We start from the raw sequence: 139,399 nt of genomic DNA, 5'->3' as shown, positions 1-139,399 counted from the left end.
TCCATCCCAACGAAATTTCCATTTCAAAAGAGGAAGATGCCTCGTGAGCTTGGACCACAGAATACGTAGAGTTTTTGTCTATATTAACCAAATGTGATTTATTTGAATCTTTTACAGTTGTAATTTTTGAGTCACAAGTCTTTTACAGTTTTAGTGATTCCCTTTCTTTTCCCACTGAGCTCTACTTAGTCAATCTTAGGTTAATTTTTTTCTGTCTAATTCATTTGAGGATTCAGCATACCCTTTTTGGTTGAATTCAGGCATGCCTAAAGTATAAAAGTCTACCAAATGAAAAACTAGTTAGTATATATGGTAATAATCTCAACGTTTCCGATGAGCTAATATCGCCTAGTTCATGTCCTACATCATCCTACTCCGATGAGTTAATATCGCCTAATTCTTATTAATTTAGTATATCCTACATGGAATATGCATGCAATGTGCTGATGGCCTTAATCACTCAAGTAAGATTTGGGTGGTGCAAATATCTGACTCAGTGTCGTTGAAAGAAAGGGAAGTAATAGCTGGAATATATCGAATAGCAAGAACACGAATCTTTAATTATCTAAGGACCAGTACCTAATCTTTCATCTATATATATTTGGTCAGAAAAATTTATAATTAGGAATAGAACTTAGGGGCATGTCAAAATAGAAAATGTGGCCACTGAAACGACAATGAATTATAGATCCTATAACTTTCTTGTCAATTGTCATGATGGAAAATGATATTAAGTGGGAATCATTAAGTTGATGTGAAAATTTTTCTGCTTTTTTTGTTCATATATGAAAGAGAAAAATCGGGCTTATATATAATATTATGTACCCAAAAACAATCTCAATTCTAAATAAACCAATGTAGTCATTTCCCCCCAATTCTTGTTGTTTGCAATTGTCAAAAATCCATGGACAAATGCTATAGGAAATTGTTATTAATCCATGTACATATATTATTTCTTTATTCTTCCCTAGTAAATTTTCATGTATTTTAGGAAGTTTTAACGAAAAGTCCACGGTACTGTTCACTTTAACGAAAAACCACATTTTTACACTAAAAAGTCAAACCTGGTACTATTCATTTTACCCTTTATTTTGTCCTTATCATTAAAACTCAAAGTTTTCAAACCATTTTCATTAGTTTTCTTTTTATTTTATCGTTCCTGATTTGAAATTTGGACACTTAATTGTTGATGAACGCTCGAATAAAACACTTAGTATGTAGAAGAAAGTTGCAGGGAGTAACTTTTATAACTGGGCAGACCGTAAAATTTGGGAAGAAAAGCTGGAAAACTAGCAGCTATTGAGGACTTTAGGTTAAATAGAATAGAAAGTATGATTATGGGTAAACTATTAGAAAAAATAGAAGCTTCTTAGTAGGGAGTGGAGAGGAAAGACCTATTTTCTAGGGTAAACTGAGTACCCCATATTTTGCCTTTTAATGTGCTACAGACATTCGTTAAAAAAAAAATTAAAAAAAAAGTGCTATAGACATTCTGTTTCATTTTTTGCAACACTTCTCAAATTAGAGACCCTTGAGCTTGCAATCGATCACCCCCGCGTTTGGCCGGTGGTTTATCTTAAGTAGATGCATGTGAGTCTCATACTGAACATGAATTTATTTTTACAGATAAACATTTAGGTTTTACCTATTACTTTGTATCAATTCATTTGATACAGAATTAGTTGGTGCAGCCATTAGGTGTTTGATTAAGTTTCTGTTGTGCATATTGATCAGGGTTTTGATCATACTTTTTGTTAGTTTGTTTGGTTGTTACAAAATAACATAGGCCAATTTAGGGTACCCATTTCTCACACAATCTATGTTTAATAAGCAAACCTAAATCCAAAAGAACAAGCAAATTTAGAACTTATTACCTCTAAAGGCAATTTACAAAACCCAAAAAAAATCTCCTAATTTAATTAATTTTCAACATCACCTACGCGCTTGGGTAGTATTGGATAGGCTCACAAAAATCTACGGTCACAAACAAACAATTACGTTTCATCTATTACTTTGCAACAACTGACAAATTATATTGCTTCACAAAAATTATATAGCCATCAATCATGTCTTAGTGAAAACGATATGTCCTTAAGAGCCTTCGATTTCCCTTCCTTCGAGCCAGCATTTTCTAAGTACATAAACATAAAAAAACTACAAGTGCAATGTATTCTTGAGCATGCATGTGAAATTGTGGATGTCTCGTTTGAGTATCAAAACCCTACGACACTCTCATGTGGTAGCATTAAAGAGACAACAAAAATAGCTTCCTGCGATCTGACTCTTGATAGCGCCTCGTGGCTGTGACTGTTTGCAACTTCTTAATTCGTCAATAATCTCTGAAATTTATTTCTTTATATTTCTTTTTTTTTTCCAGATTTTAATCACCCTTCTAGAAAACTCAGCGGCATATATTGGTTCCGTTTTTTCTTGGTGATTGACCAAAATTATCAATGAAGATTGTGGGACACAAACTCCATACATAAGTACTACTGATTTGCTGTATATATTCAATTTTCATGGCAGATAGCGACCAAGTCAATAGAACCTTAATAGGAAGTCACCTCATTAGCCGGTGATCATTTTCCATATACAACAGTACTTCACGGCACATAATAAGGAACTGCATGCATGCGTTTAGACGACTTTTCATAGAAACCATTAAATTGCTGAGATTTTTGGTCGCAAACATAATTTTTAGGGATTTCGCTAGAATCAATCACACACATAGATGTATCTTGTTGTTGATCTTTTGTGTGCCTGTTAGGATCTGGCGCATGAGTAACTAACCTTAACACCGTCCTAAACCTAGCACAATCTAATGTATATATACATATGCAGACATATACTCAGAACACATACACAAACACATGCAACAGTAAGTCATGTCTGAGAGGAGCACATGTTTCTGTGATGGAGCAGGTTAATTTTTCAAAGTGGGAAAGACTTGCAAAAAGCCAACCAATTAGGAATGGAGGGTCCAATATGTTTTATATGTATACAGAAAGAAATAGTATTATGATCAAATTAAAACTGCTTTAAGCTAGCTATGTGCCAGTTAGCTAGCTATAGCTAGAGACCGTTGCCAGATGGAAAATCCTTACAATAGTAGCCGTGGGGTAACCCTGGGGGCATAATGTCACAATTTAATTGGATGTGATGACATCAAATTAAAAATTGGGATCATATACTTGCTAGCTTAACTAGTACATGTTGCCTCTCATGATAGTGTCTTGAAAAATTTGGTCTTCCTTTCCCTATATTTTTGAGTTTGGGTGGACCATCTCACCGTCCGGCCACACTCACAAAAAATCATAACATCTTACATGTACTTATATATGTTGATTTCTTTCAAATATATGAGAGTCCCTACTTTATGAGTTTGGCCGGACGGATAAACATCTCCAGACTCGAGCATTTATCCACCTAAGCCCTACAAATCCATCACTTCATCACACCATGCTATTGCACGAAATTAAAGACGTCTAAGGGGGGCGTTATCAACTTTGGCTTTCATGTATTTGGTAGGCTAATAGTGTTACTTAAATCAGCTGTCCACTAGCATATCTGATAAATCAAATTAAGAAGCTAGAGAGGGCACGTATTTAGTAACTTCACTATCCAACTTGGACAGCTTGGTACGTTTTGTGTACGTATTTTGAATAGTGTTCATTAGGGACCAATTACCTGTGATTCTTACCCCAATCATCCCATAATTCCCATTTTACATGCATGCCTTTTTATTATGGGGTTGTTTTGCCTTTACAGTCTGGATTACTTACTTGGCCAGGGTTCAAAAAGTCTGGATATTCGCTTGCTTGGCCAGGGTTCAAAAACAACATGTAAAGACACGTAGTAGTGATGAACAACTAAGCTTCACATGTTTTATATAGTTTTCTTGGCCGGCCATCAAACGCTTCACATGTTCGTTTTAAGGCCAATTTGCCCACTTCCAATGCAAGTTCGTCTACCTATTTGGTTGACAAAGTTTTCTGTATGATCGGTCACACAGTCGCAAATGATAATAGTTCACCTATTATAATAAGAATGGATGATGTGATTGATATTTATTTTTTGTTTAAATTTTACCCAATTAGTTTGTTATAATTGGTACAAAATATTGAATTAGCTTTAGCTTAAAACGCATGATTAAAGTTTCTTCCTAATGGTTGTTTTTGGACTGCAATGTTTAAGTAGACTAGTAATGCTAGGAGAAATTTTATGTAAAGCATTCAAATTTCCACAGGATGTAGCTAGACATAAAAACCCTCACTGATGATTCCACCTACTTCAATTATATTTTTTAATTAAGCAAGCTGCAAGATTGTTGACTTTACTTCGGTGTTTTAACATTCAATTTTGCTATCTGCATGGTTGACTTGGTTTCCATTGGCATACATAAATCTGTCATATCGTTTGTGGAGCCAAAAATATTCACAAGGCGACACGTGGATTTTGGGAATAAGAAGACAAAAATACCCTTGAGGTATAACGAGGATCCTACATGCGAGTAGCAAGCAATCATCCTCAACCAAGTCAAAAATGCTCCAGAAAAGGTAACCAATTCCAAATTATCTCATCCATCCACATTTTAGGTAGTTATTTCATAACCTACCAATTATCCTACATAAATTGAGATAATTGACAAATTAATGGGATTATTACTCATTAATTTGTCAATTAAATTAGCCATGACACCAAAAAAACACCGTAAAGGCCGGTTATCTCTCTCCCAAAAGAGGGGCCGGCCATCTCCTTTATTTTCCCACTTTGACTTACCTTTTTCACATCTGATTAGCTAATCTTTTTTATTGATTAGTTGATCATGCCATAAAAATCATATATTCATTCCTTTTTGTAATGTTAATTAACCAATTAATATATTTACCTAAATAATATATTAATTGTTAATTGAAAGTCATCCATTTAACCCCAAAACTCCCAAATGGCCGGCCATCCTACATATTTGCCCATTTCATCCCTCTAATTAGATAATTAATTTGGCAATAATTCTATTTAGCCAAATTAATTAGTCAATTAACTACATAACTCCTAAAATTACAATCAATCGTGAACAAAACCCAAAAAACCCTAGCCACCTCCTATCCCTATAAATATACTCTCATTCTCACCAAAAAAGCCAATTCCAACACTTTGGCAAAAATCCCAAAATTCTCTAAACACTCTTTCTCTCTAAATTTTAACTTTGGCATCGGAGGTTCTTCGGCCAAAGCCCCCCCCCCCATTCATCGTGGGCGCATGAGGCTCTTGGCCTTAACCTAAGGTGTTAATTGTTTTGTAGGTGCAAAATTGTCCAAGATCAAGGAGGAAGAAATTTGCATCCACAAATTGGTGCTTTCATTGAGAGTTGAAATTCATACTCGTAGAAGACTCTCGCACAAAAAGGTTTTTTTTCTTTATTTTCTAGTCCATTTGAATATTTTTCATACGTTCTTATTATTAGAATTTTTTACTTGCAAAGGTTCTTTGATAAAACGTATAAGCAAAATATAATGGCTAGAAATTTAGAAAATTCCACAAGTGAAAATTCTAATGTTCAAGAAATGGGATTGTGGAGATCCGTGAGGCTAAATGCGACAATAAGTGGAGCAGCACCACCACCATGAGTTTCCACCATGGGAACCACCACAGTGGCTACCTCGGTAGCCACCCGTGGCGAGGTCCTGGTGCCTTCACCACGGCTCGAGTCGTGTCATCCAAGGTTCATGGCACCAAGGCCACGGCCCAAGTCGTGTCCTCCAAGTTTGCACGGGCCCGGGCCCAAGCCTCGCATTCGCATGCATCACATACTAAGTAGCCTGCTCCCGCCAAGCAGCCCACTCCCGTGGCCCAGCATGCTCCTGCCAAGCAGCCTGCTCTCGTGACCCAGCCTGCTCCCGACGAGCAGCCCACTCTTGTCACCCAGCCTGCTCCCGACGAATAGCCCACTCCCGTGGCCCAGCCTGCTCCCGACGAGCAGCCCACTCCCGTGGTCCAGCCTGCTTCCGTCGAGCAGCCCACTCTCGTGGCCTAGCATGCTCCTGCCAAGCAGCCTGCTCTCGTGACCCAGCCTGCTCCCGACAAGCAGCCCACTCCCGTGGCCCAGCCTACTTCCGTTGAGCAGTCCACTCCCGTGGCCCAACCTGCTCCTGCCGAGCAGCCTGCTTTCGTGACCCAGCCTGCTCCCGACGAGCAGTCCACTCCCATGGCCTAGCCAGCTCCAGTCGAGCATCCCACTCTCACGGCCCATCCTGCTCTAGTGGCTTTCCAAGCAGCCCAAGTCGGCCCAAGACTATCTCAACCAATCGGACCTACCATCGAGCCGGGGGCATTCTCACCATATTTTTTCACGGATTTGACATTTCCCAACTCAAATCTCGCGCCCGGAGTTTACCACCATTTCACTGCCCAAGGAGGCGCATTCCTTCTAAGCTCTTCCAATCCAAATGGTGAACAACACTTGTCTCGACAAGTCATAGAGTTGACGAGCGCCCTTACACAACAGACAACCTTGGTGAATCAACTTTTGCAACGCATCGGGATCCAACGTGCCCCGGACGAGGTATCCCGAAGTATGACAAGGGCAGACGGACCTTTCCAGCAGCGTCCCGGCAAGCAGCCACTCGACCAGCCACGAGCCGAACGTTTGGGCAGTGTACATTCCCGTCTTAGCGCGCGGAGGAGCATGCACTCTCGACTAGGCCCACGGATGAACATACATTCATGGATGGGGTCATACTTCGATAGTCAACATGAGCAACCTTCCGGACAAATTGTCTATTCGCGACTAAGCCCACATGAGCATCATCCACCTCACATCAGAGTAGGCAACACGACGGACGGAGAGAAGCAGTCACTCAATCCAGCTCAAGTTCAACCAGCAGCCTGCGAAGAACTCGTTCGCCTGCTAGGAACGCACCACATGCACTGCATCCGCGGCATAGACGAGCCAAACACATGGAAGAGCAGCCTAGACCAGCAAGTTATGGCTAGGGGCAACCGAGAGCTCCGCTACCCCAACAAAGGCAAATTCAGGAAGAAGTAGATAGACTATTGACCAAGCGATTGCATGATTTCCAACGCAACGAGGTCACCGACGAGGCACTATGACGGAACATGACCAGCATAAGCAGATCACCCTTCACGGATGAGATCAGCATGTCATATTTCACATCTTTCAAAGGGGATGAAGACCTGGAGAGACACTTAAAGCGATACCAAAACGCAATGATCCTTTATCGAAACAACGATGATCTCATGTGCAAGATATTCGCCACCACTCTACAAGGCGAGGCGCAAGATTGGTTCTACACCCTGCCGCCATAATCCATCCGGAATTTCTACGAACTTTCTTTGGTTTTCACCAAAGAATATTCATCCTATCGCTCGATTAAAAAGAAGTCTGACCATTTGTTCGACGTCAAGAAGAACCCAAATGAGTCACTTCGTGACTATGTGAAGAGGTTCAAAGTAGAGAAGGCAAAAATAGTCGGATGCAACGACTCGATAGCTAGAGCAGCCTTCCAAAAAGGACTTCCAGCAGACCACCCGCTATTCGGAAAATTGATCATGAAAGAAGATCCAACTCTGGCAGACTCTTTTGCTTTGGCAAAGAAGCATGCACTTTGGGATGAGGCTCGCCAATGCACATTCAAGGACTTGAAAAAGTACCCGACATCACCTCCCTAGAAGCAGCGGAAGACTTATTCGCATGTTTGACGGTATCTAAAGTAACAATAAACTCTACCATCATGTGAGAAGAGCTAGGGGCCCGACTACCTGTATTCTACAGTTCAAAAACTCTCCTCAATGCTATTAAAAATTCAAAAGCTAACTTTGGCGATAATTGTTGTAACCTAAAAGCTTAAGTTTTACCTTCAAGCGCACGCAGTCATCATCATGACGCACTATTCCGCTGAATCCAAACCGGCGACAATAAAGGCATAGACCCTGGCAGATGCAAAGTTTTCTGACGAACGCAACAACTCGGCCCAACGACGCCCCGAAGGCAACTGAACACACTTTAGCCACACCTGCTCCTTCAATGGAGATTTCTGGCGTTTGCATGTCGACGACGCATCCAACTACGAAGGCTCGTGAGCGTTGTGGTTCTTGCCACCCCAGACGTTTCAATGCTCAAGCAGGCGACCACTCTAAGCTTCAAAGCATCTAACAATGAAGCAAAGTACAAAACCCCAATAGCAGGCCTTCAAATGACAAAAGACTTGGTGGTAAAAAAGCTTTCAATTCATTCCGAAGTCCTAGCTAATCACCAGCCAGGCTACTAGGGGCAAAGGCATGATAATCGTAGCAACCGACTACTTCACCAATAAGAAAAGAAAATGGCCAGACGAACTCCAAGGATGTCTATGGGCATATCGCACAACCAAAAGACGAGCAACCGAAAGGAGATGGCCACAAGCTTAGATCTGGCAGAAGAGAGGCGCAAACAAACTATCACTCACATCGCAGCCTACCAGCATCAGCTCTTCTCCAGCTACAATAAAAGGGCCAAGAGCCGGCAGTTCCAGCCTGGAGAACTGGTCATAAGAAAAACCTTCATCACTGCCAGTAGAAAAGGCTTCAAAAATATGGATCCCATCTGGGAAAGTCCATACAAGATCAGCAGAGTATGTAGCAAGAACAATTACACCCTCGCCACCATAAAACGACAAAAAGATCGAAAAATAGTGGAACGCCTACAATCTGAAGAAGTACCATGTGTGACCTCTCGCTACATCAAAGTCCGAAGACTCAAGCAGCTCGACGGGCACTACCTCACCAGCCGAGGATTATCCAGTTGTTATGCAGTTCTTACCTTACATCTAAGTTCTCGTTTGTTTAACTCGTTTTTCAATGAGAAATTCAGAAGTAATCACGACTTGGCTTGGCTGTATGCTTACAACAACTGATCACTCCTGCACTTCAAAAGAAGACCGCGCCCTTCTTAGGGACTTACCGCAGGAATTGCGCCCCACGAGAGACCAACCATGCTCTCCAGTGCGAGAGGGTAAACTAATTGCTCTCCAATGCGAGAGGGTAAACCAATTCCCCGACACCCACATGGGTCAGCTCTCCAAGAACGAGAGGATAAACTTTACACTCCGAATATCCAGACGTGGATGAGCCGGGCTGCCCTAGTATAACTAGATGCATGATGGCTTGTGCCGAGATTCCTAGAAGTAGTCGCAATGGTCTTTTTCAAGGCTTAGCTAACTGAAGGATTTTGGGTCTCTTGGCCTAATCCGTGGGGAACTGGGTCCTAGAGATGGAGAGGGCACATTACGCAGTACATCCGATGGACGGCTGCCCTGGAATCCTAAAGCTGCTACCGAGTGCACTAAGGTAGCCTACGGATTCCGGAAGACTGCCTACGGCTTGCCCTTCGAGCAGTAAAGCCGCACTAGACTTTTACAACCACACATTCTTGTGAAAGGTTAAACAAGCTAGCACGCATATACGAAGTTTTATCCACTGCCGACATGCTACATAGTCGATAAGCTTCACATCTGCCAAGCGCGGAACAACCTACACCAAGTCCTAAAGAGTTGGAGAAACTCAAGGTTAACAGCCTAGTGGTTACGCGGACTTGTCTGCTTCTAAAAGTAAGGCATCCGGCTGCCAACCCAATGACTAACAACTTTGCAAAAGTTCTATACCAACACCTACGGCTGCATAGGCTATGCGAGCTTGTCTGCTTATAAAAAAGTAGCATGCTTACCACTGGTCTATCAAGTCTAAAGGTTAGGGCATGAACAAAAGAAGCAAAAATGAAGAAAAGCTAAGGAAAACATGTTTATAAACAACTAGCAAAGGCCGAAGGAGTTCAAGCAAAACAAGAGCTACAAGGAAAAAACAAAGAAAATCTTAAAGGCTACCTAGATGACTACACTTTAGCAGCCTGGACATCCCACAACTATTCAGTCGCCACACCTTCAGCAGCCGCGAAGCTCTTAGCAGCGGCATCATCCCCGACTGCTCCAGCCTGGGCACCAACTTCTCCAACTACTTCACCAATACCAACATGGACGCACTGCAGCTTATCCACTTCTTTCTTCAAACTTTCGTTGATCTTCAGTACACCTTGAAGTTCCAACACTTGGGGCACAAGCTTATCGACGATTCTCTTGAAGTGGATCACTTGATTATAAACAGCAATCAACTTTTCATCCTTTGCATAAGCAGCGAAAGAAGTCTTTGGTTTTTTTCTCAGCCAGCATCTCTTGAGCAGACAGGGAAGATCCCTTTTTCCACCTTCACTTGCAGCAGGATCCACAACGGTGATTGGACGAGCCAATGCATCCGCCTTGATCCTATTCACCTCTTATTTTGTGAGCAGCCCACGTTTCTCCTGACGAAGAGAGTTAAAGTAGCCAACGTCATTCGTGGTACCCAGCAGGGGAGTTCAACCCAACATTCCAGCAGCTCATGAGGCCCGCAACCTCTTCATTTCTCTCAATCACCTACCTAGCTCGCGCCATGTCCAAAAGCTCAAAAAGATATGAGCCATGTGACTCGCCTAGCACTGCGCCACAGTGCCCGTGGCCTCAGCCATACAAGCTGCCCTTGGTTCTAGCCAAGTCGAGCAGCTTAAAGCAGTGGTCCCTGCCACAATACATCATCAGCCCATGCCGAGCCGACTCCTGGCCCATGCCAGCCAACGTGCCGCACCACCCCGACGGCTGCCCCGAGGTAGCACCATCCAAGAAGAAGACAAGGAAAATTAATTTTTTCTTACCTCAGTGCGGCACGGAGAAGAAGAAGAAATCAACGAAAGACGGTCCTTTGCACGGGCAAGATGTAGAAGATTGCTATAGGAGGGGGAACAAATATCCTCTAACTTTCTCTCTCTTGTTGGGTAGAATAAATCGCTCTCCCAAGTTGATTTAATAACCCACTTAAGGTGGACTTAAATAGGCTTTGAGAGAAATTTATTTCCCTTTCTTAGAAGGATCTAATTTCCATTTAAAGAGAGAATTAACATCAAAATAGGAAGCAGTCTTAAGTTTCCTAAAGCAAGAAGATCTCTACACCTGCTGCCCTTTTCTGCGAACAGCCCAATAGGTGTGGGGGCATTTGTGGAGCCAAAAATATTCACAAGGCGACATGTGGATTTTGGGAAAAAGAAGACAAAAATACCCTTGAGGTATAACGAGGATCCTACATGCGAGTAGCAAGCAATCATCCTCAACCAAGTCAAAAATGCTCCAGAAAAGGTAACCAATTCCAAATTATCTCATCCATCCACATTTTAGGTAGTTATTTCATAACCTACCAATTATCCTACATAAATTGAGATAATTGACAAATTAATGGGATTATTACTCATTAATTTGTCAATTAAATTAGCCATAACACCAAAAAAACACCCTAAAGGCCGGTTATCTCTCTCCCAAAAGAGGGGCCGGCCATCTCCTTTATTTTCCCACTTTGACTTACCTTTTTCACATCTGATTAGCTAATCTTTTTTATTGATTAGTTGATCATGCCATAAAAATCATATATTCATTCCTTTTTGTAATGTTAATTAGCCAATTAATATATTTACCTAAATAATATATTAATTGTTAATTGAAAGTCATCCATTTAACCCCAAAACTCCCAAATGGCCGGCCATCCTAGTGGATCTCCCCATATTTGCCCATTTCATCCCACTAATTAGCTAATTAATTTGGCAATAATTCTATTTAGCCAAATTAATTAGTCAATTAACTACATAACTCCTAAAATTACCATCAATCATGAACAAAACCCAAAAAACCCTAGCCACCTCCTATCCCTATAAATATACTCTCATTCTCACAAAAAAAGCCAATTCCAACACTTTGGCAAAAATCCCAAAATTCTCTAAACACTCTTTCTCTCTAAATTCTAACTTTGGCATCGGAGGTTCTTCGGCCAAAGCCCCCCCCCCATTCATCGTGGGCACATGAGGCTCTTGGCCTTAACCTAAGGTGTTAATTATTTTGTAGGTGCAAAATTGTCCAAGATCAAGGAGGATGAAATTTGCATCCACATCGTTTACATTGCCACGAATAAGTGAAAGCCATCTGTGCACAATGAGTACCATTAATTGATGCTAATCTATTGAATGAAATGATGGTTACAAAGCACGAACGATCAGAATCAGCTTAAGCGCAAAGTGATTTTAGCACTCATCATTTATTGAAATGTTGATTCGGTCATATTTTAGGTGAAGCGAATGCAAATGTCCAAGAAACATTGAATCTGTATTTTGATTCAATTTATACAAGTATTTTAAAGTTTGAAGAAACAAGAACAAGAGCTAGCATGAAAGAACTCTTTATAATTACACAAGATAACAAGAATATAATATACATGTAGTGATCATGAAAAGAAACTAGGCAACAAAATGGTGTATGATAGTTCAATTCAGAACAACATTCCAAGATCTTATAGAACAAAATCTTAAGCATGAAATGGGAAATATAATTATTATCTTCTGAGACATTTGACATAATAATAATATAAAATTTTTACACTTCCTTTTCTAGCAGTGAGGGGTTCTAACAATTTCCCCTTGCTAATCAAGGCACCGTGAAATTAATCAGTCCCAATAATACCTAGAACCAAATTAGAGTAAGCAAAAGACTAACAATTAATTAAGATATTACAATCTTTCCGGAAAAAACAAGCAAACTCCTCAGAAAAAGTTAGCATTTCCATGATCTGGTAGCATATCACTAAAGAAGTGGTCCTTCCCTAGAGCAGCAGGAGAAGCACTTTCATCAAACAGCCACTTCTCAAGAAAAGACAGCGGCAACTTATCGCTGATAAGATCCGGCTTGCTTTCGCCTTGGAATAAGCTGGCCTCCGGTGACATAGACGGAGACAAATAGGAATTTGAGGACTCAAAACCGAACAGAGACTCAAATGTATCAGATAGTTCAACATTGCCACTATTGGCAGTATTTGCCACAGATGTGGTTCCCTCACTAGATGAGTAATGCTGATAATCTGTTTTATTATTAGCCAAGTTGGTGAAGCTAGCTGATTTCTTTGGTGGGTTTTTCATCCAACCCTTCAACAATCTTGAAATGTTCTCAGTGCTTGAAGCATAAGTGGAACTGCTTGATTGATCTAGGGATGGTTTCTTCGGGCTCGAAATCGAAAACCCATCTGTGGGATTCAAATCTGAACTCAAAGTCAGTGGCTTTTCTGGGGAAAGGGCATCTCTGAGAGCTTGCCTGGCCATGTGGATGTCTGTTTGAAGCCTCCTCTCCCATTGTCCTCTGGATATTGGCTGTGAGGAAGAATTGCTGTTTAGTCCTTGATCTTTTGAGTGAAGGCCTTCAGTGCCTCCTCCTGCAGCTTGGAGCTTGCTCAGCTTCTTCCTCAAGTGTGTGTTCCAATAGTTTTTAATGTCATTGTCAGTTCTCTGTGGGAGGTATGAAGCTATTGCAGCCCATCTGTAATCACACATTCAATGGTGCCATTGATTAGATTTGCAGAAACCAAACCTACCCAAATTTATTAAAGACTGAATTCTTTTTCAGATTGAAAAAAAAAAAAAAAAAGGTTCTTTTACGATTTAGATGTAATGTAACACACATAGAAAATCTACAAATTTATATGGTGGATTTTATATTTAATATAATTACCTATTGCCCAATAGAGCTTGAAGGTGGATGATCATCTTCTCCTCTTGGTCAGTAAAGTTACCGCGTTTGATCCCTGGCCTGAGGTAATTAGTCCATCTAAGCCTGCAACTTTTACTGCATCTATGCAGCCCTGGATTTACCACAATAGAACAAAATACATATTAGTTGGATTCCCAAAGAAAAAAAATGTAACAAATTAAAGGTAAAATATCACAAATTAACATCCACTCTAATTAATCTCAAAATTAAACAAAACCCATGTTGCCATTCCAAGCAAAATCCAATATTTCACTCCAAAAACTGAAGAAAAAACAGAAGATAGAAAAGAAAGAAATTTTACCAGTATTGGTAGGAACGGCTCTCCAATTTCCAGGTCCACGTTCTTGAATGTAAGAGACTAAAATGATGTCTTCTTCAGGAGTCCAAGGTCCTTTCTTGACCCCTTCTTTGTCACAGCAAGGAGGCCTCCCCATAATATTTCACCTTCCTTTTCTCTGTTCTTTAATCAAATCACCACCACAGAATGTCTCCCAAGTTTCTTGCTATCCTCTCACTCACTTGAAACTATATGTTACCTTATTTCTTTCTTTCTTTCTTTCTTTCTTCGATACTAAAAAATGGAGGGTTTGGTCTCCATAAATAGACAAATGAAGCCTAGAGAGAGAGAGAGAGAGAGAGAGAGAGAGAGAGAGAGAGGTGGGAGGGTCTTAAGAGATAGGGGAAGACGCTGACCTAAAAGATATCAACAACAGAGCGGCAAGGGTAGCAAAAGAGTCAAATGGTGACAGCAAGAGCATTTACTCCAATGGCAGCAAGGCATTGCCAAAGTCAGCTATAGTGGCATCTCTCTCTCTCTCTCTCTCTCTCTCTCTCTCTCTCTCTCCCCTCGTCCTCCTCCTCTTCTTCTTCTTCTTTTTCTCCTGCCTCGCAAAACCGCGTGGCATTCAATGTGGCTCAACTGGGGAAAACCCCGCCTTTTAATGTGGTCTTAAACCCACCAGTTCATCTCTCATGAATTATGTGTTTCGCTTTCAGCAGACTCGGCACTAGTCCTAGTGAAAAGTAAAAAGTCAAAAACCCTACAAGCCCCCTTAGTAATTACTTGGAACCAAAGTCTTTAATGCTAGCTCTCTTATAAAAAATTTGTCTCCATACTCTCCTTTGGATTGGAAGTGCTTCACGAGGAAAGCACTAAATGTTTGTTCTATAATTCTGAAGTAATTTTAACTTTTGTTATCATGAAGTGCTTTTAGGTCTTCTTGTAGTTCCAAACATGTCCTTAAGTATACCATCCTCTTTCTTGTGCCATACATGTTTACGTTACCTTACTAATATGATAAAGATGTGACCATAACATGAATGATTTGGTAATATAACATATTATAATACGAATAGTTTAGTAACATTATGTGGCATACTACAATTATATATACTAAAACAACTCTCAAGGTGAAAGACGTTGGACTTATCTTGAATCATAACTAGTGTTTGTATATCGGGGTGTTGGATTTGTCTCATGTATAGACTTCGATTTTACTTGACATCATACTGAATTAAGAAAAATAAAATATGACCAATTTGATCACTGTTGAGTAGTCAAAATCCAAGAGGGTGACACATGGTGATTGATGAGTTTTGTTTTGTCGTGCATCATGCATGTCGGCTAATCGGTCTGGATAGCGAGATAGTGATCAAAGTCAATCATGTTAGCTACTCATGGAAATCACTTGTTATATGTATATTACAGGCTCGGTTAAAGGTGATTTTAAAATAATTGAAAGTGGTTTTGATGAAAATGTTTTTGAAATCATCAATAAAAATTAAAGTGGATCCTGAAAAAATATTTTAAACGCTTCGTGCAATCATCAAATATGATAATCACATTTATGTGACTAAATTATACCATGTTTGAAATGTATGTTTTCGTTTCATATATATAGTCCATCATTTATGTCACATCACAGATCGGCTCCGCCGTAACACAATATTGTCTGCTTTGGGCTCCGACTACGCCCTCACGGTTTTGTTTCTGGTAACTCACACGAGAACTTCCCAATGGATCACTTATCCTGGGAATGCTCTCGCCCGAACTCGCTTAACTTCGGAGTTCCGATAGAATCCGAAGCCAGTGAGCTTCCAAAATTTGCACGAAGCGTTTAAAATGTTTTTTCAAGATCCACTATTGCTTGCATATTTTAAACATTTTAAGGCTGTATATTTGATTTTTCTTCTCCAAAATTGCTTGTATCAAAGAAAAAATAAAATCAGTTCTCTTTCACCTTTTGGGTTCCGTATATATTTTCTAGACATTACATTAAATAATTCTTTAAAGAATTAACAGACACAATTAAACAGCAGAGTGTAAAAATCATTTTCCAAGCAAAAACCCTACAAATTTAATAATATAAATGAATTAGATGATTCTTACCTCATTTAGTAATTACCATTGCTATCTTGTGTAATTTCGATTCATGTGTTATTCTTACCCTTCGAAAGTGAATTGATTTAAGAGATGGTGGGAGTCTGGGACCTTGGGAGAGGCAGCCGCTTGTGGTGGGCTCTTTAATTAGGCCTAATTATAATTATCTAAGCTTGGACCCATCATTTACATATCATCCTAAATTTACATATTCAAAAAATAAATGAGATCCTAAATTTACATCTTTCTTATTAGTGGAAACTTAAAAAGCCTGGCTTTGCACTAATTCAACCAGAAAATTAGTGGTCCTGCTGGTCCCTATTATCTTTAATTTAATACTAATTTTGAAAGAACGAAGGTATAATTAAGCTTGGTCGGGAGTCAAATTATCTCCATTAATATGAATAGATTTGAACATAATAATAGACTTTTATCTAATACAAGGGCTGATTTGGACCCCAAAAGCCGAAACCCTAGCTGTCTAGCATATGAAGAAGGCATGCGTATGTTTAATTGTTCGTGTAAAAACATATAATATAAGATTTGGCACTTTTTCCCTAACAGAGTGACTACAATGGGTTTAAGCCGTACATCTTGCGGTGATGTCTTCACCAATTCAGCCGCGTACTCGGCTGGCGGCGATCTGTTTAGGATTTTTAGGTTTTTTTGTGTGATCAATTTTGGGCCTCTACAATTGGGCCTTAGTTTTTAGGCTCTTATGTAATTTTTTGCTTTAGCTATAGATAGGAACCTTTACTCATGCATTATGTTCATATATGGCGTCTTGCCTGTACCGATCCTTTTTTTTTTTAGTTGTTTTATTTCTCACTTTTAGCTGCGAAATCTTTGTAATTTGGCTTCTTGGACTTTGTTATAAAAATTCCCTTTGACCAAAATTTTTTTTTAAATGTCAATTTTAAATTGTGTCACCGATTCTGTCACACTGCAACTTCCATGTGGCCTTTAATATATGCAGAAGCAAAATTCCTTCTTTCTCCTCCTGATTTGGCTCTATGCTAGCTATTTCTGATAATATATATATATTCGGGTGATGAAATTGGAGAGCATGAATGTTTGTAATTTGTTTATGATACAATCAGTCAGGATCTTGAAGATCATTGTAGTTAAGAATTTATGTCCAATTTTTAATGGTTAGGTTACTTGCAATTTGAATTTACGTTTAAAAAATGTACATATGAAGTTTAAAGTGAACCAACCGAATGGTAGTTTTCCTTGGAACCAAAGGTCTGTTGAGATTTGCTATAGATCGAAGAACTGGGTTTACTTTTTTGTTCTTTAGTTTAGATTGATTATCCTCAATTTGTCTTTATTTTAAAGACGAAAATAATCTTATTTAGTTTTTGATAAAATACAAGCGTGATAGCCTCCCACTAGACACTAAGTTCCAATCATCAAATATGATAATCACATTTATGTGACTAAATTATACCATGTTTGAAATGTATGTTTTCGTTTCATATATATAGTCCATCATTTATGTCACATCCCAGATCGGCTCCGCCGTAGCACAATATTGTCTGCTTTGGGCCCCGACCATGCCCTCACGGTTTTGTTTCTGGGAACTCACACAAAAACTTCCCAGTGGGTCATCTATCCTGAGAATGCACTCGCCCGAACTCGCTTAACTTTAGAGTTCCAATAGAACCCGAAGCTAGTGAGCTCCCAAAAGGCCTCTTGTTATATGGAGGTGGGCATTTACATATAAGGCACATCACCCCTCTCCGTTGGTCGATGTGTGATGTTACAATCCACCTTCCTTAGGGGCCCGACGTCCTCATCAGCACACTCGCACCACACGACAGAGTGGCTCTGATACCATTCTGTCACATCCCAGACCGTCTCTGCCGTAGCACAATATTGTTCGTTTTGGGACCCGACCATGTCCTCACGGTTTTGTTTTTGGGAACTCACAAGAGAATTTCCCAGTGGGTTACCCATCCTGAGAATGCTCTCGCCCGAACTCGCTTAACTTCGGAGTTCCAATGGTATCCGAAGTCAGTGAGCTCCCAAAAAGCCTCGTGCTATATGGAGGTGGGCATGTACATATAAGGCATATCACCCCCTCTCTGTTGATCGATGTAGGATGTTACAATTTAAAAACTGGAGCTCCTATAAATAAAAAATAATATAAACCTAGGTCAAGCACGAAGAAAATTATACAAGCCAAACTTAAAGAGAGTAATATTTGATTTGACGTACCTCGTTTACTACACTATCTAGTGTGTTTCCCTTCTTCATTTGAATTTCATTTTCTCGTAATTTAGATCAAATATATTAGAGTATCGCTGGAATAAAACAAGAACAAATTGATTTTTTAGGCCCATATATATATATATATATAGTGCATGCCCATCTCCCTTATTTTCGCTTGTTTTTTACCTGTATATTTATCTTTCTTCCGGCGGGCTACATATCCATACCAAAACAAATACATGGCCCTTATATGAAGGTGGTTTCTAGTAGTATACGTTGACTGAAACAAATACATGTCCATACTTTCTACTTTCTTTGATATAATGCCCATACTCTCCATGCTGATTCAAGTGTCCAAGTAGTGAGTACTGAGAAAAACCATGTGCATTATAGTTCCCCACAATTTACAAGCCACTTTAGTGGTGTATAACAAATGCAAAATTAATACATGTGAATTATTCTCACACGTACGCTGGTATTTAAAGATAAAGATAAGTATATATGATCTTTATATATATATGTGTATGTGTGTGTGTGTGTGTGTGTGTGGATATATGTGAGAACTAACTCCAACCTTCAAGATGTGCATTGAACTTGTTATATTGTGGCCTCATCAACGTATTTCGTCGGTTTCATTGGACATGCATATTCATATGATCAGATCGAGTAGATAATTCCGTCGACTGAACGCTTTCCAATTCCAAAATATGGGAGTACTCCTGGTGGAGTAGTAATTTGCAAATTGATTAAAGTTTATGTACATGATCAACAATATTAATCGGAAAAGAGAACACGGTATCACCATTCAGAAGAGTAGCAATTCTCGAAGATGAAAACCTACCACATGCATAAGCATGGAAAAAAAAGAACATTATGATCACCTTCAGTAAGCCATTTGACTCAAACTCGGTCTTGCCAAAAAGCTTATTGCATACGTAGAGCATTAAGAACAGTCGTGTTAGCTACCAAAAATGTGAGAATTCCAATTTCAAAGACAACGCTTAAGCACCTTAAACTTGTGCAACATAACAAACGTGCCCTTAGTTAGCAAAGGAATGAACCAAGAAGAAGAAAAAAAACATCCATCATCGTGATCCCAATTGTAGAGTAGTGTTTCCTTAGGCCAAGAAATTAGTTTCAGTTACAATAACAAATAAATAAATAAATAAATCCCAATTGGATCCATCATCGTGATCCCAATCTAAACTGAGGTGAAATGAAAAAGATTGGGCCTTAATGTTATTCTTAAAAATTTGTTGATTTTGGGCTGATAAAACCCAAGTCAGTAGGCTTCAAATATAACGAAGAAGAGATGTACCAAGAAATATAACAAAGACTGTGCGGTTGGGTGATTTAGGGTTTAAGGTTTGTTTCTCATCTCTTCTTTTCTTCACGATGCAAAGATTGTAAAAGTTCTCCCTCACACACGATTTTTCACGAGTGAACTACTAGAATTTAATTAAATCGCATTTGCGTCCTTTGATGCGCGGGAGAACAAAACTTGCAACGGTTGATTCATACGGAATATCAAATGAGCATAGTCATCATGGGAAATGATTTCTGCAGATTCTTTTTTTTCACGTGTATTTCTCTCTTCATTTTAGACGTTGAATTGAACAAAAGAGAGTCTGTGAACGAAAGAAAAAAGAGACTGTAGAAGGAAAAAAAGTAAGTGTTTGAAAAATTATTTTTCATATGCATGTATAGTGATGCCATATTTGGTAACAATTACACCGTGTTAAATTTTGTATTTGGTTAGTTTCTAGTAGATTTTTCAAACGAATATTAAACTCTTACCCTCTTGTTAAGTTCAAACTTCTTAATTTGGGATTGGAAAAATGATTCTTTTCCATATATAGTTTGATCACAGATATGACAATCTTTTAATGGCATTCACTCATATTTGCCCATAAGGCTGGTAGAGCCACCTTGCGTAGCCACTGTTCTTCCAGTATTTGAGTTTTTCTTGAAACACTAAGGCAATGTGTTTGATGAAATATGTCAGTAGAATTTTTCTTCTTGGAAACTTGCCTCTTTACGTGCCCCTTGGTACAACACATTTCTATCTCCGCCACTGTATATCCACGAATACGCATACGACACTAGATCTAGCGGTGTTGTGCCGTATATATTGTTCTGTGAGAAATCGATCTAGAAGAAGGATTATTTTGACTAAGGGGTGGCTTAATTGTTTTTTCTCACCGAGCGTGGTTCGGGTCGTTGTCCTCTTCTCTTCTAGAAAACGTCCCTCAACATCTTCTTATGCGTCTCCATCATCTCATGCTGCTGATGACTGACGAAGATGAGAAATTAAAAAGAATTTTCTGCAATCGGCAGGTAAGAAAATATGACCCTTAGGAAAACTATAATATTGGGTATATATATCGAAGTGGATCCGTGATACCATTTTTTAACACATGTTTTTGTGGAGCATACTCCGTAATGTATTTTAATGATCCAATTCCAAACCGTCTATCTTTTAGAACATCATTCATAGATCATCATTGTAAAAAATTAAACAAATCCAAAACCATTAAGTTGTATTGGAGAATATGAACATATATGATTCTACAAAGAAACTTTTAATCCTTAATCCAATGGTCATATGGTTGTAAAAATAAGTGATTTTTGGCCGGCATGATCTTCCAGAAAAGATCTAAAAGATACATAATTCTAATTGTTAAAATACATTACAAAATAAGTTTCATAAAATCGTGTCAAGCAAAATATATAAACAAATGCTGCCACGGATCCGTCTCATACTTGTATAAGTTAAATTCGTTATTTGACTTGTGTATGCATGTCCCTATATAATAACATTCATACTATGTGAAGACTCAATATTGTAGTGCGTGTGACACGAATTCCACTAGGCATGCATAGGTTATGCATATATAGCCCCACACGTTATTAGGCAAATATTGTCTTCATTTGTACCTATCGAGGTCGGCATAAAAAGATAAGCAAACATTCTAATTTCAACTTCGACCACCAGTGGAAGCATATCTGAATTTGTCTCTTACTTGATTTACACATATTATATTTATAAAATAAAGATAATCGGTTCTCCGTACACATAATGATGGAAAATAGAGAAATTAATCACACGATTTCGAATGTAGCAATGTACATTTATAAGCTGTGGCTTGCTGACACGAAGTTAGAGATAATCAAGGGCATAATTATCGAAGGTAAGTTATTTTTCAAGATAAATATGAAGCATTGATATTGTAATAATAAAATTTTGTAAAGTACTATAGATTTTGAAATGATTAAATTGATATCCATATAATCGCAAGAATTATGTGAAGAATACTCTGTTATCGATTTTTGAGTAATTATAATTTATTAAGAATTTTATTTACTCTTATTTGAATTTGTTTAAGTTTCATAATTTATGGAATATTGAATTCATAAATGCAAGAGTTACAATGATGCTAAGAACTTTGATTAAAATATTTAAACAAACACGATTTTAGCCTAACAATATGAGCTGACCAGGAATCGAAACCAAAATGATTCTTAATTCACCTTTACAATTAAGAACAAAAGAGAAAATGCACAGAAATAAAACGGGGTTTGAAAAGACCAAAATGCCCTTTAATTCATTTGAGATTAAGGATAAGAAAAAAAAAATCCATAAGAAGTTAAAAACTTAAGCTTTCAATCTCAAGCAGTTCCTCCTCTTTTTTCTGATTTCTCTCTCCCAAAGTTCTTAGCAAAAAAACAGAGACCCCTCAACCGATCGATGTTATGTATAAATCTTCTTGCAAAAAAAAACAGTCCATCAGTAAACCAATAACATAACGGTCACCTCAGAACTCCGAGGCTCTCTCTAAGCAACCCCCCATAAGATTAGTTCAACTTCAACCCCAAGTCGCTGACATGTTCTTTTCTCACCTCCCCTAAACTTTTGCTTCCAAATCCCCCTTAAATCTCAGCAGTTAGGTCAGATTTCCACCTTCGGGAATCCCGTTTCATTAAACCCCTTCGAGCACTTGCATGAATCTTCCTGCTCTCTTCAGGTGGGAAGTCCATTCCTCCCTGAAAAATTCAACGTGGTAATCAGAGCCTGCGTGAAACTCCTCTGTATTTTTGCTTCAAACTGAGATAAAGCGATTGATTTATGGGTTTCTTCACTGATGGGTGCCTTAATCATTTCTTTGCTAAATACCCACTTTGATTGGGAGAATATGGGTGCTTCTGGTGGGGAGTTTTACTCAAAGATGGCTCTTTTTCCTAGACTTTTCACCCTCTCCGTCTCTTCCCTTTTGCTTGCTTTGTTAAGATTTTTCAGCAAGTTCTTCCTCAGAGTCAGGTATTCAAATTCCCACTTGGGTTTTGTAATTCTGATGTTTTAAGATGAATTCTCAGCTGGGTTTTGTAATTCAGATACTTTTTTTATTGATTCAGTAACTTATTTTTGTGTTTCTTTTTGTTGCAGTTTTGGTAATGGCGAGCGTTCTGGGATGAACAATTCTTGTCGTTCTCCTAACCCTCTTTCTGAAGAAACCAACCAAATGGTATTGAATAATAATCTTGTTGAGACAGAAGCTCTACCCGGAAAAGTGGATTGTTGTTCTGCTAGCCTTGTTTCTGAAGAAACCAATCAAATGGTATCGAATAATCCGGTTGAGCCAGAAGCTCTGCCGGAGAGAGCTGATTCCGAGATTTCGAAGAGCGACGGAGATTCGGAGCTGGGTGATGCTGATGGTGCGGAGGCCTCGAAGCCAAGTTTCGTGTTTAAATTCGAGTACCAGACTAGAGAAATATTAAGCAGAAGCAATAAAGAGTATGAGTTTCTGGCTGACAAGTTGAACCTATTCAAAGAAGAAGGACCAGAATTCACAAGCAGCAGCAGCAGCAGAAAATACGAATTCAAAGCCGAAGAGAATGTTAGTTGCTTCGTGGAAGAAGCTAAAGTTGCAACCTTTACTGTCGAAGAAGGAGGTGATCATGAAGAAATTGCTCATGAATTTTCAGGCGGGGAATGCGAGGAAGATGAAGAGTCTGATAAGAAATCGGCGATGGAAGATGCTCGTTCGGACGAAGAGCTAATGGGGAGCCTCGAAAGCGATTCTGATTGTGAGGAAGTTGATTCTCATGAAGTTAATTTCTTGTCAGAGAAGGACTTTGGCTCCCCAAGTTTGGGGTTTTTGTCAGCAGAAGATTTTGGGGAAAGGGATGAACTTCCAAATTTCGATATGGGGTACGAGTCTGATTGTTTCGAGGAAGAAGATGACGATATAAACGAACAAATTCGAGAACTCCAAGAGTTGCCCAGCAGCTCGAATCCGGTAGGGTTGAGTAGAAAGGACGAAAAGCCAATTGAGGGTTCCGAAAATGCTGAAAAACCCGATGTTCGTAATTCGGTAACCAATGATTCTGAGGATTCAAACACATTGGAAACATTGTGGGAACACCAGGAATTGATGGAACAGTTGAAAATGGAGCTCAAGAAAGTCAGAGCTACCGGTTTGCCTACCATTCTCGAAGAATCCGAGTCTCCGAATATGGATGATTTGAAACCATGGAAGATTGATGAAAAAGCCCATCAAGGTGATAGAATGGGAGAGCTTCAGACGTTCCACAGAATTTACAGAGAGCGTATGCGAAAATTCGACATTTTAAATTACCAGAAGTTATATGCAATAGGTCAGTTTTTTCATCAAGTTCGATTAATTTCTTCTCAGTTTCAAATCATTTTGTTCGTTTTTTCTTCCCAAATTCTTTTCTTCTTAATCTCTATCTGTTCTAATCCATTCGATTCATCGGTATGATTAATTTAACCTAATTAGGACCCACTTACATCCCAACCATCAAGAGTGATTATTACATGACCTAATTAAATTAGAACACACACCTTTCCTGGTTCTCCACTGTGTAAGCACTTTTCAAAAAAAGCACTTTTGCATATGTAGGTATTTAAATATTGTCCAAAAGCTCATTACATACTCAGTGGCTGTGCAGATAGTACCTAGAGCCATCCCATTACCCTTAGTTTATGTTTATTAGCACCTTCTGAGCATGCTGATCTTTAAGCTCCACCAGTCTAATTATGGAAGTGCTTTTGTGCTCCACCATTTTGTTTGTTGGTTTCTCCTTTGCAGACAAGCTGCAGAAATTCATGTATATGAAAAGTTAATCTGTAATATTAAATTAAATTGACTTTAATTCACATGATCTCGTTTTCTTATGTGTTTTATGAAAATCCAAATGTGTAGGTTTCTTGCAGTCCAAGGATCCACTTCAGTCGTTTCCGAGCTCCTCCAAATCCTCAGCTCCGGCAATCCCATCCTTTCTCTCACAGAACTTTTGGAGATGCAAACCGAAAAACGATTCAGATTCCGACCCAATGGTGAAGTTTATTAGAGAATTGCATAGTGATTTAGAAGTGGTTTATGTGGGGCAGCTGTGCCTTTCTTGGGAGATCCTTCAATGGCAGTATGAGAAGGCCCTCAACCTATGGGATTCCGCTCCGTATGGAATGGGTTCGTACAATGTGGTTGCCGGCGAGTTCCAACAGTTTCAAGTTCACTTGGTTAGATTTGTAGAGAACGAATGTTTTCAAGGGCCTAGGGTTGAAAATTACGTCAAGAATCGATGCGTCATGCGCCATCTTCTTCAAGTTCCGGCGATTAGAGGTGAGAGAGAGTTTTAGGTTAAATGTTGTGGTTGCTTAGGGATGTTGAAGGTTTGATTTATAGAGACTAATACAAATGTATGGCATTGCAGGGGACAATTTAAAGGAGAGGAAGAAAGCAAGAAGAAAGGGCAAAGACGGTGGTGCAATTACAAGTGACATTCTAGTAGAGATACTCGAAGAATCAATACGGACAATTTGGCGATTCATTCGAGCTGATAAATATGCTAATTGTACGCTTGCACATCGAAGGAGAAGACAAGAAGAAGAGCTTGAAGAATCGGATCTAAAGCTTTTCACGGAGATCCAAACAGATCTTCACAAGGTAGGTTTCTTATCAGATAGTCTAACATACGAGTTTTCATGTTTCGGTTTGACCTAACGATCGAATTAACTTTTTTTTTCTTCCATGGAATGCAGAAAAACATGAAGCTAAAAGAGAGACTGAGGAGTGGGAACTGCATCCTAAAGAGATTCAAAAAGCATGAGGATGAAGGCACAGATCACCTCTACTTCTTCTCCCAAGTTGACATGAAATTGGTAGCTAGGGTTTTGAACATGTCGAATATAACAACAGAGCAACTAGTGTGGTGTCACAGCAAGTTGAGCAAGATAAATTTTGTGAACCGAAAGCTTCGTGTAGATCCTTCCATCTTGCTATTTCCATGCTAGCAACAGTAGCAGTCACATTTTTGTCTAACCAAAGTAAATATTAGGCTTCAAACTGCACATTATTGTTCATATTTTCTTGGCCAAGCGATATTCTAATTCACATTAATTTATGAGAAAAAGATGATGAACTTAATAACAAAGGTGGGAACAAATTGACCTGACTAACTGATTCATCTCATATCTTATTATTGTTCATATTTGATTGTTTGAAAAATATATGCCTAATTAGATTATTAGTCCTCGTGGTAATATGAAAGCTGGCCCTTGTGGTAAAGTCCTTTAGGATTTAGGTCCAAAACTAAAAATTTCATCAACTTTTGACCAAAAAAAAAAAAATTCATTCAACTCTTTGTTAATTGTTATCACGTGAACCATACATGCGATGCTAACTTTTATTTTTAATCTCACATGCTAACAATTAATTGAGAGTTCAAGTTTATTTCAAATACCCAAATTGACGGAACTTTCAAATTTGGATATAATTTCTAACAGACTTCATCACAACAATCCTTTTTTTTTTTTTTTTTTTTTTTTTGTAAGCTAGTTTTTTTTTTTTTTGTAAGCTAGATGCTATTTTCTGATTACGACGGTGGTAGTGTGAAGTCTGTGGGCAGCAGACTAAACATATATCTTGAGGCAAAAGATGAGGTCCCCACGCGTTTGCGTTCTTAAGGTGCAAGAATTATCATCTACTGGGTCAAATTTTCAATTTTCAACGATGCTATAATTAACTTAACCTATAAACTTTTATGGGGAAATTTGTAATGGTGGTTGTAAGGTGGATAGGTAGTTGAAATTTTGGTGAGTAATTAAGCAAGGTTTTAAGAATTTTAGATGGCGTTTTACTGCATTGATAGAAAGTAATAATGTTTGTGCACTCTAGTGCTGGTTCGATTCTTATTGATTTCTTTTTTTTAATATTTAACAATTTAACCCGTTAACACTATTGTTTAGGTAGCAGGAACTTTGTTTTATTTATTTTTATCATAGTGAGATTTTTTTTTTTCAACTATACAAGGAGAAAATTTTTGATGTGCCGTAACACGGATCAGTACACCAAGTGTAATAATATAATTAGTTATTTTTTTTTTTAAATCTTCAACAAATTGTGTTATTACACTTCATATTGAATCGTGTTTTCAACACAATGAAATTAAAGCATAGAGGGGGAGTTAAACTTGGTCTCTCTTCCAACATTATGGATAACAAATTCTACTAGACCGATACATAATTGATCAGCCACACAGAAACTCGAATTTAAGTCCAAAACTTATAATCGTACCTTTAAATGAGAGAGAAGGTAGATAAGGTAAAGAGATGAAGCACCCAATGGTGAGAGAAATTTTCAGTTGTAATGGGAATATGAATGGTAGATCACGTGTTTTTATGCAAATGGTGAAAAATTTTAATTTTTAAATTATTAAATTTTTAACACACATAACCCACAATTTATATAAAAACATATAATGTATTACCTCGTATAACGATCACACTGAAAAATCTTTCCAACGTGGAACCAAATTTTGAAAAGCATGATCGGTTTGGTTTGGTCCAAACTAAACAGACTCACTTGGTTTCGTATTCTACCGAAATTATAAATTAGTAATAAAACCGGACCGAGCGACAGAGGCCGGTCCAGTCCAGCCGGTTTGTTGAAATTTTTGTTGATTTTGCTAATTGCTAGGTTGAGGCCCGTCCCTTCCTAATTTGGACCCGGCCCATATTTAACTTAATCCTCACCGTCGAATACTAATAATCTCGCCTCAGCCGTTAGATCTAGGGTTTCTCACCCTTCGAAAACCATATTTAAAAACTCTCTCATCTTCAAAGTGCGGCCCTCTTGTTGCACTCCATCGCAGTTACAGAGAGAGAGGGGCAGCCGAGCTAAACCAGCACTCCAAAAATGGTGCAGCGGCTCACGTACCGGAAGCGACACAGCTACGCCACCAAGTCCAACCAGCACCGCATCGTCAAAACCCCCGGTAAGATATTTTTTTACCGATTGCATTCCCAATTCGCTTCTGAAACATGATCGAGTTTTCAATTAGGGTTTTGCTGGTTTTGTTTATGATGTCGTTTGATTGCTTTTGGCTGAGTTGATTTTGTGCGTTTTGAATGCTAGGTGGGAAATTGATCTATCAGACCACCAAGAAGAGAGCCAGCGGCCCCAAATGCCCTGTTACTGGCAAGAGAATCCAAGGGGTATGCATATTCTTTCTTTTGATTGTTTATTATCTGTATATGCGATTGTATATGTGTGTGTGTGTGTGTATTTGTTTGACTGAGCAATTAGGTTAGTATTATGATGTGAATGCAAGAATGTGTGTGATTGTAATTGGTTGATGAATGATTGGTTGGGGTTTATGAATTTGCGGCAGACTAGGCAGTAGTTTCCGAAATTCGAATATGAACTCTAAGGTCTAAATGCACGGTTTCATAGTAGGACTTATACCGGGTTCATAAACAAAACTTCACATCTTTTGAATCCAAGCATACTATTAGATTTGTGACGGGGGATTTGATCAGTCCCCAACTTGGAGCAGGTAACCGATGCTTGTATATTCCAAGTGTTATAACGTCGCATATAGACTTGTCAATGTTGATGGTCCTCCCAGCTCTTGTTGGGAGCTCCTCCGTTGACGGTGGTGTCATATCCTATCTTCCCGTGGAGCAGTGTCACTGCCATTACCACTTCGGAAGATAGCCATGCACTGACATTTTCAATTTCCAATATTTTGATTTTTGCTTTCTTTAAAGTTCCAACGCGTAATGAGAATCATTGGAGTTTTGACAAATTGATTGTATATTTGTTTGTTTGTTAGTTTGTATCAACCTACTTTATATGATATTTGGGAATTCTTATGTGCGTCCATGTGCAATCGAATTCCTTTATATTTGTCATTGTAATTATCTCTGATAATAATTTTGGTTTCCTTGCAGATTCCTCACTTGAGACCGGCTGAGTACAAGAGGTCTAGACTATCTAGGAACCGCAGGACTGTGAACCGTGCCTATGGTGGTGTATTGTCTGGAGGTGCTGTTAGGGAGAGGTAATTTAGTGCCAAACATTCTGATTTCAGAATGCGCTGGTTTTGTAGTATTTCTTTGGTAGTAGATTAGTAATTAAGGCATTGCGTTGAGTTTTTGTTGTTTGATATTATGCAGGATCATTCGAGCTTTCTTGGTGGAAGAGCAGAAAATTGTGAAGAAGGTTTTGAAGATCCAAAAGGCCAAGGAAAGGCAGGCGGAGAAAGGAGCTAGGAGCTAAACGAGGCGAGAATCGATAGTCTTTTGATCGAAGTACAAGAAATGGTTGAGCGAGATTTTGTCGTTAGGTTTTGTTGATTGATGAATTTGGATCGTAGATTGGAATGCTTTTATTGTTATGTGCTACTCGGTTACTCGGTTAATTTCGTTTCAATGACAAACCAGTTGCCTGTTTCGTATGTGATAATCTTGTTCGCTGATCGTCATCGTCTCTTGAAAGCTCCAGCTTTTCGATTTTGTTGTTTATTTTGCGCATGATAATTTTGTAAGTGTAATTAAAAGGATGGAAGCAATCACATGGAAAGATTCATAGAACCGAAGGGAAGGAAATGAGTGGCAAACAAGCAACTCTTCCCAATGTACAAATTGTGGTTCTTCGGTTGAAGTTTTAAAAGAAAAATGGTTTTGTAGAGATTGAATGGTGGCTAACTGATATAACTCACATATTTAACGGCTAATAGCTCATTCACGCTCATCTTCTTTCTACCAAGTTCAAATTTTAAACTCTTTATTTGTAAAAAGCTATTCATATTTTAATGAAGTCAATATATCATTTCACCGCGCAAAAAGTTATCCAAAATCGTTCATTTTATTTACATTTACATATTATTTCTAGAAAAATTTATCTAATTAAGAAATTATTCAACTATCTATACATGCCGAGTTAATTAGCGATTATGATAAATAAAATAAACAGTTTCAAATATGAATCAATTCATTTGATCCGACAGCAAAAAATTAAGAGGAATGTGCGAGAAGTTAAAATGGGTGTGTAAATAGCGGTGTCCTATATTTGGTAGTCTCTCCTTGGCCCTTACTGACTAGGATTCTCTCATCTCCTCATTTCATCCCTTTCATCCCCTCCTCTCACATTCTCTATTTTGTCTTTCTCAATCTATAAAAAATTAATATAAGATGTTGACGTGGATTAACCAACCGTTCAAATAGGAGGAGAAGAAAGGGGAGGGAAAAAAAAAAAAAAAAAAAAAAAAAAAAAAAAAAAAAAAAGGGGGAGAGAATGCTACTCACCTTTGGGATCGGAGGGTAGAATGGTAATCGTACCATGCAGTGGTGAACAGTGAGAAGAACTGAGAAGTGAGAAGAGAGGCCACAACCCAACCAACTCTACTCACCTTTGGAATAGGAGGAAAAAAAAAAAAAAAAAAAAAAAAACAAAAAAAAAAGGGAGAGAATGCTACTCACCTTTGGGATTGGAGGGTAGAATGGTAATCGTACCATGCAGTGGTGAACAGTGAGAAGAACTGAGAAGTGAGAAGAGAGGCCACAACCCAACCAACTCTTATCTCCCTCAGCCTCTCTCAAAACTACCATTTTTCAGAGACACGCAGAAAGCTTTCGTCTTTGTCATCTCTTTCCCCATTCATAAATCTATCTGCAGAATCCAAGTCATAACATTATCAACCAGTAAACCAATAAAATGCAAGCGTTAGCATGCAGTTCTTCTCCTCTGCAGTCCTACTCGTTGGGCTTGCGCACCTCCAAGAACCGCCTAATCAGCCGCCGGCAGCTCTGCTGCGACGGCATTTCCTCTGCCTGTTCTCACACTCAACCCAACCGCACTCACTCCCCGGACGACGCCGTTTCTCCCTTGTCCATTTCCACCCAAAGGTCCCCTTTCTTTCTGAGTAGCATTTTACTGACCTGAGCTTTTCTGTTCACTGCATTGTGGTAATTCTTGTGATTTGTGTTGATGGGTGTTCATAGAATTGAAAAAGTTTCGATTTTTACTCTGTATCATGTAATTTCAATTTCTGGGTTTTTGCTATTTGGGTGGAATTCTGATTTTTTTTGTTTGTTTGTTCTTTTGACCATTTAGGAGTGTTCAAAAACTGAGCAAGGATTTTGATCCGTTGGTAGACGAGGGTACGAATTTCACAACGAGGCGGGCGTTGTTTGCGAGTATTTTCATGTATTCGCTTTGTGATCCTTCAAGGTACTTGTCAGGTTCGCAAGTTTTCAGCTTTAGCCTTCGTTTTTTAATTTGGATGATATTGTTATGCCTGTCAAAAGTGCCCCGTGAGGTGTTTATTTTGCAATGGCATATGATCTCTTCTTAGCCAACACCTTCTTTAAGAAGAGAGAAGAACATGTGATCACCTACAAGAGTGGGTCGTCAAAAACACAAATAGATTTTCTTCTAATGAGGAAAGGGGATCGTATAACTTGTAAGGATTGCAAAGTTATACCAGGAGAGAGCGTGGCTAATCAACATCGCTTGTTGGTGATGGATGTACATATCAAAAGAGTAAGACAAAAGAACAAGACTTGGAAGTGCCCAAGGACTAGATGGTGGAATCTAAAAGAAGAAAAACAAGCAATTTTCAAAGAGAAGGTAATCACCCAATGTGTGTGGGATAGAGAGGGGGAAGCTAGCCAAATGTGGGATTCCATGGCTAGTTGTATCCGAAAAGTAGCAAAAGAGGTATTAGGAGAGTCCAAGGGCTTTGCCCCACACCAAAAGGAATCTTGGTGGTGGAATGAGGAGGTACAAACAAAGGTGAAGGCTAAGAAGGATTGTTGTAAAGCCTTATACAAGGAGAGGACCGATGAAAATGGTGAAAGGTATAGAAAAGCGAAGCAAGAGGCGAAGAAAGCTGTCAGAGAAGCTAAGTTAGCGGCTTACGACGATATGTATAAACGACTAGATACCAAAGAAGGAGAGTTGGATATCTATAAACTATCTAGAGCAAGGGAAAAGAAGACAAGGGACCTAAACCAAGTGAGGTGCATCAAGGATGAGGATGGAAAGGTTCTTGCTACAGAGAACGCGGTTAAAGACAGATGGAGAGGTTATTTTCATAATCTCTTCAATGAAGGACATGAAATGAGTGCTTCTTTAGGGGAGTTGAGTAACTCAGAAGAGTGTAGAAACTACTCTTTTTATCGTCGAATCCGGAAGAAAGAAGTGGTTGTAGCTTTGAAGAAGATGAAGCATAAAAAAGCAATAGGCCCAGACGATATACCAATCGAAGTGTGGAAACTTTTGGGAGAGACAGGTATAACATGGCTCACTGACCTTTTCAATAGGATTTTGAAAACGAAGAAGATGCCAAATGAGTGGCGAACGAGCACTTTGGTGCCTATCTACAAGAATAAGGGCGACGTACAAAATTGCATGAACTATAGGGGTATTAAGCTAATGAGTCATACAATGAAGCTCTGGGAGAGAGTCATTGAGCATAGATTGAGGCAAGAGACACGGGTTTCGGACAACCAATTCGGGTTCATGCCAGGGCGCTCAACCATGGAGGCAATCTATCTCTTACGAAGATTGATGGAAAGATATAGAGATGGGAAAAAGGATTTACACATGGTCTTTATAGATTTGGAAAAAGCGTATGATAGGGTCCCAAGAGACATTCTTTGGAGGATTTTAGAGAAGAAAGGAGTACGAGTAGCATATATCCAAGCTATAACGGATATGTATGAAGGAGCAAAGACTGCCGTAAGAACTCATGAAGGACAAACCGAAAGCTTTCCCATAACTGTAGGATTACATCAAGGCTCATCCTTAAGTCCTTACCTTTTTGCGTTGGTAATGGATGAGTTAACAGGACATATTCAAGATGATATTCCTTGGTGTATGCTGTTCGCAGACGATATAGTGTTGATAGATGAAACTCAGGAAGGGGTAAATGCAAAGCTTAACCTTTGGAGAGAAGTGTTGGAATCTAAAGGTCTTCGCCTAAGCCGATCAAAGACAGAATATATGGAGTGCAAGTTCAGTGCAAATGGAGGCCAAAACGAGTTAGGGGTGAGGATCGGAGATCAAGAAATACCAAAGAGCGACCGTTTTCGTTACCTAGGATCTATCTTGCAAAAGAACGGAGAATTAGATGGAGATCTCAACCATAGAATACAAGCTGGATGGATGAAGTGGAAGAGTGCATCCGGCGTGTTATGTGACCGCCGTATGCCACTGAAGCTCAAGGGAAAATTTTATAGGACGGCAATAAGGCCGGCGATGCTGTATGGCAACGAATGTTGGGCGGTGAAACATCAACACGTACACAAAATGGGTGTAGCGGAGATGAGGATGCTTCGTTGGATGTGTGGGCACACGAGAAAGGATAAGATTAGGAATGAGGATATCCGGGGTAAAGTAGGAGTAGCCGAAATTGAAGGAAAGATGAGAGAAAATCGGTTACGGTGGTTTGGACATGTGCAAAGAAGGCCTACTGACGCTCCGATTAGAAGATGCGACTATGGGACAGAGGTTCAGGGCCGAAGGGGTAGAGGAAGACCTAGGAAAACTTTGGAAGAGACTCTAAGAAAAGACTTAGAGTACTTGGATCTAACGAAGGACATGACACAGGATCGAGCACAATGGCGTTCTAAGATTCATATAGCCGATCCCACTCAGTGACTTGGATTTTCCAAGTCTCCAACCGAGAAGTTTTCCTCACTCGGAAAATTAAGGGAACACTACCCCAACCTACATGCTCCACTCAGAAAGCTTCAACATACAAGCTTCAACAAAAGAAAATTCAAAGAACTTAGCGAAGAAGGCTTTGGTGTATTTAACACAATACGTTGAAATGAAGGAAAGCTTATTTATTGATATCCCCGATAAGCTACAAATATGTACATATACATGAGTCAAAATAAACACACAAGAGGGAGCCTTCACAAAGGTTGCTTAGGAGAAGTCTCAGCAGTCGGTAGAGCCCCAGAAAGAGAAGGCACCGGAGGGGGATCATTTGGAGCCTCAGTACTGGACAGAACCCTAGAAGGAGGAGGCATCAGAGGTTGATCATTTGGAGCTTCATTACGCGGTACAGCCCCAGAAGACGAAGGCAATAAATGCCTTTGGAACAAACCCACAAATCTCTGATGATCAAGTAAAACCTGACCATCAGTTTCCTTCATCTGGTCAAGCTTCCTCTTCATGTTTGTAGCATAGTCATGTGCGAGCCGGTGCAACTGTTTATTCTCATGCTTGAGCCCTCTAATCTCCTGTTTGAGACTCATCACTTCAGCCGCCAATGATTCAACTTGGCGGGTTCGAGCAAATAGGCGTTGGGCCATATTAGACACAGAACCTGCACACTGAACACTGAGAGCCAGCGAATCCTTAACAGCTAACTCATCAGACCGTTTGGAAAGTAGTCTGTTATCTTTGGGAGTGAGAAGGTTCCTGGCCACCACCGCAGCGGTCATATCATTCTTCATCACGGAATCCCCAACGGTAAGAGGACCAGTAGGGGAGACGAAGGATGGGCGCCATATGTTGTCTGGAGAAGGCGGGGCTGCCTCTTCAACAAGGTTCAAGTCAAAACGACGGTCGGAGGGGCCAGACATTTTCAAAGGTGTTGAAGAGAGAAGAGGTCGGACAAATCAAGATCTTAGAAGTGCAAGAATGAAGCTTCTACTGGTGGAGATTCAAGTGTGCTTTGGAACTTAATGCCAGCCCCTATAAAAATCTGCACTCGACGGAGCTTCAGAAATCGAAGAGGCGCCTGCTCAGAAATCGAAGAGGCGTTTGCTTTCTCAAAAGCTGGGCTGCTTAGAGATCACGAGGGTTGATCTCAGAAATCGAAGAGGCGTTTGCTTTCTCAAAAGTTGGGCTGCTCAAAGACCTCGAAGGCTGATCTCAGAAATCGAAGAGGCGCTTGCTTTCTCAAAAGCTGGGCTCCCCAGAGACCACGAGGGCCGATCTCAGAAATCAAAGAGGCACCTACTTTTCCAGCCTTGTCAGCACCTGTCACACGCACACTCAGCTTTGCGGAAATTATGGGCATTATGTCGAAGACTTCTGGGGAAGTAGAAAACACATGAATCTTACTGTTCAATCACCCACTTCCCACACGCAACAATAGCTCATGGGTACCACAGATAACTTTGCCAAAGTTCTCTGCCAAAGTTGAGCACGTGAAGCTTGCAACTCCCACTACATCGCTCTGACCAAGAAGGGTAAAAGAATAGCAAAGAAACAGCACTAACAAAGTTTAGACCCATAAATTTTGAAGGTCTAGCTACCATATTATTACCCACAAGGGTAAAGGAATAGTACCACTGCTGGATAATTGGAAAGTCCCTGTGTGTCAACCTCTGTGCTTCGTGGCAAGGTAGACTAGCAAACATGCCTAACCTTTACTCACATTCGAGAAAACACTCCCAATAAGATTGCTTGCTCCAAAATCGAAGAGGCACCGTCCTCCGAATCTCGAGAGCCAGACTCCCAACATGACTAAAAGGTCGTACCCAGTGCACAAGACTCCCAACATGACTACTTTCTTAAAAATCGAAGAGAGGGTAAAGGAACAGTACCATTGCTGGATAATTGGAAAGTCCCTGTGTGTCAACCTCTGTGCTTCGTGGCAAGGTAGACTAGCAAACATGCCCAACCTTTACTCACATTCGAGAAAATACTCCCAACAAGATTGCTTGCTCCAAAATCGAAGAGGCACCGCCCTCCGAATCTCGAGAGCCAGACTCCCAACATGATTACTTTCTCACAAATCGAAGAGACACTGCTCCCCGAATCTTCGAGAGCCAGACCCCCAGCATGATTGCTTTCTCAAAAATCGATGAGGCATCGTTCTCCGAATCAATCGAAGAGGCGCTCGCTTTCTCAAAAGCTGGGCTGCTTAGAGACCACGAGGGCCGATCTCAGAAATCGAAGAGGCACCTACTTTTCTAGCCTTGTCAGCACCTGTCACACGCACACTCAGCTTTGCAGAAATTATGGGCATTCTGTCGAAGACTTCTGGTGAAGTAGAAAGCACATGAATCTTACTGTTCAATCACCCACTTCCCACACGCAACAATAGCTCATGGGTACCACAGATAACTTTGCCAAAGTTCTCTGCCAAAGTTGAGCACGTGAAGCTTGCAACTCCCACTACATCGCTCTGACCAAGAAAGGTAAAAGAATAGCAAAGAAACAGCACTAACAAAGTTTAGACACATAAATTTTGAAGGTCTAGCTACCATATTATTACCCACAAGGGTAAAGGAACAGTACCACTGCTGGATAATTGGCAAGTCCCTGTTTGTCAACCTATGTGCTTCGTGGCAAGGTAGACTAGCAAACATGCCCAACCTTTACTCACATTCGAGAAAACACTCCCAACAAGATTGCTTGCTCCAAAATCGAAGAGACACCGTCCTCCGAATCTCGAGAGCCAGACTCCCAACATGACTACTTTCTCAAAATCGAAGAGAGGGTAAAGGAACAGTACCATTGCTGGATAATTGGAAAGTCCCTGTGTGTCAACCTTTGTGCTTCGTGGCAAGGTAGACTAGCAAACATGCCCAACCTTTACTCACATTCGAGACAACACTCCCAACAGATTGCTTGCTCCAAAATCGAAGAGGCACCGCCCTCCGAATCTCGAGAGCCAAACTCCCAACATGATTACTTTCTCAAAAATCGAAGAGACACTGCTATCCGAATCTCGAGAGCCAGACCCCCAGCATGATTGCTTTCTCAAAAATCGAAGAGGCATCGTTCTCCGAATCTCGAGAGCCAGATACCACAGACCACTTTTTCAAAGTGCTCTGACAGAGTTAAAACATGTGAAACTGGCAGCTCCCACTACCGTGCTATGACCAAGCAGGGTAAAGGAATAGCATTACTACTTCTTAGGGAGACTCCTATATATGTCGACCTCCATCCCCAACAGACAAGCAGACCTGCAAAAATGCTCAACCCTTCATCATATCTGAGAGGGCACTCCCAACGAAGCCGTTCGAAATATTCAGCTTTCCTTCCCCCCGATAATACCTCTGCAAACAAGCTATACTAGAGCAAGAATATCTCATATCATCAGGGTTAAAAGCAAGAGTATCCCATATCATGCTTTTTCCCTGTCTTTTCCTTTGGCCTTGTTTTTACCTGCAAGACAAGGAGAAAGAGAGCAATCAGTCAGCACTTGGAATCAAGCTTCCAGCCAGGAACTGACTGCCTGGAACCCCTTACCTGATTACTTACCTGGCATTGCTCTCGAGTACTCATCTTCAACATCTTATATTTCCAGGGAAGATTCCGCATCTGCTTGAGGAACAGATAGGGCAAGTGCGAAGGATACAAGGAAGCATGTGGAGACAAGCGTAACAGCACATGTGCCGATACATCCATTACTCTGTCAAAAGCAAAAGTATCCCATATCAGCAGGGTGGAACGTACTCTAGATTTGATGGACTTGTTTTGACCCTCAAATTCTTCAGTCGGCCTTATACTCTGGAGGAAACCAGAAAACCCTCCAGCTCAGTTCAAGAATAAGCCTGTGGAAAGTTACTTCTTCAAAAGCAAAAGTATCTCATATCATCTCTTCTCATTTTTCTTCTCTTTATCCTTCATGCTGCTGCAAGATGGGGAGAAGGTGAACAATCAGTCGGAGCTCTGATTGCTTACCTTGTCTGTCACCTCTTTCAGCAGACCCCCTAGCTCGGCGACTTGGGGGACTCCTACTACATGGTTTGTATCGCGCTTGACCAAGCCTGAAACTACAAGTAAGCTTCAAGTGAAATTGATACATTACCTTGTGCATCTCCACCAGTTAAAGATACCACCCCTGGATGGAGGAATAGTACTTCCAGAGAAGATGCCACATCTACCTATGAGACAGATAAGGCAAGTCAAGACGACACCACACTCCGATACTTAGAAGTTTCGTGATTACGAGATCATTCTCCCACAATATTTCCTAATGTCATTTGTACTAAATCTTTCACTTGTACTCACTAAAGGAGAGCTTGAACCTATGTACTTGTGTAAACCCTTCACAATTAATGAGAACTCTTCTATTCCGTGGACGTAGCCAATCTGGGTGAACCACGTACATCTTGTGTTTGCTTTCCTATCTCTATCCATTTATATACTTATCCACGCTAATGACCGGAGCAATCTAGCGAAGATCACAAAAAGCGACCGTTTTCGCTACCTAGGATCTATCTTGCAAGAGAACGGAGAATTAGATGGAGATCTCAACCATAGAATACGAGCTGGATGGATGAAGTGTAAGAATGCATCCGGCGTGTTGTGTGACCGTCGTAGGCCACTGAAGCTCAAGGGAAAATTTTATAGGACGGCAATAAGGCCAGCGATGTTGTATGGCACAGAATGTTGGGCGGTGAAGCATCAACACGTACACAAAATGGGTGTAGCGGAGATGAGGATGCTTCGTGGGATGTGTGGGCACACGAGAAAGGATAAGATTGGGAATGAGGATATCCGAGGTAAAGTAGGAGTAGCCGAAATTGTAGGAAAGATGAGAGAAAATCGGCTCCGGTGATTTGGACATGTGCAAAGAAGGCCGAATGACGCTCCGGTTCGAAGATGTGACTACGGGACAGAGGTTCAGGGCCGAAGGGGTAGAGGAAGACCTAGGAAAACTTTGGAAGAGACTCTAAGAAAAGACTTAGAGTACTTGGATCTAACGGAGGACATGACACAAAACCGAGCGCAATGGCGTTCTAGGATTCATATAGCCGACCCCACTTAGTGGGAAAAGGCTTTGTTGTTGTTGTTGTTGTTGTTGTTGTGGACTACGTATTATGCTTGTCAAGTTTCGCATTGGCAATGTAGGCGAAAGCTGTGTCCCGGAGGACTGTTATGAAACTCTGTCTAGTCCATAGATATGAGTAGTTCAAAAATAAATGTTAAACAACGTGGTACTCCTTTTGTTTCGTCTATAATGGCTCTATTTGATAGCTTATTTCAAAGAATTTGGTATGGTATTTTTTACAGCTTGTGTATTTGTTTCATGCCAACTACTCCATTCTGATGATGCAATTTACTTTGGATTTACAGCTCTAGCTTTAGGGGATTCCTCAGTAACAATTGAAGAAGTAACTCCTCCGGTTTTCACTTCCGGGCCTCTCTTCCCCACTGAGGTCCATATTTTTCTTTATTTTGTATACCTTTATAAGAGGAATCATTCTTTTATAAGTTTCATGCTCCATTCTTCTGAATTCTGATATTTTTGGCTGAATTGTTGATGTGTCTGATTGACAGGAAAGAATTGTCGAACTCTTTGAGAAGAACACATACTGTGTTGTTAACATTTTTGATGTGACATTGCGTCCTCAACTTAATATAACTGGTGTGGTTGAGGTGCGTGGCTATTATGCTTCATCTTTGATAACTCTTTAGCTTCTAAAAGTAGAATTTCCACTATGTTCACTTTTCCTTTGAATTTTTTTTGGCTAATCGCATGTGGCATGCTCCTGAATATTCAGCAGGTTCCAGAAGGAAATGGTTCAGGAGTAGTTTGGGATGGGCAAGGTCACATTGTAACAAACTATCATGGTAGGATCTTGAAGAATTACCTGATAATAATCATAATATAAAAGAATATTGTTGTAGGTCTCAAAACGGTAAATGAATGCATCATCCATGATTTTGCTTCTTACTGATGTTATTTATGGTGTTAACCAGAAGATATTGCTTATTACAATGAAGCCAAAATTTTCATTTTGAAAAATACTTCCAATTCATGGGCTTGAAATAACAAAAATGTCAAAAAGATGGAATGGATTGCTAGTAAAGTATACAAATGGAGGGACTTAAATTAAATTTAACAATTGTTTCTTTTATTTACAGTAATTGGTAATGCCCTCTCTAGAAATCCAGGTCTTGGGGAGGTTGTTGCACGAGTTAACATTCTAGAATTGGAAGGGTGAGATTTCAGTGCATTCCTAGATGGACTTTTAAATGGTGGCCTTAATGCAGAAATTCATATTTCTCATTTGGTTGAATTTTTTGTAAAAGGTTACAAAAGAATTTTGAGGGTAAGCTAATTGGTGCTGACCGTGCAAAAGATCTTGCTGTCTTGAAGGTATTTTCTGTTTTTGCAAAGGATCATTTCGTGGTCACTTTCAAATTGCAATGTCTTAGCACAAGTAGCTAGGTACTGATTTATCTAAATTTTAGGTAGAAGCATCCGAAGATCTGTTGAAGCCAATCTCTGTTGGGCAATCATCTTCTCTAAGAGTTGGGCAGCAGTGTTTAGCAATTGGAAATCCATTTGGTTTTGATCACACCCTCACTGTTGGAGTAATTAGCGGACTGAATCGAGACATTTTCAGTCAAGCTGGAGTCACAATTAGTGGCGGGATCCAAACAGATGCAGCAATCAATCCTGGGAACAGGTTGGTGATTTCATTTTAACATAAAAATCGTAGTTAAGAAGCTCTCAGTTTCCCAAAGTGTTACTGTGAAAATCGATCTTTTAATCAGTTAGAAATAATTTTATCTTTTGAACTTGTTCTGACCTGCTCCTTGTTCTTACTATGGCAGTGGAGGTCCCCTGTTAGATTCCAAAGGAAATTTAATTGGGATCAATACCGCAATATTTACTCAGACAGGTTAGTAATATCATTGTAAAGTCCACCACAGAACTCTAATATATATTCAAAGTTGAAATTTGAGAAAATAAATACGGAAGTTGCATACTTATTGCCTCAAAATTTAAATGGTTTGGCAGGGACATCAGCCGGTGTTGGGTTTGCCATCCCATCTTCAACTGTACTCAAAATCGTGCCTCAGTTGATTCAATATGGAAAGGTAAGTATAGTCGCCAAGTATTTTTAAAGTTTGAACTGACTGGCACCAACCCCTCGGTTTTATTATATAATGTTCTTGGTGGTTCTTCACTGGTTCATCCATTGTAGGTTGTTCGAGCTGGTTTGAACGTCGAGATTGCTCCAGAGCTAGTTGCAAATCAACTCAATGTTCGATATGGAGCTCTCGTTCTACAGGTATACCTGTAGATTTTAGGTTGCATTGCATATCAGTTAATATCTCTGTCCGTCGTATTCACATCCATCCATGGACAGTTCATTTCCTGATTGTTCGATTCACCTTATAATGCTGCAGGTCCCTAAAAATAGTGTTGCAGCAAAGGCTGGCCTGCTTCCCACCACAAGGGGGTTTGCAGGGAATATAGTACTTGGGGATATCATCGTTGCAGTTGACGACAAACCCGTGAGCTGTCCCTTACTCAAATCTTACCATCTTTCCTCTCCATGCATTATAACATGCTTCTGTTCAATTTACAAAATCAGTAAACTGTATCCAATGATTCCTCCTTGGACGTAATGCAAGAGCTTGTATCGACACTGTTTGCTCTTGTTTTCCATTTCGTAAAGATTGAAAATTAAAAATAGACAACCATAGCTCGACAATCTAAGCCTTTATACTCGCGAGATCTACCGAAACTAATTTATTTATTGATGTTATGTTATGTTATGTTATAACAGGTTAAAAGCAAAGCAGAGTTCAACAGAGTATTTGATGAATATAATGTTGGGGATCAAGTAATTTTAAAGATCCAGAGGAGCAGTGAAAATTTGGAGATTCCTATAACATTAGAGGAAAAGAGTTCATGACTTGGTGTGCTGACAATTTTTACTTGCTAGTTAGCCAAGCATTTTCTTCAGTTGTAAAACGAAAGGAGACCCCAAGCCAACAAGGCTCCCTGCTGGGAACGTCTGTCGTAAGTATTTTCTTCAGCTGTATCTTAGTAATATTAATTTTGCTCCATTATTTGATGTAAAATGAAGAATTACTGTATATAATTAATGTAACCACAGTAATTAGTAAGCTACTTATACCAGGGAAAATGGCTATGGCCCAAATATGCTGTTTTGTGTTGATCCAAGAAACCCACGAACCCTTTTTCGGTCAAGACCAGTAGTCCATTTGTGTGAATAGATGTGAAAACACAATTTTCGTTAATCCGACAAAATATAATTTAAATTAGTAACAATAATTTATTTTTTGGCTTAATATAATGCTAATAACTTGATATAATGTGTCCCCAAAACCCATCAATATGAGAAGGACTTGCATAGTAGGAGTACATCGTTATTATGGTGTCTCGTGATAATAATACAATGACATGTGTAAGTTTCTTGTTGTTTGGTATTATATCATTGACGTTATACATTAAATTTGCAGTGTACTTGTATCAGGAAAATTGTTCTTCGTCAATATTACTTTTTTTTTATTAGTTCTACACGTCACCATACTAGGTTGTGATCTATCAACTTATTCCTGCACGCAATTTTAATTTAATTGATCTGAGACAAAATTAGTTAATTTAGTTGATGTTAAGATAAATCCCAAACATTATTTTTATCCCATGTATCAAATTTAGTATTAAGACTAGGTTTGTCATTGTGTTGTGTTTTTCCATTTTGCTTCCAATATTCTAACACCATGTCAGACTCTTACATATCCCAATCAAATTGACATCATCATTTTCCAATAATAAGTTCAAGTTTGTGTTTCTTTTATAGGATAAGTTATAACAAGTAAAATTATGCCGATTTTCTCACATCTTTATTGTGTATGACGTCTTTTCTTTAAAAATAAGACATTTTGAAAAAATTTACTTTTACTTAATCTTCTTCCACTTCAGCTTCAGATATTGACATGATTGATAAGGTTAACGTATAAACCATCAGTTAGAGCTTAGACTCTAGGTTATAGCCTCAATTTTTTTTTTAATACATCAATATTTTTACACTAAGGGAAGGGGGGTTCGGTTAAGCCACACAATGGACAACCTAATTTGATATCGAATTCGCCATCTACGAGATTCAAACCTAAGACATTTCACTTCCAAGTAAAAAGAAATACCACCAGACCGTAGTACTGAATCACAGGTTATAGCCTCGAATTGGTTAATCGGCTTTAATCTCATCAAATTTTGGACTCTAGAGGGCTTGTTAAATCTTAAATAATCAATGAGATCAAGTTGAAGAAAATTAAGTAAAAACGAAATTTCTGTAATCATTATTTTAAAAAAGAGAAAGACGTCATGCAAATACAACTTCAATCTAAAATCCTCGATCCAAGGAATGACTTTAAGAATTTGATAGAGTAATAATTTGATGGTGACTACTGCATGTAAGGAGCCCTTTTACAAGTCTCTCAAATTAATGATAAGGTCTGTACAGGAACTTAGCAACAAAACTGTATTCTTAGGTTATTTTATGTCATAAATATTGAAGGAATGATGCTTTCAAAGAGGTTTATCTTAATTAGGAGTTATTCTAAAACATATTAATTATAATGATTAAACTTATATGTGATTGAGAACGTTGATAATGACGGGATAAATCTTTAAGTTGCTGTTCTCATTTGTTCGTGTACAGTTGATATTATTGACTCCTATCCTAGAAAACCAATTGAAAAGTTAACCCTAGTTTTTATTGGGTAAGGATAGGAACAAGTTGAAAAGTAAGTAGTAGGAGTAAAATGCCGATCAAGCTCAAATATTTAGGAGTCATCAATTTTTTCAGCCCTTAAAAAACACAAAGATTTTCTTGTATTCAAGAAAATTGCTAGACTTGAGCTTTAGTGGTGGAGTCAGGATTTTAGTCTAGAGGGTGCCCAAAAGTCTCAATCCAAAACGTTGTCCTGATCTTACAAAAATTACTCTGTCATGTGTCGAGCAATCGACCACCGTCATTTGGGTCTGCTATCGTGTCATCATCATCGTCCAATGACCCTCAAGCCTCTCGGACTTTCTTCCTTTCTCTTCAAAGATGACAAGCAACATATTGTTTGGACTCCATAGGAGTCGCCAAACTTAAATCAAACCCGATGAACGAAATTAAAGTAAAAATGTCAGATTAAGAAACTGAACCTTGAAAATCAATAACATAACAATAAACTTTTATGCGTGAAAAAAAATGTCAGGATGGGTCTAGGACCATATATCCTAGTTCCTTTATGACCCCGCCTGTGCTTGAGCTACTCAATCCCATAAGTCAATAAGATATCTATGCTCATTAGTGGGTTCAGTTGTTAAATATTAGGAGTGAAGGGATCAGTGGAGATAGAATGCGCACTAGGATGCATAATCATTATTACTTTCAGCCACTGCGGTAAAGCACCATCTACATCTATGCTCCTTTTTATTGATGAGTAATTTGTACAAGCACGCATGGCTAAAATTTACATTACAACTTAACTTCTTTGTTCACAATGAGCTGTCGAATCATCTATTATTTTCTGTCTCAACCTTTCTTTTCTTAGACGCAGGATATTAATTATCACGGATATTTTTACAGCAGGGTCATTCACCTGTGAGCTATGCACTGTAATGAGTAAGTTATAAGTATCAAACTTATAAATACGCATTGTTAACCTTGCATTTATATCAGTCCAACCTGAGATGTCCTCAAATTAAGTGGAAATAACTACATGTGAACCAAACAAGGGTTTATATTTGGTGCCCTTGGTCAATATAGGTTTGCTTGAAAATTGAAAATGGTGTATGGGTTGAAGTGTTGCTTAAAAATTTTAGTATTTTACACAGAATGTAAAGCATTTTCCTAACATATAATATATATATATATATATATATATATATATATATATATATATATATAATGGACCATGGAATTTGAAGTGGTAAAGGAAAACTGTATTATAATTAGCTACAAAAACCATGCATTATAGTCAATAACATTGATCTAAGTTTTGTCTGATAGGGAACATAGTTGCATTAATTAGAGAGTTGATGTTTGCAAAGAAAGAGGTTAGTAAACTTGGATTGGAAGAGTTTGATCCAAATTTCAACTTAGGTTGCACGCATGGGTTCCAAATCCAAGGTCAAGCAACAGACAACAAGGGTTGCAAACGAGGATCTATATCTGGGGAATTTCACTATATTTGAGTCTCCAATTGCCACATATATACATAATTGACCTAAAAGGATCTTCACCAATTAATTAATTCATTAATGCTTCATGGCTTGCTATTTATGTAGCAGACATGGTTAGCAAACTTCAGCAACCGACAATTAGTTTAAATTTAACTCTGGTGATCTTAGCATCTCAATTTTAGCTTGATTACTTGTCCAGAGACAAGATTAATGCCAGTAGCTCTTGTTGAAAATATAGTGGTTGACATGTGAAGTTCACACCGTCATGCGTTGGTACTAATTGATGTTTTATGGTTCATCACCGATTTTGACTATAATTGGTGAATGACATGTACGTACGTGGATTGATAATACAACGTAGAATAGAAAGATCAAAACAAAGCCAAGCGATCTCAATTCTTTGGAAGAAATGCAGCTTCTCAAAACGAGTGTCTGGGAAGTACCAAAAGGATTTTTCTTTTTGGCCAGTGAGGTTACCAAAAAATTTGGAAATTAGGAAGTTTGGATTCCCATGTTCGTGAAATCAAGGGGATTGACCTATGCCTTCTCATTTCTTAATTAAGTAATGCATTGAGAAAACTCAGGCGGATTCATTGTTTCATAGTGTATGGATTTCAAACCAAACAGAAAAGTTCTCAATATTATGCTGTACATATATCCTTTTTATTTTTTAAAATTCAACAGTCAAAACATAATAAAGGAATTAAATAAAATTTACAGGCAGTTATACGTTTGGATGACATGTTAATATATTTTTATATTGACATGTTATCTACTATTAATGTTGATCCGACATTATATTGACAATCTGTTGTGTCCAAAAGAAGAATTGTTAATTTTGGATAACACGCTAGTACGTTTTCATATTGACATGTTATCTACTATTACCGTTGATACAACATTATATTGACAATCTGTTGTGCCCCTAGAAGCTGTAATTTAGCAACAAAGTAGTTTGATTCAAGAATCCACTTGATATTATTCAGGATCTTCTCATTCAAGATTTTATGCAACTTTCATTTGATGTCACTAATATATCACCTTTTTTTTTAAATAAAATAAAAGTATTATATTACTATACTTCATTAATTTTGGAAGACGAAAAATATCTGTGAATAGTTATTTATTTATGTAGAATCAATAGAAGAGCAGATAAACTCTCCGAATATGATTCCAATATTGAGCAGTACCTACCAGACATGATTTTTTCACCCGTTTGCTTTTTGTTTTGATTGTATTGTGTTTGCATCTTGCATGCATGTAACTTAAAAGGTCAGATGACATCACTGGTCAAACCCTAACCCTAGTAGTTGAACTGCCCTTTGTGGAACAGTTTGGTGAACAGTCTGAATTTACCCTAAATGGAGAACTGCCCCTTGCCTAATAACCTTGTCATCACCGCAGCACATCAGCTACAGTATTCTTGTAATTTCTGGATTTCCTGGTATTCCAGTAGAAGTATATCGTTTTACCAATTTACCATGCATCGTCTCAGTGTGTAATTAAAGATTAGTTCCGGTGTTTTATTTTGCATGGTGGCTTTTTCTTGAGCTAATCCATATTATTATACCTTAATCACTGGTTTTGGATATATCTTAAGACTAAATCATCAGATGACATGTCACGTTTTCATATTTGGTAGATGAGGGAATTGAAGAGATGACATTTTTGGATCTTGGGATGACAGGAAAAGAAATTTCTATATAATTGCATAGATCTGTCTTGGATTGACTATAATTTTGAGCTTTCTGGTATGGGAAGTTGGTCCATAATTTACATGCAACAACCAAGCTTTATCCCACTAAGTGAGGTCGGTTGTATGAATCCTAGAAAGCCACTGCATTCGATTTTGCACCAAATCTTCCGTTAGCTCCAAATACTCCTTATCTCAGTTTTGGTCCATAATTTACATGCTTAGCAAAAAAAAAAACAATTTCAGCAAAGATTATTTAAAAGGAGGTAGTAAGCCAAAAATAAAGATTATATTATTCAAATAAATTATAATATTATGACAAGGAACGTCTGTTTGTCATTTTGCCTATGGTGGTTTGAAGATAAAAAGGGTTGGTTTCTATAAACTGAGCCACGAGGATACGTGAAAGCAACTTGGAATTTAAAATTCCAAGAATTGGTTGAAAGTTGCAGACTCTTTGAGATCCTTAGTTTGGATTTAAATAACCCCTGTCCTCCTTATGCAGTTCAAGAAGCACACACCAACTTAAATAAAAAGCACTTATAATTCAATAATAATCTCATTCACTTGACTACTACTCAAGTTTTTCTTGGTAGCTGTTCTTATAAGAGTTGAAACCCTCAGCTTCAGCTATACCAAAATAGTGATTTTCGTGCAGACCTACTTCTCTCCATTTTAGTCACCCTGAAGGGGCGGCCGAAGCTCCGGATTCAGATTCCTCCTCTGGTAGCACATAATATATAGCTTTGGATGAAGTAAGTAGTGAGTTTTAAATCTCAAGTGCTTTCAAGAACTAGCTAGAAGTGCTTATCCAAAAAGTTTAAGCTGTTCCACTATTTTATAGAGATAATATTTCTTAAGACTTTGAGAAGGAGAAGTATGGAGGAGAAGAACGAGATGGAAAGGGTTGATGATGTGATATTACCTGGTTTTCGGTTTCATCCGACAGATGAGGAGCTTGTAGGGTTTTACCTTAAGAGAAAAATCCAACAGAGGCTTCTTCCTATTGAGCTGATTAAGCAAGTTGACATTTATAAATATGATCCGTGGGATCTTCCGAGTAAGTTAACTTGTCTCTAATTCATTCTTACAAAGTGCTTTTTTAGTTTGGATTTTTAAACCATTTGCCCTTTTCATGTACTGGATCTCTCATGTTTATGGCCAATTTAGAAAGGCTAAGTGTTCAACAAAAAAATGCTTCTATGTTTAACAGAAAAACTCAAAATTTTATGACAGCGTTCTTTGTCAACCTAGCAGGTGTTTCATGAGGAAGCACTTAACTTTTCAAAATAAATTTCAACATATTTCTTAAATTCTTCTTGCTTTTTGCTTAACTTTTCAAGTGAGCTTATAGCAACTGTTTTAGTTCTTATGACTGAACTTATAAGTTGTATTTCATCTGTGTAAGCAGAGCTGGCAAGTACCGGGGAGAAAGAGTGGTACTTCTACTGCCCGAGGGACCGAAAATACCGGAACAGCGCTAGACCTAATCGAGTCACAGGAGCCGGGTTTTGGAAGGCTACCGGAACAGACCGGCCTATCTATTCTTCCGAAGGCACCAAGTGCATAGGGTTAAAGAAGTCCCTTGTGTTCTACAGAGGCAGAGCTGCTAAAGGGATCAAAACTGACTGGATGATGCACGAATTTCGGTTACCTTCTCTCTCAGATTCAGCTCCACCAAAAAAGCTCTTAGATAAAAGCCTCCCTCCAAATGTAAGTACTAGTTAAAATTTTGGACACCAAAATAAAATAATCCGACTATGAAACTATCGTCTATTTTTTATTAAAGAACTGACTGTCGATATGTCATAATTAATGGTTATATCTTTCTAGTCAATATAACGTGCCTAACATGTTATCGCTCAGCTGATTAAAATACTTCATGGTGTGCAGGATTCATGGGCAATTTGCAGGATTTTCAAGAAAACAAACTCCATGGCACAGAGAGCACTTTCTCACTCTTGGGCCTCTCAGTTTCCAGAGCCTACAGCGTCTAATTTATTCACTCAGCAGTTCAGCTCGGAGAACATGTCCTGCACAACTGACATGGGATCAACCATGCAGTTTTGGAACAACAATGACTTGCAACAACCATCTAACACAAGCTTCTCTGCCTTTGATACTCTTCCTTACAAACCAATCAACCCTACCGAGTCGAAACCCTCCATGTTTGATGGAGAGTTTCCCAATGGCTTCATGTTCTCACCGGTCGAAATGTCAGGACCTATGAATCCTGCATTAATCGGCGATTTGAGCAACCCCGCTGGGAGCATAGACTTTGATGGTTCACAGCAGCAGTTCACCGGCTTTTCGATCGGTTTGCAGCAGCAGGATCAGTTGCAAGGAAACATAGGGACATCAGAAAATGAAGGGGGGTTCAGGAAGAACGTGAGTAGTAGCAGTACAAGCCATTGGGGAACCAGCAGCATCAGATCAATTGGATTTCCATTCAGTTTGGCTTCAGATGATGAGGCTTGGAAGCCAACTCTGCCTTCTGATTCACCACCCTGTCCTAGTAGCTATTCTACAAACAAGTGCTACACTTGATTCGATTCATTTGCAGACGAGAAAATATTTGGTAGGGCTGCCTAATTAGGGCAACTTTCTAAGATAGAGAAATCTTATACTTTTATAAAAGGTGTTTGCACATGTCGTGAGCTGGGCACCCCTACCCAAGTTTTTCTCCTCTCGTGGTTTACCCGTTGTAATGATGCAGCTAGTATCAAAATCACACACCTAGTGTGTCATTGTACAGTTTCCTACATTCCAATCAGACAAGTTTAAGGCAAAATATGTGGAAATTCTTTCATGCTACTTATCATTAAACTCTACGACCATTGGATGACCTAGATTGATTTGGATTATTACTTTTATTATGGTTCTGTGAATCTACACCATCTAATACTCGTAGCATTTAATGATACGTAACGTGGAAGTGGAACCCAAAGTATATTGTAATACACTTTTTGAGTATTTGAATGTCTAATTAATTAAATTGATGAGTTTTTTAGTCAATGTAGTGCAAATGCGGCTTACGTATCAGCCAAGTTACGAGTTTCATGCTTCACAATGTCATCAATTTAACGAAAATTGAAATAATTCATAAGACAAAAAATTAATTGGTACAATTTTAAATGTGAAAAAATTAAAACTTCACGATGGATTTTGAAAATCACTTCAAAAATGAAAGGTGTAAAACGTAGTCAGCCCAATCTCATATATAAAAATTGATATGGACTATGGACCCTATATAGGGCGTATACCTATTATTAGGCCCAAATGAAACTCAAGCCCGTAACCTTAAAACGACCTAAAGTAAGAAAAGAAAGATTGAAAAATCAGCCTCACAAAGTCAAAACCCAAAGGCAGCTTCTGAGGATTTAGCTGGGGAAAGGAAAAGGATCCTCGCCGGGTCCTTTCCTGGAGATCCTAGAGATTCCGTGATCATGATCGTTCAGGTAAAAAATTATTTCAAAATTAAAAATTTAAAGTTAAATATAAATAGTAGCTAATGAAAACTAACCATGGAATCCCTAGGATCCCAAAAGAAAGATCTAGCGAAACCATCACCAGCAAAAAATAAGCTGATGTGGCAATAATCAAAGTAAAATTAAATATACTTAATACTTGCTCATAAAATTAGACTTATATCACGATAATTTGAATTTACCGCAATTGGCACATCCGAAAAGTAATATCGGGTGAAACTGAATCATAAACCAGATAAGCTCAGGGTAATTACGGTTGTATATGTCACACTTCGTAGAAGTAGCTACATTGCAAGACAAAATAAGGATTGTGAGGACTTTGATAGTTCCCTTCTGTATTCAGATTCTATCCTCCAAAATATCAACAAAACGAGTTATATATATATATCAGTAGAATGCTTCTGCTATCATTTTCTTTCCTTCTTCTAAGTGATATATGGCTACTGCTCTACGGCAAACTCTACGGTTTTGACCTGAGTCCAAAAGTATTTTCTAGTGTGGCGGGAAGGAGACGCTATGCCCAACCCGCCTTTAACCTCTTTACCTTTTCCAGGTGCATATTTACAGTTTACCTGCACCCTCATACTATGCGTCTTCAGCTGTCATCTGCCTTCCACTTGCAGCATTTCTCCCCTCTATGCACGGGGACCTCGAGTGCAAATGATTTCATCTGTTACCGGTCATCAGTGGAGATGTCTTCTGCACGAATGGACTACAAAGCGGGAGAAAGACAAAACACTATTAGGAAAACAAGATAAAAAACAATCAAAGTGTTAGGCAAGTGGAATCATCTGTGATCTTACGTTCGGAAAAGACCAGGTGGCATAGGCAAGAACTCATCATTCCGCGGAAGTGAAATGAGTTTGTGTACTTGCGCATCACAAACCACGCATTTATGCACAGAATCACTAGCAGCCAGTATGGCCTGCACTTTGCAGTCGCCGCACCACAGCAAGTGTTGGCAGGGGAAGTTGGCCCATGACATCTGGTTCTGGTTGCAGGCAAAACACTTTCCCTCCAAGATGCTTTCCTTGTAGTTCTGCGTCCATATGAACACTATATATGAACTCTTTAACAATGTATATAAAATCGTAACGTTTAGTTCACTGGCTACTGCTCTCACCTTGTAGAAATCAAATTCACGAAGGAAGAACCCCGAGGATTTGTTCCTATTTCTGGTAAGTGCCTCCAAAACCAAATGCCGCTGTGGATCGCTAGGCTTAGTGCTTCCTGTATTCTCTACAAGCTGTCCTCTTACTTCTTGCACATCATAATCTTTTCGACCATGGAATACAGGATCTGGCTTCAAGAATTGCAGGACCCTTGAATGCTCCCAATGGGATGTTGTATCCTTTCCTGAGGTTACTTCAGGGTTCCCAGAGGAGGGTCTCTCTTTAGGGTACCCAGAGTTTCCGGCACGATCATCAACCGAAAGCTCCAGAAGATGCTTTGAATCACCGCCATCATTAGTTGGAATGTCCCGAACACACTTTGGATCACCAACATCATCGGTTGGAATATCCTGAAGGCACTTTGAATCTCCAACATCATCCGTTGGGAGGTCTTGAAGACACTTTGAATCACCAACATCATCCATTGGGAGGTCTTGAAGACACTTTGAATCACCGCCAGCCTCAACTGAAATGTCATGAAGACATTTTGAATCCCCACCATCATCAGTTGGTGTAGAAAAAGGGGAACTGCAAGGCATTTTGAATGCATGACAAAGGTTGTGGTGACGCCTGGGATTTGGTAGGAGGACCATGTGACTGAGAGATCCGAGTTTTCCAATAGGGACATGCTTAATGGTACATAAGTTGGAGAAAGATTTGATGAAGTCACTGAGCTTAGAGAAGCCAATGTGCGAATGATCCAGTTCTAAGCCAACAGAAGCCCTGAAATCACTTTTCAGAGAGGAGAGAGCATATTCTCCAACCGTGGGCTTTGGCAGACGTTGTAAGAAGCGAGGAAACCACTTCTTGAAAGCCTTTAGCCATACAGGCACGCTTTTATCCTTGGGGCTGCTGGTATTATGTGCTTGAGGGGATGTGTTTGGTTGGCCGTAGACTACCTTATCAAGCCAAGAACCTTGTTTGGGTTTATTTGCTTCCATAATCATCTCGTTGGACAACACCTTTGCTGGAAGTGGAGATTGGCAATTGCAATTCTTTTGTTCTTGATGTCGAAGTGCCATTTTCACCGACTCAGCTGCCAATTTTGGTATTAGGCTTTTTATTTCAACCGGCTTGCCTGCCATGGTGATATAGTGTGCATGAACAGCTGCAGAAACAGATTTCTCCTCTTTAAATGTGACAAATCCAAAGCCTCGAGAGTGTGTCTTGTTTTCCATTTGAGCTAAAATGACTATGGCATCTTCCACCGGCCCAAATTCTTTTTCAAAAAACTTACCCAACGAATCTGATTCGCAAAGTAACATATGAAAATTATGTCATCCAGAGAAATAGAGTTGATTATATATATGTTAAACAAATCATTGATAAATGCTTGAGAGTACTCATAATTCATATGACTTAAAGCTTTTTGTATGAAAGTTTCTTAGAGTGGTGAGATTAACCAGAGTCCACTGAAGGAGGAAGTCCTCCTACGAAGATGCGCTTGAGGGCTAATGCTTTATCAACAGGAGAATGATTATGGGCTGCTTCATGCTTCACTTTCCGATGCTCCTCCACATCATGTGAAAAAAAGCACTTAGATCCTCTGACACATCCGCGAGAGGAGTCAAAGTATTTGCAAATCTCGGCTTTACTGCTGGAGTGAATAATTGTAGCATGCACAAACAAGTATGGAAACTTGAGAACAAGCTAACAGATTTAAGGACATACACATGCACAACCACTTACATGCTCACACACTCACACACAAGCACATAACTTGAATGTACCTTTCAGTGGCGGTGTCTTCATATTGCATGGTTAGAAGTGCTTCGCAGGTGCTTGAGAAAGCCTCATTGACTCGTGAACAAGCATGGCATTTATGTTGATTGGTGTCTGCAAAATTGAAAATCGATAGTAAGAAATGTGAAACAAATGTACAATTGATAGAGTTGCTTCATAATTTCCTCACATACACATTTTGAAAATCAACTTACTGAGGCTAACACTGGTCGGGTTCAGCAACATGAAACGCATATCTTGCGAGTTTGTCAGGTCAATAGGTCTTTGTCTACTGGTTATGTTAACAGTTTGCAGACATGGAGATAAATGTTAGTGTTTGAAGTTTGAATTCTGAGAGCCAGCTTCAAATTGGCAAATACAGAATAAACACTAACAACATTGAACTGGATGAGTTGGTTCAATTGTTTCTTACCGCAGATTGAGAATTTCACTATTTGCTCCCCAGCTCAAAAGAAGTTCAGCGCACTCCATGTTGTCATTTCTCACAGCAAAGAACAGTGGGGTTTCTTTAATTTCTGTCTTATACTGGACACCTTCTGGGTCTTCCAACAGAAGGACCTGCCAATTGGCTCAAAGACCATATAAGTGACTTCCACGAAAACTTAAAGTTGCCAACTAGTTTTGGCTGCCAAAAAGTTGATGCTTTAAGAAAATTGAAAACTATGCAGAAAAGAACATATGCAATACCTGAAGTGCCTCTGTGTTACCACTACCAGCAGCAATATGAAAGGAAGTTAATCCTAATTTGTTCCTCTGGCTCACTCGTGCCCCATGCTTAATGAGAAGCCATAAAATTCTGAAACAAGAAATCCATCAAAATTTATAAAGGCAATTAACTCTATGCATCTGTGTGTGTGTGTGTGAGAGAGAGAGAGAGAGAGAGAGAGAGAGAGAGAGAGACTTGATCTGCTGTGGATGCAACAATCTCGACAGTTTGAGGGTCCAATGAAGAGCAGAATTTCCTTCTGCATCATCAGCATCATTTACATCTATATTTGTCTTCAGAAGCAGACGAATGACTGCTTCATCTCCTACCTATCCAAATTCCAACAAGTTTCAAATCACATATCACAGTAAAACCCCAACAGCACACAGTGACACGTATATGAAGCATATCACAAATAAAGTGATGCCCTTCATTTAGCAACTTTTTTCCTTTTCATGCAAGATTGAGTAGCGATGCATTTCCTTCTGCATTGTATTTTAAGTTACCGTGCATGCAGAAAAACTAACTAGTTGGAAGATGATACCCTTCTCATGCAATGAACAGGAATGAATATTACCAACAAATACCCTAAACCCTAAATTCAAAAGCGGGATTGTCCCTGATATAGACATATACACACACACACATATACATACCTAATGCATTCTTACCTTACTTCTCTTTAGTGTAATAATATAGTCCTAACTAGTTCTATTGGGAAGCAAATTACTTCCCTTCAAAATATTTAGAGACAATTTGACTTCATTGAACGAGGCACGTGCTTCACAGGTTTTTCTGAAAGACAAACAATATTTAAACAAAAACAAAAGAAACAGAGAAAAGAAAAAGACTCCAAGGCCCACAACACAAGACCAAGCCATAAAAAGAAGCCTGAGGCAGGCAGACCCAAATGTAGGCACAAAAGGGACCATACACAGAGGCTAAAGGCCCAGACCCCAACCACTTATAACTACCACACCACATCAGCACCTGGAAGAGAAGAAAACAAGGATTGTTGTTTAGTGGGGTCGTCAATTCCAGCGTAATCCATTACAAATCCCAAAACGAATGTGTTCTTCGCATAGTCTCCATCAAGCATATCACCACAATCGAGGTTCGACTTTCCCTTTTTCACAAACAAAACTTCAAACTGGCCTCCGGATCACGTGTTCCGTCGCATAGTAAAGTTTTACACATCATAGTTCTCCAAATAAAATAAAAAAAAGTTTTACACATCATATGGTACCCTTGTAGCACAAAAGTAGAGAACATTTCGCTCACTACTTTTTAAGTTTTAAGTTGAGGCGAGTATATTTAAAGTCTCACTCATATTAGCTACTATTATTATAATTTAGGGATATTATTTCCTTATAAATATGAGAATTTAAGTTAAAAACGTTACAAAGAGTTTCATATTAATTTATTCGTAACATATTATGCAGTCCAAAGACTAAATCTTCTAAATTCAAAATTAGTATGGCATCTTTATGACCTTATTAAATAATTGACACGTATTTATTATCTTAACTTATCTTAATTTTGTTATTATAAATTTAATATATGTAAAACATGTATTGAGACCACATAAAAACGACATCTATTTTGAGTACAGAATATTTAATCTCTGCTGTCCATCTGCAATCATTCCTCAAGGAAAATCACACTCATCATTACGAGGCTACCACTTAACAATAAAAATGCACTAACAAAAATATGGTATTTTTCCTTTCACTGTTTGATGGTTTGAGAACGTTTCTTTTGTATAATGAATCAACAAAAAGAACAAATTGGAGAACTGTTGGGCTTACCTGGGCTGCTCGGATGAGTGGTGACATCACCTTCTTATCCGTACCACTGCTGAGAGCAACAGCTCCGAAGAGCTGAAGCAGCTCTATCTCGTGAAGCAGAATCCTCCTTTTCTCGGCATCGTCGCTCTCCGTGGCGCTCGAGGTGCGTTTGGCCGCCCTCAACGGCGTATTTGAAGGGGCCAGGGACAGAGCTTCCCGTATAACGCACTCGTATATTGTCACCTTCTCTTTGGAACCCGAATCGGCATCGCGCAACTCCAACACCGCTTCGTTCACCTTCTCCGCAGCTACTGTAAGCAGAGCCGCTAAAGCAACTATACGGCCTTCAACGGCGTTTGCATATGCCACGTCACCTAGTTCCTTCGTCTTCTCACTGAGAAGTCTCACAGTCGTCAAATCCTGAGACGGAAAAAATAAATTAAATTCACCAAATTGAAGTGAGGTTTTTTTTGTTAATATTTAAATTGCCAGCTTTTTCATTTTCTAGGAAGCCAAACAGGCCAAGAAAAATAAAAATAATCACCAAATTTTTTTAAAAAAAAATAAAAACCTTTTCACCAAGAACAACAACCAAGTCCTCAATGGTGTAATCATCCGGAGTCCAAATCACATCGATCCTGAAAATCAAAATGCGAATTAGGGTTTATCATAATTCGGAAATTAATTATAAATTACTTTTAAGGACAAAGGGACAAGAAAGAAAAAGAACAAAAAATTAGAAAGAGGAACAGTTAATTAATAAAAATGTTGAAATAGGTCAAAAGAGGACTGAAAAGGAAAAAGCAGAATTTCCATAAGAAGCAACATGTGCAGTGGGGTTTATGGGGAAGGGATCACCTTTTACCTTTGAAGGCAATCAAATTCTAAAAACGACTGTGTTTTGGGACGTTGTAATTGGTTGTTACCTGCTGTTAGAGAGAGACAGGTCCAGAGCAAGCTGTGCGCGTCCGTCTCGTGTCCTCAGGCCCGTACGAGCGTGTTTCTTTAGCAAAACCTCCACGCACCTCGCCGCGTGAGCCAGAGCCGCCGTGTGCAGCGCCGATTTCCCGGAATCATCGAGCTCGTTTATCAGCGGTGTCTCTCCGACCTCTCCGGCTAGCAATGCCGACGCGCACTCTGGTGAGTCGAAGTTGCAGCAGAGGTGGAGGAGCTTCGACACCGTGCTCCTGTCAATCGCCTCCCCGGACGCCTCCGCGAACCGCTTCGCGTGAGTCACGAGTTGTGCCTTGTTGTCTCGGAAAACCGAGTTGATCAGGAGCGATTCGGCTTCCACGAAGTCGAACCGTTCGCTCTTTGCACTCCGGAGATCGTCGCCGGCCTTGGACGCGACGTTTTCGTTGTGATTGTAAGAGAAATAGGTGCATTTTGGAAGCGAGTTGGTCAGGAGCTCCGTCGCTCCAAAATTTTGTATTTCCTGCGATTAAGTAGGACTTTCAGTACATTTTCTCAAGAAAATCAAGATTAAATCGAAGATAATCAGGATTAATCAAGATTAAGAGTTCGTGGCGCACCAGATCCATCAGAAAACCCTAATTTTTGAGCGCGGATCATAAACCTCTGGACCGCCGGAGCAATGCAGCAGACATTTATCGGAGTAACTACACGGCGGTTCGTATGCAAGCTTTGAGGTGGTAGCGATGGCGAAACCCTAGATTTAGGTTTACAGTGAGAGGCGTTTGGACGCCGTGGAAATGTTTCAGTGTCTGGTCAGTCTGGTCTTTTCACTCTTGAGTCTGAGGAAGCAGCGGAGAAACGAAATGGGAGGGAAACGGAGGGCCAGTCTGTTCCTTATAGTGGCGGACTTCAGACGGTTAATTAAACTCGGTTTATGATCCAACGGAAATTAATAATTTATTTATTGTTCCATTTACTTATTTTTTTTATTTTTGTAATACAAACAATAATAGGTAGAAATTTAAACTGAACCACGTATTAATTTTTGTAATACAAACAATAATAGGTGGAGATTTAGACTGGACCACACTATAATTTGATATTAAATTCGTCATCCGTTAGAATTGCTCGCCACTCTCCAAGGTCAAGGATGGAATCGAACCGTCGTTCTAGGGGTTGCACTCCGATACATTTCTACTATTTTACCTAGCCAAACCGCCACCTCATGTGCTAAAGACTTGAAATCTTTAATTATAAGCAGAAAGGAATAATAGTAGATTATAATACTAAGTGACCATTTATCTTTTGTGTTTAGATCTACTGTAAGATAGATTTCTTAATTTAACACATGTTATGCGATATGATCAACCCACTTGTGCTATGACACATTGATTTATCACTAATGTATATTATAAGTCAATAATATTTTAACTTTATTGTTTGTTTATTGTACAACACGTAACAGTGTGAACAGATATCACATTGTAAACTTTTCCAAAATAGCACCTCAAACAAAAATGGATAAATACCTAGAAGTTGCCCAAAACTCAGCAAAGTTTTGTTTCACAGTATGCCAAATTTAAATTTAGTATGGATACTATAGTCTATAGTTTTTCAAACGCCATATTTGTCTCAGTTATTTATTTGGGCAGTTTTGAAATAACGCGTGATGTGCATTAAAAGAAATAAAAATTTAAAAAAAAAACACAAGTTATTTGAAAAACGATAAAATAATTTATATTGGATTTTCTAAATTACGAGAAGAATTTGGAATGAAAGGGTTCGCTTTGACCGTTAATAGTAGATAATTGAAGAAAGTTTGAACTAGTGATACATCGTGTTGAAAAAAATGCAATACCTCACCTTTGGTTTAGTTCTTTAAATCAGTCAACGAAAGCGTCATAGCTCATTGATCTGGCTCCATGGCACAGAAAATGTTTCATGGCTCGAGCGATTCACGGAATCGAAGTCCAATCTTACGAAATTGGGTGATTTTTGCACACAAAAATTTCAATCTGAATCAATGGAGTCTAATTTGAAACTAGCTTGCCCGTTAATTGTCACTCCTTTTTGTTGGTAATATTTGTAAACGCATGGCCCCATTGATTTTCAAAAGAAGCAAGTTTTTGTTCTTCCTAAACAAGTTAGGGCAAACGAAAGGGGGAAAGTAGTACAAAAACCGCACTCCCGCTAGGAAAACTCTCCAAACTATAAAAACTTAGGGCATAGAACCCAACCAAATGTTGCAAACCACACTACAATTCTTTGCGAATCTGAATCTGTTCCAGCTGAAGCTGCTCGTTCATATCTTCGTGCGAATTCCAGATTGATACCATGGCGTTGCAAACAAGGAACACATTGCTTCGAGTTGTTGATCATATGACATTTGATCCGAGCAAGCGTAACCACCATGCTTCTCAACTTCTGCAGCATATGCTCCAATCTCAACGCCTCGCCTCCCTCAAACAACGTCGCAATTTAAGTCCAAGTGACCGGAACCTTTTCAATTCGAACTTTCCCACTTATTACAAACTAAATAGGCTTGATTGTGTTGGATCGATTCAAGGTTGGTTGATCATGGTCGATGTTGAATGTTGGAACGTAGGGAGTTTCGGTGCTTTCGCAAATCCTTGGTCGTTCCACTTGCTACCCGGTCAGCGTAATGGTACTCGTTTTTCTACTGTCAACTTCTTCTTCGATCCGATATCAGGAGATGGAGTTATGCTTCCTTCTCAATCCACGGTTCCATGTGAGGGCAGCGACGGGCCTTCCTTCTTCAAAAAAGTAGTAGCCTCTTCAGCGCCAACAAGCCCGCATTGTCTCGTGGCAGCCCTGTGTTGGCATGGCCGGCTAGCGTTCTGCAGACCGACCGATCAATCATGGACTTTCGTTGATCAAGGCAAGGCCAGAGGGGTCGAGTTTTGCGACATAGAAATAATTAACGGGAAACTACACGCTGCATTAAGGAATGCGCCCGAGTTTTTAGTAGAGTTCAACATTGAACTAGACGCCGCCCGCCCTCCTGCCTATTTCGCCGAAAGTTTGCATATGCTTGAACCTGTGCAAATTCCTTGCCATATTACTACAAGCGATCAAGGGCTGAAAGATTTGACGTCAAAGGAACTGTGTATGAAGAATGTTCTTCATCGGAGTTATAGCTTTGATCTCGAGGAGGATGAGGTAGTTCCCTGGACCGAGATCAGATTTGATGATGATTCCACTACTGCTCCACCTAAGAAGGTTGGATTTAGAGTAAGTCGGGGACCGGAAAACATCAGGAGAGTCTTCAGACAAAACTGGAAAACCACCAAGCGGATGCATCAAACGCAGTGTGGCCGAGATCAAGCTCCTGGCCTCCTTTGCTTAGTTAGATAGTCTCTGCACTCGGCTGCAGAATTTTTTTGTTCACATTAACAACAACAGATCCTTATCCCACTCGGTTGCATGAATCATAAAACATCATTGCGCTTAACATGTTAATTTTTTAAGTTTAGTACAAATTCATGAGCTTAATTATGTGGTGTCACCTTTAAAGTTTTGAACATCTAGGTATTAACAAATCTAGTAATTTATTAATTCCAATTGTTCAGTTGAATAATTTTTTTGTTATTGGTGAATTACAAATCGACATGCACGTTCCCGGTTTAAGCCCCTTTTTTCACGTACACTTTGTTTCGGGTTTAAAAAATGAGTAATACTAGGTAGACCAAATTTTTTAAACCAAATTTGCAAACTAAATGATGTGGTTGTAGATGATTAGATTATTAATTAAGTGTCGATTAACATGTTTGTTTCTTATTGATGACACGTCATTTGATTTGCAATTTGGATTGAAAAATTTGGTCTTCCTAACATTACTCTTAAAAAAATAGTATGCTAGCAACATTTTCTTTCCGAAAACATACAAAAGGAAGCAGAAAACGGGCTTAACCAGAGGACATGTTGATTTGAAATCAAGCAATTTGATTCATTTATTACACTTTATTGGCCGAAAATTTTGAATTGAAACAGGTAGTATTTGCATGGATTGATTTGGATAAACATATGTCACAATCCATATTTTTAATGTTTCTTAATAAAAAAAACTTATAACAAAAACGTTTACGACTTTTCCAAAAGTTATATTGCGGGAAAGATGAGAAAGGCTAAGTACTTGTGTACTAAAAGAACCGCAAGGGAAAGTTTACAGGGCTTGCAAATCTTGACAAGATTCCCATATTCCCACCAAATCCTATATCAACTAAGGACATGCAGGAGTTGGACAAACCCAATGCATGCAAGCCTGAAGCCACGCACACAGAAATTGCTCTTTCAATCTCTTAGAACCTTGCATGCTCATCGTATAATATCTTTACTGAATTCCATATACAAACTGCATCATGGTTCTGGGAATAGATTCATTAATCCGGATTGGGAGGAGGATCTATAACTATAAGCATACAATTGGTAATCGGTCGTCGGCTCGAGTTTCCGACGATGATCGGAGCAAGCGTTGCCATTCTCCTGCTCGTCAACTTCCCCGGCTTATGCTCCGCTCCACTAGTCGAAAACTCAACAATACACATCGTAAAGATCATTGTTTTCTCAGTCTAAGCGACGAAAAGATTTACAAACTATCGAGTCCCTCTTGTAATAACGACTTTGTTGGGTCGATCGAGGGTTGGTTAATCGTGGTTGATCATGAATTCGTCCAGCCGGCCGAGGGTTTCAGATCGTTCCAGTCATTGAATAACGAGAGCCGTAGTTCTTTTGGTGCTATCTACTTCTTGAATCCGACATCACGCGAACGAGTTAGAGTTATGCTTCCATCGCAATTCAATTTTCCTTGCGGCAAGGGCAACCAACAGTCCTTCAAGTTCAAGAAAATAGTAGCCTCTTCAGCACCAACGAGCCCGCATTGTGTTGTGGCAGGACTTTGTTCGCAAGACTTTGACGACCAAAAAAAGGAAAAAAGACTTTGTTCACAAGGCCGTTTGGCAATTTGTAGGCCTACTGATATGTCATGGACTCTAATTGAAGGTTGGGATGTCCGAGGGCTCGACTTTTGCGACATAGAAATAATTGACGGGAAATTATACGCGGCAACAAGAGAGGCATCGGAGTTTATCATGGCGTTTGACATCGAAGATGCCATGAAAAACGTTGGTCATCCTAACTATGGTGTTGAAAATTTGGTTATGCGTAAGCCCGGGCCAATTCCTTTACAAATTACCACAAGGGACGATGGAGAAATCAGAGACGACGTTTACCTAGCAAAAGATGCTGCATCGAAGGAGCTGTTCATGATTTTCCGCGGTAATAGCTTTGTTCGTGAGAAGGATTCGATAATCTGTTGGTCGGACATCAAGGGTTGTGACAATTTCGTTATTCCGCCGGAGACTTTTGGATTTCAAGTGTTCAGGTTGGAGTGTGCTGGTAATGGTCATGAATGGGTGATAGTTTCGGACCTTGGCGATCGAATATTGTTTCTGAGCAAGGCTAGCAACATGTTCCTCTCTGCAACCGATACTGTTTGCGAGAAGACACTTGAGAGAAACTGCATTTGTTTTGCGTTCGATAATTTCTGCTCGAGTTCACCGTCGAGGGGGCGCGATATTGGGGTGTTTTCGTTGACAAACAAGAGCATCATGAACTTCAACTGCCTCAAGGATTTACGTGGAGAATTAGACGCTCCACCTATATGGTTCACATCAAATAATTGATGACTTAGTTAAATTGCTTTTAGTTAAATTTTCAACATACCCAGCTAGGTTAATTTGTCATCCATTTTAAATTTTAAGTGGTGTTCAAGACGAATGGATACTTTGAGTCTCTAAATAGAGAGACTCAAGGAGGATAGAGACCCCATTGGTGATGCCATAGTATGTATGAACAACCTCTTATTCAAAAACCGAGATTAAATTATTATGTTCAAGCGTCATTTCTGAGCTGTTAGGGTTTTTGGTAATTTTATTTTTAGTTTGTTCAGTGTTTTTGTTTATTTTTTAAGATCAGAATTCATATGAAAGATTGTTATCAGTGAGCACAGTACAAATGAGTAAGATTCTCTATTTCCCAAATCTACTCCTCTCCCTCCCTTCCTCTTTCACGAACTAGGATTCTCTGCCCTCAAAATCTCCTACCCTTTTCTCTCCCCCTTCCACATCTTCTTCTTTGTTTTTCTCTCTCTCTAAAAATTTCAACACACGATGTTGTTGTGGCTTAATCATGACCGTTCAAGTAGGAGGGAGAGAGAAATTTAAAGGGAATAGAATTATACTCCCTCTCTCACTTTCCTCTTTACCATTTTCTCTCAATAAAAATGTCAAATACGAAATGTTGACGTGACTTAATCATGACCGTTCAACTAAAAAAGACTGAATTTTCTAGTAAACAGTCATCTGCCTTGGCTCTCTCTTCCACCAACTCTCCTCTCACTAAAATTCTCAACTCTCAAAACTTGGGCATTACCCTTTTGTTGTTTCATGCATATCATATGAATCCCACGAGTGTCACCATAAACTTACCCAAACCAAAACTAATGGGCTTTTTAAGGCCCATTATTCAATTTCTTACGATGATCCATTATCTCCTCTGTCTAAAGCCCAAAAGGGGTTTGCTTCTTATGTGTTTTGCGTTTTGTGTCTTAGAACTGTTTATATTGAAGAAATTTCATTTCGTATTACATGAGGAGAAAGATGAAGTAAATTGTTCAGCCCCCTCAAATAATTGGAATTTTATGTCCGTTTTGCTTTTCTAATATTGTGGATGTGTTCATGATAAGTGCGAGTAAACATTTGAAAATTTAATTTCTAACATAATTCTGTACATATTGACTATAAATCTACACAAATTATGATATGTCTATCTAAATTTGTTCTCGGCACTTAATGTCAGAATATTAATATTAATATTAATAAGAGAATTATTATTAGCATTTTAAAATAATTATTTTGCATTCATCTCTACCAAAAAAAGGGAAAGCAAAATTTCTGCGAGAGAATGCCAACAATTACTTTGATGCCTAAAATTGCTTAAGAAAACAAGTGACACGGAACTACAGTGAGGATGTGAAAAGACTGTAAAGCCCTCACACACAGACGGTAATGACTAAAGAATCATTACAAAACCCTGGCGCTGGTTTTCCCTCGCTTTCCCGACATAAAATCAGGGTTTTGCTTTGCCTCCAGAGCTAGGGTTTTGCTTTCTCACGATGGTGGCGGACGCGGAGAAGAAGGCCAAGCTCACTGAGCGAGCTCCGGAGGACGACGCCTATCATTTGGACAGGGAGTTCGTGCTTTCCGTTGAGAAGTTGCAGGAGGTTCAGGACGAACTCGACAAGGTTCTGTAGCCTCTCTGTTCTCTCCCTCTCTTTCTCTTTATGCTGCGTGTGTGTGTGTGTGTGTGTGTGTGTATTGGCAATGTGTATGCATAAAAATCTCTGTATGTCATATAGCTCATAAGCGTAGCTTTTAATTTCAATTTTTTTTGGGGATTTTAATCACCTCGCTGAGCTTTTCATTTTTAGTTTTTATAACATTTTTCCTTTTGTTTTTTGTGGTATGAGTGGTGTTGGTATCTGAATTTGAATTCGTATGTTCTTGGTATTTTAGAGAATGTGACCTGAGGCATCATCTTCTAGTGAAGATTTTGGAATTCGGGTTTTTTCAAGGTTTGGGAATCGAAACAGGAGAAATTTATGTTCGTGTGAGTGTCTGTTTAGGCTATTTTGCGTTACTTGTGAGTCTTGCAAGAACTTTTTCTTTCTGTTCGTCATTATAAAGGGAAAATCGTGCATAAGATTGAGTATTTTGTTTCTTTTTTCGTCAGCTTTGCAAGAATTTGTGGGGAATGTAGTTGGCAACGTTATTAGGTCATATCAAGACAGTGTTAATAAATGAATTTCCTATGAAACCTTCCTTTTGGACTTGTTGATTTGTGATAAGAAGGTTATATTAGAATGGTTTGGTTGGTTCATTGGATACAGCTTAAGATTTCATATTGGTATATAATGCTGATGAAGCTTGAAATTGCATTGGCACCCCACAGGTTGATGACGAAGAGAGTGACAAGATTTTGGAAATTGAGCAAGAGTATAACGAGATACGTAGGCCCGTCTATGTGAAGCGGAATGAGATAATAAAAGCCATTCCTGACTTTTGGCTAACTTCTGTTAGTGATTCAATCTATTTCACTTCATCTTGTCTAGAATGTTTAATGGTTGATACAGAATTTGCGCATGTGTATAACTTGTGCATTATTGCTCCACGCAGCTCATGAGCCATCCTGTGCTTTGTGATATTTTGAGTGAAGAAGACCAGAAGGTCAGACAAATAGTTCGTTACTTTAGCTTAGATTTTCGTTTATCCTCCTATTGTCTTATTTCTTCTTGACACAGATATTCAAGTATTTAAATTCTATTGATGTGGTGGACTTCAAAGATGATAAGATGTTAGGATACTCCGTCACATTCGTAAGCTTCTTGTTTCCTTGTTGAGTTTATCTTGGTCACACACACATTCTATTGTCCGTTCGCTTTTCTTTTTTCTCTTTGGATTTTGCTCCAAATATATAATGCCCATTCTCTCCGATAGTTTTTGAATTAGTCTTTGCTAACGCCTCTTTCTAATTCCTCTATTTCAGAACTTTAATGGCAATCCTTATTTTGAAGATACAAAGCTGACTAAAACTTTTACATTCATTGATGGTGAGACAACAAAAATTATCGGTACTCCCATCAAATGGAAGGAGGGCATGGTATTCACCGCACTTGCCACTTTGGCCCTTGTCGTCTTCTTTTTTCTCCCTTCATAAAATTTACTGGAGTTGTATATTGTGTAGGGTCTTGCAAATGGAGTTACCGACGAGAAAAATGGAAAGAAACGACCACATGTTGATGAGAGGTTATATTCTTTTTATTCTACGTGTTCTTTAATAGCTAATACTGTTTTGTTAGGCTAGGGTTCAAGGGTTTATGAACTATTTGGACCTCTTTTTTGCATGGCATAAAGTGTGAGTCCCCTGTTTTTTTGTACATCTGAACCAGAAAGTAAAACATTTAGTTAGATTCTGTTCAAATTTTTTTCTGCATAAGACTGAAATCCATCTGTTGCTGTAAACTCTTGTCGCTGAGCGATGTAGTTATCTTCTCTTTGATTTAACAGGCGTATCAGAGATTAGTATTTGCTAATCTATTTTAATTATTGCAGCTTCTTCAGTTTGTTTGACTCAGCTATTGAACATGACGAGGTAACGCCTGTTTTTGTTTATCTATATTTGACGGAGTAACGCTTGTATGTATCTGTGCGTGCTAAATTTTCATATGTTAAATGCTTCATTTAAAAGGAAATTCATCTGATGAATATCACTCGGGAACCATCAAAATCGATGGTAGTTGTTTGTCAATGTGTAGTTTTTATAGTTTCATCCTTTTAAGATTTAACTGTAGCCGGTTCCTACGGGGTTTAAATTGAAGTTGAAGAAATCTACTTTTATTTTCCTTTTAATCCTTACTGATCTTTCGTTCACTGTGACATTGCAGATGGTTGAGATAATTAAGAACGATTTATGGCCCAATCCTCTAAAGTATTTTAATAATGTAATATTTTCTTCTCATGACTGTATATTTGTTATGATTTTGAGCTTTGAAGTTTCCCTTTTCAATCTAACCATGGCGGGCAGGGTAACTTTTTGAATTCGTTGTTTCAGGAGGCTGATGAAGAGGAGGTCGATGAAGAGGATTCTGAAGACGATGAAATGGTAACAAGGATGAAATTTCACTAACTATATCTTGCGTGCATCTTTACTCTTCTTTTCTAATGCGTGTTGTGGTTAGACCCGATGTTGTAAGGATTTGCTATGCGCACTTGAATTACATCTTCTGTAGTGTGTATAGGCAAGTCATGCGTGCGGTACATCCATAGTTCAGTTGACATTTTGATAGGTTCTCTTTGTTTCTTTGTTCGGTTCTGCTTTTGAAGTCATGGTTTTCCTTTTCATAGTCATGGGCGGGTTCTGAGAGGCGGTCGATCGCTCACTTGTGTCCCACAAATCGGGATCCCCATCTCCTTGAGAGTCTTGTTGCATATGTATATTCATTCTAGTCAGAGTTCATGACCTTGGATATTATTATTGAATTGAATGATTTTCCTAACTTCTGGATGCACATGTGCAGGAGAATGGTGACGAAGAGGAAGACGATGACGAGGAAGATAGCTAGATTCTTCTGGGGCCGTCTTCATTTTTGTAGCTCCTTCATGAATAGCGGCGATAGAAACATCACCGGTTTTTTGTCTTGGTCAATCAGCGATATGAAGGGTTCTAGTAGGATATACGGGAAAAGAAGAAGCCTTGTTGCATATAAATTAGTCTCGGTTTATCGTTTAGGCCTTTTGGGTTTTTGTTTTTGTGTGGTCTACCGGCTATCAAAACCAAGCACAGTAGCATTTTAGAATTCATACAGGTAACGTCATTTAGTGGGATAAGATTTAATTGTTGTTGTAGTGTACCCGCTATATACAGTTCAATATTATAGCTAATGAATTGTATTCTGGTTTATTTACCTCCAAATATTGCCTGATTTTTTCCTAGAGGTTTAAACTCAAAATATCTTGGTTTTTTTGTCACGTTGGAGAGAATTGTCATGGGGCGGAAAGGGATCCTCTTCGGATTTCTTCCACCAAATCCATCAATCCGGGTCCTTGAAATTTGATCTAACGGCTAAAAACAGGGGCTCTTTTTAAAAGTTATAATAACTTTAACCGTTAAATCAAATTTCAAGAGTCCGGATTGATGGATTTGGTTGAAGGGATCTGGAGAGGATCCCTTTCCGTCATGGGGCTTGTCCTAATTCTGACCCAACAACCCGCCCTCCCTCATCGCATTAGCTAGCCCGAAGGGCTTAAAGCTCTTTGATAATATAAAAAGGTAAGGCTAGTTGTGTGGACCGCCGTCGAGGCCTACGTCCACCGTACACATCACTGAGATTCCTCAAATGTATCCGGCCGATCGGCCAAAAAAACCGGCTTTTTGGAAAGCAGTACAAATCAAGTAGTAAAGATGTAGGAAGGTGTCCAAGAAGAGTGGCCCCAATGCTGAATGGATAGTGTAACTGAATTAAGGAAGTCATTTGGCAAGGGTATAGCTTTGTCGGGTAAGAGGAGCATTCACCCTCTGCACCCGACGTCTTTCGGAGTTTGAATTCTTCTAATATGAGCTATATGAATCCTAGAACGCCAATGAGCCGTCAGAATCTCACGAGGCTCCCCAAAAAAAATGCAACAAAGTTGGAACGCAGAGTAATTGTATTCCCAGCTGAAGTGTATACTAATATGAATCATTCATGGCTATTGTATTGTACAAATCACATCTTTACCTAAGAAGAAAATGGGGATTGAATCCCTCCCATACCGCACCCTCTCCCAATTTCGGAACCAGGTCGTCACCGTTGGAACCAACTGCATCCTCGTGCGATTTAACCACTAACAAATACAGGTTAGAGATCAAAGGGTTCCTAAGAAACGGATCGATAGCTTTACCGAGTTTGGCAACATCAGACTGTAGATGCTTGTTATCGCCAGTTTTCCCGTTGAATATGCAATTCGAGAGGGCGTAGAAGGCGAGCAAATTGGCATACAGGGGCAGAAATGCATCCTTGTGGTTGCCCGCTCCACCAACCCAATCCGCTCCACCTAGTTTCGCAATGCGGTCCTTGGCAAATGAGGTCAACTGGCAGGAAAATCTGAGCCTCCAATCATGTAGATAATCACTAAACTGTTGTTTGTTCCGAAAGTCAGCCGCCCAAGATTTTGAAATTCGAAGCTTGTCCAGTTGAGAACAACACAGTTGACAGATGAACAGCTTTTCCTCGTGATGATTGTCAATTTCCTTATCAAATACCTGTCTCACAAGATCTCCTTTCGGCACCTCACGATTTGAAGCATTCAGCACCCAGCGTAAAAGATAATCGAAATACCCAATCCAGTGGCCAAAGACGGAAGATAGATGCTCAAAACAAGATCCTATCACTTTCTCCACTTGCGTCGGGACTACTCCACCATGAGAGCTACCGGATCTTTTGCTCGTAAAACACCCTTGAATGCCCATGGCAAGCCTTTCTCTAGTCTCATCATCTTCATCCTCCAGCAGCTGGATGCATGTGAACCATATATCTAGTATTTGATGTGCGTAGAAATTCACCGCTTCTTTTGGTTCAAAAGTAGAACATGGATTTTCAGAAGGGATTCGGTTATTGAACACAGTGTAACCGATAAGCTCAGCTTGCCCTAGCAAACCAGATGCTATGATAGACTCTGCTGCTGCCATGCGCATGTTTATTGGCTCAGACGAGGCACTATGTTTCATAATTACGTTGGTGAAAAAGGAAATTATGCCATAAAGTCGGGTCAACTTTTCTAACCGATCAGAGTCACTGTTATCCGAAAGAACAGAAGTTGTTAATAAACCTGCAAACCTCCTTATGCAGATTCCAAAGCAGCAGATGAGTGTTTGTCGAGCTTTTGCATGTCTCGTGAACTTGTACAACGAAATCAACTTATCCCAAAGCAGAAATACAGAATCGCATTCCATACTACCAACGAAAATTGTTTCCGTGCATTTTACATCCCCAAGCTTCTGAAACTGCAGTGTATTCCAAGTGAATAGAATCCTCAGAATGTAATACGAGCATCTGTGGTACTTCTCCATATCCAATAGATTAACCAATGTCGTTTGGAGGTTAGTTCTGACCCAGTGCTGGATAACCCTAATCTCACTGCTGCTATCATGGGACTCATGGCCAGATTCTGTTGATGTTATATATTTTAGCAGCCACTTCAATGTTGCAAGTCGAACTTCATATTCTGAATCCGACAAAGAGCAGACTAGCCTTTCCTGGAGTCCCGCAAAAGAGTTTTCCATTTCAGGTATCTCCATAAATCTTGAATTACTCTGAGAATACCTCTGAGGCGACTGAAAAACCTCTTCAGCCATTTTATCAGATGCTTGAAACACGCAACTGAAATAGGAGACTGCTGCTTGTTGTCGGAGTTCTGCCATTGTTGGATCATAATACAAACGCCCGTTAGAAGCTTTTACATCTAAGCATTCTGTAGATAACTCCAAAAGTAGATTGCGGAGAGCATAAATGTTTTTGCTCGTATGGCACGTCCTTGCAATACTGAGCATGTGATCCAGCAAATTTAGGAAAGAGGCATTGAGGATTGGACAAGGGCACAATCTGGGTTTTCCGATCCATGAATGCACTAAAAGAGCTTGAAACAAATCACCAAGAATCTGATCTTTCTTTGAGGAATCAGCCAGATTTCTACAGTTCGTATCCAAGAGAGAGCTCAACTGCAATAGAATTCCATGAGTCCAATTATAAGAACTCTGTTGTCTTCTTTTGGTTTTATCAAATAATAGGGACAACTCAGGAGTCCATGTAGCTTGGTCATCTCTTCTAGGCAACTCCGATACTATATTGAGGAGAACACTTGGCAACTTCTCGTTAGATACCAGACCCGCTAAAGCTCTAGATGCAAGAACACGGACTCTTAGATTGCTTTGTGTTGAGCACTTTCTAATGAAGGGCATTAACAGAAAAGGATCCACGTCATCTCCAGTCTCGCTTGCGATTGTTGAGGGCTTCAGCCTGGATAACAGAATCAAGACAGGGCACAAGCTTGGGTGCACAGCATTTTCTAGGTTGGATTCAGATTGTCCAGATATCCCGTCCCCAAGCAACACTGTCGCAGCTTTCAGTTCCTTGATTAGAAATGGATGCAATAAGGGATACCTTCAAGGAAAAAGGATATTTTGATTAAAGTTACAGTTTACTCAGGAAACCAAATAAAAAATCAAAGCATTTAGCAAGAACCCATGATAGTACGAAATAACTAGTCAAGGAATCCATACCGATGAAAAAATTCCACCCCAGTTAGCGCACGCCTTGATGACTCTCGTTTTTGGACATTAAGGAATCCAATCATGCGACGTACCAAAGCAGTGTATGCCAGGCAAGCACTATTCCGGATCTCCCAGTGGGGAGAAGAAAAGGAGCGAACTGAAACAATCATAGCCTCAGCAGAAAAACCTGAGGTATCAGCAGCCAGGTTTGTATCATTGAAGGCGGCCCTGAGGACATTGAATGCATGTACAGTAGGAATGACACCCTCATCACGGATCTTTGAAACCTTGTCACTAATATCTATATCTGACGAGACCGCAGACTCAAAAACTTTGTCTGACTTAATTGAGGGCAATTTACCCATGTCGCCATTAGAGTTGTTGGTTTCAACCGGACCCACAAAAGATGCATTAGCAACATCTATGAGCCACCGTAAAGCCTGTGGGAGAAGTTTCTTAGGTGCACCTTCTGGCTCTGAGAGGAACAGTGCTATAAACGCAGCAGGAATACCTGCACTTCTCCTTAACAAGTCATCCACTGTTTGACCCTTGGCCACGGTTCTGTCCATAAGCTGCTCCATCCAGGATTCTGTTAACTTGCAAAGTCTGAATGGTGACGGCATAATCCAACAAATAAAAGTCATGAGAGGCATGAAAACCTTATACTAAAGTTGTTGCCTTGACATAAATAATAACATAGTATATAATATTACAATGTACAAACTTGAAAAATAACTATAAAAAAAAAAAAAAAACCATAAACATACCGAGGATCATTTGAACAAAGTAACCGGTTGCAAAGAGCTGTAAATCCGGCCCTCGTTTTATCAATTGCACCGTTGTGCTTCATCTTCAAAAGGACTTCCAAGAAGTGATTCCCAATTCTTTCAAGTTGTTTCACATCAAGCATTGCATCCGAAGCCATCATAACTGAAGCACAAGAAGAGGTGGTTTCTGAATCTAATGATTCTGAGGAAGGGGTACTTGGTAAAGGAATCTTTCTTGTGATAGTTCCCAAAAGAAGACTCACCTGAAAATTTATGGCAAAATTAACATGGTCCACATTGACGTAAATTTACAAAACCTTGGTCTTGACTGTACATTCTCCGTACTACAATATCATATATCCTCGGCATTTGAGGGTTAAAGTATATAGATTCAACTATAAATCCATGTTCTTAACTTCTTAAAGAAACTATCACATCAATGACATATTAACTGCATTCTAATGCAAAACCATAAGTTAAAGACAATTTGATTACCTCTTTCATCGCAAGCCAACAGCCAACCATTACACTTTGTTCTGATCGCCTGTTATTCTGGACAAATTTGTAATTTTTGTCTTCATCCTCCAACAGAGATGTTTTCACCTCCACCTCATCTGGAACCTCTGATAAGAAAGAATCATCATCATCAACCACTTCATCCATGTCCTCAGGGAGATGCCAAGCATCTGCAGAGACGACCCAAAGTGCCAAAGAAGTTATTCGCATTACAAGCTCCAAGAGCTTCTCTAGTGAATGTCTCATCTCTGAGATACTAGACTGTGCTATGTCAGAGTTGAAGTCCAATTCCTCAAAAGCATATCGTAGAGTGAGTAATACCCCATGAACAAAGCTGTTCTGACATGCTTCAGAAAGATCCTTCTCCCCTTCCTCTATGGAAACATCCAACCATTCAATCAGTGACCTTATATATTCCATCACAGGATATCCAGAATTATAAGTTTGATTATCTCCGCTTTCCAAACCAGAGAGACAAGCTACATTAACTGAAGCTCGGACTGTCCATCCTAGCTGTAAGACATACTTCCTGAAAATCAGCCTTAAAGTCAGAGCTCCAGCATCAGTTTCTCTCACTCGTGGACTGCAAACTAATTTCTTAGCCCATAAAATCACGTTCTGGACCATACCTTGATCTGAAATTCCAGGAAGTGGGGTCGGAAAATGTAACAATATGCGAAAAGAATTCTCTCTCAGCCTGTCCCAACTATCAATTATGGATCCCACTAACAACAAAGTTGAATCAGGTAAGGTCATTCCTCTATTATAAGGATAGAGACGGTCTTCCACACATAAAGAACCATTTTTCTCTTGAGTAGCAGGCACAATAGACCAAACATTGAGCATTATTAGAATGAGCTCCATTGCCATTATTTTTCTCTTATAAGGTGCAGAAGGATAGCAAGAGAAAAATAGAAATGAACTTAACCACCTCATGAAACAAAAAAGATCGCTTGCTCTGTTAGCTTCAGTATGTTCACTTCCAATTGAAAGATGCATTCCATTGCTGTTACTATGTTCCAGGGGTTCCCAGCGTCCCTGCTTAAATTGTCTCTCTAATGCTGTTCGGACCCGAGCAAAAAACTTTCTGAACAAGCTACTCCACTTCATTTGGAAAGCTGTAGAGCAACACCTCATGTTCAATGGCACTGCTTCCTTTAATAACATGAGTTCTAAATGGGAAGGTAAACTAGCTGTCTTGGGATTCAAGAAAAGTGTCTCTGCAGCATCCACGCGTAATGAATCATCAACATGGGTCAATGCCAGCACTAGCCACTCAACACGAACTTCAACCTTTATCCCCTTGATAGAAACAAGAGCATGTCGTTCGGGGAAATTTGTCTCCAGTCCACCAAAATTTTCACGTACTGCGTAATCAATGTCCCCTTCGAGCAATGCAAGTAAACGAGATACCTTCAGCAATGAAACTAAGATGGCCACCTTCTGTTGAACTCTCGGTTCCATGTTTCCACGACAGAGCTCAGGATATGACAGTTGACTTTCACCCTTGCTCGGACCAACTGAAATAAAAGCAAGCATAGCAAATATACTGTCCTCATCCACTTCAAGTAAAATTGGCAGAGCATAAGTGTTCAAATTAGAACGGAGCTTTGAAACCCCAGAAGCAAGTCCAGACAAAATTGGAGGCAGACAATGCCCCCTATAAAGTGCATAACCACCTTCAACACCATCACTGCTCCAACACTCGTTACGCAATTCCTCAAGTAAAATCTTCAAAAATGATGTGAGAGCACAGCACACGTCATCATCAATGTACGCATGTATAGTGTCAAACAGCAAGCCAGGACTCATATCCAACATAGTTTTTGCACCTAATCTCTTGGTCAGTGAACCCAAAGGAACATATCTTCCCTTGCAGCGAGGACCCAGACGAAGAAGATCTGAAGCAATGCTTTGCAAGAATGACCTTATTCTCTCACTACCTTCTGACCAGTGTAGAGTGGATCGAATGTCTAGGAAGAGATCAAAAATGAGATGAACTTGTTTGACTGTTTGACTCAAAGGATCTTCCAAATTATTCCATACGATCCTCAATATCCGGGTACCCATCTCCACCGGAATCGGATCATAATCCTCGGATGTGATGGTAAGATTAGCTAACTTCGAGGTTTTTATTTGTTGCAAACAAATCTGCAACACAGTCAATGCATGAAAGTTAAAATGGCTATCGGTAGGGTTCTCGCAGTAGTTACATAACTCAGGCAAAATTCCATCATACAGTATAGTCTTAACACAGTTGCCACCATTGGTATGACTCTCGTAGCCATTCGAACTACCCTTTGACACATCGAAATGGGTATTAAGCACTGCTCTCAAAACCGCGGTAAGAATCCCCCGTAGCAAGCAAAGTCTACTCAAGTCCGATAAACTATGAATTTCAGTGTACATATCCCCTTTATAAGGAAGTTTGGCAATGGCATTCCTTTTCTCACTATCTGCATTAGCATCTAAACTACTACTACTACAATCAGTTGGGTGAAAAATACCTTCCATTATAAACAAGCCGAGCTCTTCTGGACTGAGACGCACTTGCAGGGCTGCACAAAAGCTCACTCCAGCAGCCACATAGCAGTCCCTCGAAAACGCCACCGATTTCAGAACGCTCAAAATAACAGCCACACTCATCTCCAACACATTCGAACGACCAGCATTATCACAACCACCCCCAGAACCACCATTGAACTCCTCGAATTTCGAAGGGAAGCGCTGAAGCAGATAATACAAACAAGACAGAGCCTCCTGGCATTGCTCCATAACGATCGGAGAAGGCCGAGAGTACGCTTTCGTCTCCGAAATCAGAGCATCCAAGCTCGAAACAGTATCGCAAGCGATCAAAACGGCGCATTCTTCCACAATTTCAACCAAAAACCCCAACTTTGGCATACCCATTACCGATAAGGCCGACCGGGACACGCAGAACCGCTTCCCTCTACCGCCGCCGTAGTCTTCGCAGAGCTTCCGATAGCATCGCCTGATCAGAGCCTGAAAAGTCCGAGCCTTTGCCAAAACAGAGACGAGGGTCTTATGCAGAGGCAGCGAATTTTCCAGAAACAGAAGCTCCAAGTAAAACGGCGCCGCTTCGGAGACCAGAGCTTCGTCCCCACTGGCGAGTACGTCGCCGAAAGCGGCGGCAAGGCCCTTTGTGTGGTTGAGCTGGGCGTATGTGGAGTTCAGAGAGACTAGCTCTTTGAGCAGGGAGAAGAACTTTGAGGTGGCGATTTGCGGCGGGAGGGAGTTCAGAGAATCGGTGTAGGTGGCGGGGATGACGACGGTGTTGTAGGTGTAGCGGTGGCGGTGCTGGATTGCGCGCCATTTGGAGGACATGGTTGGAATTTTCAAGCTCTGCTTGGAGCCGGCAGCGTTGCCGGGGTTGCTGCTTGTTGGTTATTGATTACTGATCAGCCGTTGGAAACTTAGAACCAGCAGTTAGGGCATACGTCATACCGGACAGAACTATTTAGCCCAAATGTTTGGTCCAAGTGGCTCAAGATCTTGCTAAGTATTTGCTAATGAGTACGGTATTTGGTTTTATTGAACTTGTGTACTGCTTTGCGTTTTGTTTAATAAGCACGTGTAGCGTTTAAAATTGACACATAAACATTTAAATTTTTTATCAATTTCTAACGCGACACGTTTTATATCTTCAAATGTGCACACATAAGATTTAATGTGAACATTATTAGTACAGTTAAAAACACGATAACACTCTTTTTGCTTCGCTCTTTTTTTAATAGTGTGAGTTATTATTTTATTGTATTATTACTGTAATAAAATATATGCGTTAAATCGATTTGTAAGTTGGCACAAACACGACTTGTAAATAAATGGGTATACAATAATCACTACCATTGCCACCAATTCATTTGAGAGCGTGGTCCACAATTAGGCAATGAGAAGAAACTCCTTGCAACGAGATACAGATTTGACAGTTTTCCGAGTCAATCACATACTAACCTACATGAAAAAGTTAAATCAAATCATATTGCGTGATTAGCTTAGAATAACGCTACTGTTGCACACACACACACCCCCCCCCCCCAAGGTAAGTACCCTCAACTACATCAATGTCATCATCTTGGGTTTGTTTATGGGCTTCCTTTAGCTTCCTTTGCTGCAGCAAACTGAATGAACTTGAGCCCGTATGTACGCTCCAGCCCAAAACTACTTATAACTTTGTTTATGGGGCCCATAATCCATTTTTGTCAGTATGCCAGACCTTGACTGTCGGTAGTAGCATGAAAATTTTGCTTCCATGAATTACCAAATGCATGAAGGAAAGATAGTCTTCATCTCTCGTTGAGATATGAGGAATGAGAATGCCTATAAATACTTGGTTGCTTGCTCTTCGGCTTCAATTGACATGAAAAGAAAGAGGATGTAGAATATTGTAGATGAGAGTTGAAGGAAACTGAACCTATTTTCGAAAAAACATGGTTCGGTTTCCTCCAACATCTCATCTACCATCATCTCTCAATATCAATTCAACTTCTCATGTTGTTTTAAAAGCTGGATGTGAGAATTGGAGGGGACTAAACAAATTAAAATTGCAATGGAAAATTCCTAATTTGTGTAGTTTTCTCCAATATCTCATCTCCAGCGTCTAAACTGAAAATTGCTCTTAACATCCCAATGTTATTTTAAAAGCCGTATGTGAGAGTTGGAGGGGGCCAAACAAATAGGAATTATTATATTAATGGCCACAGTTTATTTGGTTTCCTCCAACATCTCATCTCCGACTTATAAAGTTCACTCCCAGACACAAAGAAAGCTTTTGATAGTTATGAAGTCTTCAACTTTGTTGTTCATTGGCGTTGCCGTCTACATCTAAGAGTGCGTTTACGTAAGCGTAATGGGAATAAAATAAAACGGAATTAAATTCTGATTACGGATTACTCCGGTGTTTACTAAATATTAGGGAATCAATAGTGTGGTGGGCCCCACCTGAAACAAGGAATTCAATTCCTGAAATTGGAGGAGTAAGATTCTCTGGATATATAAGGTATTTGAATTTCAAGAGGGTGAGGGAATCAGGAATGCATTTTTTCTTCCTATTATGCCCTCATTCACTGACAACTCCATGCTCATTCATATTATGCACAACTCCATGCATATGAAGAGAAGAAACTATAATTTCAGCGAGAAAATTTAAATATTAAAGTAAATATTTAAATTTATAAAAAAAATAAATAAACAAAAGCATTTTAGTGTGTATGAAATTAAAAAAAAACAATTTAATTTTTTCTTACTATTATATATCATATCAAATTTTATTAAAAAAAGTATATAAAATATTTAATTTGGAACAAGGGCATTTTAGTAATCATAATGATTTATATTCCGAGCTAAATTAGTAGACAACTTTATGGAATTAGTGTAATTTCTATTCTGATTCCAGAAGTAAACAACTTCAACAGGAATCCGATCCTGACTTCTCATTCCAACTCCTCAATTCTATTCTCCCTATTTTCATTAGGGTTACGTAAACGCGCCGTGAAACTCTTAACAGATCCTGCTCGGTTGCTCAGATTCGTGCGAAATGGTATTCTCCGTCGAGGCGTCGAGGAGTATATCAATCGTTTCGCAAGCTATTAATGAACATCAGCATGTAATACCAGAAGCAATAGGAGTGATTGCTTCCAACACAGTTCCATCATCCCATTCAGAAAAGTAAAGTTGAATAAACATGAGGAAAGATTAAGCAACAAAGATGCATGAATTTAACTTCATCGGAACCCACCAACAGCCCGTAATGATCCAAGAACAATATTCCGGCTGACCAAACGTAGGATAAATTATACAGGCTTGTGCCGAACGCCACAAATAAATAAGAAAAGAAACCAACCATAGTTTTTCTTTTCAAGCAAGGTACCTGTACAATTTTCGATCCGTTTTATCCCTCTCCAAAAACTCCCGCTCAATGAGGGACTCGATTCGTTTCTTTATTACAACAGGGTTGGGCAAGAATCGCGCCTGCAGCTGTTTCGTCACCTCCGCGACAATGTTATTGTGATCCAGGACCCGCCTTGACTTCATGATCCTCACAATTGCTGCTTCAATCTGGGGCTTCCTGTCCTCCTCTACTCTCTGTCGGGTTTCTTGATTTTCTGGTTCAGACTCCCTTTGTGCAACCACAGTACCTATCTTTACCTTGAAGTACTTGCTTGTGAACTTGTCATTAAAGAAGAAGACATCCTCCTCAACTATGTCCTTGCTCATTGGCTCCTTCCGAAGAACATTCTTCCCCTTGACACAGGCCAGAGATTGCAGGCACCTCTTCAAGTCAACGGCTGGTATCTCTGTAGCCTGCTCAATTTTCTTATACGTCAACCGGTCAGCGTCGTTGAATAGCATCAGTACACACATCTGATATGTGGAAACATTCAGCTCATGCTTCTGGCCCTTTCCAAAGGTTGATTTCAAATCAGCTGTGCCCATATTAGTTTGCCAGGACAATCTCCGACCAGTATGGGTCCCAAGATAGTAACTCTTGAACTTCTCACATACCCACACAATTTCTGCTGGAAGGTTGCAGCTGGCACTTGGTTGAGTAGGCCATGAACCTGTGGTGAGGACCTGGACAGTTAGCGTTGGGCTGTCGCCTAACAGAGCTCCGACAGTTGAGTAGAATCCATGCATTGTATCCTGAGAGGTCTTCATATCAGTGAACATACCCTCCAATTTAGAAGTAAACTGATATCCGCACTCTGTTTTGAGCTTAACAATCAGACTTCTTTCCGCATCATCAGAAACAGTCTTCCCAGAAAGAAGCCTCTTTGCCAAGTGTTGCTTGTAATACTTTTCAAAGACATCTTTCTCATGAAGATAACGGAAAAGCATCATGACCTTGTCCAGTACAACCTCTACATCCTCCTCACTAACCCCTCTTAGTCCTTTCCGAAGCTTGTCATCCACAAACAGAGATATGAACTCTGGGGACCGGGCATTCAAATTAATGAAGTATTCAAAAGAGGAATTTAGAGCATTTTGGAATGTTTTGTCATTGTTAAACGCTGAGCTGATAACTTTGTCATATTTATCCTTCAAATCCAGGAGACGCTGCACAAAATCTACAGGATCCCTTAACCTTTCTGGGTCAGTAACTAGCTGCTTACCAGTATCCCGGATGTAAGCGGTCATGACATCTCGTACTATTACAAGTCCATTCTGAACCCTGCGAAACAAGCTATACATTCTTCCCAAGTCGTCATATTTGTCATCCACAAGCATATTAACTAAACCTGAGCTCTCCATATGAACTAGTCTGTTCATGTGACTTTCAATCATCTCCTTCTCCACCACATTAGTTATCTTAGCTTCACTTCTAGCATCCAAATACTGGGAGACTCTCTCCATTTCTTCCATTAAGCGTCTCTCAGCCTTCTTTAAATAGTTCCCACAATCACATGACTCTATGAACTCCTGAGACTCACAGCGGTAAAAATCAGCTGAAACCTCAAGAAAATGCTTCTCAAAGTCGTCTTGGTAAACAGTAGAACCTAAATCCATTAACATTTTTATAATATTCCTCATCAAGCCTCTGTTAATTACTTCACCACTCCTTTCTCTATGCACAAGCTCAAGAAGTGTATCCAACAGCCTTGACTGGGTTTTGGTAGCGTGGATAACAACATCCCTCCACAGGTTTAACCCAAGCTCATGAACAGGGGTTTTGTGGGTGCTCGGGATGAAAGTCCTGTCCATGTACATCAATATGTCTCGAATCATCTGCAACGCTTTGTTATGCTCTGCCCACTTCCGGTTCAGCTCTTCCAAAAACAACTCACCCTGCGCAGCTTCAATTGACTTAGATATTTCTTTTAGATGATAAGTCATGGTTGTCACCAGACCAGAGTAGAGTTTCTCTCCAAATTTGTGCAGCACCATATTGTAAGCATTCCTGAATTCATGCCATAATCTTAAGCATCAGAAGTATAAAGTTTCACGATGTGAAACAAACAGTAGCTATAACATAAGAATGAAATGCACTTCCAAGTTATATGGCAAAATGAAACATAACAAATTGAAAATGCTAGAGAGAGAGAGAGAGAGAGAGAGCCCTCTGTCTTCCATGAATTACTCTCTTACTCAGCAAAGCTTATTAATATAGCCACATCAAGTCAAGGCACAAAATTATAATCTTAAAAAATGGGGTGGAAAATAAGATTCAAATTTTTCCATAGAGCCAAATCAAGTCAAGGCACAAAACTATATGCTTTAAAAAATGTGGTGGAAAATAAGATTCAATTTTTTCCTAACCGATACACAGTTTAGGATCATTCCAATATTTTGAACTACAAAACCGTTTGAAACAAGGAGAAGAAAAAGGATAAACAGAAATTGATGGGGAATTCACCCAGGTCCCAGGTCAATAACGGAATGAGCATTAAAGTGTTGTGAACATAAAATCTGTGGGAGATCACCATGAAATGCACTGCAAGGGGATGTTCTAACACTCTCTAGCATAAATCAGCACAAATGCTCAATTTTTTCCTAACCGATACACAGTTTAGGATCATTCCAATATTTTGAACTACAAAACCGTTTGAAACAAGGAGAAGAAAAAGGATAAACAGAAATTGATGGGGAATTCACCCAGGTCCCAGGTCAATAACGGAATGAGCATTAAAGTGTTGTGAACATAAAATCTGTGGGAGATCACCATGAAATGCACTGCAAGGGGATGTTCTAACACTCTCTAGCATAAATCAGCACAAATGCTCAAGTAGAACAGATATAAGCAGCATAGATAAGACTTACGAGATTATACAATGATATCGTAGAACCTCATGATCAACTGAAAATATATCCTAGAACCATCGTGACAATTAACTTCGGAACCAAATATGCCTACACTCCCTAAGATATTCCACTTCTTAATATAGCCACTAGCCACATATAAGCAACATAAAAAAGAAATAATACAATGATATCCTATAACCTCATGATGAACTGCTAATACATCCTAGAACCATCGTGACACTTAACTTCAGAACCAAATATGCCTACACCACCTAAGATATTCCAACTCTTTCGATATCTTAGAATCACTCATTTTCCAACCATAACTACCCACGGTAAGCTCTCACCGACCGTAAGGCACTTGCAAACAATTCAAAATAATAATAGGGAAGTATCCGCTTTACTAGGTGGAATGCCCTCCGCTGTGGGTTATCAACCCACTCCTTATACAAGTATTTAGAATTTTAGACCTAAAGGAAAGAAAATAGATCACGAAAAATAACAAAAGGGAAAAAGCAGCCATACACCCGAAAGCAACTAAAGAGTAAGATGATCAAACTGAAAGCTCAATCTCACAAATTAATCAAACCTCAACTAATAGTGTTCAGAAATGAAGTTACCCAACCAAATCCAGCATACCCAAAACAAATTATCACCTCCTAACAAAGCATCAATATTTTCATCACCCAAAAACTAGATCATAATTCAAACATATTTTTGCATATCCACTTGCGTTAATCGTAAAAACAAGTAGCAAACCTGTAGAGCTCCTCGAAGCTAAGCCCGCTAGCGTTGTGATTGTAAATTTCATGAATCGCATGCTCCAGGATCTTCCACGTCTTCTCAGCGTACTTGGGATCAACCACGACCCGATGCTTGAAGGCCTCAATTTGGAAGTTCCTCTTCTTCTGAGCACTCATCTTCTCGAACTCAACTCAGCTTAAAACCCTAAAACCTCCGATTCCGGACCCTAGAAACCCGATTGAGATTAGACGGTTCGGGTACTGCGAGAAAACCCTAGCTGTTGACCCGAATTGGGGAGAAGGGAAAACGAATCAGAGCATGCGATAAATGGATTTTGGAGTCGAAGGGGTTTCGAGATGGTTGAAGAAATTAGGGTTTCGGATTGGAAAAGGGGAGATGAATCAGAGCAAATAACGGGGAAATTTGGGGATAATGGTAACGGAGACGAGGGACAGAGAGATATGCCCACCGCTTTATTTATTTATCTGTTCAAAAAAAAAATTATTTATTTATTTTTAAATAAATGAAACTTTAACTAAAATTTAAAAACTTATGATACTATTTAGTTTAACGAAAAATCATATTTTTACATTAAAAAATCAATCTTGGTACTATTTATTATACCTTTTATTTTATACTTATCATTAAAACTTAAAATTTTCAAATCATTTTCATTAATTTTCGTTTAAATAAATTGGTGCTCTTGAATTTTTTATTGGACAATTCGAGACAATTTATTTAAAAAGACCTTCAACCCCCACCTACCCTTCGGTCTGGTACTGCAAATGGATGAGTAATTTTGAGAATCCAACTTTTGTCAGTTGTAACGTATCTATCTATATATATATATATATATAAAAAGTGAGAACCTCAATTTGGTGAAGTATTTTATACCCCTAAAATGCCCTCATTTCAGAATAAAAAAAGAACCAAAATATCCTAATAGAATACGGTATAATTGTAATATACGCAAATATGATAGGTCTAAATCGTAATACACAGTTTGTAGATATTTGGCTGCGGACAATGTATGTGTGCATGCATATGAAGAATGATAGTTTACAACCATTAGATAAATAGGACCTAGACTTGCTAAACAATTGTGACCCTTCGATTATTTATAATACTATTTACATTCTTTCTTTCCATAAAAAAAAAATAATTGAAATTAAGGAAAACTAATTAAAAGGGTTTGAAAACTTTGAATTTTAATGATAAGGACAAAATAAAGGGTAAAATGAATAGTATTAAGATTGACTTTTTAGTGTAAAAATGTAATTTTTCGTTAAAATAAAAAGTACCAGAAGCTTTTCGTTAAAATTCCATGAAATTATCCTAGATTCGTTCCAGAGTTTGCACAATGGAAACTACCCATCGAACTCTAGCGGTTGCAGAGTTTGCACGATGGAAACTGCAGCCTACCACCACACGTTCAGAGGACTTCAACCGGTTACTCAGTCCCACTGTTGATACAAAAGGGATAAAATCTCAACCGCACAGACCGCTCCCTCAAATCATTGATTTTTTGCCTTCTTCTTCATCCACCTTTCAATTTGGTGCTTCTGGGGAAAACCATGAATTAGGATCAACAAAATACTACAATTTGCAGGTCGGCCACCAAATCCCCCTCTAACATCGTCTTATTTGGTCTCTTGATAAACTCCTATTATTTGGGTTTTACAGTGCAGATCCGCTGGGAAGTGCTTCGATTGACACGATTTGGAGCGAGGAAAATGGAGAAGAGTGTGATTGCATTGGCGTCGTTCGAGCAGGTGGCGGATCATGTGTTCAATGGCTGCGTGAATGGGAGAGTTGATGCGGTTAGAGGAGTGAGTACATAATTATGGGTGCGTGCCATTTCGGGTTGAGATGTTCAACATTAGAGTATGGGCCAGGCTAGATAGTTCCAGTTGCTTGAGTTGAAGAAAGATTGATGAGATTATGATTTTGCAGAGCATCTCATTTCTGTTTTATATATATATAAATATATCAAATCATAATACATTTCACGTTCATGAACAAAGTAAAAATCTGTATGAGAAATAAAACAACTAATACAATACTGCGTGCAGAGATGCTAGTGTATGGGTAAAGTGTACAACTCATCTCAGATTTATTTTTTGAAGAAGCTGTTTTGTAATCGACGTAAAACTCTGTAATTCGGATCTTTTTATTTGCACTGGAATGAATCTATCGAGTATTATTCAAAAAAAAAAAAGAAAAAAAAAATTTGTGTCGACCGTGAGCATGGTTAGGTGCGGACAAAAATTGGGTAGAACCGTCCAAAGTGACCAAACAAAACCAATTCGACCAATTTTGGTTCGTTTTAGGTTGGTATAGTTTGTTAATACAATAAACCCACACATTCAATAGTGACTGGATTGCTAGTTTGTTACTACAATCAAATTTGATTGTTTTGCATTTAACAATTTAGAAAATAGAATTTGGATCCAATGTGCGTTCATATGTTTTTAAATAATTATTAAGAGTGTTAGCTTAGCGATTTTAGTAAGTCGCATGAAGTAATAAATTTTTTGTTTTCACTTATACTTTTTAATATACAATTATTTCCTTTCATTTCATACGACTACAAGATTTTAAAGGTGCGTACACACAAGATATAGAAAATATACACACAAGATACAGAAAATAAAAACTACTGCGTTTGATAACCAATTTGTTTTAAAATTTTAATTAAAACGAAATGATTTTTAGATTTCAGACTGTAACCAACACCCACTAAATCCCTAAGATACCGTTTGGTACATGGGACAGGACAGAACGGAGTGGGACGAGGCGTTCCGTCCCACGTTTGGTGTGCCTAAAACGGGTGGAACACGCTATTCCACGGGACGAATTTTGGACGAATTTTGGATGAATTTTCGTCCCACGCTATTCCCTGGAACGACTCATTTCACATCAGAGGACATCTTTGCTCCCTCTCCATTCCGTCCCGTCCTATCTCATTCTGTTTCGTCTCGTCCCGTCTGCATACCAAACGATACCTAAATAACGAACTTCAGTTGGACCAGTTGGACTGTAGGCAGCCCAAAATTGGCTGCTCATGCCCGAAAAGGGCAAAGTCCAATCCAAAGGTAAAGGGCTTTTTACGCAGAAGCCCATCACCAACACAGTGGCAAACATGTCATTACGCTCGTGCCGTTAGGGTTTAGCCAATTTAGGGTTTGCCTATAAAGCGAAACAACGTGCCATTTGCGTCGTCCTCTTATATCTCAGAACTCGGCCGCGCGAGCCTCCCTCTCTCCCTCTCTCCCTCGCTCTCCTTTCTTGATCTGACCTAGGGCTACCTAGCCATGGTGCACGTCGTCCATTACCGCAACTGTAAGCCTCTCATCTCCCTCTCTATCTTATTTCTATGCAGCTGTTAGGGTTTCGATCGACCCTTTTTATCTGTGTTTGTTAATTTTGATTGCTTTCTGTTCTAATTTTTATAATTGATTAGTTTTTCTGTGTTTATCATGTATTCCCTTAAAGTTTGACCAGTTTTTTGAGTTACCCATTTGTGTTAATCAGCATTTGACTTTGATTTCGTTGATTAGCTACTTTTTACTGAATCGGTTGCACCCAAATGTGTCTTTAATCTGTTTTTATTCAGTTTTATTTTTTTGGCCTTTTGATGTTAGGGGATTCTCATAGGATAATCATGCTGCCTTTGTTTATGCTGGGTGTAGCACAATCTTGTTTTGTTTGAAGAATTTGTATTGAGAAATCTTGTTGTAAACTATTTCTGCTGAAGCCGTTTTTCGATTAGAAAGAAAGAAGCCCCAAAAGAGTTGGAGTTTAGTAAAAATTCGTAGGTGGGTGCTTAAAGATTACGTTTTTATCGTTGTTATTAATCCATGAATTACGAAGCTGTTTACTATTGAGTAATGAAATGCAAGGGGTCGAATTATGATTTTGTTCTTGCCAATTTGATATTGGTGAATGAAAACTTGTATTGAAATGTGTATGCATTTTGATGTGTGATGTCAGATGGGAAGACTTTCAAGAAGCCACGTCGTCCTTATGAGAAAGAACGTTTGGATGCTGAGCTGAAGCTGGTTGGGGAATATGGACTCCGCGCAAAGAGGGAACTGTGGAGGGTTCAGTATTCTCTGAGCCGTATCCGTAATGCTGCCAGGGAACTCCTTACCCTGGATGAGAAAAATCCTCGCCGTATCTTTGAGGGTGAGGCTCTTCTTCGCAGGATGAACAGATATGGGCTTCTGGATGAGAGCCAGAACAAGCTCGATTATGTGTTGGCTCTGACTGTGGAGAACTTTTTGGAGCGTCGTCTTCAAACCCTTGTGTTCAAAAGTGGTATGGCCAAGTCCATCCACCACGCCAGAGTTCTCATCAGGCAAAGGCACATCAGGTATAAACATTGTTGCTCAAAACATGTTGTTTGTGTTATCTGTTTGTTACATATCTATACTTGGCAGGTGAATTTAATAAGGTAACAATTTCTGTACTGTCATGGTTGATCTTCTTGTTTCTTAATTTAGTTTCAAGTTGTTTTGATTTGCTAAGGATTGTCCCGTCTTTTGTTAATTAACCTTCACATATCCTAACCACTCTCTTGGTTATTCCTTCTTGTCTGGTCATTTGTGCGGGTTTATGAGGTTAATTTTCGTGAATAAGTGGGTTAACTGCTTGTGTCTACTGTTTTTCTGATGTTATTGTGAACGCACATCATTCATACCACGCTTTTGTTATTGGTATGGTTGGTATCTTCGGATTAAGCATAGTGAAACGAACATTCTTTATCTATCTACTTTTTGGGATGCAGAGTTGGAGGGTGGGACTTGTGGGATTTTTTTATTTTATCTGCTTTAACCATCTTGGTTTTACAGTGCTATGTTATCATGGAACCTGCTTAAGAAATGCCTTGTATGTGGTGTTATAAGTTTGATGTCAAAGCTTGTAGTGTTTAATGTACAATATCCTTGTTTCATTGTCAGGGTGGGAAGGCAGTTGGTCAACATCCCATCTTTCATGGTGAGGGTCGACTCCCAGAAGCACATTGACTTCTCTCTCACCAGTCCCCTCGGAGGTGGGCGCCCTGGAAGAGTGAAGAGAAGGAACCAGAAGGCCGCTGCCAAGAAGGCTGCTGGTGGTGATGGCGACGAAGAGGAAGAAGAATGAAGTGGAGGCCTCTCAATTTAGAACCGTTTTGATATCATGAGCCGTAATTTTATCGTTAGTTTCTTTTGCCGACTTTACAGTCCGTATTGTAGTGGATGTTACTAAGCGTTTCTTGCTTTGTTGCGACTAGAACTCAAATTTTTTGCTTTAAATACTCTTTTAAGTAATGAATTTTGCGTTACCTTGCGGAAGCTTTGGGCACTTTCTTTTGAGTCTTTTTACGTTTTATTTTTGTCTCTTGATTCTTTTTAGTTTCGTTCTATTCAAGGGTCATAAATTTACTTGGATAACCGGGTGTGTAAACGGGTCTCGATCCCTCTTAGTAGGAAAAGGTTTTGTTGTGTTGTGTTGTTGTAGAAAAGGATAAACGGATGTGTAAATTATTTCCCTCGTTCGAATTCTTGAGTTTCAGTCGTTTACTATATCATCGGGGATCCGATCAATTAGAACCAGTAATACGTTTACTAACACATGAAATCAAAATATACAATCTAAATCTAACCACGTTATTGATGTCGATCAATATGGTGAGAGATGGCGTTTGTAGGTATGGAGTCGGGTTTCCATCTCTCTCGTGCATGTATTCAGAATCCAAAGGTATCACGGTTTGCATTTGAGATGTAACACCCCACCCCCATTTTATTTAAAAATGGTTTTTAATTCTTAATTGGTGTGCCCAAGGGGCCCACCTTCTGTTTTTGTGTCCCCTATTCCCGTCACTCTTCCATCTCTCTCAGCCCTCTTCTTTCATTCTCCTTCTCGGCTCTCTCTCTCATATCTCCCTCATCTCTCTTCTCTGCACCGCAGCACAGCAGCACGCACGCACCCATCTCCCTGCGTGAGGAACATCATCATCACCATCTCGTTATTCTCTCTCCCTCTGTCCCATTCTGCAACCCCAGGAAAACCGAAAAAAGGAACTCCGGTGAACTTTTATATTTTTTTCCGGTGAGGTAAGCTCCAAACCTTCCCTTTTTCGCCCTATAATCTACTGGAATGGGTTTTAACTGAGTTTTATTCGTGATTTTTGGAGGTTTTAGGACGAAAACGAACTCGGGTGTAGGCACACCCATCTCCGGCGACTTTCGAAAGAATTTCCGACCAAACCACGGCGAGTTGGTCGGCATGCAAGGTATCAATCTCTTCGTCTCGCTGAGAACTACAACTTTCCTTTTTATTTCACCCAATTTCGTTGAGTATTGAAGAAGTTATACTCATTTGAATCTTACCCAGTTTCCGGCGAGTCCGACGGCTTTCGAGGAGTTTTCCGGTCAAACCACGGCGAGTTAGACGTCGTGTGAGGTACCATTCTCTTCGTCTCTTCAAGGGCTACAACTTTCGTTTTTGTCTCGCTTGATTTCGTTGAGTTTTGACAAAGTTATGGTCGTTTAAAGATTGTGCATTTTCCGGCCGAATTCCGGCTTTCTCTCCCATTGGGTCCGGCGACCCACCAAAACCAAGCCCTTTGGGCCTTCCCTGCTGAGCCCAACCCTTTTGGTTGTGAGGCCTTTGGGCCATGTGTGTGTGTGTTTTAGATTGTGTGGGTGTGTGAGTGTGTACCCGTGTGTGTGTGTATGTATATTTAGTGTGTGTGTGCTGTGTGAGTGTGTGAGTTTGTGTGTGTGTGTTTAAGTGTGTGTATATGCATGCCATGCATGCATGTGCATGCCGTGCATGTGTATGTGTGTTTGTGGTGTGTATGTGTTTGGGCTTTAGGCCCAAACCACATTTCTTCACCCAAAACCCTTTTAACCCAAAACCTTAGAATTCCAAAACCCAATAGATCCTAATCCTATTTAACCTAAACCTAAACCTTAATCCAGATTTCAAGTCTAAAACCCGTTAGACCTAATTTGACCGTTGACCCCGATCAACGTTGACTTTAGGGTTGACTTTTCGGGTTTTTGTCCGGAACCCTTCTTAGGGTAATTCGACGTTCTGAATCCGTTTCCAACGTCTGTTTTCCCAAATTCAATTGTTAAAATAGAGTTTTATTAATTGGACCCTTTATGTGCTTAGGGGCAATTATTGGTGACGTTTTCTTGTTCGTTAGTTTGCGTGGCTCTTCGACGGCTAAGTACTGTGAGTGGACCCCTTCTAAAAATGCATGTTTTAATAATAGAAATGCATACATGAGAAGCATGATTTGATGACTACGTTTTATGAAATGTTTTATGAGATAACATGCTTATTGAGGCTAGTTTGAATTATTATTATTTTTCCTATAACCCGTGTTCTTATAGAATATCTGATGGATGACGATATGATATTTAGAACACGTTTCGAACACCTCTTTATAGTATAGATGATTGATGACTTTATACTATGAAGTTGTCTTTCAATATATATATGTTCAATGGTTTTGTACTTACCTAGTGGTCCTGATTCCGCTACGGGATGTAGGGATAGATTCCGGTTCATCCCGGGCGACGGTTAGGTGCTGGCATAGGGCCTGAAGTGTGTTTTCCTCTGGCTATTAAGCACAGGGACGGGGAGACTGGCTAGGGCCTGGGGGTTATTTTCCTCTGACTGTCTGCTCAGAGACGGGGAGCCGGCATGGGGCCTGAAGTGTTATGTTGGACATTCACTAGTGATTATTATATGAGTTATGATTTGAGATATTGCACGGCATGCTAGGTTTCGGAAAACCTATGTTTATCATTATATATGTGTTTTCATAAAACTTGGGGGTTAGTACGTTGATAACTGTTTTGTTATATTTATATCAAATTGGTCCACTCATGTTTGTTTTGCGCCCCCTTCAGGATTTAGGATCGAGGCATACAATCCCGGCATCCAGGCACTTCCGCATCGGTATCTTCGAGTCCTCTCGGTGTAGGACCCACTTCTGTGTTCATTCAATTTTTATATTAATTCTTTTAATGTTCTAGATTAGATGTGTGCTCTGAACACGTTCTTTAAATACATATTCTTTATTCTCTTATATTTATAAGTCTTATCTATCCCTTGTTGTCAGCATTTGCACTCAATAAATGGCTTTCGTCACCCTTCGGGTGTCGGCCAGCACGTGACCATCCCTTTGTCCCTAGGACATCGGGATCGGGGCGTGTCAGATTGGTATCAGAGCCTAGTTTGTTCAGAGCATACTTAGGATCTTCTCTTACTAAAGTAGTGTGTCGGTTTTGACATCATTTGGATGTCAGGACTTCTGGATTTGGTGCCATTCGGCGCAGCTATGCGAATCTTTCTCTGTTTGAATTGTCACATTCTGGTTGAATATACAAGAATTCGTGTCGGGATTGTGCCTCATCAGTGACGTGTTTGAATTGTTCGATGACTTTCAGCTTCAGATCGATACTCTACGACGTGCATTCCCTGGGAATGACGGGCATAGTCGGTGTTACTTGGGAACGACGGGTTTTAGAAATCTCAGATTGAGGAAGTCTGGTCAAGACCAACTGTAAATTCGAAATGGCGATGCTACTCTGCAACATGCGTTCCCTAGGGATTTGCGGGCGGAGTCGGCTTTGCATCAAAATCTTGAGAAACAGAAAAATCTTAGCAGTACGAATTGACTAAGACCAACTGGAGTTCTGAAGCGGTGTTGTACTCTGCAACATGCGTTCCTTAGGAATGGCGGGCAGAGTCGTATCTCTTTAGAAATTACTCGAAACTTTCAAAATGCAGATTGAAGAAGCGAGTAAGTGCTAGTGGTGACGACGGTTAGTATGTGGTAGTTGGTGGGAGCAAAATCAATGTTCTCGGACTCATTACCACTGAAGAAATTTGGGTGAATCTTTATAACAATTCTCTGTGATTGTTTTATCGATTACCTTCTTGTTTATTCCAACGACGAAGTCAAGTTCACTAACCTTTGACCGTCAGCTTCACATCAAATTCTTCGAGTGTTGACTTCATTCACATTAATTACTTTTCTTGGGAAACTCCTCGGTAGCAGATGCTATTCCCATCAATTTCCCTAAATGGAGTTACAATTCTTGTTGTTGTGGTAGTTGGATTTGGATGATGAAGATCCAAACTTGTTTGGATAAACAAATTCCTTGAATTTCACCTGAGTCTGGTACTCAGTGGTAAAATGCCCCTTGTCCTCGTACTTTTCAGTAGAGGTAAACTTAACCTCTTGCTTGTAGCCCAACTGACCGGTGCTCTTGTCCGTTAACTGTTTAGCCTTGTAATTTCCAGTGTAATGGCTTGAGATTCTACCATATTCATCATTGTACGAAGATCGAGCCTTACTCTAAACTTCTCTGGACTCATTGAGCTTTGGTTTGCTCAGAGGCATCATTTTAAGGTAGCCAATCGTGTCACTGCATGCATACGCAGGCTGCTTCGTATCTTTCTTATTCGTCTCAACGGATATTTCGATTGCTTCACTCCTGAACCTTATTGTGATGAGTACGTGGTTGTTAAAACACTCCTAGAGAATCTGTTTGGTGCATTCTGGAATGGCACTACAGAACGGTCGAGGCAAGAATCGGATAATCTTTGCACTTCTCTCGAAATGTGTGTACTCTCTTTTGTTTTTAGGTTGACCATTTGCGAGTCGTTCTTCTTTCCACCAACTTTGACCTTGGTTGACTAGAAATATGCAACTAAGCAAAAATGGAGAGGTGGATTAAGCACTACAACAGTTCCCAAGAGATACTGCATGTTGAGGAAGATGACTTCTCGTTTTCTGCTTGCTTGGTTCAAGCTTTTGGGTCTACTACTAACATGGTAGCCACTTCTCTTGAATCCCAAGGTACAATTTTCAAAAGGGTTCTTTACTGGTGAAACACTGGTGTAGTTGGTCACATTTGGAAGAACTGATGAGGATAGGATGCTTGGTGATGGATAAAGTTTTACAACGACAGTTCTTATTTTGTTCGGTTTGAGTATGGCACTTGTTGTGGCATGGTACGAGAGTTGCTACATGCAACATTGGTTGATAGAGGAGTTGTGCGAGCTTGTATTTGGAGGATCGAATTTTCGGCGTGTGAAATTGTGCACCCTCAGGAAATTACTGCTTGCTTATCGAGATAACAAATGTGTGATCGATATCACGGGCGGCCGACTGTTGTATCGATAACTTATTCGTTGGGTTCGTTAAGCAAGTGGGCAGGAAGATCCGTCTACGGCAATTGTTACAGATTAGCTATTCTTGGGATTCGACCCAAAGGCACATCTTTTCTCGGAGTACGTGACGTTTCGAATTCTTGGGCAAGACCCACTCTCATTTTTCAGTTTTGGTTTTCAATGTAAGTATTTTAACTTCCTTTACTTTAGTTATTTGTTTTTGGCATTTTAAATGTTTTGGGGGAAGTATTTCTGTTTTCAGTTTTAAATTCAGCTAGAGTTTTCGACCTATATATTAGTACATATCTATTTTTGACGCTATAGTATTTTACGTACTTATTTTTGACCTTACGTCAATATATGTTTTCGACCTTATATCTTATTAAAGTATGTTTTATTTTTATTTTTACACTGATGGGGAAGAAAGTAAGAGTTTGGAGGCATGATAGAGGATTTTGCAACCCGCTCGCGACGGTGTGGTATATTCTCTATGATGCACCCACTCTGACTTGATTTCTCTTTATACATATATTCTTTTTACTATTTTCGAGTATTTCAGTTTAGCAAGTGATTTTAAATTTTGGGACGAAATTCTTTTAAGGGGGTAGATTGTAACACCCCACCCCCATTTTATTTAAAAATGGTTTTTAATTCTTAATTGGTGTGCCCAAGGGGCCCACCTTCTGTTTTTGTGTCCCCTATTCCCGTCACTCTTCCATCTCTCTCAGCCCTCTTCTTTCATTCTCCTTCTCGGCTCTCTCTCTCATATCTCCCTCATCTCTCTTCTCTGCACCGCAGCACAGCAGCACGCACGCACCCATCTCCCTGCGTGAGGAACATCATCATCACCATCTCGTTATTCTTTCTCCCTCTGTCCCATTCTGCAACCCCAGGAAAACCGAAAAAAGGAACTCCGGTGAACTTTTATATTTTTTTCCGGTGAGGTAAGCTCCAAACCTTCCCTTTTTCGTCCTATAATCTACTGGAATGGGTTTTAACTGAGTTTTATTCGTGATTTTTGGAGGTTTTAGGACGAAAACGAACTCGGGTGTAGGCACACCCATCTCCGGCGACTTTCGAGAGAATTTCCGACCAAACCACGGCGAGTTGGTCGGCATGCAAGGTATCAATCTCTTCGTCTCGCTGAGAACTACAACTTTCCTTTTTATTTCACCCAATTTCGTTGAGTATTGAAGAAGTTATACTCATTTGAATCTTACCCAGTTTCCGGCGAGTCCGACGGCTTTCGAGGAGTTTTCCGGTCAAACCACGGCGAGTTAGACGTCGTGTGAGGTACCATTCTCTTCGTCTCTTCAAGGGCTACAACTTTCGTTTTTGTCTCGCTTGATTTTGTTGAGTTTTGACAAAGTTATGGTCGTTTAAAGATTGTGCATTTTCCGGCCGAATTCCGGCTTTCTCTCCCATTGGGTCCGGCGACCCACCAAAACCAAGCCCTTTGGGCCTTCCCTGCTGAGCCCAACCCTTTTGGTTGTGAGGCCTTTGGGCCATGTGTGTGTGTGTTTTAGATTGTGTGGGTGTGTGAGTGTGTACCCGTGTGTGTGTGTATGTATATTTAGTGTGTGTGTGCTGTGTGAGTGTGTGAGTTTGTGTGTGTGTGTTTAAGTGTGTGTATATGCATGCCGTGCATGTGTATGTGTGTTTGTGGTGTGTATGTGTTTGGGCTTTAGGCCCAAACCACATTTCTTCACCCAAAACCCTTTTAACCCAAAACCTTAGAATTCCAAAACCCAATAGATCCTAATCCTATTTAACCTAAACCTAAACCTTAATCCAGATTTCAAGTCTAAAACCCGTTAGACCTAATTTGACCGTTGACCCCGGTCAACGTTGACTTTAGGGTTGACTTTTCGGGTTTTTGTCCGGAACCCTTCTTAGGGTAATTCGACGTTCTGAATCCGTTTCCAACGTCTGTTTTCCCAAATTCAATTGTTAAAATAGAGTTTTATTAATTGGACCCTTTATGTGCTTAGGGGCAATTATTGGTGACGTTTTCTTGTTCGTTAGTTTGCGTGGCTCTTCGACGGCTAAGTACTGTGAGTGGACCCCTTCTAAAAATGCATGTTTTAATAATAGAAATGCATACATGAGAAGCATGATTTGATGACTACGTTTTATGAAATGTTTTATGAGATAACATGCTTATTGAGGCTAGTTTGAATTATTATTATTTTTCCTATAACCCGTGTTCTTATAGAATATCTGATGGATGACGATATGATATTTAGAACACGTTTCGAACACCTCTTTATAGTATAGATGATTGATGACTTTATACTATGAAGTTGTCTTTCAATATATATATGTTCAATGGTTTTGTACTTACCTAGTGGTCCTGATTCCGCTACGGGATGTAGGGATAGATTCCGGTTCATCCCGGGCGACGGTTAGGTGCTGGCATAGGGCCTGAAGTGTGTTTTCCTCTGGCTATTAAGCACAGGGACGGGGAGACTGGCTAGGGCCTGGGGGTTATTTTCCTCTGACTGTCTGCTCAGAGACGGGGAGCCGGCATGGGGCCTGAAGTGTTATATTGGACATTCACTAGTGATTATTATATGAGTTATGATTTGAGATATTGCACGGCATGCTAGGTTTCGGAAAACCTATGTTTATCATTATATATGTGTTTTCATAAAACTTGGGGGTTAGTACGTTGATAACTGTTTTGTTATATTTATATCAAATTGGTCCACTCATGTTTGTTTTGCGCCCCCTTCAGGATTTAGGATCGAGGCATACAATCCCGGCATCCAGGCACTTCCGCATCGGTATCTTCGAGTCCTCTCGGTGTAGGACCCACTTCTGTGTTCATTCAATTTTTATATTAATTCTTTTAATGTTCTAGATTAGATGTGTGCTCTGAACACGTTCTTTAAATACATATTCTTTATTCTCTTATATTTATAAGTCTTATCTATCCCTTGTTGTCAGCATTTGCACTCAATAAATGGCTTTCGTCACCCTTCGGGTGTCGGCCAGCACGTGACCATCCCTTTGTCCCTAGGACATCGGGATCGGGGCGTGTCATGAGATATCAAATTCACTACGTGTCCCATGTTCAGTATGGTCGTAATCTTATTGCAATTACACACTTGACCACGTTTCTATTTTAATCGTCTTGGGTGGCCATGCTTTGAGTGCCTGTTTGGTGGGCTGGACGGATTGGGTCTTTGGGATAAGATTGAATTGGTAGGGATATGTTGATCACAACTCATCACGTCTAGTTCTATCCATCTCATATTTTGACACAATAAACAAGAGACTGGACTCAAATCTATTTTAATTGATCATAATCTATCCCAACTAATTTACCAAATAAGCTCTTAAAGTTTTCAATTTGAATCAATAACACCCTTCAAATCCCATGCATGCCACTTGTCCCATTAAATCCCCCTAGTTAAATACTTGGCTATTAATCCACTGCCATGTCCACACCACTTAATCCTAATGTTGACTCTTGGTGTGATTAATTATCCTATAAAATCTTCTGTGTGGGTGTTGTGTGGCACTGTTCTAAATCAAACACGTGTCATGTTGCAATGATATGTACTACGAGTCTAGAAGGTGTAAGTTTGTTTTTCGTTATTGCGGCTATGCAATAACAAGATTTCTTTGTAAGTTTTTCTGGTCTACAGAATGATGAATAGTCGTGGCATGTCACCATATAACAAGCTTCCTCAATGTCATGATACATCAATGTGAGACATAATCAACCAAACTACTAGATAATTTATGTGCGAACAAGAAAAAAAGATAGAACTAAGCAACCTAACTAATATAGTCAAATTCTTCTCGCTCTAAAAAATAAAGACATTAAAGTAAAATTACAAGTTAATTGTCATGTTCGAACCTTCTCTTTGATTTAAAAAACCGTCACAATGGGATTTGGATAAGTGTAAACCAAATCACCAAGTGATTTCCTCACAAAACGGGGAACGGCCTCGTCCTCCTAATCCACATGACTACAGCTGAAAAAACCGTTAGAGCGGCTTCCGAGTCGGGGAGTTTATAATAACCACAAGTCCCATCAGTCCACCACGTGGACACCATCTTTTCTCTCTCATCATTCTCCACGTGTCGCGCTCCCATAAGTTTCCACCCGCAATGAAGGCTATAAAAACGCAGATCCCGAGCCAGAGCTCTCGCCACTGCGCAATCCGAGCCGTTTCAACCAACATGTTGACACTGCGTTACAAGCCGGAGGAGGAGAACCGGAACCAGAGCGAGATTCCGGAGGAGGTCCGGCGGAGCATGCTGTCCGTATCGTCGAAGGAGAAGAAGGCGTGTACGGAGGACCGGGATGAGGACAGCGCGGGATCGTCGGAAGAGATGGAGTCGCCGAGGTCGGTGGGGCGATGGCGGAGGGGGACGACGAAGAAGACGGGGTGCGTGCTCCACAGCCAGATCTTGAGGATCAGAGAGGAGGACTCGCATCTCGGCGAGAGTACGGCTCTGATCGGTGCTGCCGCTGCATCTGGAAAAGATTATCACGGCATTGACGTCGTTCTATTCGCCCGGCCAATCTTGCCTTCCTCGCCTCTCAAGAACACAATCAACGGTTAATCTGCACTAACAACTCTGCTAATGATGTTCAGGTTTGTTAATTTTTTCCTCTATTTTTCTGAAATTGATCGATTAATTTGTTGCGTTAGTTTCTTTGATTTCGTTAGTAAGAGAGAATTGGAGACCATGAATTCTGACCGATTTCTGGAATCGCTGGCGATCTTGATTGTTTTCAAATCTTGATTTGCAATTATTGGATGTGGCTTTGATTGTTTGTTTGAACTTTTGAGGTTTTGACCATTCCTGTTATTTGGATGCTCGGAAAATTCGTGGACCTCAAACGGGATTGTTTTTTTAACTTTCTCAGAAATGTGGATTTTCATTTCAGAAGTAAATAATTATTTTTCGAAATCCTCTAATCTGATCAAGAAAGTTCTGAATTTCTGTTAAGATCAATATTAGTTGTTGTGAGATTAAGAAATTTTCTCGGCATCCAAACGGCGGTTTCAAACTTTTTCCTTTTCTTTCATTTTCTTCGACTATTGCGCTTTCCCTCCATTTATCACTCGTATTCGCGCGAAAATGTCTTCATAACGTAACTTTTCAGGCTTTCAGCTCCGTGCCTGTTATTGGGCCTGGCCCATATTCTTTATTTGGATCTTAATGGGCTTTTTCATTGTTTTTATTTAGGAAGAAGAACAGGTAGCTTTCATTGTTCAAAAAAAACAAAAAAAAGAACAGGTAGCTTTCAGGTCAAGAGCAGCAATGAAAAATTCCGGGAAGACAAATGAAGCGTTAGAATTAATTTCCATCTTTGTATTTTTTTTTTTCTTCTAGGATAAAATTGTAATCGATTGATCTGCAAACGTTGCTGTACAGTTAAACAAAAATCACATCTCCGCTTTCCCGGGAGCCGCTTATGAAGGGCCAAAAGCGATTTCAGACAATTAAAAGTGATTCCGACTATAGTTGTATTGTAGAGGAAACACTTTGAAAAGCATTTGGACTTTAATTAGATCTTCAGATTTTCTGTTAAGAACACTTGTAGCAAAAGTGCTTCAGGATTTGGACTTTAAAGTAAGCCTAATATCATCACCACGAGACCAAGTTGTGACAAAAGAAGGCATCCATTAATACTACTAAACTTCAACAAGAGAAACAATAAACCAATGAGTCCATTGGCAGGAACCCATTAACAGCTTTTTAGCCTAAACCAACAACAAACTAATACTCATCATCTTCACCATCATCACCTTCAGCAGACTCAAGCCCAACTTCCTCATAGTCCTTCTCTAGCGCCGCCAAGTCCTCCCGAGCCTCAGAAAACTCTCCTTCCTCCATGCCCTCGCCAACATACCAATGCACGAAAGCACGCTTGGCGTACATGAGATCAAACTTGTGATCAATCCTCGAAAACACTTCGGCAACACTAGTAGAGTTGGAAATCATGCACACAGCCCTCTGAACTTTGGCCAAGTCGCCACCAGGAACAACAGTAGGAGGCTGGTAGTTGATGCCGCACTTGAACCCAGTCGGGCACCAATCCACAAATTGAATAGTCCTCTTGGTCTTGATGGTGGCCACGGCAGCATTGACATCTTTCGGAACCACATCTCCTCTGTACATCAAACAGCAGGCCATGTACTTCCCGTGCCTTGGGTCACATTTAGCCATCATAGACGCCGGCTCAAAGGCGCTGTTGGTGATTTCTGCCACGGAGAGCTGCTCATGGTAGGCCTTCTCAGCGGAGATCACAGGTGCATAAGACGAAAGCATGAAGTGGATTCTTGGGTAGGGGACCAAATTGGTCTGGAACTCCGTCACGTCCACATTGAGCGCCCCGTCAAAACGCAGAGAAGCAGTGAGTGAGGAAATAACCTGCACAGAACACACAATTTCTCATCCACATTAGCAAGAAATCCACAGGAAACAAACTGTCAATCAGTAAGAGTGCACACAGGCAAATTATCAAACACCTTCAGTGCACAATGAGAGTTTCAATCAGTTTTACCTGAGAGACCAGCCGGTTGAGGTTGGTGTAAGTGGGTCTTTCGATGTCAAGAGACCTGCGGCAGATGTCGTAGATGGCTTCATTGTCGAGGAGAACCGACACATCAGTGTGCTCCAAGAGGGAGTGAGTGGACAGCACACTGTTGTACGGCTCAACGACAGAGGTTGAGACCTGAGGAGACGGGTAGACTGTGAACCCCAGCTTAGATTTCTTTCCGTAATCGACAGAGAGCCTCTCCAGGAGCAGAGAGCCGAGGCCAGAGCCAGTCCCACCTCCTACAGCGTGGAACACCAGGAACCCTTGAAGACCAGTGCAGTTGTCGGCAAGCTTTCGGATTCGATCAAGGCAGAGATCCACAATCTCCTTCCCAACTGTTCAAATACGAACACAATAAATCAAACGGGAATCAACGGAAAGATGATTACGTATTTTGGTATTTGAAATTTGAAATTGGGGTAGTGAGAAAGTTTCTTACTTGTGTAGTGGCCTCTGGCGAAGTTATTAGCGGCGTCTTCCTTGCCGCTGATGAGCTGCTCCGGGTGGAATAGCTGGCGGTAAGTGCCGGTCCTGACCTCATCGATGACGGTAGGCTCAAGATCCAAGAACACGGCACGGGGAACGTGCTTTCCGGCTCCAGTTTCGCTGAAGAAAGTGTTGAAGGCGTCGTCTCCGCCACCGACGGTCTTGTCACTCGGCATTTGGCCATCAGGCTGCAACAAAAAAATTCCCAAATCAAATTTACGACAGAGATAAACACAACCCTGGAAACGAAATTGGGGAAGAAATCGTAAGGGAACAGACCTGAATGCCGTGTTCGAGGCAGTAGAGCTCCCAGCAGGCGTTTCCGACTTGGATTCCGGCCTGGCCGATGTGGATGGAGATGCACTCTCTCATTTTTCAGTTGATTTCTTTGGGATCTTTGTTTGCGTGAGAGGAGAGGGCGAGATCTGCAGAGAAAGAGAGGGAGTTCGAAATTTGAGGATTTGAATTTGTGAGAAGGGTGAGATTTGGGAATTTATAACGGCATTGATGCCGAGAATTTCGGGTGGGTTCAAATTTTGAAGAGAGGTTTTGGTGGGATCCAGCTATTCATGACCGTTAGTTCTATATTTTGGGGGGTGTGGATTTGAAATTTGAATTGTGAAGCGCGAGAATCGAATAGTTATATTGGGCTGGGCTCACCTTTGTACAGGTTTTAGTTTGAGTTTCAGTTATCCAGCTACAAATGGGCCTATCATGCTCATGGGCTATTTGGGTTTCGGCTCCTGTGCCCATTTATGTTGAACCATTCAATAATCGAAATGCCTAATCTTAGACAGAAGGTTAGTTAATCATGGCAGTGTGTCCGCTTCCTTAAATTCGAGTTCAAATTTCTCGTACAATCCAGATTGCTATGACACAAACTAGGCTTAGGTCGAACCTTTGGCAATTAGGAAATGTCATAACAACAGTCACCCAAAAGTTCATTTCCATTCGGTTCCCACACCACCATGGAAAGGGCATTTGCCATGACGCTAGTGAATTTTGGTTACAAGGACAACTCTCGAAGTTTGATCCTTCACTGGCTATGTCAATCTTGATTTAATTGTTTCATGAATTGTTCTATTCTATGTAGTGTACACCAACTTCAGGGTTACTCGAGAATGCATAATGAGAAAAGTGGATTCATCATTGATATAACTTTATATTTGTGAATTCCTCCTAGCCTAGCTATTTCTTGGATTCTCCTAAAAACCAAAAGCCGGTATGGAGTTCAACTGAGATACACATGCCAGAGACCATCATTTGAAGAAGATGGGCATTTCCTTTTGTAAATGTAACGCCATCCCAACCTCAGCTTGTTCTTCACTTTGCGGCCAAATGAGCATCCTCCCACAACTAACAATGATTAACACCTTGTTTAAAAGTCCTTAAGTAAAATTATTAGATTCCAATTTCCATTTGACACATCTCTTATCTTTCTGCTATTTCATACACATGCAATGTTTAATCCTAAACAGTTTCGTATCTACTTTACAGACATGCGTTGGCATAAACCATGCTCTTGAACTTTACAGAAAGTTTGCAACTTTGAGAGCCCATGCTTGTCTTTCTTTTGAGAAAAATACTTGGATGCTCAAAGAATTAACGAAAATGAGTTTTTACTCAAAATTGTTCGTTGTTGCCGATTGATAGAACTTCGTGTTTATGATAAAAACTGTTCATATTATAAAGACCGACTCTAAAAAAAAATCAATTACAAGTACAGTCGTTTAGTCATAGAACTGTATAAAAGCAGATGAATGGAATTGGTAAAAGTATTACAAACCGTCTATGTATTTGCTACAATATATTGGTTAAACGATATTAGTTTTAATCAAGTTTTGTAGAGATGATTTTTGCAATGTGATTCATAATATGAACGGTTCTGATCATAAACACAAAACTAAGTGATTCGATAACAAAAAGTTTCGAGTAGGAGTTTCTACTCATTCTTGAGTATCCCAAGCATTTATCTTCTTTTAGTAACTATGAGTCTATATGTACCTATTGCATCTTTTTGAACATAGGAGTGGAAAATATGTAGGGTTTGGCATGATTATATACATCTATTTGTGCGGAGGTATGCGCACTGAATGACTCAGTTGCTCCATGTGTCTCCCTCGACTTTGAGTTTCTTACTCTACTAATTAAAAGATACAAGGTATGTAACGTTAGCTGATCTAATTCCGTTGTCGGATTCAAAAATTTCTCAATTGTAAAGTATGAATATATAAAAATAAATAAATTAAAGGTATAATAACTCAGATTGCGACAATTTGAGGGTCCCCAAAGTGTGGTGTGGTGCCGATGAGATTTCAATTCATTTTTCCATGATTTTCAGGTATTCATTTTGATATTGAACATAAAGGTGCCTTCAAATCACATTTCACTGGCTCATATAAATAGAGCCCAACAACAACAATCAAGTTTTATTTCATTAAATATGATAGGTTCTATAATTTTAGAACGTCAGTGTGCACAATTTTGCGCCAAGTCTTTCATTAGCTCCAAGCCTCAAAATATTCCATATTTTTATTTATTAAAAAGTCTATTTCCAAGTTCTCTTAGGTCTTCTTCTGTCCGTTTTTCTCTTAACCTTATTTTCATTGTTGAATCTTTTAACCGGAGCATCTATATATATATATATATATTTTTTTTTTGGAGAACTAATACTTCAATATCAGGGCAAAAATGCCAATAGGATACAAAGAAAGCCTGCAAGGAGGCAATCAACCAAATTAAAGCAAAAAACACCGGACAAGGATTGTCTGCCCTCCTTGTTCCCGTGCCATCCCTTGCCCTTCTGTTTTGTGTGGTCATGGTTAAACTACGTCAATATTTTATATTATTTTTTTATAGAGATAATAAGACGAAAATAAATAGTAACATAAAATGTTGACGTGACTTAATCGTGACCACACAAATAGAAAGACATGAGAGAGCACGGGAACAAGGAGGACAAACAATCCTTATCCAAAAACACCAAGTAGTGACAGATCAAATCAAATACTTAATTATTCTTAATTAATTTCTGCGCCGCTGAACTAGCACAGACTCCAAAAATGTGGTCCAAGCATACAGATTATACACTCTTGCCTCCAAGTTGTGGTCCTAATTTTCCAGGCAGCTTCTACTTTCGCTTGCTGGCCAGAAAATTAAATTATAAAAAATGTTTAATGATGTTTAAAGTTTAATTAGCACTATAAAATATGAATAAAGCCCTAATTTGAGAAGCATGTCACATGCTTAGGGTTAGCAAAACATAAACTAGGACAAGGGTAGTTCACCAAAACGGATCTAGTGTCCCCAAAAGGACATACATTGCGGCCAAAGCCACTTCAACTTATAGGGCTTAAGAACACTTAGGGGCTATGTCTTTAGTTTTATATAGCTTCTTCCAACATCTTAACTAAAGTTTTCTAGACCCATTGGGGTAGGCTTAAAGGGGGGGGACGAATTACATTATTTGCCTGTCACATGAAATGACTAATCTTATTAACTTTTTAGAGTCAATTCAGTCGAATACTGATTAGCTCCTTACAATTTATCTTGTCAAACACAAGTTGACATGCATTTATAAGTAACTTATTGTAAACCTAGGAGAAAAAGCTTTTGTATATGTATCAAACTATAACTTTTGATGTAATAATATAGGGCTCTTAATGCGGTCCTGTAGTTTATTATGGTGGATTTGAAGAATTGTCTCTGACGACTTCGACAAATGAGATTTATGTGTACACATAGTTATAGAGAAAGAAATCAGTCGCATATGATTTACCTTTTTTTTGGGGGGGGGGGGGGGGGATAGTTATGATTATTACTGGTGGTCTAGGGTTCCAGATTTTGTAGCCTCTATCCATGCCCATGACATTTTGTTTTGTCCTTATTTGGTGTTTTCGTTGTTCGTTTTTGTCTTTGCGGGTCTTGACATAGTCCCTCTACTTGTATCTTTTTTGTTTATTTATATTTATTATCAATAAGTTTGGTCAAGGAGGGACGGGCGGTGGATTTTTGGGTGTAATGGTCCTTATTCCTTTGAGGGAGGGTAGGTGCCTCACATTCGACCATTGTCGAAAAGCTAATCTCGTCTAATCCTTCTTTATTTGAAGAAAAAAATGATTGTGATCAAATATTGATTAAAAAGCAACATTCCAATTTTGAGATTTAGTGAAACACTCATGGGTTAGGTCTTTTGAAGGATGACAGATCATTAGTTCCTAAATAACATCAAGATTATGAAGAAAGTTTGATGTTTTATATACGACAACATTGATTAGTTGTAACTTTTCATTGAACTGTGTTTATGAAAAGTTTTGCCAACAGCTTTCCAAGAAGATGCTAGTTTTTGAGTGTAATGGTCATCAACCCTTCGGGGGAGGATATATGACTCGCACGTGACTATGGGGGAGGATATATGACTCGCACGTGACTATTGCAAAAAAACTAATCTCGCTTAATTTTTCTTCGCTTACAAAAAAAAAAAAAAAAAAAAAAAACACACCCAACGAGAACTTTTTGGTTGAGCCCATTTTTTTCAGGGTGTGTCAAGTGGTTGAGCCCTTATTTTGTTGACCCAAATACAAACCCTTTTTATAGCAAGAAAATGTTTGTTGGTGAGCCCAAATTATAGGCAGATTTTTGGGTGGATGTCTTTTCGTGTTAGGGTAGGGATACAAAAGTACTCTATCAAATGTAACTTACCATAACTACAAAAATGTGACATTTGACATAACATTTGATACTAATTGAGGTAATGGACAATGGAGATGTGTTAAAGAAGATACAGATAGTTCATGGAAACTAAAGTTTCACACTTTTATTTGATCACTTTGTTGGAGTCTTGGATTTGCCAACTCACCCATTCCTAACATGGAAACTATCCAATTGTACGGATTGAGATTCTCTTCGGATTTCTGTGTCTTCTAAGCTAACAAAACAGAAATTCAGACAATTCAATTTAAATCATGTAGCTTCTATTAGTTAATCTCATTGACAACTTCAAACTCTTTAACGGTCCGAATCTTTCTTTCTTTTTTGAATGGTCAAGATTTATGAATCTGTCGACTCAGGACACAGAGATCTGACTAGGATGTCAACTCCAATTGTACCACCTTACTGCAGCAGACAAAAGATTTTAGTTTTTTTATTTTTAAGACCACCAACTTAATCATGATTTCCAAGGCCAAATGCATGATAATGGAGGGCACAAGAAAATGGGTCCATGTAATACCCTGTAAATGTAATCCTTATCTTAATAAATAATACTTTATGCACTATAGCCCTTTTTTTATGGGGTCGCCTAATGCAGAAAAAAAACTTACTTGTTACATCGATTGTTGTCAAACTCAATTTATATCTATATGTTTGCGTGATTTACAATTCACACTAAGAGAGATAAATAGAAATTGATCTGGGTGGTATATTACGTGAGTGGAAAGTCTTTGTCCACATAACAATAACATGCATTTCAAGGGCATGTTCATGATGAGGGTTTCCTTCCAAACACATAAGATTTTGATGTAAACTCTTTAGCTTATGCAATGGGATGGCTACCCAATACGATAGCCGTTTTTTATCTGGTCCTCGCAAAACAGAGAGTTTTGTTGGTTTGGGATCGCCTTATTTGTCAAGTTAAATTAGACTTTCCTACACAAATTCTAGCATCCCATAAAATCTCGTCAACTCGTCACTTTAGCAAGGAAAAAAAATGTGGGAAGTGATAGGGATTTATATGAACAAGAAGGGAGTAAAAGGACGGCAAAACACATGCAATGTCAAGTTAAATTAGTTTTTCCTAAACAAATTCTAGCATCTCATAAAGTCTCATCAACTCATCACTTTAGCAAGGAAAAAAAAATGTGTGAAGTGAAAGGGATTTATATGAACAAGAAGGGAGAAAAAGGACGGCAAAACACATGCAATGTCAAGTCAAAAGGGATGCTTCCACGATTATGGTATAAATTTATTTATGAGCCTAAAGTGTTATTTTTCACACACCAGTTAACAAACATATAGAGAAATTCATGAATTCTACTATGGCACCAACGTTCGTTTTTATTTTAAAGAATGGATTATCGTTATGTTCATGATTGAACCAACTCATGTTTATCATGCTTCCTATTTTCTTTTGAAAGTTTATTTTAGAGATTATAAAGATTAGAAAATATGCATATATGAAAAAACAAATAAAAGACCTAGAACGATAACCAGACACATTCTCAAGCTGTTTTTTTACTTAAAATGGTCTTTAAGATTGGTATAACTTTTTATTTTGATTCATGAGATTTAAAATCAATAAAGTCGTTCATAAGATTGTCTACCATAAATTATTTTGTAAAAAATCTTCGTTAAACTAAGAAAACCACATGTTCAAACATTGAGATTGATTTGATAAAAATACTCTTAATTTAATGAAAATTGTTCACAAAATGATTAACGGTAAATAATCTCAAATTATTTTTATCGATTTTAAATATCAAACACAACTTTGAAAATGAGGCAGATTGTCTGCCCTCTTTTTCCCATACATTTCTCATCCATTCTTATTTGTACGATCACGGTTAAAAAATTAATATAAAATATTAACGTACTTTAACCGTGACCGCATAAATAAAAATGAATGAAAAGACATGGTAAAAGGGGGGCAGACAATCTGCCTCCCTCTAAAAATTGTACCGAGCAGAGCAGAACAGGACACACAGTGTAATACTGTTAACCAGAGTCCTCAATTGCAGTAATTTTCACTACCGCAGTAGTTAAAGCTCCCTACCACCTCTGCATACTAAATACTATATAACTCCACCACCACCCACTCCCCTCTCTCTCTCCATCCCTCGTTTTCTCCCACCATCCTCCTTTGACCACTGGTCCAACCTCTCTCACACACTCTTTCTCTCTCTCTCTCTCTCTCTCTCTCTCTCTCTCTTCATTTTCTTTCCGTCAAACGATACTGTGTTGGGCTGATCACCCAGAACAAATCGACATTGACAGTTCTTGAAACAAAACTGACAGAAAAAAAAAGATGGGTTCTTTAGATCTCTCACTCTAAAGCTTGTTTCTTTTTTACTGGGTTTATTCTGCTGTGCGTTTTTATCAACAAGCTGAGCTGCTGCAATGGCGGAGCCAGCGGCAGAGGCGAAGACATTGCCGGAGGCGGAGAAGAAGAAGGAGCAGAGCCTGCCCTTTTTCCAGCTCTTCTCCTTTGCAGATAAGTACGATTGGCTCCTCATGATCTTCGGAAGCTTGGGCGCCGTCGTGCACGGCTCCTCCATGCCGGTGTTCTTCCTCATGTTCGGGGAAATGGTTAACGGGTTCGGCGAAAACCAAATGAATTTGCAGAAAATGACCGCAGAAGTAGCAAAGGTTCGCAACCCCATTTGTTCATTTCTCATATTTTTAAGGAAAAACGATTTCCGCACACCAACTTTCTCCTCCCAAATGCGCAAAATAAATAAACTGCATAGGAGAAAAATGAGTATGCGGAAATCACTTCCCTTCCTCGAGATTTCGTTGCGATTTCTTGGATCCCAGATCTGATTGTTTGTTGTTGATTGCAGTATGCTCTGTACTTTGTGTATCTCGGTCTCATAGTATGCGTAACATCCTACGCAGGTAAAAAAACCTTCAAAATCCAACCTTTTTAATTATATTTTTGTTAAATTTTAGTCCTTGCTGGTCTTCGGATCACACTTGTTGGACTTCTGTCCAGTCCAATCCAGTCCCACATGACTCCTGCATCACTTCACGTGCACTGTTCCCTCCCCTATTTTCTCATTAATTATACGTTAATCCGTTGATTAATGAGGTTAAAGGTGATTAATTTATGTGATTATTATTTACAGAGATTGCATGCTGGATGTACACCGGCGAGAGGCAGGTGAGCAGGCTGAGGAAGAAGTATCTGGAGGCCGTGCTGAAACAGGACGTCGGCTTCTTCGACACCGATGCTAGAACTGGAGACATTGTCTTTAGTATCTCAACGGACACTCTTCTGGTCCAAGATGCCATCAGTGAGAAGGTTTCCTTCTTTGGCAATTTGCATTTTGCTCCCTCTCTCTCTCCCCTTTCTCTCTCTAAACTTTTTATTTCTTTTGTCATTTTATCATCGAGAAGTGATTTCCGCGCATCATTTTGAGTTTTAACAATAAAAATAAAATAAAAAGTAACATAAATAGTAACATGATTATTTTTTTAATGTAAAAATATAATTTTTTTTGTTAAAATATACCGAAAACTTTTTATTAAAATTCTCAAATAAATATCGTGCGGAAGAAAATCATCTCCCATACACGCGGCAAAATCTCTTTGGGAGTGTTGAATTTGTAAATGGGCTTATCCACGGTGGGGTAGTTGGGCATGCATCAATGCGGGGCACACTGCCTAATCATTGCGCACGTTAGCAAGGGCTGGCTTAACGTGCGCGGTGAGGCCCCCTTGGCTTTTTTTGGCGATTTTGTTTTTTCCCTAAATGTTTGATTTTGAAAGGTGGACGTTCAGTTGATTCCATACTGTTTTATTTATTTTATTTAATTTATGGGATTTTTTTTGGTTTTGATTTAGGTGGGGAACTTCATACACTATCTGTCAACGTTTCTGGCGGGGCTGGTGGTAGGGTTTGTGTCAGCATGGAGGCTGGCGCTGCTGAGTATTGCGGTGATTCCCGGAATCGCTTTTGCCGGCGGCTTATATGCCTACACACTCACCGGCCTGACGTCCAAAAGTCGCCAGTCGTATGCCAATGCAGGGATAATGGCTGATCAGGTGAAATTTTAGAACTCCATACAAACGTACGTGTGACTGTTTGCGTAAGAAACTTCTCATGGCCTAATTTTGTAAGGTTTTCTTTGTGCACAGGCCATTGCGCAAGTTCGGACAGTTTATTCATACGTTGGTGAAAGCAAGGCCCTCAATTCGTATTCGGATGCAATACAGAACACCTTGCAGCTTGGTTACAAGGCCGGAATGGCCAAGGGTCTCGGCCTAGGGTGTACCTACGGCATTGCTTGTATGTCATGGGCACTCGTTTTCTGGTACGCTGGTGTGTTTATCCGAAACGGGCAGACTGATGGTGGGAAGGCGTTCACCGCCATTTTCTCCGCCATTGTTGGTGGCATGTAAGATTTTAAGCTGAATACTTTCATTTTTCTTCTACTTACCTTTTCGGATGAATAAGCCTTGTTATGTTAATACAACACTTGAATGTTACAGGAGCTTGGGCCAGTCATTTTCGAACCTCGGTGCCTTTAGCAAAGGTAAATCAGCCGGATACAAGTTGATGGAGATAATTAAGCAAAAGCCAACCATAGTTCAAGACCCCTTGGACGGAAAGTGCTTATCGGATGTTAGTGGCAATATCGAATTCAAGGAAGTAACCTTCAGCTACCCTTCGAGACCAGATGTTATTATCTTCCGAGATTTTTCGATCTTCTTTCCAGCCGGAAAGACGGTTGCCGTTGTTGGTGGCAGTGGTTCAGGGAAGAGCACTGTTGTCTCTTTAATCGAAAGGTTCTACGATCCTAACCAGGGTAAGTTTGAGGCTTTTCGTGATTGGAGATGTTGGTTTTGAAAGTCTATGATGCCTGATGAAGGCAAGTATCTAACATGTCTTGTTCGGTAAGCAGGGCAGGTTTTGATTGATAGCGTGGACATAAAAACGCTGCAATTGAAATGGTTGCGCGATCAGATTGGGCTGGTAAACCAGGAACCGGCACTCTTTGCAACTACGATACTCGAGAACATTCTCTATGGAAAGCCTGACGCAACAATGGAAGACGTTGAAGTTGCGGCTTCCTCAGCGAACGCTCACAGTTTCATCACCTTGCTTCCAAGCGGATATAACACTCAGGTTGGTATCGATTATTCGCTGAATGTATGGCTCTGTACAAACGCAATGCATATAACATTTTTAACTTGTGTGAATTCAGGTAGGAGAGCGAGGAGTTCAACTCTCTGGTGGTCAAAAGCAGAGGATTGCAATTGCCAGAGCAATGTTGAAAAACCCGAAGATCCTCCTACTTGACGAAGCAACCAGCGCCCTTGATGCAAGCTCGGAGAGCATTGTTCAAGAAGCTCTAGACCGTCTCATGGTCGGAAGAACAACCGTTGTTGTGGCGCATCGCCTTTCCACCATTAGAAATGTTGATAGCATTGCTGTTATACAACAAGGCCAAGTTGTCGAGACAGGAACACATGAAGAACTGATTGCTAAAGCAGGGGCCTACGCTTCTCTAATTCGATTCCAAGAAATGGTTGGGAACAGAGACTTCAGGAACCCATCTACTCGCTGCTCGCGCTCATCACGTCTAAGCCACTCATTGTCAACGAAGTCTTTAAGCCTTCGGTCTGGCAGCTTAAGGAACCTGAGCTATTCGTACAGTACGGGTGCTGATGGGCGGATAGAGATGATTTCAAATGCAGAAACTGACAGGAAAACTCGAGCTCCTAAGAACTATTTCTTCCGGCTTCTGAAGCTAAACGCTCCCGAATGGCCCTATTCAATCATGGCCGCTATAGGATCAGTACTCTCCGGGTTCATCGGTCCAACATTTGCTATTCTAATGGGCAACATGATTGAGGTTTTCTACTATAAAAACCCCGCCTCAATGGAAAGGAAGACGAAGGAATACGTTTTCATGTACATTGGAGTCGGGCTATACGCTGTGGTTGCGTATTTGATACAGCATTACTTCTTCAGCATCATGGGAGAGAACCTCACTACTAGAGTGAGAAGGATGATGCTTGCAGGTATATACAACTAGTCTTTATATCCGCTCGTTAAATCACTGTGAATTCTTTACCGCACATTCAACTGTTTCGTTCTAAAGTTTACGTCTTTTGATTCGCGCAATGTACTTGTTTTTCTTCAGCAATCTTGAGGAACGAAGTTGGATGGTTCGATGAGGAGGAGCACAACTCCAACCTTCTAACAACTAAATTGGCAACGGATGCTGCTGATGTGAAATCAGCTATTTCTGAGAGGATATCTGTGATATTGCAGAACATGACTTCACTCCTCACTTCATTCATTGTTGCCTTCATAGTGGAATGGAGAGTCTCCCTCCTCATTTTAGCTACCTTCCCACTTCTTGTGCTTTCCAACTATGCTCAGGTACACTTCACACTCTCAACTACCTAAACCTAAGTGTCATGGCGACGGTATCACAAGCCAACCGTGCACTGAAAGTTGCTAGCTTTACGCACCCAAAGAGAAAAAAGCAAACTTTTTGCTTTGGTGGGTTGGAGAAATTTTTAGTTGTGACGGGAATACGGATGGTACATTCCGTGTTTTTATACAAGTGGTGAAAATTTTTATTTTTTAAATTATTAACTTTTTAACACACATATCTCACTATTTATATAACAATACATGATGTACTATCCCTATGTCGATATCTGGGGGTTGACCCAAAGTCCTGCAGAAGCATATGGCTGTGGTCTACATAATACTTTTATCTGTGTGTCAGATATTTCATCAACTTGCACATCTATGGAATCTTAGACTTCACCCCAATCCTAGCATGAAACGACAACAGAATACTGCTACGTGTCACCATATCCCTGCACTGCACGTGCCTCCTTCCGAGCCTTGTGCACATTAGGTCTTGGAAACTGTTCACAGAAAATTATAGTAATATAGAATACCAACGAGTCCTTGGAAGCATCCTTTCTTCCAAGCTGCTAATTAGCAGTTATATTCGATTTCTATGCATATTACTAAATTAACAGCGTTATTTCAAACTAATCATTTAATATTATGTATTTGAATACATGACAGTATGTGATAAATTTTATAACACCGTTACTTTGACGTCTTGGTTCTCTAATTTCCTATAAATAGTAACCCACGAGCTGCTGCACATCACATAGCTACAGCATATACTGTCTGAATTTATAGGCCCGAAAATTTGTCACAATGCTTTATACTTCTTCCTTTTTTCTTACAATAATTCACTGAAGACTCCCATGTGATGAGAGTTACAAGAGAGACTTCAGTCCCGTGAGCACATTGTATATTATATGATAGATATGGATACTTTTATTTTTTTCCAGAGCTCTTTCTGCAGAAAGGGAAGAAGGTAACTTGGCCCCTGTGCGCATTGTGCACACCCCGTTTGATTTGCCAATCTTGTCGTTTTGGAGTGCATGAGAGGGTTTCAATCTTTGGGGTGGCTTTTAGGGGTTCGCTTTCACACCGTAGTCGTACAGAGAGAGGCGCCTGTGTTCGTTTTTTTTGTCTTGTGTGGGAACAGTGTTCTAAATTCGCGCATGATACATGCACAGTGAGAAAATGACCCGTCTGATTAAATAAGAACGTACCTTGTCTGATAGATTTATGTCCTTGTCCTTTGTTTTGTTGTTTTCTGAGGGTCCGCTTGAAGTAAGTACCGAGCGTGTTAAAGGAGAAAAACTTACTTGCACTTGAGATATGACACGGTTTTGCGGTGTGTTTCCTTTGTTTTGTTGTTTTTGGGGTTTTGTACAAGTAATGAACCGGTCGAAGGAGAGAAACTTTCCAACGCCGTGAGAGTTGTCATGTGTTTTAACTTTTCGTTTGAAGGCCACCAAATTGTATCAAGAAATAACTCTCAACCACCAATCCAACATATAACATAACAAACTCTTAACTAAAGCACCTTATTATTTCATAATCATTTACTTAATGCAGTTTACTGACTGTTTTATTCTGCAATTCTGCATTATGCAGCAACTTTCTTTGAAGGGCTTTGCTGGAGACACAGCCAAAGCTCATGCAAAGACGAGCATGATTGCAGGGGAGGGAGTGAGCAACATTCGGACAGTCGCCGCGTTCAATGCCCAAAACAAGATCCTCTCTCTCTTCTGCCACGAGCTCCGTCTCCCACAGCTGGGAAGCCTCCGCCGCAGCCAAACTGCTGGCGTCCTATTCGGCCTCTCTCAGTTTGCTCTCCATGCATCTGAAGCTCTCATTTTGTGGTATGGTGCCCACCTCGTTAGCACAGGTGTCTCGACCTTCTCGAAAGTTATTAAGGTTTTCGTTGTCCTTGTTGTAACGGCCAATTCAGTTGCTGAAACCGTTAGCCTTGCCCCGGAGATTATTAGGGGCGGTGAAGCTGTTGGTTCGGTTTTTTCAATCCTCGATCGTCAAACAAAGATTGATCCGGATGATCCCGAGGCTGAGGTAGTTGAATCAGTTCGCGGAGAAATTGAACTTAGGCATGTTGATTTTGCGTACCCATCGCGACCTGATGTCATGGTGTTCAAAGATTTTAGTCTCAGAATCCGCACTGGCCAAAGCCAAGCACTTGTTGGAGCCAGTGGTTCAGGAAAGAGTTCCGTGATTGCATTGATCGAGCGGTTTTATGATCCGATAGTTGGGAAAGTAATGATCGATGGCAAAGACATTCGCCGACTGAACTTGAAGTCACTTAGGTTGAAAATTGGATTGGTGCAACAAGAACCAGCCCTGTTTGCATCAAGCATTTTCGAAAACATTGCCTACGGCAAAGAAGGCGCGACCGAAGCAGAAGTAATTGAAGCTGCACGTACTGCCAACGTGCATGGTTTTGTTAGCGGGTTGCCAGACGGATACAAGACCCCGGTGGGGGAGAGAGGAGTTCAGCTCTCCGGTGGACAGAAACAAAGAATTGCAATCGCACGGGCGGTGCTCAAGGACCCGAGAATACTATTGCTAGATGAGGCTACAAGTGCACTTGATGCCGAGTCAGAATGTGTGCTGCAAGAAGCACTCGAGAGGCTAATGAGGGGCCGCACCACCGTGCTTGTTGCCCACCGTTTGTCTACAATTAGAGGGGTGGACAGCATCGGCGTGGTGCAAGACGGGCGCATTGTTGAGCACGGCAGCCATTCGGAGCTAGCGAGCCGCCCCGACGGAGCTTATACAAGGCTGTTGCAGCTGCAAAATCATCACATATGAGAAGAGTTTTGGTCAAAAACATGCATGCATGGCCTTCTTGGGTGTTAATTATGTGTATCCCCTATTAATCTTTATGCATCCACCATTTTTCTTCTAGTTGTAGATATTGGCAAATCTCTCTCAACAATTTCTCTAATCTTTAATCGAGTAGCAAGTATTATATTATCAATCAATATCATATCCTTCCTATCTCCTTTTTAGACAAGCTTTCCTCACTCGTGCTTTTCCCATCGCATGTGTTTCCGAAGGGTGATAATTTCATACGCGACATGTTATACAATTCAGAATTCACAAGTTAAAAGACATGCTAAAATATTTGAAACGTAACTCGCAGGATTATAAGATCCTCGATGTGCACACAATTAACACGGTTAAGCAAATACAAATCGATAAACGTGAACGCAACCCATTAACGCCGCTACTTTAGTAGGTATTAAAGGTTGAGGCCTACAAAAAAGCAAAGGCTCACTTTATAATAAAATGGAGACACATTCATTTGTAGCAGACGGTGTGAATGTGAAGCCTAAGAATGTGCAGCAGATGGCAATAATGAAACCACTCGTTTTGCAAACCAAAGTAGAAAAAAGGGTCCATATTTTTAATTGTTTACTCTTTTTTCACCTTCCATAGTGAAGTTCTGAGGGCCCAACATTTTACAATTCATTGAGTGCCCCAAAGTTATTGTATATATTTCAGGGCTCCCTTTTTCTGAATGTGCAGTAAATTAGTGGGTTTCCAGAAATGTCCTGCCCATCTTCGAACATTTGAAGTTAGTCAGTCCAGCTTCTTCTGTATATTCTCAGATGAAATAGTAAATTCATAATTTTATGGATCTGTCACTGCAAAAAATAAAAAATAAAAAAAAGGAAAACAAAGCTTTAAAAGGAAGGTCTTTTGATAAACTTCACAGTTTGAATATATTTCGAGTTGGCAGTCAGACATTGGAGAAAGTAAAAAAGAAGGGGCAAGGCATGGCAAGAACAAAGATGATATGCAATTATGCATCAAGTCTTTCTCAGTGGAAAGTCACAATTATAATCCTGCAATCTCTTGGTATGTGCGAGTAATAATACCATTAGAATATTTTTTTTCTTTTCGTAGAGTTGAAATTTAGTAAACTTAAAACATACTATAAAATAGTGGGAGGCCTAATTTCACATCGACAAAGGCTTAAAAATTGGAAACACACGACATATGAAATGAAAAAAAACCAATCTGTGTTAGGAAGGAGCAGCCTGCCGCCGCCGAACTCCCACCAGCAACCACCGGAGTGGCAACCATGTAGGAACTAAAGTGAAGAAGGATCGGCAAAGAGTCACGCATAGCCAAAATAACATAAAAATGAGAGAAAGTCTATAGCAAAGATTAGATCTGAGAGCACCGCAACCAACCAAGCCATCTTGATACATTTGAATTAACTAGGTTTTTTCTTCTTCGGGTCTCGTAGTTATTACACTTTCTAGATACATACTCTATTGAATCTTTGACAAGTTTTAACCTGTTTTGGATTGTTGTAAAAGGTTGGTAGCTCAGATAGTTAAGAGCATTCACTTATGTATTTAATGTTTCGAGTTTGATTCTCTCTCCCTTCCCTCCACTATATCGAGTGTAAAAAAGACACTAATTTGGATTGCTTTCTTAGAACAACGAAAATTGTTTTAAAACAAACTAAAAGTGACTTGTTTCCAAAGAAGCACCTACAAGGTATTTTCTGTAGAAGTTTATAAATAAAAAATATACTTGGATGTAATGAGACTATGAATAGAAAAGGAAAAGTGATCCTGTCATACTCCTGCTTCGGTAAGAGAAAGAGAGAGGTGTAATTGGAATTTTCTTAGCTGTTTTGGAGTATTTGCTACTTCAAACATTTTTCGTTAAATTATTGTTTAAAAAAAAGGGGTAAGTGGAGTTTAATCCTTGGCATAAATCAACTTTTCATAAAAAACCTGGCGCAAGATAAAAAATTTAAATTAGTCCCTTGACTGGATGTTTACCTCAGAGTTAACATTAAAACTCATATTTCATTGGATTTAATGTCTTTATGTGTATTTTAGTTCCTAAAATACCCCCACAATTAATATTTGATTTGAGGGCTTCATTTCCTCCTATAAAATAAGAAATTCAGTTACATACCAAATAAGAAAACGAAATTATTGATTAGAATTCAAAAAATTTCATAGCACAATGAAACAAAACTCTAGAAATCAAATTTTAATGAATACATCATACCAAATAAGTAAATAATGTACCTAAACCATGGTACCTATACCACAGTATCTATAGCATGGTACCTATATCATGGTACCTAATACAAAGTACCTGCAAATTAAAAAAACATTATTAGAATTTTAATGTACCTCAATCATGGTACCTATGTTGGATTGAGGAAATTGTACAAATGGTCCCTCAACTTTAATCAAATTGGAGCAATGGTCCCTCAACTAAAAATCCATTACCTTTGGTCCCTCAACTTATCAAAACGTGCAACTATGGTCCCTCAACTAAAAATCCATTACCATTGATCCCTGAACTTTAATTCAAGTGGAGAAATGGTCCTTTAACTTTAACTTAATTGTAGCAATGGTCCTTCTAATATAACTCGTTTTGACAAATTTTTTGACATAGTTGACGAAAATAACCATAATTATACACTTTGATGAGTTAAGGGACCCTAATTATATAAATGGTCATTCCAACATAGCTTATTTTGACAAAATTTTGACAAAATTGATGAAAAGGACTATAGCTACACATTTTGATAAGTTGAGGGACCAATGGTAATGGATTTTTAGTTGAGGGACCATTGCTCCAATTTGATTAAAGTTGAGGGACCATTTGTACAATTTACTCATGTTGGATTAGTGTACCTCATTTCTAATTGAACTAATATATCAAGTATCCACAAACAAACAACAAATCCTAACAAAAACTCATGTACACAATTTTAGTGAAAATGCACAACACCATAGAAGAGGACGATGAAAGATTCATACAATTGAACTTTTGTGTTTAAAATGGACAAAAATTGAAAATATATTAAGTAATAATTGCACACTCATAACTCAGCATTTAAAATTTGTTATTGTCCATAATCACGTATGGGCAATGTTGGAAAAATAGAATCAATAAGACCACCAAAAAAAATAAAAGCTGACATATTGACATGGATGTATAGTCAAAGGACTATAATCAATATTTAATCTTGCATAAGACATTTTTCTAACTATAATCTTAAGCAAGGATTAAAATCACATTTACCATTAAAAATATCCGAATTATCGGGGTATCCAAAATTTTTCGGTGTTACTGTTTGTACCTGTGCATGGCGGCAAGGGGCACATGCTTTTGTTTGTTTAGGCCAAATCGATCTCATAGGCAATAATTTCAATCACAAGATTTTGTGATGAATGAAGCAATGCATGTCCTTGTTAATTAGTGAGTCACTTGGATATGGACCCGGTTTAATTGAATGGTTCTCATCAACCCTAATGATTTGGGACCCTTTTTATGAGTGGTTTTGATGTACAACACTTGTCAGATAAATTCATGAATCTTAACAATTTGAGTTTTAAGTTTGAGAAATTGTTCGGAGTAAGGATTTTACGAATCTCAATTGTCAAACTCAAACTGATCAAAAATCAAATAACGATATTATCTATTAAATATTAACGACATTGTTGATTAAATATTGACTACATAACAAAACAATTTTAAAAAAAAATGATTTTTTTTTTATAACTCAATCGTACGTAAAATAACGCTTAGCTTCTTGTTATATTCACACTTTTGAGGATGTGAAAGTCTTAGTTATTTCCGACTCTATAACTCTTCTGTTGATTTACGCAACGCAAAAAACAAACATACACAAACAGATATACCACCGGTGGAAAACAAAACCCACTGTCTAGTGCCAATATCTTGCCAAGCAAACTAAGAAAGAGAACATCAAAGAGGAATTGAATTTAAACAACTTTCAATAATTGAGATAATATCATTAAAGAAGATTGATCAAGTGGGCAGGGCAAGGCAATCCATAACTTTATAAAATCTGCAGAAAAAGAAGAAGAAAATTATTGACATGGATGATCTGTCACCTGTCTGCGCATGCACTGCGATTTAGATCAAAGCTTGATAAAGATAAGCACTAAACATAAATATTTTTTTTTTTAAGATTCATTCAAAAATAATACACAGCTGCTCTTGCTAGCTTATGTTTTAATCAATTAATTGCTCTTTCAGCTTTTTTATGGATAATATTTTCGACTGCTTCGATTTGTCCTGATCCTCAGCTGCACAGTCCAAAGATAATGTGTGTTCCCCATTTGCTACTGGGATACATATGAATTATTACAAAGGTGTTCCACAACTCTTCTCGTACTCCAACAAGCTCAATTTCTATGTTTCAGAACGCCAAGAGTGAGTGAGCCTTTAAACAAAGTTGTTGAAAACGGTTTCGAATATGTGTAATTCCTCGCTGTAAAATATGTATGTAGTTTAAAAAAATAAAATAATAGATAGTATTATACTCTGCGGCACAAATGAGTTAAAAAACATATAAGGTACGAAATATCCCAAATCATTCCACAGAAATCTATGTATATCATTTACTAAGCGATTGGTTGTTTTTGAAGTAGGGCTGGCCCATCTCTATATTATGCTTACATTCAAAACCAGCCCTTCAAGAATTTGGGTCTGCATGAAACGTGAGCCTGAAACTTTTTTTTTTCCTTGGGCTTACCTCAGTTATTCACTTGTGAACCCAGTGTACCATGTTCATAATTTATTGGGTTACCTTCTTTATGGCTTATGGTTCAAAACCCTAAGTTAGTTCAAGTTTTCAATATTCATGTCATGCAGATATTCTTACGTCCGTCCACCACACAAACGGCCAGCAGTGTGACAACAAACACATGCAAGGTGGCCAACTTGTTTGAGTTTGTCGTTGAACAGGCGACAAGGTCTAGCGGGCGGACAGTAGAATTTCTTCATGTCAGGCTTGTGTGCCTTTTTCAACTTTCAGTTGTATAGTTAACGATTTCCACACTCTTCCTTTCTCGTATGCACTTCTCCTATTGTTTCTCTATTGATTTAACTTTGATTTGTGCAGATGGAGAAAGGGAGATTGTAGAAATCATTCCCCTGTCTGTAAACAGTGCCAAAAATACAAAAGGGAAGGAAGTAGCCAATAATCTGTGGCATAAATCCAGGGCCTAGTTTGAAAATGCAGCAATCTGATTTTAAAAACTATCATCATTGATGTTGAAGGTCTAAGTGCATGCGCGTTCGAGGTCGGTGCACTCCATGCATCTTATCAAGTTTATCACAATATAACATTAACCGCGATTTGACTCCACAGATCGTGGATCTTACCTTCGCAGAAAATTAAGATGATCTAATTACAATATCGTACTTTTTCGATGGGACTGTAATACCGTCACTTGGTGTCATGACTTATTCATACTATGATATTAAAATATAAACCTATCATCAGTGCTCTTGCCAACTCCTCTTCCGTTATTGAACATTGCCTACTACGTACCTCACTTAATCTATCGTCCACTTCTACTATAATTTGTGACTTGTTGAAATACGGAATCACGTGGCAATGTTACAATCATATCAATCACTTATTTTCGGAACATGAAATCAGTACAGTACATTAGTCATAAAAGTCACTCTCAAGAAAGTAGTCGGCAAGGAATGCATTATCTATATTGTCTTTTTGTACGTGAAATGTACTGAACGATTTACCCGCATGCAGTGACCATCCAATATTTTACTTGAACAAGCATGCATGCACAATGCATTAGATGATCGAGCAATGAGTAGTAAACTGCATTAACTCGTGATGAAGAAATAAAAGTAGGTGGTGGTGCATATAAACTAATTAGACATCATTAACGATTTGTCGGGGCAGATTCAAACTTAATTACTTTGTGCTAAAGGCAAAAGAGAACGGTGTGGACTTGTCGAGATATGCAAATTGGGTATATTTTTGCTCACCACGTACCTTTAAGTAATGATAATATTCATTACTATTTTTATTACCGTTGAATGAGTTTAAATTTTGCAGATTTATGTCCATCTACTACATAAATTTCAAAATTTTGGTGAGCATCACCATCACTTGAAAGTGATGAGCAAAAATATTTTATATGCAAATTAAGCAGTTAATTTGACCGTTGAGAACTATACCAATTACCTACCAAAAGCTATGGATTAATTAGTGGAGACGAGTAAAAATGAGTAAATCAAGGGATTAATTTGTCGGAGACTCATGATCCTCTCCAACAAACAAATTGACTTAATCAAGTGGGATACTTGATATAAAAAGTTTTATGGAATCTGAACCATAGTGTTTCGGCAAAGAGAAATGTTAAGGGGATTCTTTTAAAAGTGGGACTTTCTAAGAATTCTGCCATCTCATATTTTTGACACAATATTTTATAATGTTGGCATCATAATTAACGTTAAATTGTGTGGTGACAGATAGTCTTACTTTTAAAAGAGCCTCTTTTGCATTTCTCTTTGGCTAAACAATGTTTTTAGATGGGACTTGTTGGAACCAGAATGGTTGTTTAATATTTTGACGACCGATGTTTAAAGTAACCAAGAGTTTGTACAACGATATATTTAATACTAAGGGGAGGGAAGAGTTATGTTAAACCACACAATTAACGATCTAATTTGATATTGAATTCGTCGTCTACATCGCACATATGTATAACAGATTTTTGTAGCTTGCAACACACATAACTTTCAAGAAGATTCATGACGTGTAGTAGGCTATCATTGAACTTTTGGTTTAAACATAATGTCCTTTCCACATAAAAAAAAACCCAATAAATATAATACAAAACTTTCAGAAATATAGAGGAACAACAAAGGCCACCAGCGGACCCCAAAAATTGGCAACACCTCTTTGAATTAATAATAGGGGGACATGGATCGAGTAAGAGCAATACGGCTCACAATCAAAGAGCATTGCAAAGCAATTTTTCAATATATTCGGAACACAATCATGTGATGCTAAAATTATTATCTAAATTATAACGTTCTGGTTGGTTTTTTCAGTTTATTCACTGAAACATTTTGTTGAATACCTAGTGGGTTTATTGTCATCAGCCAAACTATGTTGTGCATATGTCAGCATATATCGACATATGTTGAAGCAATCTAATGAGTGCTATCGAGAGAATCATGTAAAGTGATGCAGAGATATGCCTAACAAACACTATATCAAACACTTGGTGTAGGCACAAAAGGAATCCACACCAAAAATTAAAAGGCACCACAGAAAACCTTCACATGTATATTCTCTTAACTACGGATAATCTTGAGACCACCTTGGTCCTAATATACATCCACCGTTGGTTAGATATGTATAATAATTAATCAAAACAAGAATGAGATAGATAAAGCTAATAAAGTAGCTGATGTTTTGCCTCAAATGAATCCTGTATCGCTCCATCAAGTTAACTGGGTCCGGTACTAGTCACTAGACCCTTATTTTTACAGCAACATCACATGCATGTATAAGGACAAATACATTACGATCAATGAGATAAGATTTGATTTGTATATATACGGTGGTCAATTTTTCTTCCTGATTAAGGTTCATGCAGTAAACCATGTGAGCCTATCGATTTGCTATAACGCATGCAGGGCCGGTCTTAAGGGTAGCCCAAGTTGTCCGCTTAGGACCCCCACTTCAAACGGGTCCCAAAAAAATTTTACATTCTGTAATTAACATATAAATACGAAAAAAAGTAAGAAATATTATAATTCATTTGTTAGTGCAGTGGAAATGTTGGCTTCATTTTTCTTTGGGTGTTGAGTTTGAAACACGAAGTTGCCTTTCAGTTACTAGATTTTTCTTGTTTTTCAAATGTATTGCCAATTCATCTGTCAAACTCTCAATCCATCTGTCCAAATGCATATAAAGTTATAAAACTCAAGTCTCTTTGCAATCTTTTTTCTTTCAACTTCTCATTCTCCCAATTTCTATCGAATGTTTAAACCAACTTCCTATTCTCTCAATTTCTATTGAATGTTTAAACCAACTATCATATGGTCTTAAAGATTGTACTTTAAGGTAATCAAAACTTTGAATTTTATATTTTTCTTTTCAATAACTTTTTATTCAATGGATTATTTTAATATTCAATTTGTTAGTGTGATGTTGATTTTAGAAGAAGAAAAAAACACAAGAAAAACAATTGGCGTTTATTATACTCATCAATCAAGTTTTATTGTTATTTACTCTCTTGATCATCAAGTTTTATTGTTCTTCACTATCAATCTTAAACTCTTGACTGCAAACATTTAGTACATTTGTGTCTAAAAACGTGAATCGTGTAATGTTTAAATAATGTTTGTATATTTATCTTCTTTTGATATTAATTTTTAATGATATTTGATGTGAAAATAGAACTTTTTATGTATTTAGCAAATTCTTTTTTATACAAATCAATGTACAAAGGACCAGAGATCAAAGAATTTTAGGGCCCCACTTCGAGGCTCGCCTAGGGCCTCAAAATTCTTAGGGTCGGCTCTGAACGCATGCATATAGAGACTGCATGTATGTGCTCAGTAGGGATGGCAACGGGATGGATTGGGTTCGGATGTGCCATCCCCAAACCCGAACCCGTTTATTTTCCCCAAACCCAAACCCGTAGAATCCCGAACGGGTTTTCCCCATAACCAAACCCGTCGGGTGATGGATTTATTATCGGGGAACGGTTTTCCCCATTATGATATTTATATATATATTTATATTATTAACTAAATGAAGAATATTAAAAAAAAAAGATATTAAATAAATTGCTATTATTAATACAATTGATACACAATGCATCTAATAAGTAATATTAAAACTTTATATTACTAAGAAAACATTTACACTCTTAAAAATTATAAGCATATAATTCCTATTATTAATGATATAAAAGTAAATAATTAATTTCATATTTAATAATGCATGATTATTAACAACCCATTTTCATATAATAAATATTTATATTTTTTTTATTTATAGATGAAATGGTTCGGTTTCGGGTATGGGTTTGGGGCGGATACCCCAATAACCATAACCGAACCCAAAACCGAAAAATTTACCCGACAATTACCCATACCCGTAAAATACCTGAAATTTTATACCCGAAACCGAACCATTCGGATCGCTTACTTGCAGGGATCGGATTTGATGGGTTAAATTGCCATCCCTAGTGCGCGGCTTTGCTCCTTTACCATTTTCAGTGGATTATGTGGGTTTGAAGAGAATATGAAAGTGAATTACCTCTTGATCTATTTGTAAATCTTTAGGGTACATATAATACATGTACCATTTCGTCTGGAAAGGGAGATTTTTTTTTTTTTTTTTGTAGTGACATAAAGGCTCATGTAAAAGATTAGAATATTGTCGTTGTTACAAAATAATAAATCTTTTTACTAGACCCTAATTGTAGATCATAATCCAATGTATCTACGTCCATTAGTAAACCCTAGTTATATGTTCTTTAGTATGTGTGGCTACGTTTATGAACTTTTTCATAACTTAGTTGACAACATATATAACATATCCGATTGTCTTGATAAAACAACCTATCTTTATAAATTGAATATATATATTAGATGGGGATTAGAGTCTAGAAACATGAAAGATACATACCCACACAACATATTTATCCCAACGTCATTTCGTTTTATCTTTAGGGTTGGAATTATATTATTTTGTTGGTGGGTGCCCAAAACGATCGTAGTTAAAGATCTTGCTGGTTGTTGGCTAAAATAAAATTTGCAACAAAATGCACACACATGCAGCACATAGGCACACAACACACAAGAGGCTCGCTGAGAGAGAGAGAGAGAGAGAGAGAGAGAGAGAGAGAGAGAGAGAGAGAGAGAGAGGAGGGGTCCTTGCAGACAAATAGGGGGTCGTTTAATTTTATAGTCGCATGTGACAGTGCTTGACAAAAGCCTGGAAATTTCACATCCACGCCTGTTCTAGAAAACACCTCCCACCTCTGTACCTCTTGTTGTATGTACTCAGGTTTATGGCGTGCCACTTGGCGTGTCGTGTGTGCCAGGAAATTGGCATGTGACCCTGAAGCTTGTGCTACGCAGTGCTCACGTAGTTGTGTCCCAAACAAGAAGGGAAAACAAATATAAACTCATAGCCAGAGACGCAGTAGAGATTTGCTTGGTTAAAACGAATTGAATATTTCATTTACAATTTGATTAATGCATATACATAAGAAGATGTGATATGATTTCCGAGGGATAATATGAAAGAAATATTTCAAATATACAGTTCGAAAACTAACTCCATTGAAGTTGAAGAATCTGACTAGTTAATTTTTTACCAAGCATGACACATTGATTTTTTTATTAGACACCCTGACCACCCACAACATCCGAAGAATGCTTATGTATATAAAAAAGACATAAGATTATATTTACGTTCGACTTAGTCTCCCTCGGTGTGAAAACTGACCGGAGAAGTTTATCTATTGTCAAGTAGAGGCCCCAATGTATGTAACTAATCCAGCCTTGTGTTCAAAACCAACCGTAGAATACCAAGTCAGAATAATGGAGTAGAAAGAAATACCTGCATCTGGAGATGACTGCCCTGAAACATAGGAGCCATTGCTGAAAATTCAAAGGGGGCGCAAACATGGCAGTGGCTGATTGGTGAATAAAATTCAGTAACCCTAGTTGTGGAAGCTGAGAGGATCAGTATCCTATGATCACATGGTGTTGCGTATGGAGACATGTACATGAAGGCCCCACTTTGTTAGCTGAAAATCAAACACCTTTGTTGAAGCCCACTTGAAATCAAACCCCAACTCGGGAACACACACAACATCTAACTCTCTCTCCCAATCTTTTATGTACATAGAACATGTTCACGGGACGTTATATGTAATACTAAAATTTTAATACGAAAATTCATTTTTTTGTTAATACCTTAAACGTAGATGTATATCAACCACATCGTCCATTTGTATTATAACACGTGAATAATACACCTAACTTATGCTTAGAATACCCATAAAAAATTTCGTCGCTCTTATTTCGCTCTCTCACACTTGCCTTGAAATACCAGGTCTAGTAGACTGCTTTCTCCAATGCGCGGTTGTCTTCTTCACATCCAACATCGTTGTCTATGTTGTACTCCCTCTCTCTCTCTGCTATTTTCCCTAGTGGTCCTTCTTCTCTTTATATATCTCTTATCATTGTCTGGGGCTAAGCTCTTCATATACCTTATTTCTAGGATAGCTAGTACCACTTCTTCTGTTACCAGATAGGCAGATACTCTTTTTCCTCTTCTTCTTCTTCTCCTTCTCCTTGTTCTTTCATCTACTTCTCCTTCCTTTTCCGCTTTTCCAGTGCTTCTGTTACTAGCTAGCCTCTTTTAGGTTAATATTCTCGTTCTTAAACCTTATATATGATATATAAAGCTCCATAGGCAGGCTGATCATACATACGAACATATATATATGTTCTGAGAACGATATATAAAACTAGAGCTACTTGTCTAGCTAGCTAGCTAGGTGAAGGGGATCATGTCTAGCAGAAGGTCGAGGCAGTCAGGTACTCCAGCGATCAAAGATGACCAAATCATCGAACTGGTGTCCAAATTACGTCAACTGGTTCCTGAGATTCGAGATAGGCGCTCCAACAAGGTAAACTCTTCCTCTCTGCTCTCAAAGAACATACACCTAAAATAAAGTCATTGATTTTGCACTTATTTTCTTAGGTAAATTAGTGAGTGAGCTGTTAAAAGCGCATAAAATCTGTAATATAAGACTTTGTTTATAAGTGTCGATAACAATTCTTTGTCATGATACATATGCATCTGGATTTGAAGAATTCTAAACAACCCAAGTGCAGGTAGATAAACATGGAGCAAAGAGAAAATGCACTTTAGGACCGCATGTAAAGTATAATATTGTAGTCTATTTGGACTTTTCGAGTAACCTAAACTTGACCCGGACATCAAGGGATTGATACATTTCCATAGGAACTAGATATATGGGTTGATAATTAATAATATGGGTTTCCCATTGACCCATATATTACTAAACACTGTCTTGTTGGAGTTGGACCATCTAGTAGTAAACCTTATCATGTGTCATGTGTTATGTGACATGTGATATGTTTAGAACTTGAAGAATTTATACGTTATACATATATAATATGTATGCATATAGAGAGATTATTCTGTGTACGCAAATTGAATATTGTATAGTAGTTTTGTTAATCACCGTCACACTGAAAAAAAAATTATTTCCTTAAAATGTGTTGTGAAAATATTAGAAAGCCAGTAGTTATGGCGCTAATTGGGATGGCTTTTACTTTGGTGTATGGTGCAGGCACCAGCATCTAAGGTCCTACAAGAGACTTGCAGCTACATCAGAAACTTACACAGAGAGGTTGACGACCTAAGCGAGCGACTCTCCCAACTGCTCTCTACAATTGATGCTGATAGTCCGGAGGCCGCTATAATTAGGAGCTTGATTATGCAGTAGATGGATCATCAAATCACGAGCAACCCTAATTATATATATTGGCGTTTTAATTATATAGTTAATTGTCCTTTTATTTGTTTCCAGGTTATAGTACTTCGTATTGTATGTATTTAGAGATGTCGTGTGTGGTTAATTAGAGTGTTTAATAAATTGAAGGATTTGCACTGCTACTAGCAAGTCCTATTATAAAGAAACCCTATTTACTTTCTCCAATTTGTATGCAAAAGTGATTTCTGCACTCTTTTTTCTACACAATCTCGCAACTTTACTTAATTTTTGCTTTTGAATAAACCTAAAGAGAATTAGGGGATCGACAAACAAACAAAAACGTGCAGAAACTAGCTAGGCTTTATCGAAACTGAAACCGGCTAGAAAATTATATCTGCGCACTGCATTTACAAACGTGCAGAAACTAGCTAGGCTTCATCGAAACTGAAACTAACTAGAAATAAATTTATATCTGCGCACTGCATTTACGTGGAAGCTTACTGTTCTTCGTTTATCCTTTTCAGGCAGTGTGGTTTTTGGTTCTGGACTTAAACTTAGAATATAGAAGACCAACTCAATCAGTCTTATCTCACTTAACCATTAGAGATAAATTCCAACAGACCATCGTGCATGGAAGATTATCAATTAACTTGCCTGTTTAATTTAATAATATAACAGATAGTGGCACAGTTACACCAATAAGTCGCAAGATTAGCAAAACAGCCACCAAACACTCAGTGAAAATAATTTGATCATGATTATCGTTTGTTCATTTTCACAAACTAGGGTCCTAGGCATGAGCTGAGTTTAGGAGTCCGCAGCGGAGTAAAATGTTGCATAAGTGTTCCTATGATTTTGACCATTGTCGATAATTGAATTTTGAATTGAATGCTCAAATTCTAATATGACGTCGTCAAAGCTCACAACTCAATAGTAAACTGTAAGAATATTCTTCGTTAATTAACGTACAACTTGTGAAATGGTTATCCGGATCTCTAACTATTATCTGTATTGCTTAAATGATAATCAGTTGAATTTAGACTGGATCAGAGAGTAAGCCATCGGCATCATGATGAAAAATTAGTCATATTCCGTAAGCTTTCCGTACTCTGCAATTGCATCAAGGTATTTCTAGCTCATAGGGTTTGCCGAGTTGTGTGCGAAGAAAACAACTTTATCAGGTACAGGTACATACATATATATTAAACTACCGATTTTCCCCCTGAACTTTCACTTGACTTTCTATTTCCTCCCTAAACTTTTCAATTGGAAAATTAAGGACTTAAACTAATTTTTTTGGCCGATTTCCCCCTGTTGTTAGTTTTTTCATTCATTTCATCTAAAGTTCTGTTAATTAAAGCATGTGCACAACATTTGTGGGTAGTTTGATCGCTTTGTTCTTTAAAATAATTGAAAACCCTAGATATCTAGAATGTCAACTTTTGCAAATCTGTGTGATTCTATAACTTTTGTATCTGAAGAACTAGCAAAGTAACACTTTTGTCCTCAAATGAGAGTCACATAGTGTGCACGTGATAAGTGTTAACGTTAATTTGGATGAAATTTATGGAAAACTAATGGTAGGGGAAATTGGCCAAAAAAAATTAGTTTAAGTCCTTGATTTTCCAAATAAAAAATTTAGGGGAGAAATCGAAAGCTAAGTGAAGGTCAAGAGGAAAATCGACAGTTTTCTCATATATATATAAAAATTAGGTTTCCATCCCTCTTTTTGCAATTCCCTTGATTAAAACCTTATTCCTTTTCAATTTGTGATCAAGGTCCCTAGGTATTAATAAACGTCATTAATTATTTCACTAATAAAATATTTTTTATTTCTAAATATATTCATTTAGTGTTAGAAATGTTGCATTTGGTAATAACAATTGATATATTTATATTTATGGCTAAATTTTTTTATCATATATTTGTTACAGTCATATTTAGAATAGGAATGTGATTGTGTAAATCCTAAGGAATCTAGGAATGTATCTTATATTCCTATTAAGATTAGATTACCTATTAAATGTTGTAATCCTAAAAGGAAATGTTTTATCCTTCCTACTACTCTAAATAAAGGCACAATGGGGTGAATCAAACACATCTCACAATTAAATCAATCTCTCTTCCTCTAATAGTGGCCGGCCCCCCTCTCTCTAAATCCTAGATCGTTCAATAAAATAGGCCTACAACACGTTATCAGTATGCTCTTGCCAGAAGCTAAGGAATTGATGTATCGTTGGAGGAGGCTATCATCCACCAAATTCAAAAGCTTATTCGTTTTCTACTAATCAGGTACGGTTAAAATAAAAGAAGATATTTGAAACGTCCACGAAGCATGAAAACATTCCCCATAATGCATGAACCCCTCTTTCTTTATATTTTCCTTTCGATATATATATATTGTATATGTTCATATATTTGTCAATATATATATTTGTTTCATGCATCGCATAATTAAATTGTTATGTGGAATTTGTGAGTCAAATTATACAAAATAAATTAGAAGCATATTTAGGGTTTTTCCTAAACCCTAAGGGATTTGAAAAAGAAAAAAGAAAAAGGGGAAACTAAGGCATGGTGCTGCACAACATTGCACCTTCTCTGTGCAAATTGATACTAGGTCTCAGCCTGAGACCCAAATGGATGGGCCTGCAGCCCTTCACCCTTGCACCAAGGCCCGCAGCCTTCACACAACCTAGCTCCGGGTTGGGGTCCTATTCCCTGCATGCTGCAACCTTTAAGGTTGCTGGGTTGCCATGCCCATAACCTGCACCTTGGCCCGTGTCATAGCATGCATCACCTGCAGCCAGCCCATGCGCTGGCCTTAGTTTTTCCAACGCAAACCCACAGGCCAGCTTGCGCTGAACCTGTCCGTGCACTCCCTTGCGGCCCAAAACACAACCCACCTACGGCTGGGGCTTCTGATGTCCATCCCGTGGCCTACAGCCACCATCCAAGGATCTTTGGGCCTTGCCTTATGCTTAAGGGACCCAAACCCGTGACCTATAACTCACAGCACCAAGCCCAAATTATTTTGGGGCTATATTTTTTATCCAATAATATTCTTTTAATATTATTTAGCTTCTACAATCGATCCCGTATGGCCCGATTTATTGAATTAATTAAAATTGACCTGCAGTCCATTAATCTGATAATGAATCCAAAATTATTAACCTGAAGATCACTTTTGGACATTAGCGATTCAATAATTTATTTTTATACTTTGAACCATCACATACTTTCGTAGTAACGAAGCTCTCACACATGAGTTCCCGAAGAATCTCAAATCCATTACACTTAGTTAGTATATTGCATTCTGTGTTTCTTGCAGGAACCTTTCATTATGAACTAATTGTTCATAAAACTAAATTGAACCTGTAGTTTCAAATTTAGTGCCTTTGAAACCCGAAGTTTTCATTCAAAACATACCACATGAAACCCGTAGTTTTCATGCATAAATTAAACCGCTACATGTCTATAGAACCTGTATGTTTTACGATATATGTCTACTGCTTACCATATGACTAATTACATTTTCTCCCTCCGTTTTAGGGACATGTCGAACTTGAACAAGCTCAATTTCTCCGCTCTAGAAGTCTCTGGAAGAAACTATCTGAAGTGGGTTCAAGACGTGAAACTCCATCTTACTGCAAAGGGTATTAGAGCCACCATTGAGGCACCTATCGCCGACAAACCTGTTGACGAAGCTCAGAAGGCTACTGCAATGATCTTCATCCAAAGACACATTCATGATGCACTGCAGACTGAGTATCTTGATGAGGAAGACCCACGCACCTTCTAGCTTGCTCTAGCCGACCGTTTTGATCACCAGAAAGACATATACTTGCCTGAAGCAAGACACGACTGGCAACATCTTCGCTTCCAAGACTTTAAGTCCGTGAATGAATACAATTCTGAAGTTTGTAGAATCCGTTCTCTATTGAAATTTTGCAAAATGGAATTAACCGAATCGGATCTCTTGGAGAAGACTTATTCGACCTTCCATGCCACCAATATTGTCCTATATCAACAATATAGGGCACAAAAATTCACCAAGTTTTTAGATTTGATCTTTGTTTTACTTCTAGCTGAAAAGCAGAATCAGCTTTTGATGAAGAATCATCAAGCTTGACCCACTGGCTCGAACGCTGCGCCTGAAGCACATGTAACATATTCTAGCATCCATAAACGACGAAAGAACCGTTGTGGCTGTGGTAATAAGTGGCAAGCCCAACCACGTAGGGGTGGGTTCAAAAAACCGAAAACCGAAAAAAACCGAAAACCAAACCGAACCGAAACCGAAAAAACCGAACCGAACAAAAAAACCGAACCGAATTGAAAAAACCGAACCGAACCGAATTCTTTTGGTTCGGTTCGGTTTTAGTGATCTAGAAACCGAACCAAACCGAACCGAACCGAATTAATTAAATTAATTTTTTTATTTAATTATTTGTTTTGGATATTATTTTCTAAACCCAATTTGTAAGTTAAAATATGCTAAACCCAATGTGTTGCCAAACTTTAAGCTCAAAATATTAAAAAAAAGTCCTATAAAAACTTTAAACCCTAACCTATTATTTATCCCCCATATAAGGTTCCGGAGCCAAACCTCATCCTGAAGTACCTACATCCATCTCCATAGCACTGTCTACTTTTGTCTCAGCTTTCTTTTCCAAATCTACTCTCATATAACATGTAACAGAATCTATAAACATTTATTTCGGGTAGATTACTTAGGGAATTTGTGATGGAAAAGAATCCAACACACACTAAATAAATCCACCCACGCATTTCTTTTACTAATCAAGTTGTCAACATGCAGTTACAAGCAAACAACCCTGATCTTTGAACAACATCATACAATTTAACTTTTCTAAGTCATTTGTACGATTTTTGTGTTGTGATGTTGTTAGTTTGGACTTTGGAAGACTTGATTGATGATTTTAGTTCAACTTTAAATGTTTATTTTCATTGTCTTTGATTATAGTTAGAATGCTTGTGTTATGATTGTGTTGGATACGTTAAAATTTAAATTTTCAATGTTTTTCATTTTTTGAAAGAAAAAAAAAACAAAAAACCGAAACCGAACCGAAACCGAACCGAAAAAAACCGAACCGAAAAAAAACCGAACCGAAAAAAACCGAAAAAAAAAATGAACCGAACCGAACCGAACCGAAATTTCGGTTTGGTTTCGGTTTTGGCAAAAAACCGAACCGAATTAAACCGAACCCACCCCTACAACCACGGGCCCAAGGTCAACTGAGTGCAACACCTAAGGGAAGAAATGTAACCCAACAACGTCTACCACTCGCCTCTAGGGTACCGTTTAGTACGTGGGACGGGACGGGACAGAACGGGACGAGCCGTTCGGTCCCAAGTTTGGTGCGCCTAAAAACTGTGGAACGGGTTGTCCCATGGGACGAAATTTGGCTGATTTTTCGTTCCACCTCTTCCCCCTGGAACGACCAGTTCCACATCCGTGGAACACAAATTTATAACATTTTATGACAAAATTTCTCCTTATCTTTTTCAATATTTACATCATCCGTTCCGTCCTGTTCCGTCCCGTCTCGTTCCGTCCCGTCTGCGTACCAAACAATACCCTAAGGATCTAAACTTCAAGAACAAGGGCAAAGCTCTCGTTCAAGCTGCTTTTACTGAACTGGACATGTGTTATCGCTATGGATCAAGGGATCATTGGTCACGCGTATGCCGAGCTTCCCCTGAGGCTATTGCCAAATATCATTCTCGTCGTGAGTCTAACTTTGCACATGTAGATCATCTGGAAGATGCAACTACATCAATGGAGATATCGGATTTCCAGGAGGCATCAACACCTATGGATGATAAATTAGACATGATTGTAGGGTGTTTACCACTAGGAGTGGCCGAGTTAAATTTCTTAAATAATGTTAAGGATCTCGATCAAACTATTTAAACAAATAAGATTTTAGTTTAACAATTAAGTTGATTAAGGACCAAAATCAAAATGACCCATATATATGTCTTTGTGTGTGTCCGTGTGTATATATCTGTCCGTGTGTATATATCATTTGTTACAAGTGCTAGATATTTAATATGTATATATGTGGGATATTTTAGTTCGGTCTCTGGTTGACCAATATCATATACTTAAACGTTAGTAGATCCTTTCTAAAATTATCCAAAGATTAATACCAAGTAGCAACTTTTTCTTCATATTTGAATTGTGTGAAAATATAATCAAATTTATTATTACTATATATATACTTGTTTACATCTCACATCTACGAATGTTTTTTATTTATTATTATTATTACAAACAATATTTTAGACTAATTTAAACTAAATTAAGGAATGATCAGTATTTGAACTTGGAACATCATGAGTTAGAAAGTCCCTAACCACTAGGGCAATATCCACTATATGCACATCTATGAGTATTTTTGACAAACCAATTCACATGTGACATATTCGTTAATGCATGCATATGGACAACAGTTATGGCGGACGGGTAACCGCGGTTATTTATAATAGAAATTGAGTAGTTACAGATCGGAAACGGATGTCGTTGGACTATCGATCACAATATGGTGTGAAGGATATGAACAGAGTGAATATAGAATTGAATGTGTTTCTGACAGAAAGGGATTTACAAATATATAGATATGCAAGTAACATTTCTGGAGAAGTTGTGTTCTTCATGAGAAGTTATAATTCTCAGGTTGGAATATAACTGTTCATATCCTTTAATTAATTAATTAATTAATTATATTATATTATTTTCTTTATTAATTAATTAACTTATTTCACTACAATCATATGTATATTAGTACACCAATGTTATGGTGTACCTTCACACATGATTACACATATTGTGAAAACCATGTTATCATAATCATATTCCAACATCTCCCACTTGATTATGATGACATAAATGGTTTCCTATTTTGGTTTTTTTTTTTTTTCTCAAGAGTATTACTCATAAACAAATTGAATGTAACATCAGATATGTGGCTTCTTTACCTGGTGCGCACCATTCCACTTAATCCGATGACATTTTACTCTATAGTAAAATGGCATCATATCCAAGTAACTAGGGAAAAACAATCCATATCTGGTTACAAATGATGACTTAGCCCCGCACTATACGCCACAGTGTTATATAAATGATTTCTTGAAGCTTATTATGGATTTTACTTTCAAGACGATTTATTATAACCTGGTTACCTCGCTAGTGCCCTCTATCTTTAACCAACCAAGTACTAAAGAACCAGATAGAGTCGCATCTACTTGTCCATGTTTTAGGCGTCCCTAAAACCATATAACGATGCCCGCCGCACATCTCACACTACAACACATCTAGATGTTTTGCAAACCCATTGTAGTCACATGCTCTCTGAATTTTTTCAGAGACAACCCCTTGGTCATCGGATCGGTCACCATCTCTTCGGAGGGTATGTAGTCAACCTCTACCTCTCCTTTCTCCACTATATCTTATACATAGTGATATTTAACATCAATGTGTTTTCCTTTGGAACTATTTGCTCCACTCTTTATCAGAAAAATGGCGGACTTATTATTACAAAACACATTGACGTGCTCCTTAGGTATACCTATATTTAAATTATCGATAAATTGTTTAGCTCATACTGCAGTACTAACCACTGTGCTACAAGATATATATTCTGCTTCCATGGTAGACTTTGCAACACAGCTTTGTTTCTTACTTAACCAATAAACAGCCGTTCCTCCAAACAAGACAATGTTACCACTTGTTGACTTTCTGTCATCCAAGTCGCCTGCGAAATCTGCATCGCAATAACAAACTAAATCTAGATCATTTAATCCGAAACATAGTTTCATACCTTGGATGCCTTTTAGATATCTAATAATTCTCTTTACTGCCGTCCAATGTTGCTTTTCGAGGTTGGATTGATATCTACTTACCAATCCAACTACATGACATATGTCAGGTCTTGTGCTGATCATAGCATACATCAAACTTCCAACTGCTTGGGCATATGGAATATTTTGCATATCATTGATGTCTTGCTTATGTACCGGACACATATTTTTGGAAAGCATCATTCCTTTACAAACAGGTGTACTAACTGGCTTGCAATCTTGCATATTAAATCTTTTAAATATTTTATCCAGATAATTTTGTTGATCCAAATAGAGTGTTTTGGCATCTCTATCCCTAGTAATTTTAATTCCTAGAACATAAGATGCTTCTCCCATATCTTTCATTTCAAATTTGGATCCCAGATATGACTTAGTCTTTTCAATCATATTCATAGAGTTACCTGCAAGTAAGATGTCATCTACATACAGTGACAACATACAAAAATTATCTTGGCACTTCCAAGAGTAAACACAATGATCCAATGGATTTATTTTGTAGCCCATTTCTATAATGGCCTGGTGGAACTTTAAGTACCATTGTCTTGATGATTGTTTAAGACCGTACAACGACTTTCTTAATTTATAGACTTTGTTTTCATGTCCTTTAACATGATATCCTTCGGGTTGAATCATATAGATGTCTTCCTTCAAATCTCCATTCAAGAATGCTGTTTTGACATCTAACTGATGAAGTTCTAAATCCATTCTAGCAACAATTGCCATAAGAATACGAATGGATGTAAACTTCGCAACTGGAGAGTAAGTGTCCATAAAATCTATATTGGGTTTCTGTGTATAACCCTTAGCTACAAGTCGAGCCTTAAACTTATCCAGAGTACCATCTGATTTGTACTTCTTACGAAGTACCCATTTACAACCGATGGGCTTTCTTCCATTAGGTAGATCAACCAATTCCCAAACTTCATTTTTCTTTATGGAATCTAGTTCTTCATTCATTGCTTGTTGTCATTGTTTAGACTCAAAACTATCCATTGCTTCTTTATAATTCCTTGGGTCTGGATCTTCCACTGAATGATCTACCTCCTCAAGATTGAAAACAAAGTGATCTTTCAATCTTCTAAATGGTTCCCTTTTTCTTTTACTCCCACTGATTTGATCATTTCTCCCACTATTTATATCTTCCATAATAATATCATGATCATCATCCATGTGTGTGTCATTGTCAACATTGTTATGATCACTTATATTTACGTCTCCCACTTGATCATTGTCAATGTCATGGTCATGAGACAAGTCTAAATCAAGATGGAAATCTTGATCATCCGTATGAGAATTTTCTTCTCCCAAAGATTCCAATTCTTGTATTGGATTAATCAAATCAGTAGTTTCAATAAAAGTAGCATCTCTACTTTTGATCAATCCTTTCTCAGGATGATAAAATCTATATCCGTTACTATTATCAGGATATCCGATGAATTTACAGGCCAAAATTTTTTCTTGTAATTTATTTCTTAATGGCTTTGGAATGAGGACATGCGTTTTACAACCCCAAACTTTTAAGTTTGATAAATCGGGTTTTCGCCCATGCCATAATTCATATGGAGTCAGTGGCTTAGCCTTGGTATGAACTTTATTCAATATATAAGTTGCAGTAGCCAAAGCTTCACCCAAAAAATGTAGAGATAAGTCAGCATAAGACATCATAGATCGCATCATGTCCATTAGAGTTCGATTTCTTCTTTCTGCGATACCATTTTGTTGCGGTGTATAAGGCATAGTATAATTATGCCTTATACCATTCTCTTTGCAGAAATCATCAAAGGCTTCAAATTCTCTACCTTTATCACTATTAAGGGTCTTTATGGATCTTCCTAATTGGTTCTCTACTTCTGCTTTAAACTCTTTAAATTTGTCTAAGGCGTCATTTTTATGTTGTAAGAAGTAGACATGTCCATAACGGGAATAATCATCGATGAAAGTCACAAAATATTTCATTCCTCTATGGGTTTTAGTTCTCATTGGTCCACATAAATTTGTATGCACTATCTCAAGTAAATTTGTAGAAGTCCAATTCTGAGAAAAAGATTTTCTAGTCATTTTTCCTTTAATACATGATTCACATGTATCAAAATCATTTGCATTTACTTGAGGCAACATCCCATTTTTACTCATGCGTATCATTTTATTTTCATTTATGTGACCTAAACGTAAATGCCATAAATATGACAAATTTTGAACAGTACAGACAAAGGCAGACTCGGAAGAAATACTTTTATTAATACAAATTGAGTACATATTATCGACTCTTATTCCCCTTACATAAATATAACGCTTTTTTCCAATAGTGACAACACCATTCATGAACCTTGTCTCAAAACCTTTCTTTTCTAAGATAGAGACTGAGACAAGATTCCTCCTTATATTTGGTGCAAACAGAATGTTTTTAAGTACAATGGTGGATTTACTATTGTTGATCTTGCAATCTCTTTCACCCAAAACATCGACATAAGTATTGTTGCCCATGTAGAGGCGATGTTCTCCTAATGATTTTTCCTTGAAAGTGATGAAGCAACTTTTGTCCTTGCATACATGACGAGTTACTCCTGAGTCGATCCACCATTGTCCTTGATCTTCAGCAATGAGTGCTTCGGAGACAGTCAAAATTAGTTCTTTAGGATTTTTGTTGTTCTTGCATCGTTTTGGGCACTTATACCTATAATGACCAGTCTCTCCACAATTGTAACATGCAATCTCCTTTCTTTTAAACTTGTTCTGCTTGTGGTGTCCAACCTTTTTGAAGTTCGGGCACTTGTTACTATTATGTGGCTTGTGCATGTGTTGCTTGTTTTTATGAGAATCTTTCGATATGAGGAGGTTAGCTCTGCCTTGTCCAGTTTCCTTTTTCCTATAATTTTTACGAACTTCTTCAATAGCCAACATTGCAGGCAATGTATCCATCGTTAAATCAACTTGACCATAAGTCATGGAAGTAACTACATTTTCCCAAGAATTGGGGAGGCTACCAAGAAGAACACTAACTTGCATTTTATTAGAAACTGGATGGCCAGCATTGGCTAAGTCTTTTGCCATTATTTCCATTTTAGTAATATGATCGACCATAGAATCAGTTTCCTCCATTTTTGTCCCATTGTATTTCTCAAGTAATAACTAAATGTAAGTTTGAAATTTAGGGCCATACTTCTTTTCAAGTACATCCATAATTTCTTTGGCCGAATCATATTCTTCATAGAGAGGTATTAATTTATCTTCCATGTAATTGAGAATTGTGGCCTTAGCCAACTCATTATCTTCCACCCATTTATTATAAGCTCGAGAGGGCCCAAGGGGTCTCATCCTTGATAGTGTACAAAGTTTTGTCATGGGTTAAAAGATAAGTGATCATTCTCTTCCATATTCGATAATTAACGTTATTCAACCTCTCTATTTTAAAAACTTCGGATTTGGAAGATTTAGTTGCCATAACTCAGAAATTACAAAACAAACACAATACTTGATACAAACTTAAATACAAATACAAATACTACTAGTGTACTTTTAATTATTACAAGCCACAAATACTAATTGTTCTTAATAAATTAAAGACTAAAACAAAATAAAATAATAGAGAGAGACTTATTTATTTTTAGTAGCAGATACTGCACGCATTCACAGAGGCTTTGTCCAATCAGTGAAAGACGAGTACTTGTTCAGGCGATCACGTCGATAGAAGACTTGTGGATTTCTTACTTGTCTACTTGGCCAGGTGTGTTCAATTCTTCCACTATTTTTGTACACAAAAGCATTCTCTTCTCGACTACTGGATTCTCTTTCAATTCTCAGTGGTCTTGGCCCCCTTAAATTTCTTGCAGTCGAAATTTCTCTTTGTGCCAAATCAGGATATATAAAACCGTAACGGGTATTATGTTGATCCAAATAATTAAGAACTTTGACTCTAGAATTCCGAAAACTAAACCCTTGCTTCCACTTTTGATATTTGTGACTATTATTCAAAGTATTCCACCAATTAACTTTATGAGTGAAATTATTAGGGTAAAAAGGAATTAATAAAACCTGAATTTGGTGCGATCGTAACACCCAAACGAGTAGGAAATGACTCCAATTGCAGCTGTCCCGAATTTTGCCAAGAGGAGGAGCCCACTTCAAAAACACTGTCAACTTGACTTTTTGATGGACACCTATCACTATTACTGCACTTTTCAGAACCCAAAAATCTGCTAGTTTTAGTTTGTTCCCCACGTGAAACCTCACCAAAAGCAAGATCTCCTTTAAATGCACTGTCAAATTGCTCTGAACCACAAAATCCCTTATATTTTATTTGTTTCCGACTTAAAGGTGAGCCTACCTCAAAAGACTTACAAATTTGACTTTCTGATAATGGAAGGCTTTCTTCACGTACACTATGACAATGCTTATAACCATAAGAAAGTTCTTAATTTTCCAGACCCAAGGAATCTTGAAAATCGATGGACTCTCTTCCTTGATTTTGTCTTTGTAAATCACGCCTCTTTTTCTGGAAAAAAATACGATCGTTCCCCTTTCTGGAGAAAATTGATCCCGCAACCCGGTGGGAGATCACGAACAGCAGATACAATTTTTCTTCGAGGAAATAGGTGCCGTCGGTGTTGTGTATTACCACGAGAGGACAAGACCGCGGCTGAAGGATGTGACCACGGTGGGAGAACACGACCACGTCGGCGAGTCCACGGTGGAAGGCGAGACCATGGTGGAGGTAGAGGACGACTTCGAATCAGACTTAAAGGTGCAGGTAAATCCCTTGGACTTGGTGACCAAAATGTAGGAAAGGGATCTGCACTTGTAGTTTCAAATTCTTGTGTAGATTCGGTTTTTGTAGCCAAAAATCCCGATTGAAATGGATTGTCTGAGGGCCTAATGGGACTGTAAAACCTTTCTGAATTCTGATAATTGTCGGATGAATTTGTATGATGAAATGGTTCAATTTCAGAAAGAATTTTGTTCTCTGTCGAAAGAAATGGTGTAGGGGAATAAAGTTCAAATTGTTGGGTTAATTCAGGCCTAGGTTCAAACAAGTTGTAGGATGGGATTTCGAATGAGTGGGTATTTTTGTGAGTTTTGGATTCTACAGGAAAATTCTTAGATGACGATTTCGAACTTTCGATCAAAATCGGTTCAATATTCTCCTTGGTCACCAACGCCCTCTTCCCTGATTTCTTCTCAAGTTGAAACTTAGAAAGAACGTTGTTGGATTCGTTACTTGACGAAGAGGAAGTCTCAGATTCAGTTCGAGACATCCTCGGATGAAAACTGGGCAAATTGTTTTGATTCATGAAACCTGGCTCTGATACCAATGATAGAAATTGAGTAGTTATAGGATCGGAAACGGATGTCGTTGGATTATCGATCACAATACGGTGTGAAGGATATGAACAGAGTGAATATAGAATTGAATGTGTTTCTGACAGAAAGGGATTTACAAATATATAGATATGCAAGTAACCTTTCTGGAGAAGTTGTGTTCTTCAGGAGAAGTTATAACTTCTCAGGTTGGAATATAACTGTTCATATCTTTTAATTAATTATATTATATTATTTTCTTTATTAATTAATTAACTTATTTCACTACAATCATATGTATATTAGTACACCAATGTTATGGTGTACCTTCACACATGATTACACATATTGTGAAAATCATGTTATCATAATCATATTCCAACAATTTACCCATAACCATTTATGCTCATACCTGCATAATTGTTTACCCGTTGGGTAATTGCCTAAACAGTTATACTCATACCCATAACCGTTTATAAACGGTTATCCATACTCATAACCACATACCCATTTAACCGTAACAGTTTAATACCCGTTTACCCATTTACCCTTTTTAACCTCTTTTTTTTTATCATTACTCTTTTTTCACATGTCTACATGTTTTTTAACAACTTGAAAATTAAAAAAAAAGTTGTCATAAATTTTTTTTTTGACAATTAAACGCCGTTATAGGTACATTCATCATACATTTCCGTATTTTAATTTTTAAGTCTTTATACCATTCCAATAATTGAAATAATAGTTTACGAACTATATTTTTAACTGTTACCAATTAAGGTAATATAATATTTGACACACCCTGACCAAGATCAAGGCATGCTGGCTGTCACGTGAGAGTGACGTAGCCATGTGCACAATGCGGAAGCAATAGAAATAAGAAATATATGAATAATTAAAAACCAAATTACTAGAGTGCACTACAAAACAAGAAGTGATAGGAGTTAGTTACAACAGTAAACACTCATAATCAGAGCATAATAAGTCTAAGTGTAGTCCAGTAGGACAAGTACTAGTTATACAGTACCAGGAATGTCCTACTATTATTTAGATAGGTCAGAACTGCCGATGTCCTCAAGCCACCAACAACAAGCTTACTTAAAACATGGAGGGGCGCAAAACAGAAAACGTGAGTGGGCAAAAACAAATGTTTTACAAAACCATTTCATTTATCAACATAACTAACCCCCCCGTTGTAAAACATGTATAATTTTCCCTAGAATCAATAAATAAGCATATACATAAATATATATGAAATCATATCAATTCAATTCATGCTTCACATAATCATATTCATATGTATGTCATGCCAAGATATAACAGAGTAAGCAATTCAGGTAAGGTTAATTTCATAGAAATATAATATGTGAGCCGGAACCCCTATGGTAGTCCGTATGGCTGAATTCATAGCTCAAAAGTCACTCTAGCCGGAGTCACTACGATGACCTATACGGCAATATGCTATATAAGAGTCGGAACCAAACAAAAAGGTCTATACGACAATAATGGGTGTAATACAATCATGCTCAATACTACTCTCACATAATAGCTGGACGATAAATCGCTAGTCACCTACGAGTCGGAACCATAAATAAGGTCTGTATGACAAGACTGTGCACCTAAATTGGATCCAATATGAGCATATGGTGCGGGAGGTGACATAATAAACAGGCATGTGCCATATCTATGGCTAAATCACAATCACCCTAAGTGCAGTTTTATGAGCTCACATTATTCAATCACATATCGCATCATCGATGATTCACATAACCAAACACAACTTACCTGAGCTTACCTGAGCGTCCACAGCATCACATTTATATATATAAAGCATCACATACCAAATCATTTATGAATTATAAACTTATAATGCATAGCATTTATGGCATACT

At 38.9% G+C, this 139,399-nt stretch overlaps 16 protein-coding genes and 2 long non-coding RNA genes across 31 annotated transcripts; 12 read left to right on the top strand and 6 right to left on the bottom strand.

The window, feature by feature from the left end:
• Positions 1-12,429: 12,429 nt before the first annotated feature.
• LOC126583709 (myb-related protein 306-like) lies at positions 12,430-14,553 on the bottom strand. Its single transcript, XM_050248214.1, has 3 exons — positions 13,963-14,553; positions 13,623-13,752; positions 12,430-13,430 (listed from the first exon to the last, which is right to left on the bottom strand). The coding sequence occupies exons 1-3, from the start codon at positions 14,093-14,095 to the stop codon at positions 12,665-12,667; spliced, it is 1,029 nt and encodes a 342-aa protein (XP_050104171.1). The 5' UTR covers positions 14,096-14,553; the 3' UTR covers positions 12,430-12,664.
• A 7,360-nt stretch (positions 14,554-21,913) lies between these two features.
• Positions 21,914-25,710, top strand: LOC126583706 (uncharacterized). The gene is made up of 5 exons (XM_050248209.1): positions 21,914-22,573; positions 22,700-23,910; positions 24,480-24,899; positions 24,991-25,223; positions 25,319-25,710. The coding sequence occupies exons 1-5, from the start codon at positions 22,398-22,400 to the stop codon at positions 25,568-25,570; spliced, it is 2,292 nt and encodes a 763-aa protein (XP_050104166.1). The 5' UTR covers positions 21,914-22,397; the 3' UTR covers positions 25,571-25,710.
• Positions 25,711-27,384: 1,674 nt separating this feature from the next.
• On the top strand, positions 27,385-29,016 carry LOC126583711 (60S ribosomal protein L34-like). The gene is made up of 4 exons (XM_050248217.1): positions 27,385-27,552; positions 27,693-27,772; positions 28,511-28,620; positions 28,736-29,016. The coding sequence occupies exons 1-4, from the start codon at positions 27,474-27,476 to the stop codon at positions 28,836-28,838; spliced, it is 372 nt and encodes a 123-aa protein (XP_050104174.1). The 5' UTR covers positions 27,385-27,473; the 3' UTR covers positions 28,839-29,016.
• A 1,071-nt stretch (positions 29,017-30,087) lies between these two features.
• Positions 30,088-41,412, top strand: LOC126583707 (protease Do-like 8, chloroplastic). Of its 2 annotated transcripts, none has more exons than XM_050248210.1 (13): positions 30,088-30,466; positions 30,675-30,802; positions 38,616-38,698; positions 38,820-38,918; positions 39,044-39,113; positions 39,408-39,483; positions 39,576-39,642; positions 39,738-39,955; positions 40,104-40,171; positions 40,291-40,370; positions 40,478-40,564; positions 40,683-40,790; positions 41,066-41,412. In XM_050248210.1, the coding sequence occupies exons 1-13, from the start codon at positions 30,276-30,278 to the stop codon at positions 41,192-41,194; spliced, it is 1,404 nt and encodes a 467-aa protein (XP_050104167.1). In that variant the 5' UTR covers positions 30,088-30,275; the 3' UTR covers positions 41,195-41,412. The 2 variants fall into 2 exon arrangements, with proteins under 2 accessions (XP_050104167.1, XP_050104168.1); XM_050248211.1 differs by having other exon boundaries at positions 30,090-30,466; positions 39,047-39,113.
• On the bottom strand, positions 33,485-36,495 carry LOC126583710 (uncharacterized). Of its 2 annotated transcripts, none has more exons than XM_050248215.1 (2): positions 35,862-36,495; positions 33,485-34,907 (listed from the first exon to the last, which is right to left on the bottom strand). In XM_050248215.1, the coding sequence occupies exon 2, from the start codon at positions 34,157-34,159 to the stop codon at positions 33,485-33,487; it is 675 nt and encodes a 224-aa protein (XP_050104172.1). In that variant the 5' UTR covers positions 34,160-34,907; positions 35,862-36,495. The 2 variants fall into 2 exon arrangements, with proteins under 2 accessions (XP_050104172.1, XP_050104173.1); XM_050248216.1 differs by having other exon boundaries at positions 33,485-34,949; positions 35,904-36,495.
• A 5,434-nt stretch (positions 41,413-46,846) lies between the features above and the next one.
• On the top strand, positions 46,847-48,732 carry LOC126583705 (protein FEZ-like). The gene is made up of 3 exons (XM_050248208.1): positions 46,847-47,237; positions 47,589-47,890; positions 48,071-48,732. The coding sequence occupies exons 1-3, from the start codon at positions 47,057-47,059 to the stop codon at positions 48,722-48,724; spliced, it is 1,137 nt and encodes a 378-aa protein (XP_050104165.1). The 5' UTR covers positions 46,847-47,056; the 3' UTR covers positions 48,725-48,732.
• A 1,227-nt stretch (positions 48,733-49,959) lies between these two features.
• On the bottom strand, positions 49,960-56,835 carry LOC126583704 (uncharacterized). 2 transcript variants are annotated; one of them, XM_050248205.1, is made up of 13 exons: positions 56,606-56,835; positions 56,000-56,508; positions 55,645-55,711; positions 55,095-55,493; positions 53,482-53,615; positions 53,268-53,376; positions 52,993-53,138; positions 52,775-52,851; positions 52,568-52,673; positions 52,241-52,434; positions 50,789-52,083; positions 50,469-50,704; positions 49,960-50,377 (listed from the first exon to the last, which is right to left on the bottom strand). In XM_050248205.1, the coding sequence occupies exons 1-13, from the start codon at positions 56,612-56,614 to the stop codon at positions 50,332-50,334; spliced, it is 3,327 nt and encodes a 1,108-aa protein (XP_050104162.1). In that variant the 5' UTR covers positions 56,615-56,835; the 3' UTR covers positions 49,960-50,331. The 2 variants fall into 2 exon arrangements, with proteins under 2 accessions (XP_050104162.1, XP_050104163.1); XM_050248206.1 differs by having other exon boundaries at positions 52,241-52,431.
• Positions 56,836-60,367: 3,532 nt separating this feature from the next.
• LOC126582520 (uncharacterized) lies at positions 60,368-61,690 on the top strand. Its single transcript, XM_050246665.1, has one exon. The coding sequence runs from the start codon at positions 60,368-60,370 to the stop codon at positions 61,688-61,690; it is 1,323 nt and encodes a 440-aa protein (XP_050102622.1).
• A 1,418-nt stretch (positions 61,691-63,108) lies between these two features.
• On the top strand, positions 63,109-66,536 carry LOC126583703 (NAP1-related protein 2-like). Of its 2 annotated transcripts, none has more exons than XM_050248204.1 (10): positions 63,109-63,309; positions 64,017-64,139; positions 64,241-64,291; positions 64,366-64,440; positions 64,611-64,724; positions 64,809-64,870; positions 65,177-65,216; positions 65,509-65,565; positions 65,691-65,726; positions 66,142-66,536. In XM_050248204.1, the coding sequence occupies exons 1-10, from the start codon at positions 63,181-63,183 to the stop codon at positions 66,184-66,186; spliced, it is 732 nt and encodes a 243-aa protein (XP_050104161.1). In that variant the 5' UTR covers positions 63,109-63,180; the 3' UTR covers positions 66,187-66,536. The 2 variants fall into 2 exon arrangements, with proteins under 2 accessions (XP_050104161.1, XP_050104160.1); XM_050248203.1 differs by having other exon boundaries at positions 63,110-63,309; positions 65,676-65,726.
• Positions 66,537-67,252: 716 nt separating this feature from the next.
• Positions 67,253-74,666, bottom strand: LOC126583702 (uncharacterized). 2 transcript variants are annotated; one of them, XM_050248201.1, is made up of 5 exons: positions 73,663-73,808; positions 71,135-73,306; positions 70,640-70,902; positions 69,882-70,478; positions 67,253-69,762 (listed from the first exon to the last, which is right to left on the bottom strand). In XM_050248201.1, exons 2-5 carry the CDS (start codon positions 73,223-73,225, stop codon positions 67,338-67,340), a joined length of 5,376 nt encoding a protein of 1,791 aa, XP_050104158.1. In that variant the 5' UTR covers positions 73,226-73,306; positions 73,663-73,808; the 3' UTR covers positions 67,253-67,337. The 2 variants fall into 2 exon arrangements, with proteins under 2 accessions (XP_050104158.1, XP_050104157.1); XM_050248200.1 differs by having other exon boundaries at positions 71,135-74,666.
• A 2,204-nt stretch (positions 74,667-76,870) lies between these two features.
• Positions 76,871-81,127, bottom strand: LOC126583701 (cullin-3B-like). Its single transcript, XM_050248199.1, has 2 exons — positions 80,675-81,127; positions 76,871-79,073 (listed from the first exon to the last, which is right to left on the bottom strand). Exons 1-2 carry the CDS (start codon positions 80,833-80,835, stop codon positions 77,033-77,035), a joined length of 2,202 nt encoding a protein of 733 aa, XP_050104156.1. The 5' UTR covers positions 80,836-81,127; the 3' UTR covers positions 76,871-77,032.
• A 968-nt stretch (positions 81,128-82,095) lies between these two features.
• On the top strand, positions 82,096-82,725 carry LOC126583700 (uncharacterized). The gene is made up of 2 exons (XR_007609810.1): positions 82,096-82,268; positions 82,343-82,725. It is a non-coding gene; the product is annotated as an uncharacterized LOC126583700 (long non-coding RNA).
• A 1,112-nt stretch (positions 82,726-83,837) lies between these two features.
• Positions 83,838-85,995, top strand: LOC126583699 (40S ribosomal protein S9-2). The gene is made up of 3 exons (XM_050248198.1): positions 83,838-84,001; positions 84,653-85,034; positions 85,621-85,995. Exons 1-3 carry the CDS (start codon positions 83,974-83,976, stop codon positions 85,802-85,804), a joined length of 594 nt encoding a protein of 197 aa, XP_050104155.1. The 5' UTR covers positions 83,838-83,973; the 3' UTR covers positions 85,805-85,995.
• Positions 85,996-86,613: 618 nt separating this feature from the next.
• LOC126583698 (uncharacterized) lies at positions 86,614-93,897 on the top strand. Of its 9 annotated transcripts, none has more exons than XR_007609806.1 (9): positions 86,622-86,757; positions 86,838-86,936; positions 87,038-87,106; positions 87,824-87,886; positions 88,570-91,964; positions 92,066-92,134; positions 92,833-92,895; positions 93,579-93,648; positions 93,791-93,897. It is a non-coding gene; the product is annotated as an uncharacterized LOC126583698 (long non-coding RNA). The 9 variants fall into 9 exon arrangements; XR_007609805.1 differs by lacking the exon at positions 93,791-93,897 and having other exon boundaries at positions 88,570-88,639; positions 88,782-91,964; positions 93,579-93,776; XR_007609808.1 differs by lacking the exon at positions 93,791-93,897 and having other exon boundaries at positions 88,570-91,780; positions 91,866-91,964; positions 93,579-93,776.
• Positions 93,898-94,948: 1,051 nt separating this feature from the next.
• On the top strand, positions 94,949-96,401 carry LOC126583697 (uncharacterized). Its single transcript, XM_050248196.1, has 2 exons — positions 94,949-95,454; positions 96,053-96,401. The coding sequence occupies exon 1, from the start codon at positions 94,964-94,966 to the stop codon at positions 95,420-95,422; it is 459 nt and encodes a 152-aa protein (XP_050104153.1). The 5' UTR covers positions 94,949-94,963; the 3' UTR covers positions 95,423-95,454; positions 96,053-96,401.
• Positions 96,402-96,470: 69 nt separating this feature from the next.
• Positions 96,471-98,427, bottom strand: LOC126583696 (tubulin alpha-2 chain). Its single transcript, XM_050248195.1, has 4 exons — positions 98,175-98,427; positions 97,849-98,083; positions 97,374-97,744; positions 96,471-97,240 (listed from the first exon to the last, which is right to left on the bottom strand). The coding sequence occupies exons 1-4, from the start codon at positions 98,265-98,267 to the stop codon at positions 96,587-96,589; spliced, it is 1,353 nt and encodes a 450-aa protein (XP_050104152.1). The 5' UTR covers positions 98,268-98,427; the 3' UTR covers positions 96,471-96,586.
• Positions 98,428-104,705: 6,278 nt separating this feature from the next.
• LOC126583695 (ABC transporter B family member 19-like) lies at positions 104,706-112,012 on the top strand. The gene is made up of 10 exons (XM_050248194.1): positions 104,706-105,257; positions 105,452-105,506; positions 105,737-105,912; positions 106,455-106,655; positions 106,749-107,008; positions 107,103-107,419; positions 107,516-107,739; positions 107,819-108,638; positions 108,761-109,002; positions 110,599-112,012. Exons 1-10 carry the CDS (start codon positions 105,009-105,011, stop codon positions 111,805-111,807), a joined length of 3,753 nt encoding a protein of 1,250 aa, XP_050104151.1. The 5' UTR covers positions 104,706-105,008; the 3' UTR covers positions 111,808-112,012.
• Positions 112,013-122,944: 10,932 nt separating this feature from the next.
• Positions 122,945-124,578, top strand: LOC126583694 (transcription factor PRE1-like). Its single transcript, XM_050248193.1, has 2 exons — positions 122,945-123,494; positions 124,185-124,578. The coding sequence occupies exons 1-2, from the start codon at positions 123,375-123,377 to the stop codon at positions 124,338-124,340; spliced, it is 276 nt and encodes a 91-aa protein (XP_050104150.1). The 5' UTR covers positions 122,945-123,374; the 3' UTR covers positions 124,341-124,578.
• Positions 124,579-139,399: the final 14,821 nt, after the last annotated feature.

Source organism: Malus sylvestris, chromosome 9 (assembly GCF_916048215.2).
Source record: "Malus sylvestris chromosome 9, drMalSylv7.2, whole genome shotgun sequence".
Taxonomy (NCBI): Eukaryota; Viridiplantae; Streptophyta; class Magnoliopsida; order Rosales; family Rosaceae; genus Malus; species Malus sylvestris.
Note: the sequence above shows the minus strand (reverse complement) of the source record. Positions and strands in the feature narration are given on the sequence as shown.

Bases quoted from the DNA above. Each gene is read 5' to 3' on its own strand.
- LOC126583709 (XM_050248214.1), bottom strand. From the start codon at position 14,095: ATGGGGAGGCCTCCTTGCTGTGACAAAGAAGGGGTCAAGAAAGGACCT. The intron at 13,753-13,962 runs GTAAAATTTCTT...TGGTAAATCCAG, and splicing joins AGCCGTTCCTACCAATACTG to GGCTGCATAGATGCAGTAAA. The intron at 13,431-13,622 runs GTAATTATATTA...GTGTGATTACAG, and splicing joins CAAGCTCTATTGGGCAATAG to ATGGGCTGCAATAGCTTCAT.
- LOC126583706 (XM_050248209.1), top strand. From the start codon at position 22,398: ATGGGTGCCTTAATCATTTCTTTGCTAAATACCCACTTTGATTGGGAG. The intron at 23,911-24,479 runs GTCAGTTTTTTC...CCAAATGTGTAG, and splicing joins CCAGAAGTTATATGCAATAG to GTTTCTTGCAGTCCAAGGAT. The intron at 24,900-24,990 runs GTGAGAGAGAGT...ATGGCATTGCAG, and splicing joins TCAAGTTCCGGCGATTAGAG to GGGACAATTTAAAGGAGAGG.
- LOC126583711 (XM_050248217.1), top strand. From the start codon at position 27,474: ATGGTGCAGCGGCTCACGTACCGGAAGCGACACAGCTACGCCACCAAG. The intron at 27,553-27,692 runs GTAAGATATTTT...TTTGAATGCTAG, and splicing joins CCGCATCGTCAAAACCCCCG to GTGGGAAATTGATCTATCAG. The intron at 28,621-28,735 runs GTAATTTAGTGC...GATATTATGCAG, and splicing joins GGAGGTGCTGTTAGGGAGAG to GATCATTCGAGCTTTCTTGG.
- LOC126583707 (XM_050248210.1), top strand. From the start codon at position 30,276: ATGCAAGCGTTAGCATGCAGTTCTTCTCCTCTGCAGTCCTACTCGTTG. The intron at 30,467-30,674 runs GTCCCCTTTCTT...TTGACCATTTAG, and splicing joins TTGTCCATTTCCACCCAAAG to GAGTGTTCAAAAACTGAGCA. The intron at 40,565-40,682 runs GTATACCTGTAG...ATAATGCTGCAG, and splicing joins ATGGAGCTCTCGTTCTACAG to GTCCCTAAAAATAGTGTTGC.
- LOC126583710 (XM_050248215.1), bottom strand. From the start codon at position 34,159: ATGTCTGGCCCCTCCGACCGTCGTTTTGACTTGAACCTTGTTGAAGAG.
- LOC126583705 (XM_050248208.1), top strand. From the start codon at position 47,057: ATGGAGGAGAAGAACGAGATGGAAAGGGTTGATGATGTGATATTACCT. The intron at 47,238-47,588 runs GTAAGTTAACTT...CTGTGTAAGCAG, and splicing joins TGATCCGTGGGATCTTCCGA to AGCTGGCAAGTACCGGGGAG. The intron at 47,891-48,070 runs GTAAGTACTAGT...CATGGTGTGCAG, and splicing joins ATAAAAGCCTCCCTCCAAAT to GATTCATGGGCAATTTGCAG.
- LOC126583704 (XM_050248205.1), bottom strand. The intron at 52,435-52,567 runs GTACATTCAAGT...TATTCACTCCAG, and splicing joins GAAGACACCGCCACTGAAAG to CAGTAAAGCCGAGATTTGCA. The intron at 50,378-50,468 runs GTAAGATCACAG...CCCGCTTTGTAG, and splicing joins CCACCTGGTCTTTTCCGAAC to TCCATTCGTGCAGAAGACAT.
- LOC126582520 (XM_050246665.1), top strand. From the start codon at position 60,368: ATGGTTCTGGGAATAGATTCATTAATCCGGATTGGGAGGAGGATCTAT.
- LOC126583703 (XM_050248203.1), top strand. From the start codon at position 63,181: ATGGTGGCGGACGCGGAGAAGAAGGCCAAGCTCACTGAGCGAGCTCCG. The intron at 65,566-65,675 runs GTAATATTTTCT...TCGTTGTTTCAG, and splicing joins CTCTAAAGTATTTTAATAAT to GAGGCTGATGAAGAGGAGGT. The intron at 65,727-66,141 runs GTAACAAGGATG...GCACATGTGCAG, and splicing joins ATTCTGAAGACGATGAAATG to GAGAATGGTGACGAAGAGGA.
- LOC126583702 (XM_050248200.1), bottom strand. From the start codon at position 74,500: ATGTCCTCCAAATGGCGCGCAATCCAGCACCGCCACCGCTACACCTAC. The intron at 70,903-71,134 runs GTAATCAAATTG...ATAAATTTTCAG, and splicing joins GTTGGCTTGCGATGAAAGAG to GTGAGTCTTCTTTTGGGAAC. The intron at 69,763-69,881 runs GTATGGATTCCT...TTTTCCTTGAAG, and splicing joins GGGGTGGAATTTTTTCATCG to GTATCCCTTATTGCATCCAT.
- LOC126583701 (XM_050248199.1), bottom strand. From the start codon at position 80,835: ATGAGTGCTCAGAAGAAGAGGAACTTCCAAATTGAGGCCTTCAAGCAT. The intron at 79,074-80,674 runs GTTTGCTACTTG...GCATGAATTCAG, and splicing joins AGCTTCGAGGAGCTCTACAG to GAATGCTTACAATATGGTGC.
- LOC126583699 (XM_050248198.1), top strand. From the start codon at position 83,974: ATGGTGCACGTCGTCCATTACCGCAACT. The intron at 84,002-84,652 runs GTAAGCCTCTCA...GTGTGATGTCAG, and splicing joins CGTCGTCCATTACCGCAACT to ATGGGAAGACTTTCAAGAAG. The intron at 85,035-85,620 runs GTATAAACATTG...TTTCATTGTCAG, and splicing joins ATCAGGCAAAGGCACATCAG to GGTGGGAAGGCAGTTGGTCA.
- LOC126583697 (XM_050248196.1), top strand. From the start codon at position 94,964: ATGAAGGCTATAAAAACGCAGATCCCGAGCCAGAGCTCTCGCCACTGC.
- LOC126583696 (XM_050248195.1), bottom strand. From the start codon at position 98,267: ATGAGAGAGTGCATCTCCATCCACATCGGCCAGGCCGGAATCCAAGTC. The intron at 98,084-98,174 runs GTCTGTTCCCTT...TTTTTGTTGCAG, and splicing joins GCCTCGAACACGGCATTCAG to CCTGATGGCCAAATGCCGAG. The intron at 97,745-97,848 runs GTAAGAAACTTT...GTATTTGAACAG, and splicing joins CGCCAGAGGCCACTACACAA to TTGGGAAGGAGATTGTGGAT.
- LOC126583695 (XM_050248194.1), top strand. From the start codon at position 105,009: ATGGCGGAGCCAGCGGCAGAGGCGAAGACATTGCCGGAGGCGGAGAAG. The intron at 105,913-106,454 runs GTTTCCTTCTTT...GTTTTGATTTAG, and splicing joins AAGATGCCATCAGTGAGAAG to GTGGGGAACTTCATACACTA. The intron at 107,420-107,515 runs GTAAGTTTGAGG...TTCGGTAAGCAG, and splicing joins GTTCTACGATCCTAACCAGG to GGCAGGTTTTGATTGATAGC.
- LOC126583694 (XM_050248193.1), top strand. From the start codon at position 123,375: ATGTCTAGCAGAAGGTCGAGGCAGTCAGGTACTCCAGCGATCAAAGAT. The intron at 123,495-124,184 runs GTAAACTCTTCC...TGTATGGTGCAG, and splicing joins GAGATAGGCGCTCCAACAAG to GCACCAGCATCTAAGGTCCT.